This window comes from Schistocerca gregaria, chromosome 5 (genome assembly GCF_023897955.1).
Source record: "Schistocerca gregaria isolate iqSchGreg1 chromosome 5, iqSchGreg1.2, whole genome shotgun sequence".
NCBI lineage: Eukaryota > Metazoa > Arthropoda > Insecta > Orthoptera > Acrididae > Schistocerca > Schistocerca gregaria.
This window is the reverse complement of record NC_064924.1, coordinates 170,544,331-170,663,361: the sequence shown is the minus strand read 5'-3', so window position 1 is coordinate 170,663,361 and position 119,031 is coordinate 170,544,331. Positions and strand designations below refer to the sequence as shown.

Below are 119,031 nucleotides of genomic sequence, written 5' to 3'. Positions count from 1 at the left end.
ATTTAATTTCATCGTCGCCTGTTTCTCTGTTGCCAGTGAATAGAAGAAGCACACCTGCCGACCGGAATTTGTCTCGTAAAGTAAGTGGGACACTCCCTTTTTTGGCATCTGTTTCCCAAGTCGCCGGAAGTTTAGCTGGGACGCAAACATGTTCTGAATATTCTTAACACTGTCTTTCTAATTTGAAAAGCAAATAACTTTTGCAGTTTCTTGCAGTGAGGTGTGATGGATCGACTTTTATCCCACTTATTCCTATAACATTTTATCGGTTTCTGTGGGCAGAGAAGACAGGCTAAAACGTTTAATTAGTCTTGTTGGCAGTTGGTGTGATGTGTTCCCACTTGTGTGAACACTGCTGTTATGTCTTTACGCAAATGCACTTTTGTCCCAACATAAAATTAAAATAACCTTTCCTTGAAGAAAAAGGTTAGTTAAGAAGTTTAATATAAAATTTTCAGTGGCACATACTATTCGATTGTACGGAGTGGGAATTTTAATATAGTATAAGCTGCAGCATATTACATGAGGTAAACGAAAGTTGGTTTCTTCTTCTTTTTTGCCAAAAAATGTAACTAAGTAAATAAAAAAAAATTTTTTTAAAGGGTGAAGTGGATGTCGCACATAATTAGATATTCTGCTTAAGTTCTTTCCGTATGAACATGTGTTTAAAAATGTAAAACATTCCCTGTATCAAAATGTTTTGTTAAATGGGCGTCATTAAATCAAAGCTTAGATATTGAAGACCACAGAGCTTTCATGTTAATTACAGTATAGGATGGTTGACTTGATACTTCCTCGCAATTTATGCAAGAAATTTCAGTATAGTCGGGTTTTACATACTAAGGCCCACACATGTTATAATTTTTAAGAAACTGCTGATTAGTTTGTCACAGCTTTTCAGGAGTCCCGGTATTTTCACTGGGGAAAATATGGTAGGGTTACGTAGAAGCCAACAACATTCTCGGAATAATAACGTTTCAAATATTGTATTGTAGATTGCCGTCCTGACAGCTTACTTCAAAATCATAAAGATGATACCATACAGAAACCCAATGTTAAATTTCCAAAAATGGTTCAAATGGCTCTGAGCACTGTGGGACTGAACATCTGAGGTCATCTGTCCCCTAGAATTTAGAACTAATTAAACCTAACTAACCTAAGGACATCAGACACATCCACGCCCGAGGCAGGATTCGAACCTGCGACCGTAGCGGTCGCGGTTAAATTTCCATTCAGTCACTAAATAAACTATGTATATTTCCAAGCTTGTCTTGTCGAATTTCGTTCTTAAGGCTTATTTAAACTAGCTAGTTGTTTAACAAAATAAAAAAATTTTGTCGTTAGTTAGCGCAGTTATTTTGAAACATAAAAGGTTAAAATGAGTACTGAGCTAAAAATGCCGCCCCCCAGAATGTGCCCCCCCCCCCCCCTAGGCCCGTGCCTAGTGGGCCTATATGTAAAACCGCCAGTGGATACATGTACTTTCTGTTGGTAAATTGGTAGAAGAAAGTGTACAGTTCGACTATCCAAATAAATCGGTCTTTGGAACGCCTATGACTCCCAATAATATCGGATAATCGAAGTTGTGCTGTAGCACAACTGAGGCATTACACTAGGCATTGTACTGAATGTACACTGAAGAACCAAAGAAGTTGTTACACCTGCCTAGTATCGTGTAGGGCCCCCGCGAGCACGCAGAAGTGCCGCAACACGACGTGGCAAAAACTCGACTAATGTCTGAAGTAGTGCTGGAGAGAATTGACACCATGAATCCTGCAAGGATGATCATAAATCCGTACATCTAGGAGGTGGCGGAGATCTCTTCTGAACAGCACGTTCCAAGACGTCCCAGATATGCTCAATAATGTTAACGTCTGGGGAGTTTGGCCGCTAGAGGAAGTGTTTAAACTCAGACGTGCGTTCTGGGGTCATACTGTTGCAATTGCCGACTTGTGGGGTGTCGCATTGTCCTGCTGGAATTACGCAAGTCCGTCGGAATACACAATGGGCATGAATGGATCAGGTGATCAGGCAGGATGCTTACGTATGAGTCAGTTGTCAGAGTCGTAGCTAGACGTACCAGGGTCCCATATCACTCCAACTACAGAAGCCCTACATCATTACAGAGCCTTCACCAGCTTGAACAGTCCGTTCACGTCCATCGGCTCGTTACAGTTTGAAACAAGACTCGTCCGATCAGGCAACATGTTTCCAGTCATCAAGAGTCCATTGTCGGTGTTGATCTGTCCAGGGGAGGCGTAAAACTTTTTGTCGTGCAGTCATCAAGGTTACACGAGTATGCCTTTAGCTTCGAAAGCCCATATCGATGATGTTTCGTTGAATGTTTCGCACGCTGCCACTTGTTGATGGCCCAGCACTGAGATCTGCAGCAATTTGCGGTAGGGTGCTTCTGTCAATCTGAACGATTCTCTTCAGTCGTCGTTGGTGCCGTTCTCCCAGGATCTTTTACCGGCCGCAGCGATGTCGGAGATTTGATGGTATTCAAGGCACATTCATGAAATGGTCTTATGGGAATATGCTGTATCCCATCGCTCGTGCGCCGACTATAACACGACGTTCATGGTCACTTAAATCTTGATAACCTGCCATTGTAGCAGCAGTAGCCGATCTAACAACTGCGCCAGACGCTTGTTGCCTTATACACACGTTGCTGACCGCAGCGCCTTATTCTGCTTGTTTACGTATCTCTGTAATTTGATTACGCATGTTTATACCAATTTCTTTGGCGCTTCAGTGTATATGTGGCACGTATTTGTAAACTGATTATGTTTCATGGCAAACAATTGTCTGTCTAAACGAAGTTGTTGGCCTACCTTGAAAGAAAAGACACACACAGTCGCCTATAATATATCCACAGTGGAGTTTACCACAACCTACAACTTATAGGTGGTGGCAGATCTATAGTACCTTGTTACATGGACATGAACACAGGTAGACTGGACAAAAAATTAGTCACGCGAACGGACGTAACACTATCCCTAGCACATAGAAGACCAAATAACAATGACCGAGTGAGGCACTCTGTGGAGACAGGTCCAGAACACTTACATCGTACATACGATTCTGAATTGCATTTCCATTATAATTTACACTTTCAGACTTACAACATGGCTGTGGCTAGGCTACTGAAGCTCAAGACTACACAAATCGCGTAAGGTTGTCAGAGTAAATTCTTGAAGTGACTAGGCTCTAACAATTAGCGATGTAGCTCATTTCCATTTATTTGATAATCTTAACAATCAGAACATCCGCTGTAAATCAGATAAATAGTAAAAAGACGTGCATGAACGTCCTCTTCATAGCGAAATAGTTATGTGGACCTCTGAAGATTGGACCATACTTCCTTGAGGGAAAATAGTCAGGGCTGGTTTAAGGCCCAACCGACACAAATAGCCGTTTGCAGCGCCAAGCTGAGAGGGGCGCCACAATTGAAGAATTTCTACACAGTGCGTATCGCAATTAGTAGCCAGAACTTACAAGGGTGAAAGCGTACGTGGGAAAAGGGGGGGGGGGGAGGGGAGGACGCTAATGATAAACCGATTGTACGGAAAAGTTTTCTCTAGCTGGTTCTGGAAATAGTGGGCAGAGACTCAAGGCCTATGGTGTAAAGCATTTAACCCTAAGTCAGACATGAAACGACCTCAGATGAAGCTTAACCTGGAAATCTGCGTTGTATAAACACTAATCCCAGATTATATAGCCGTGAAATCGGATCATATATGACTGGCGAACATCCGCAGTTCAAAGTCAGGTACAGCTGTAAATATCAGTTTATTGTCTATTGGAATTACGAAACATCGCTTTTGTTTTTAGCAAGTACACTGATGCGCCCGAGTAACTGATATAGGCATGCATATTCAAATACAGAGATAAGTAAACAGACTGAATACGGCGATGCGGTTGGCAACGTCTACATAAGACAACAAGTATTTGGCGCAGTTGTTTGACCGGTTACTGCTATTGCAATGACAGGTTATCAAGATTTAAGTGAGTTTGAACGTGATGTTACAGTCGGCGCACGAGCGATGGGACACAGAATCTCCGAGGTAGCGATGAAGTGGGGATTTCCCGTACGACCATTTCACGAGTGTACAGTGAATTATCAGGAATCCGATAAAACATCGATTCTTGTCAGCGTGCGAACTATTCAACGAAACATCATCTACATGGGCTTTCGAAGCCGAACGCGCGCTAGTGTACTCTTTATAACTGCAAGACACAAAGCTTTACGCGTCGCCTGGACCCATCAACACCAACATTGGACTGTTGATGACTGGAAACATGTTGCGTGATCGGACGAGTCTTGTTTCAAATTGTATCGAGTGGATGGATGTGTACGGGTATGGAGAAAACCTCATGAATCCATGGACCCTGTATGTCAGCAGGGGAATGTTAAAGCTGGTGCACGCTCTGTAATGGTGCAGAGTGTGTACAGTTGGAGTGATATTGGATCCCTGATATGACTCTGATACGGCTCTGACAGGAGAGCATCCGGTCTCATCACCTGCATCCACTCATGTCCAATGTGACTACCGACGGACTAGGGCAATTCCAGCAAGACAATGCGACAACCCACACGTCCACATTTGCTGCGACCCCAAGAACGATCTTCTGCTGGCCACCAAACTCCCCATATATACACATTATTGAGCATACCTGGGATGCCTTGCCATGTGCTATTCAGAAGAGATCTCCATAGCCTCGTAGTCTTGCGTATTTGTGGACAGCCCTGCAGGATTAATGGTGTCAGTTCCCTCCATCACTACTTCAGACGTTATTCGAGTCCATTCCACGTCGTGTTGCGGCACTTCTGCGTGCTCGCAGGGGCCCTACACGATATTAGGCAGGTATACCAGTTTCTTTGGCTCTTCAGCGTACAGTCGTGCTCACAAGAAAGCCAGATCAGAATGTTTGGAGTAATAAAAAAATACGATTTCCCTGTTTGAGATTAGGACTTATAGTGAAAGTAAATCGTGCAGAAATTATAACAGTTGCAACATTTATCTTGCACAATAAGGCTTTAATGCATCGGAGGAGGAGCCTGAAACTCATGACAGTGTATTTACTGGAAGCCGGTCGATGTGACTGAACGGTTCTAGGCGCTTCCGTCCGGAACCGCGCTGCTGCTACGGTAGCAGGTTCGAATCCTGCCTGGGGCATGGATGTGTGTGATGTCCTTAGGTTAGTAAGGTTTACGTAGTTCTAAGTCTAGGGTACAGATGACCTCAAACGGTTAGTGCCATAGTGCTTAGAGTCATTTGAACCATTTTTTGTATTTACTGGAGAACAGTGTACGCAGAAATTCCAGTACCTTGCAGGACATGAAGCCAAGGGGGTCATAACGCTGCGAGGGAGACCATTTTTAATAAGTTATTTAAGTAAGAAGTTAAAAAATTGGAAGAAATGTACAAAGCGTCAGGCTAAAAGCCAGATTTTTTTTCGTTCTTTTAGTTCTAGTCAAACATCCCCTTAGAAAAATTAATCAATTACTGTGCTGATAAACATCTTATGTTATTTGATTTTCAAACAGCTGTGCAAAACTGAACATACTCAGACATTCACTAAAGTGACACACAATATTTTTAGCGCAACGCAATCTGACTTTCAGTAATCCCTACAAAAGAATGGCCCTTACTAACAATAACCTATACCTTTCATGAATTCTTACCTCACAAAAATCTTCGTTACTCGAACTACTGCAATACAGCGAGCGCCACTACTGCCAGCTAAATAAAAGATTCAAACTACTTAAGGCACTAACTACTGATAGCCATAGTTAGCAAATGAAAGATTTTGATAGACAACAAACAATGTATTTACCTTAATAGTGTTCAAAAGTTATAATATATATATATATATATATATATATCAGAACATGATATCCAATATTAAAAATTTACTCCTTCTGACAGACACACGTCCAGATCGTGTGCTCTCAAAATTCCGCCATCTCTCTCTCCACATCCGCCGCTGCTGGGGGCTCACCTCCAACTGCGCAACGCTACGCGCTATTAACAGCCAACTGCCCAACACTACAATAGCATATAATCCAACAATGCAAACCAACCACAGCCTTCACACAGCACAGTCAGTGATGTTCATATAGTGTGTTACGTGGCGTTACCAACATAAAAACCTAAACAGCCTTCTTACACTACTTACTTCTCTAATTCTTGGTTATTGAATTCTTTACCAGAACAAGTAAACCACGGATAATATTATAAACTACCCTTTACGCAACAAATTCTCCTCAAAACAATAATCAGAGCGTATTAAAATGTATACAAAACACCGCATATAACTTCGGGATGAAATGTCTACGAAGATTTTCCAGTACCTACATTCCAACTGAAAATGTAGGTAGTAGGATTCACAACGTAGTAAGTGCGTAATTTGTTAATAAGGGATTTATATAAAAAGGTACAAGACTGGAAGAGTATTACAATTTATCAATTTAAAAGTCTGATTGTCTTTTCGTTTGTTTAAGTTCCTGTTCTTTAATTTCCTTATCTATTTTGGAGATTTTCATTCTTATTTCGTGTTCTGCAAGCAGACACTGTACTTTGATTTTATGTACACCCTCGAAGCATTATAATCTCGTCTTTTTTACGTACCACGTACATAAAAATTAAATGTTATAATTACGAAGTACGTTTTAAAATTATACCTTGTCATGTGCAAATGCCTTTTGTTTTTTTTTTTTTTATTTTGTAATATTTTCATTCCAATCGCGGTGTGACCCGTATGTTACGAGAATTAAAAGCAACGGCAATGTCTCTCCATACCTTTTACCTTATTGGCCACAGATGTTTTATCTTTTTCCTTTTTTTGCCTTCAACTATAACTTTACATTTGTCCAACACAGTATTGAGAAAAGTTTGAGAATCGCTCCTTTCTCTGTTTACTTGTTTCCATGGTTATAGCACGACACCTTCGATAAATATCTGCGCTCGTGGCGCAATAATCGTGTTGATAGCTGATTTCAGCTGTGTTGCCAAGCATGGTAGGTGCTACCCCAGATAAAATCTGAACCTGCTTCGGTGGATCCAGGTTTAGCGTTACACAATAGAGCTGAGTACTGAACAAAGTTCAGTTTCTTATCGAATGCCATATCTGATTTTCAGTCTGCGACGTTTATGCAGTCGGCCTTAGTATGAGTGCAGAGCGTTCGTTTTCCACACAAATTAAGGAGAAGACGCAAAAATTGAATATATGGTTCCTGCAAATAGTGACAAATACTCGCACAGCTAACACTGTGATGTGAGTTCTCGTAATGCTTGTATTTGTCCTACAGACCTAAGAGCCTTTTTTTTCTTCTTTCTCTCTCTAGCGAAAAATGGACGTCACTAAGATGATGCCATTTTCAAATACTAAGACTTTGCTTTTAGACTACTTTTTTATGGCTCTTCAGCGACGTATTGATCACATTGTGTTGTATGTCAGTAAAGATGTTCAATTTTGTTTGATAAGCGAATTGTTATTAATTAAAACCATCAAAATCTGTGGTTTATCATTCACAATTTTCAGTCCAGCTGGAACGACTGCTGAAAGTAAATCCTGACAAATAGCGCGCCTTTTCTGTGCTATGGTAGAAAAGTGTTATCTAGGTGAATATCGTTTTCTCCATTTCATTATCGTTGAGTAAATGGTGCGAGACGTTTACGTCAGATCTGCTGATTGTCGTCATGTAGTGACTACAGTTGTGATAAAATTAATATCTTGGGCTTGGTTAAACGATCAGCCACTGTCCGTGTTGTAACGCAAGAATCCCGAAACAGACGTGCAACCTAGAACAGTGAAATATTCTTAGAAGAAGTGGCAACGCCCCTTTGAGCGAGCTGAGTGCTGTCCAGTGAGGGTCTGACTGCTTAATCCCAGTAGTGCATTTCTTGGAAAACGTACCGAGGACGATCTCTCCGTTCCTCCATTAGGCACCGTGGTAAGCCAGGTATTCGACGACGGAGTTGTAGTCACTCGTAACTTATCGGCACAGGAAAATCAAAGTTTCTGGTGCTCTCACCACTCTACCTTTTAAGTAACTTTCTACAGACAGCATTCACGAATTAAAACTATGGCATTGGCAGTTCAAGGAAGTTTTCCCTCCTAATAAGTGACCACTAAAGAGTAAGCGATGAATACCGCTGTGGGGCCGGCCGCGGTGGCCGAGCGGTTCTAGGCGCTTCAGTCTGGAACCGCGCAGGTTCGAATCCTGCCTCGGGCATGGATGTGTGTGGTGTCCTTAGCTTAGTTAGGTTTAAGTAGGTCTAAGTTCAACGGGACTGATGACCTCAGCTGTTAAGTCCCATAGTGCTCAGAGCCATTTGAACCATTTGAACCGCTGTGGGCGTCTGGTAACAATATCGACCTCGACGTTGCAAGTTCGTATTGATTCACTTACGCAAGAAGACTGACGAGTTGCTGTCGAACAAACGGCTGACAGAATGTCAAGTAAGGGTCGTACAAGTCGTACAACACTTTCCACCATTCAAAACGAACTATCCCAAAACTTGTGCAAGGTGAATTCCCACAGACTTTACCGTCCATCTTAAACAACAGAAAAAATGGTTCAAAAGGCTCTGAGAACTATGGGACTTAACAGCTGTGGTCACCAGTCCCCTAGGACTTAGAACTACTTCAACCTAACTAACCTAAGGACATCCCACACATCCATGCCCGAGGCAGGATTCGAACCTGCGACCGTAGCAGTCGCACGGTTCCAGACTGCGCGCCTAGAACCGCGAGACCACCGCGGCTTGCAAACAACAGAAATTTCACGTTTGAACCTAGCTGAAAAATCATTTCACGAGCGACAGAGATAAATTTTTGGCCAACATTTTAACCTGTCGTGGAACAAGGAGATATCATTTTTAGCCAGAGGCCAACAAAACAAGCATTAAATGCCTGAATTTGCTGTCCGTAAGAACTTCATAACGCAATCATCAGCTGATACGGCCATGTTCATCATCGTTTGGACTGCCCGTGGCCCGATGTACTGCGAAATTTTGGAGGACAAACGAATCTTCAATAGCTTATACTAGACAGGCACTGTTTAGATACAAGAAAGTCACGCCGGCGCTGAAGAGAAAATGTTCAGAGGAAAATAGTGCACCTTCTCTAAGGTAACGTTCCATACGGCACAAATCCATTCTGGAAATTATTGGTATAGTAAGTTGGGAACTCCTACTTCATCCTCCTTATAGATCTGACCTTGCCCTTTCGGGTTTTTATCTGTCTGGTCAAATATAAGGAAGTATCAAGTTCAACGGTAACGAAGAGGTAAGGAAAAAGAGTACGAACCTGCCTTAGAGATCTATGTAAATTCTTTGCTGACAGGATAGAAAGACTCTTAAGAAGATGTGACAAACACATAACGTTGGTGGGGGTTATTGTATCGTCCAGAGATTGCGGTACCACACCAAGATCGGCTACGCGAAACGACACCACAGACATTAGCGAGGGTTCACTAAAATCTGCATCAACCAATGGGAGACACTGGAGAAGACGATGCCGACCTCACAGAGTAGCAGCGCCCTCACACTGAGGTCAGTATAGTGTCAGTCATGGAAGACATCAGCCCATTTCGTGGCCTCGTCTGAAGCAGTCAACATCAAAGTGTAAATCAACGAGGTGTTAAAGTCTCTAATGAACTTCTACTTTGGTAAATGTAGTACATTGTGCCTCAAGAGAGCAGTTTGTTAATCTGTGCGTCAAGTGATGCTTTCATAGCCGACAATTGTTGTAATTAATACAGTAGTCCTGAGGCAAAGAAGTATATCAAAGTTAAGTACAGTTTTTATTCATTAATGGAATAAAGTGAATATTTCATGTGTTCTAGTTTCATTAACCATGTCCCAGTTAAAGAACCCACGGTTACTGCTGAATGAGAGTAGTTTCGTTTAGTCACAACAGGAATTACGTAGAGAAATAGACATCAACTTATATTATACATCTACATCTACATCCATACTCCGCAAGCCACCTGACGGTGTGTGGAGGAGGGTACTTTGAGTACCTCTACCGGTTCTCCTTTCTATTCCAGTCTCGTATTGTTCGTGGAAAGAACGATTTCGGTATGCCTCTGTGTGGGCTCCAATCTCTGATTTTATCCTCGTGGTCTCTTCGCGAGATATACATAGGAGGGAGCAATATACTGCTTGAATCCTCGGTGAAGAGGTATGTTCTCGAAACTTCAACAAAAGTCCGTACCGAGCTACTGAGCGTCTCTCCTGCAGAGTCTTCCACTGGAGTTTATCTATCATCTCCGTAACGCTTTCGCGATTGCTAAATGATCCTGTAACGAAGCGCGCTGCTCTCCGTTGGATCTTCTCTATCTCTTCTATCAACCCTATCTAGTGCGGATCCCACACTGCTGAGCCGTACTCGAGCAGTGGGCGAACAAGCTACTGTAACCTACTTCCTTAGTTTTCGGATTGCATTTCCTTAGGATTCTTCCAATGAATCTCAGTCTGGCATCTGCTTTACCGACGATCAACTTTATATGATCATTCCATTTTAAATCACTCCTAATGTCTACTCCCAGATAGTTTATGGAATTAACTGTTTCCAGTTGCTGAGTTGCTATATTGTAGCTAAATGATATAGGATCTTTCTTTCTATGTATTCGTAGCACATTACACTTGTCTACATTGAGATTCAATTGCTGTTCCCTGCACCATGCGTCAATTCGTTGCAGATCCTTCTGCATTTCAGTACAATTTTCCATTGTTACAACCTCTCGATATACTACAGCATCATCCGCAAAAAGCCTCAGTGAACTTCCGATTTTATCCATAAGGTCATTTACTGATTGAATAAACCATTTTTACTGCACAGTTATGTGTTTAATAAACCATCTCCAACTGTTCACTTTTAATTTCATCAATGGATGGTGGTTTCTCGGGTAGAAATTAAATGCTACACTAAAGGGAAACCAGCAAATGAGATGATAAACAGTTATTTAAGGTTCCTTATACCTTCCCTTTTCTCTTCTGCCTTTGTACATTTCTGGATGTCTTCCGCACTGGTGTACAGACAATACGTTGAATCAGTGTTGGTAGTAGATGACGGCCGGATGACCTTCCTGTCACAACTACACCCTCAGTTCAGAATCTGTTGATCCCATCTGTTGGCTTTAGAGCAGAGGCAGCCAAGATTTCGGCTCGTGGAGCCGTACCCGGGCCCGAGTGCCAACGTGCTCAGCCTGGCTGGCACGTTTCCCCCACCGCCACGCCACACTGTCCGAGCGTAAGGTTGGGGGAGGAGGGGAAATCTGAGAACGCGCCGCATTTAAATGGCAGTGCAGTCGCACTGCAAAGGGCTTTGTTTCATGTTTCAAATTTCTCAACAAAATATATCGCAAACACAACAAATTTCCAGTATTATTTAGTTATTTTTACACACTGAAGACATAATGTGATTTTTATTTGGTACAAACTGTCTGCATACGGCCACAAGCGGAAAATTTCACAGAGCTTCGCACTCAAGTTGCCGTGTAATTGTGACTTACTTAGTTTCGTAAACGAAAAAAGACCTTTCACACATACAGGATGACAATTATTGAGTTACATGAAACAAAACTGCGCCGTCTACACTCTTTATTCAACATGTAATGTCGCTATAGATATTCGGATTTAGGTTATAACATGCTCTATATGCCTGCCATCGTTGGCGATGATGTGGCGCAGACGAATAGGGTAATTGTGCATGACCTGCTGAAGTGTCGGAACATCGATGCTGTCGATGACCTCCTGACTGGCTGTTTTCAGCCCAACAATGGCCTTGGCGTTATTGCTGTACAGCTTGCCTTTAATACAGGCCCACAAAAAGGAGTCGCGTGTGTTCAGATCCAAAGAATATCGCGCCCAATCAAGGGCCATGCCAGTGGTCTCTCGGTACCCCAGAGCCAGAATGCGGTCCCCAAAGTGCTCTAAGCATCACATTAGATAATGGTGATTAAATCATCTTCCAAAACCTTCACGTGCCATTCGGTACTCGCTGTGCCATAAAGGAATATCGCATCGATTGTTCCGTTGAGGGTGAAGAGGCTTCTCGATCATGAAAAGTGGATTCTCATCCCTCAAATCCGCCAATTTTGCTTATTGAGGAATCCATCAAAATGAAAGTTGCCTTCGTCGCTAGACCAAACCATATAGCACGGCCAACCGTGCAGTTTGAACGAACGTCCTAGCGCAAACCGTTCAGAAGTTATGACGATTTAATTCATATGGTTAAATGATTGTCACCCTGTATCTCTCGATGAAAATATTGTAGCATTTTTGCAACCTGATCATAGAGGCTCTACCTGAGGATTGTCATTGAAACTGAAATTACCTTGCAGGTCAGTCAGTTACATTTGCACATACACAGGTGCGCTTTCAACTGAAACGGTAAACAGTCTCCAAAACAGCTTGAAAACAGATACAACATTGATAGTTTCCTCGAAACCTTTACAAAACTATCCTGAGATTCTTTCAAGGCCACGATGAATTCTTCAGGCCTCACGTTTTCTTTAACGCCATTGATCTTAGTGAACTGGACTATCTTTATCATAATGTATCCCTTGTACAACCTGATTTCCTTTTTAAATGCATCCCCATCAAATCAGGAACAAGTTAGCTTGCAGTGTCTTACTGTGGGCAGTGTGCACTCACGCATAAAACACGAACTCTGCCGTCTGTTTCGAATGTTCCAATTTTCGTTTCTGCAGAGCTTTTTTCTTCATAAATTCAACAATATAGAGTTTTAAATCAAAAAATCGTTCGAGACATGCCCTCGACTTAACCAACGTACTTTGCAGTTATTGTATAGTTTCTATATACTTCGTTCAATTCAACTGAAGACTATTGGAAATGACACCGGAATAATGCGTGCGACTTCACAAATTTTACTATTTGTGACATCACTTTCTTCACTTTCTCCATGCATGCAAATCGAAAACAAAGTGCTTCCTGATGTGCATAACAATGAGTTCCGTCCATCTATCTCTGCAAGTTGCTGCCCTTTCATTGTCAACTAAATCTTTAAATACTTTCTGCAGGATGTTTCAGTATCGTTTCAGAGCATATGTACTTAACCACAGCTTGTCCAATTTGAGGAACCCCATCCCTCTCTTCTGTCATTCCCCTTCATTTTAGAGGATTAGGTCACTAGACTGCCTCTTTTCGTTCAAACAGCTAGTGGACGTGGGAAGGGAACGTCCTAGATACCATGTAGCGAAGGATAAATGGCGATGACACCACGATTCCGCCGACCGAAACAAGCCGCACAGCAATATTAAATGAAGTGTCGCGCTGTTCCAGGTACTTAGAAGATGGAGAGAGCAAAGTCGTGTGGTAGGCCATGCCTTGGCCCGCACATCCCTGCACATGCTGCACGCGTGAAGTTTGGCACGCTGAGCTGGCCCTGCTTTAGAGTAAATCTCATGTTCAAGTGTGAGAACGTTTTCTAAATGTTTGTGCAGTGTCTATCTGAGGCATTACGTGGTTACTAGTCTGTTATTTACTTCGCTGAGTGTGGTAGACCACCTGAAAATCTCATCCAGGGTTGAAGACTCACCAGCCCTCGTTTTTAATCCACGACACGGATTCGATCTGGGGCACAGTCGCCTCCAGTAGGGAGACAAGTTCGTTTCAGCGCTTTTTGTTAGTGTGGGTTGCCTACATCAGGGCCAGGTATGCACTCAGCGGCAAACCTATTGTTCTCCTTTGATTGACAGACCATTAAGCTGTTGTTCTGCTGAAAGGATCCTTCCTTTTGATTGACAGGTCCTTAACTAACTCTTTCCCCATCCCCTTCCCCTCCCTCCCAATCCCTGAGGAAACCTTCAACCCACCCCCTCTCCTTGGCTGATACCGGTACACTTTCACATCTGAGTTATTCGAATAGTTCCCTCTCTCCCTTATTTATTTCATTGGCTACTTAATTAAACTAATCAATTAATTAACCCCTCTGGTAAATCCCCCCTTCCAGAAATTTGCACGAAAAAGACTCAGTTGATAGGTCATTTGGAGGAAATTCCATTGGAGTGAGTGAAATATTATTTCAACAATTTTGACAAGGTATGGAATATTGTTTAATTATTTATGGTAGTGTATGGAATATAGTTTATTTAGTTGAATTTTTTGTCAAGAAATCGATTGCAGTGTATGGAATATTGGTTAAATAATTTAGACAATGTGTGTAATTTTGTCTGTTTAAACAATGTAGGGGATTCAAGGCAGTGTATGGAATAGAATTTATTTATTTACTTAAAGAAGTTTTTGGGAAACCGATTCCCCCACCACCCAATCCCCTCTCTACCCCTCCCCTCCGCTACCTGGAAATTGGCGTCTCTGCAGTGGAGAGGAAGGATCTCATGAAAGGAAATTCAAGAGTATATTGTTTATTTATAAAAAATCAGTTTGTGGGAGTTGGATTTCTCTTGCTCGCCCTTCTCTGCTGTTTGGGAACATGCAGGTCTTGTAAGAAGTAATTAAATCTAAAGCCCTTCTTTTTATTCCGATCACACAAGGAATACTGTCATGAAACACACATCGCATGTAATTACACCATTAAAAATCTTTTGATCGTGAAGCACGTACCACCCGCCATCCCCTGTCCACTGGAACACACAGAACGCCACTGCAGTAGGCGGAGTAGGGGTGCACTGGCGGACACTGTAAAGTGATAATGCAGCCACCAACTGCCAAGCCACAAACAGGTCTCCGTTCACGTCCCCCATGTATGAGGTGGCGACATCCCTTTCATACCTCACATCGGAGAAATTCCTGTCAAAATACTTGTTTATGTAGGCACCGTTGTTCGAGTGATGGCACATAGCCTTTGTATCTGCGGTTCAGCGAGATGTTTGCACAGCAGCTCACCTTCAGCGAGATGTGTGTATAGCGGCTCACCATCTCAAGTGCAGCTAAAGGGATGTCAGTGTTATACTGATGTCTCATTTCTATGTACGAGGTGCATTCAAGTTCTAAGGCCTCCGATTTTTTTATAATTAATTACTCACCCGAAATCGATGAAACTGGCGTTACTTCTCGACGTAATCGCCCTGCAGGCTTCTTTAGGAATCTGTTTTGACCACTGGAAAATCTCTGAGGCAATTGCAGCACGGCTGGTGAATGTGCGGCCACAGAGAGTGTCTTTCATTGTTGGAAAAAGCCAAAACTCACTAGGAGCCAGGTCAGGTGAGTAGGGAGCATGAGGAATCACTTCAACGTTGTTATCACGAAGAAACTGTTGCGTAACGTTAGCTCGATGTGCGGGTGCATTGTCTTGGTGAAACACCACACGCAGAACCCTTCCCGGACGTTTTTGTTGCAGTGCAGGAAGAAATTTGTTCTTCAAAACATTTTCGTAGAATGCACCTGTTACCGTAGTGCCCTTTGGAATGCCATGGGTAAGGATTACGCCCTCGCTGCCCCAGAACATGGACACCACCATTTTTTCAGCACTGGCAGTTACTCGAAATTTTTTTGATGGCCGTGAATCTGTGTGCTTCCACTGAGCTTACTGGCGCTTTGTTTCTGGATTGAAAAATGGCATCCACGTCTCATCCATTGTCACAACCGACGAAAAGAAAGTCCCATTCATGCTATCATTGCGCGTCAACATTGCTTGGCAACATGCCACACGGGCAGCCATGTGGTCGTCCGTCAGCATACATGGCACCCACCTGGATGACCCTTTTCGCATTTTCATGTCGTCATGCAGGATTGTGTGCACACACAACCCACAGAGGCGATCTGTTCAACAGTCATTCGGCGATCCCCCAAAACAATTCTCTCCACTTTCTCGATCATGTCGTCAGACCGGCTTGTGCAAGCCCGAGGTTGTTTCGGTTTGTTGTCACACGATGTTCTGCCTTCATTAAACTGTCGCACCCATGAACGCACTTTCGACACATCCATAACTCCATCACCACATGTTTCCTTCAACTGTCAATGAATTTCAATTGGTTTCACACCACGCAAATTCAGAAAACGAATGATTGCATGCTGTTAAAGAAAGGAAAACGTCGCCATTTTAAGTATTTAAAACAGTTCTCAATCTCGTCGCTGGCGGTAAAATTCCATCTGCCAAATGGTGCTGCCATCTCTGGGACGTATTGACAATGAACGCAGCCTCATTTTAAAACAATGCGCATGTTTATATCTCTTTCCAATCCGGAGAAAAAAAAAGGGAGGCCTTAGAACTTGAATACACCTCGTAAACAAGAGCCAAGTCTCCCTCTGGATGCGCCATTGAAATATTTTGCAATGCTTTCAGAAACTGTTAAACGCAGGTTCCATGCTTCATACCGATACTAATGGGGCAGCCAGTCTATTACATATCAGCCCCTTCCCAGAAGTCATAAGTGTCGCAGAAATAGGTAACAGTCGCTTTTGTTGTAGTTGTAGGAGCTTTTGTGATGTCACAGCTTGTGTGCATGGAAATTATTATCCTAGCAGGACCTGTTTACGAAAATATCCCGGAATAACGCCAACTGTATTATTACTGATGGTCCTAATGAGGCACCCTGTCCATCACTTGTTACCCTTCCTGGAAATCGAGACATCGTGCTTTCAACAAATGTCTCTGAAACGATAAACGTTCTCACAACTACGTAGAGGCTCCTATGTCCCAGCACAAAGGATTTCTTGTGAATGAATGGACCATTCTGATTGGATCTTACTGAATTTATCTCCCAAATTACTGATGCTGCTGGTGTGGAAGCACTATCCGTCTTTCTTTTTTCTGCAGATGAGACATTCAGCGGTACAGCTATTATGTACAGATCACCATATTGCACTGACGATTAAACCTTGAAGAAGTGCTCTACAGATCGTCAAATATGGAAAAACACTTTCTGAATTACACTGTTCTGCCGCTAACGACAGAAACTTGAATGTTTCAGCGTGCAACCGGTCTCTAACCCTGTTATATATCACAACATTCCGTTTCGATGTAGTAAACACAGAATTCGTATCCTGCGCCATACAAAATCAGCACTTCTGTATCTTGCATATAGCTATCGACCATTAGACAGTCGTACACACACCACTGTATAAGCACAGAAACTGTATATAGTCCTCGCAGCACTTGATATTTCCAGCGAGCTCGGTAGGTTATCCACTGCAGCCAACAGCCACAAGCCATCTGCACGCCGCACACACACTAGCCCGATGCGTGCCCGGAGCACCCGTAGCAAACCGACGCCACTCTCCGAACTGTTGTACAAAGATTGGGACGGATCCCCTTGTCACGAAGGCGTTGCTGTTTCTGGCCCAGATCTGCTTGCTTGCTTGCTTTCTACGCTCATCTTTAGACTCTGGTATTACAAATGGTTGAAATGGCTCTGAGCACTATGGGACTTAACATCTGTGGTCTCCAGTCCCCTAGAACTTAGAACTACTTAAACCTAACTAACCTAAGGACATCACACACGTCCATGCCCGAGGCAGGATTCGAACCTGCGACCGTAGCGGTCACGCGGTTCGAGACTGAAGCGCCTAGAACCGCACGACCACACAGGCCGGCCTCTGGGATTACAAGAACATATGTATTTTCACATGGTTTACCATAATATCATACCATTTTCGCGATACTTTTCGATATCAAGCACCTAGCTTGGATTTCAGTATTGCCAGCGCAATGTAATTCCGAAGATATAGGCTGGAAATAATTTCTCTAGAAACCCGAAACTTTAGCAAGGTGGAGCGTGCTGTAAACCACCTAGTAACTATACAGGTATCTCGTACGCGAAGACCTTTACGTGAAAACTCGAAAAAATAGAGCAAACTGATATTTCCACTTGTGAATACCAATGTCGGTGACATATTCCAAATGAACCTTATAATTTACAAAGTCAACTAAGGTGTTCCTCATGTCTAGAGAAGCAGCAAACGTGTTTTCCACCTGTCTTTCACCTGCCAGATGCACACAACCCACACCTCAATCGATAAGACAGAAAATAAAGACAGAAAATGTGTAGAATCAGTCAACCAGACATTTTACATGGGAGGGAGTAATTGTGCAGCGCAATCACACGTTCATATTGAATCTTCTCAAATTTCCACGGGAACACACGTGATCATGAAGGCTGTCCAACACATACTGAGTATTAGTTCACTATTCAGCCGTCTAGAGGACGACACGGTTAGGTCAGCTACATTCATGCACCCCGACAGGCCTTTCCATTCGGAAAGCTCCTACTGTTAGCCGGAAACGTGAATCATTCCCGCCACAGGCCACCACCGCCATGCTGTACACACGTCCAGAAAGAATCGTCCTAGGAAATCGGTTAGATATATATTTGGTCGCTATACTTAGAATTAAATATTACGATTGTGGTCGCAATTGGACGACGTTCGACACTGAACAAAGTATCGAAAATACCCCTTGCTGACGGATGTTTCTCTGGAAAAAGAAATATCTGTACCATTCTGATGACTTGATATGCCTTTCCAAGTAAAAAAAAAAAGAAAACTTCCATTCCCTTTGCAATCACAGTACTCACAGTAACATGTTCTGATCCATTGCCTCTCACAAAAATCTAGACGTCGTATGGTGTGAACCATGTTGTTGCTGCTGCTACCAAAACACACAGACACACACACACACACACACACACACACACTGGGTGATTTTAAATATAGTCATAACATAAGGAAACTGGAAGAGTTTTGCGGTGTTGTGGAGCGTTTCCAAACTGTTGTCACAGTGACCGGATAGCTGATGACTGTGTGTTCCGTTTCGATTGGTTCCTCATATTGTAGTCATTTATGTTATCACTGTTTTGGTGTTATTCATTAATTAAACTAGATGAGTGAGAATCATGAAGATGGTGACGAAGATGGTTGAAGCGGTATTCCTTTTTTCTTCCCTTGGACAATGAAGGTGGGAAACAAGCGTATGGTTTGACGTCCGTTTTCACATCAATATAATGTTAAGATCAATAACCTATTCCATGCGATTACTTTCAGATGTTTTGTTTCGAGTTTAACTTGTACCAGAGACTCACTGCGCAGAATTCTACCTTGGCTTGGCACTTATTTTATATCATGAGAAGCTTACGGACGCACTTGAGAGACAGTAAAAAAGGTCTAAACAAAATGGTCAGCTGGAGCACTTAGTCTTAAAGGAGACGGTGTCATAGTGACTTATTGCAATGTGTTGTTGTAATTAAATGTAGAAATATCTGCCCTCGGCGAAAGCTGTCCTAAAAAAGTGAAGCTGCCCTCACCTGAAGGTTGTTTTGAACATTTTATTGCTTTACTGCGCATAGTAACGTTGGACGTGGTATGTCTTTGCTTTCCTCCTACCTCTGAAGTAATGTGCCACCTCAGTTATTCGAGGAACTATACTTCTACGAGGATAATGAACCTCAGGAAATTTTCATATTCTATCGGTGATATGTATTAAACCTTATACCGCAGATGAATGTCGTATGTGACTTTCCAAACTGATTCATGTAAACAAAGCTACTCTGAATTTTCTTGTTGTTCTGATCTAAGAGGAACATGTAATAAGAAATGCAACAACTTATTTTCTCGGTCCGTTTCAGATGAAAAATGCGGTATCTGTTGTGGAACATCCTGGGATACTCTCGCTACAGCCTCTATAGTTTAATGAGATTTCCATGGGTGGCAGCACTTTACGCAACCCTCAAAATATCGTCTGTAATGGAGCGGTGTTCCAAGCAGAGAGCTGTCATTGCGTTTCTTTTGGAGAAAACCCGTTGTCACAGGTGCTTGAAAAATGTCTTCGAAGACAGGGAAGTGAACAAAAGCACACTGAGTCGTTGAGAGAGTCATCTGTCATGATCGCAACAAGGTCGCGCCAACCTGTCCGATTTTATGTGTGCCGGCTGGCCGCGCAACTCCTGAAACGTTGGAACGTGCGGACACTCTCATTCGGGGTGATCGATGGATCGCAATGAAACACCTCGCTGCCCAGAGTGGACGACTCAGCTGGTAGTGATGACACACTCGTCCACCTGTTAAAAAGTATGTGGCCACTGGGTTCCCCGCCGCCTGACAGAAGACCGTAAAGAGCAACGGAGGACTGTCTCTGCAGAATTGCCTTGCGCGTTACGAGGCTGATTGTCGCAATTTTATTGATGCAGTAAGACGTTCGCCCCGACGTCGACCAGTAGAGTGGTACAACGAGGTCACGCGGGCCCTTCCAGTGAGGTGGTACAAGCAAGGCCGTCGCATGTTGAGAAACAGGGTTTTGTAGCCAAAAGAGTGGGGAATAATATGGTGTATTTTATTCCAGAATAAAACCAACCTGCTTTCATTGCATTTCTTTGAGAATGAAGCTCACACAACACTGGTGTTGCATTACTTGTTGAACACCCCTTGTACACGTTATGTAGGGCGTTATATTTCTTATCAGAAGTTGGTTGAACCTCACAGTATCTGATTTATTACAAAATATTTTACAAGAAACATTGAATAAGACAAATAACTATATTATAATATGTACAGTTATGAAAAACGTGAGATACTATACATAAACTACACAATGCGACGTAATAATTGCTACACTTTGTTTCTCTTGCTCAGTCTCAACTGGATACCGCCTTTTGCCGTGAGGACAAAAGCTCTTGGTACGAACGACAGATGGCGGACGGTCTTCTCGCACGGTTCTATGTTGTATTTTGAGAGTATGTGTGTAAGACCGACTTTCGTCTGCAGTAGCCCAAACCTCATCCCTGAAACAAGAAAAATCTGTTACTTGCTAATAATTGCTTATCACATTCTGTAATCGTAGAAGAAGTCAGTCGTGCACTGTGTTCTAGCTATGCTGTATAAGTTCGACCATATGCAGATATGTGTTCATAGCAGCGATAGGACCATACCATTTTTGTCCAGAAAACTGGGATAGGGTAATAAAGAAAAAAATAATTTCTAAAAACGCATGTGCCTCAGAAAGGAAATCTTTCTCCATAGCCAATTAAGTACATCGCGATCAGTGAGTAAGAAACAAAAGACCACAAATACACCTCAGTATAAACCAACTGTTTGCAATAACATACCTTTAGTGTACAAATCAAAGCTCGAAGGCAATGGTATCTAGTTATTAGCAGTAACAGAAGCTATGAAACGATCACAATAACTGAAGCCGCTGTTTACGTTCACCTATACAGCAGACCTCGGTGTGGCAGGGGCTCAGAACGCCCTCTGTGTGATATGTCCCACATGAAGACTTAACATTACTTTATTTGACAAGAGATTACCGCAAAATACCAAATATGCACTTACAAATCATTGATTGAATATTTAAAATTTTAAATTGTACATTAAAAACGCATGGCAAAAAGAAAGGGGGAAATGCACATCTTGTCAACATACACTGGCGTGTTATTTTCAAAACAACTTAACGAAACCTGCAAGAATAAAAATCAATAGGTAAAACTATAAGGTGTCAGATTACAGGACTGGTAAAAAAGAAAAATATACAAGTAACATGACATCAAATATAACAGAATAACAGTAACCGCCATCTGGCGTGGGAAGCCAGAGGTACAACTAATTTTTATAACACATAATGTGTTTCATGGCATTTTGACCTGTTAAATCATGACATATATTGTATAATTACCACTATTTATGTATTTGATTTTTACGTAAACTAAGAACAATGTACCTTTGACTTCCCACGCCAGATGGTGGTTACTGTGCTACAACAAATTCTGTTATACGAGGTGCATTCAAGTTCTAAGGCCTCCGATTTTTTTTCTCCGGACTGGAAAGAGATAGAAACATGCGCATTGTTTTAAAATGAGGCCACATTCATTGTCAATACGTCCCAGAGATGGCAGCACCATTTGGCAGATGGAATTTTACCGCCAGCGGCGAGATTGAGAACTGTTTTAAATACTTAAAATGGCGACGTTTTTCTTACTTGAACAGCGTGCAATCATTCGTTTTCTGAATTTGCGTGGTGTGAAACCAATTGAAATTCATCGACAGTTGAAGGAGACATGTGGTGATGGAGTTATGGATGTGTCGAAAGTGCGTTCATGGGTGCGACAGTTTAATGAAGGCAGAACATCGTGTGACAACAAACCGAAACAACCTCGGGGTCGCACAAGCCGGTCTGACGACATGATCGAGAAAGTGGGGAGAATTGTTTTGGGGGATCGCCGAATGATTGTTGAACAGATAGCCTCTGTGGGTTCTGTGTGCACACAATCCTGCATGACGACCTGAAAATGCGAAAAGTATCGTCCAGGTGGGTGTCACGTATGCTGATGGACGACCACATGGCTGCCAATGTGGCATGTTGCCAAGTAATGTTGACGCGCAACGACAGCATGAATGGGACTTTCTTTTCGTCGGTTGTGACAATGGATGAGACGTGGATGCCATTTTTCAATCCAGAAACAAAGCGCCAGTCTGCTCAATGGAAGCACACTGATCTACCGCCACCAAAAAAATTTCGGGTAACTGCCAGTGCTGAAAAAATGGTGGTGTCCATGTTCTGGGACAGCGAAGGCGTAATCCTTACCCATTGCGTTCCAAAGGGCACTACAGTAACAGGTGCATCCTACGAAAATGTTTTGAAGAACAAATTCCTTCCTGCACTGCAACAAAAACGTCCGGGAAGGGCTGCGCGTGTGCTGTTTCACCAAGACAACGCACCCGCACATCTAGCTAACGTTACGCAACACTTTCTTCGTGATAACAACTTCGAAGTGATTCCTCATGCTCCCTACTCACATGACCTGGCTCCTAGTGAGTTTTGGCTTTTTCCAACAATGAAAGATACTCTCTGTGGCCGCACATTCACCAGCCGTGCTGCTATTGCCTCAGCGATTTTCCAGTGGACAAAACAGACTCCTAAAGAAGCCTTCGCCGCTGCCATGGAATCATGGCGTCAGCGTTGTGAAAAATGTGTACGTCTGCAGGGCGATTACGTCGAGAAGTAACGCCAGTTTAATCGATTTCGGGTGAGTAGTTAATTAGAAAAAAATCGGAGGCCTTAGGACTTGAATGCACCTCGTCAGATCGAAAATCAGGAATTTTGGGGTGAGAAAAGTTGAAAACCACTGCTTTAGAGTCTAGTTCATCTACTGGCGCTGTCAACACTATTAGCTGGAAAGAAGTATTCATCGCGGGTGTCGATTTGATTATTGTCTCCATCAAAGCGTATTCTGGCGGGTACTCTGCTACCCGCACTATTACGCTCACATCAAAGACGAGGCTGAAGATGGTGCACTGCAGCGTAAACCTTGATACCAAAATCAAGCAGGATCCCTAAATACAGCTGAAGGATTCGTTCATACCCTGAAGAAATATAAAATATCAGTCGGCGTCCCCCATTTCACCTAAACATGCATATATGAAGAACAGACTTAAGCCAGGCAAAATCCTAATTAAATAAGACACGGGAGTATGGAACTTTTGAGCCACGGAGAAGACATTAACCCACGGGAGAGGCCTTGACAGAAACTAAGGGATCCATTAGGCTTTTCAATGGCTGTCACATGGTCTGACAGTCTTAGCTATGAGCCGTACTGAGCACTAGTGCTAGTCAAATTTTCCGCAAAGGACAGTAGACAGGAATACAAACGTACTACAGCCAAAGTATCGAAACGACAAGAGAAGCGGTAACACTGAATACTGCCGTCCGCATCGAGAGCGGATTCTCATATAAAGCACTTGTAAGATGAATGTTTAGACACTCATAAGAACAACCTGTGAAATATGTCCGTGGAAACACCCGCTCGAAAAATTTTGAAGTGGCAGAATAGCCGATTCTACAGCAACAGTGTCTCTTTGAAAACGGTGTCTGTATGAATCAAAAGATTAAGAGAAATTAAGAGAAATTAAACTGGATGTTAAGTAAATCTATTGTTCACGTAGAACATCAACTGCCTACCACGAAAGGCAGAGAGAAAGATACGAGTATAATGAAAAACTGAACTATGAAAGAAAATACACAGCTAGAAAAAAAATTGCAACTTCAAAAAAGGAATTACTGTAAAGATATGAAATTTCAGGAATAAAATTATCTAGGTAACATAGACAACTGGCCATTAAAATTGCTACACCACGAAGATGATGTACTACAGTCGCCAAATTTAACCGACAGGAATAAGATGCTGTGATATACAAATGATTAGCTATTCAGAGCATTCGCACAAGGTTGGCTCCGGTGGCGACACCTGCAACGTGCTGACATGAGGAAAGTTTCCAACCGATTTCTCATACACAAACAGCAGTTGACCGGCGTTGCCTGGTGAAACGTTGTTGTGATGCCTCGTGTAAGCAAGATAAATTCGTACCATCACGTTTCCAACTTTGCTAAAGGTCGGATTGTAGCCTATCGCGATTGCGGTTTATCGTATCGCGACATTGCTGCTCGCGTTGGTCGAGATCCAATGACTGTTAGCAGAATATGGAATCTGTGTGTTCAGGAGGGTAATACGGAACGCCGTGCTGGATCCCAACGGCCTCGTATCTCTAGCAGTCGAGATGACAAACATCTTATCCGCATGGCTGTAACGGATCGTGCAGCCACGTCTCGGTCCCTGAATCAAAAGATGGGGACGTTTGCAAGACAATAACCAACTGCAAGAACAGTTCGCAAAAGCATGGACTATCAGCTCGGACACCATGGCTGCGGTTACCCTTGACGCTGCATCACAGACAGGAGCGCCTGCGATGGTGTACTCAACGACGAACCTGGGTGCACGAATGGTAAAACGTCATACTGGCGTATCAGCCGGTGTGATGGTATGGGGTGCCATTGGTTACACGTCTCGGTCACATCTTGTTTACATTGACGCCACTTTAAACACTGGACGTTAAATTTCAGATGGCTCGTCACAGTACGCCAATCACTACTCTTGGTGAACTGTGATATCGTGTTGAAGCTGCATATGCAGCTGTACCTGTACAGGTCATCCAAGCTCTGTTTGACTAAATACCCAGGTGTATCAAGCCCGTTATTAGAGCCAGAGGTGGTTGTTCTGGGTACTGATTTCTCAGGATCTATGCACCCAAATTGCGTGAAAATATAATCACATGTAAATTCTAGTATAATATATTTGTCCAATGAATACCCGTTTATCATCTGCATTTCTTAGTGGTGTGTCAATTTTAATGGCCAGTAGTGTATTTAAGTGACTAACACTGCAAGATCACAGGTTAATGCAAGCGCGAAATAAGTAAATGAAAATGTGAAATGCTGGTATATTAGTAAACGGTTAATCACCAGAATGCTGAATGCAAGCATGCAAATATGCATGCATTGTATTGTTTAGGCGCCGGGTGGAGTTCCATGCCTATTGCACATGCTGGTGCAATACACGGACCAATAATGCTGTTTGTGAATGATGCTCGTGTTATCGTCCGATGAGGTACCACACGTGCTCGATTGGAGACAGATCTAGTGATCGAGCCGGCTAAGGCAACATGTCGAGATTCTGTAGAGCATGTTGGGTTACAACAGCGGTTTTTGGGGAGGCTTGTTCTGTTAGAAAACACCGCTTGGGATGATGTTCAAGAATGGCAGCACAGCAGGTGGAACCACCAGACTGACGTACAATTTGCAGTCAGTGTGCGTGGGATAACCACGAGAGTTATCCTACAGTCATACGAAATCGCACCCCAAACTCTTGGAGTAGGTCCAGAGCGTCAAGAACGCAGGCAGGTTGGTTGCCGGCACTCAACTTGCCTCCTTCTTACCATCACTGGCACCGACTCAGAACCAGCTTCCATCAGAAAACACTACAGGCTTCCACCCTGCCCTGCAATGAGCTCTCGCTTGACACCACTGAAGTCGCAAATGGCGTTGGTTTGGGGTCAAAGGAAGGCATACTACAGGGCGTCTGGCTCGGAGCTATCCTCGAAATAATCGATTTGCAACAGTTCGGTGTGTCACTGTAGTGCCAGCTCCTGCTCAAGCCCAAGCTGCTACTGCAGATGCAGTACGATGCGCAAGGGCCATATGCCAAACACGATGGTCTTCGCCGGCCGATCTGGCCGAGCGGCTCTAGGCGCTTCAGTCTGGAACCGCGTGACCGCTACGGTCGCAAGTTCGAATCCTGCCTCGGGCATGGATGTATGTGATATCCTTAGGTTAGTTAGGTTTAAGTAGTTCTAAGTTCTACGGGTCTGATGACCCCAGAAGTCCCATAGTGCTCAGAGCAATTTGTGTAGTTCAAATTTCTAGGGGATTGATGACCTCCGATTATGTTAAGTCCCATAGTGCTCAGAGCCATTTGAACCACTATAGTCTTTCCTCTCGGTAGTGCCACGTGGCAGTCTGTAGCCCGGTCTTCCTGCGACCATACTTTCTCGTGACCACCTCCGTCAGCAGTCATGTACAGTGGCTATATGCCAGGAAAGTCGTTCTGCAGTATAGCAGAAGAAACATCTAGCTTCTGGCAGTCCAATTACACGACCTTGTTCAAATTCAATGAGATGTAGACAGTGCGTTCTTTGTCGCGTTAAAGACATTCTTTATCCAGAATGATATTTTCACTCTGCCGCGGAGTGTGCGCTGATATGAAACTTCCTGGCAGATTAAAACTGTGTGCCCAACCGAGACTCGAACTCGGGACCTTTGCCTTTCGCGGGCAAGTGCTCTACCATCTGAGCTACCGAAGCACGACTCACGCCCGGCACTCACAGCTTTACTTCTGCCAGTATCCGTCTCCTACCTTCCAAACTTTACAGAAGCTCTCCTGCGAGAGCACTTGCCCGCGAAAGGCAAAGGTCCCGAGTTCGAGTCTCGGTCGGGCACACAGTTTTAATCTGCCAGGAAGTTTGACATTCTTGATGATTAACGTCAACTCACTACGTCCAATATCACAAGTGACTAACGCTCACGACCGATACAGCTTATATTTAAAGCAACGTGATTTGCATCCTTGGATCTACAAATATGTTTAGAGATTCGAATAAACAAAGGTGAACTTTAGATGGAAGATTTTAAGAATATTAAGATGGATTCCTCGACATTATACCCTGCTTACGGCAGATATAAAACTGGTAGAAGCCGACCTCGGGAAAGATCAGTTTGGATTCGGTAGAAATGTTGGAACACGTGAGGTAATACTGACCCTACGTCTTATCTTAGAAAATAGATTAAGGAAAGGCAAACCTACGTTTCTAGCATTTGTAGACTTAGATAAAGCTTTTGACAATGTTGATTGGAATACTCTCATTCAAATTCTGAAGGTGGCAGGAGTAAAACACAGGGAGCGAAAGGCTATTCATAATTTCTACAGAAACCAGATGGCAGTTATAAAGAGTGGAGGGACATGAAAGGGAAGCAGTGGTTGGGAAGGGAGTGAGAGATGATTGTAGCGTCTCCCCCGATGTTACTCAATCTGTATATTGAGCAAGCAGTAAAGGAAACAAAAGAAAAATTCAGACTAGGAATTAAAATCCTTGGAGAAGAAATAAAAACTTTGAGGTTCGCCGATGACATTGTAATTCTGTCAGAGACAGCAAAGGGTGTGGAAGAGTAGCTGAACGGAATGGACATGGTATTGAATGGAGGAAATAAGATGAACATCAACAAAAGCAAAACGAGAATAATGGGAAGTAGTCGAATTAAATCGAGTGATCCTGCGGGAATTTGATTAGGAAATGAGACACGTAAAGTAGTGAAGGAGTTTTGCTATTTGGGGAACAAAATAACTGATGATGGTCGAGGTAGAGAGGATATAACATGTAGACTGGCAATGGCAAGGAAAGCATTTCTGAAGAAGAGAAATTAGTTAATATCGGGTATAGATTTTTAAGTTTCAGGAAGTCGTTTCTGAAAGTATTTGTATGGAATGTAACCATGTATGGAAGTGAAACGTGAACAAGAAGAGAATAGAAGCTTTCGAAATGTGGTGCTACAGAAGAATGCTGAAGATTAGGTGGGTAGATCACGTAAGTAATGAGAAGGTGTTGAATAGAATTGGAGAGAAGAGAAATGTGTGGCACCACTTGACTATAAGAAAGGATCGATTGGTAGGGCATATTCTGAGGCATCAAGGCATCACCAATTTAGTATTGGAGGGCAGCGTGGAGGGTAAAAATTGCAGAGGGAGACCAGGAGATGAATACACTAAACAGATTCAGAAGGATGTAGGTTGCAGTAGGTACTGGGATATGAAGAAGCTTGCACAGGATAGAGTAGCATGGAGAGCTGCATCAAACCAGTCTCTGAACTGAAGACCAGAAAACTACAACAGGGCAGATATTGAATTTGAAAGAAGAAGAGGGAAGCAGAACTTGTATTATTATAATTTACAGTGAACAAGAGACACAAATAATGAATACAGTGAGATAGGCGGAAATATCACGACCTCTTGTATGGATAGAGGCATTTGACACTTTTTTCACTGAGATGGAACACCGACGTAGTTTTGTTGTAGGTTTAATGCTAAGATGCACCTTGCAACAGCGAAGTCGGTGCCAGTTCCGTGACTCACCTATGCAGATGCGAGGCCCTTCTCCGAACGGCAGGTAGACATAGGGGTGTCTCTGCGCCTTTTGCTCCTCAGAGAACCTCTCGGGGTCGAAGCGCTCAGGGTCCGGGAAGTACTCTGGGTCATGCTGCAGGCCGTACACGGGGATCAGTATTGGAGTCAATTTGTCCAGGACGACATCACTGTCAGGAATCTTGTACTCAACGTTATTCTCCCTGTTAAGTATCAGAACTGGCGGATATTTCCTCAGCGTCTCTGTAACACAAACAGTTGATTAAATTTTCCTGTCTCATTGACCAGTTACAGTTACTATTTTATTTCGTGATATCGTTAGTAAATAGAACCTTTGTCCTGTGGTCTGGTGGATTGCTCTGAAGTGTACTGCTGATATTTCCTTTGGTTTACCATTATAAAATGATTGATTGGATATGAGGTCCACCCATTATGCAAGAACAGGTTTTTCTTATAACCCAAATATATTTCAGCACATTTCCAGCATCGTCAATGGGTTTTCTTTATTCAAATTTGTGAAATGTGAACACATTTTGAGTGATAACTAATCCACGAAAATTAGACCTAAAGACAGTTTTTAGTTTTTTGTTGTCTTTACCTTAATTTCACACTATACAGTCATGCAGGATCCTCTGTATATTATCACCTGCAGGTAGATTGTCATAGGCAACTAAATGAATTGAATGTGAATTTCGTTGGCGAGTAAACACAACAGTTTATATCTAAAGGTAATTTCGTTGTGTCAAGATACTTCATGCCTATATTTGCAGTTACTTAGGTTTTGCTTTGGGAAATCCGTTTCCAATTGCGTTCGCACGAGTTATTGAGAATCACATACAAATAATGCCCATATTTTGCAAAACTTCGTTTGTAAATAACATTTCACTTTGCCAAAACATTGTGTTATTGTGCGTGCAGTACCAGTTGGTGTTCGCCTGCTCTTAAGTGAGTTTGGCGCCAAATTTGAATCTTATTTAATTACTATCTCTCCCTCTCCCTCTCCCTCTCTCTCCCTCTCTCTCCTCTCTCTCTCTCTCTCTCTCTCTCTCTCTCTCTCTCTCTCTCTCTCTCTCTCTCTCTGTGTGTGTGTGTGTGTGTGTGTGTGTGTGTGTGTGTGTGTACGTGTGTGTGTGGTTTTTAACTGTTTGTGACATCTTTCCTGGAAAGTTCCTTTAATATGTTAAATAGTGCGCCATTGCATGGTGTAGAGTGTTTTGTTATAATCTAATTTCCATACGCTAATGTCTTCTATATGTGGAAGATTTCTTCTGTTGTTAGTTTTTGGTATAGGCTGGGGGCGATATTTTGGTATTTTTACAGCTGTTATTATTTAGAGCTCTGAGGTGTTCAGAATATCTTATTTTAAAGTTCCGGTTGCAGGTTCGAATCCTGCCTCAGGCATGGGTGTGTGTAATGTCCTTAGGTTAGTTAGGTTTAAGTAGTTCTAAGTCCTAGGGGACTGATGACCACAGATGTTAAGTCCCATAGTGCTCAGAGCCATTTGAACCATTTTATAGTTCCTGCATATTTTTACTATGCATACTGACTGATAAATGTTGCATGTCAGTTCATGTACGCCTGATCTGTCTTCATTCTTCCTTTCATTTTCAAACGCAACGTCAGCAATTGCTCCTCGGTCCTTTTCTCTTTCCTAAATCCAACATAACAGTCACGTAATGGTTCTCCGATTTTTTCCATTTTTCTGTATGTTATTCTTGTCAGTAACCTGGAAGCATGAATTGTTAATTTGAGTATGGGATAATTTTAGCACCTATCTGCCCTTGATATATTCCGAATTGCGTGAACGATATTTCTACGAGAGTCTGATGGTATGTCGTTTGTCTCATACATTCTACCTACCATGTTGAATAGGCGTATCGTTGCCACTTCGCCCAATATTTTAGAAGTTCCTATGAAATATTATCTATACCTCCTGCCTTATTAAATCTCAAATCTCTCACAGCTCATTTAAATTATCCTAAGAGAGGGAACATGTGTATAATATCTGTCTGTAAATCACATTAACTTTAAACTATGAACTTTAGAATAATGAACGTGCTTGGAAGACTGCCTAAAAACGGGAGTCAGGTTGATAATGTACCAGATCAATGATCGTTAATGGGCCGCAGCAATTCGACCTACATGTGACTCTCCTTCTCGTCTCACTATCTAGCATCGTTACGTTATTAGAGCAGGTAACTAAATGAATGATTTATTTTTCACGTTAATTCTTAGATTATTCATTTTCAACGTAGAAAGTTTTATATTCGTACATACCTGCAACCACTTTTTCAAGGTACTGCATACTGTTGATTGCATCGTATGTTATTTGTCCATTATGCTGTTTGAGAACAGTATCAATTTCCTCCTGTAGACGCGACTGGATGTCCGGGTTGTGGGCCAGTTCATGCAGGGCGAAGCTCATAGTGGTTGATGACGTCTCGAAGCCCGCGAGGAAGAAGACGAACGCCTGCGCAGCGACATCGTCGATCGACAACTCTGGAAAATGTTGACAAGGTTTACACATGCATCAGTAATTTAAGTATTCCGTATTGAAATACACTACTGGCCATTACAATTGCTACACCACGTAGATGACATGACGTGCTACAGACGCGAAATGTAACCGGCAGGAAGAAGATGCTGGGATATGCAAATGATTAGCTTTTCAGAGCATTCACACAAGGTTGGCGCCGGTGGCGACACCTACAAGGTGCTGACATGAGGAAAGTTTCCAACCGATTTCTCATACTCAAACAGCATTTGACCGGCGTTGCCAGGTGAAACGTTGTTGTGATGTCTCGTGTAAGGAGGAGAAATTCGTACCATCACGTTTCCGACTTTGATAGAGGTCGGATTGTAGCCTATCGCGATTGCGGTTTATCGTATCGCGACATTGCTGCTCGCGTTTGTCGAGATCCAATGACTGTTGGCAGAATATGGAATCTGTGGGTTCAGGAGGGTAATACGGAACGCCGTGCTGGATCCCAACGGCCTCGTATCACTAGCAGTCGAGATGACAGGCATCTTATCCGCATGGCTGTAACAGATCCCTTAGTCAAAAGATGGGGACGTTTTGCAAGACAACAACCATCTGCACGAACAGTTCGACGACGTTTCGCAGCAGCATGGACTATGAGCTCGGAGGCCAGGTTGCGGCTGCCCTTGACGCTGCATCACAGACAGGAGCGCCTGCGATGGTGTACTCAACGACGAACCCTGGGTGCACGAATGGCTAAACGTAATTGTTTCGGATGAATCAAGGCTCTGTTTACAGCATCATGATGGTCGCATCCGTGTTTGGCGACATCGTGGGGAACGCACATTGGAAGCGTGTATTCGTCATCGCCATACTGCCGAATCACCTGGCGTGATCGTATGGGGTGCAATTGGTTACACGTCTCGGTCACCACTTGTTCGCATTGACGGCACTGTGAACAGTGGACGTTACATTTCAGATGTGTTACGACCCGTGGCTCTACCCTTCATTCGATCCTTGCGAAACCCTACATTTCAGCAGGATAATGCACGACCGCATGTTGCAGGTCCTGTACCAGCCTTCCTGGATACAAAAAATGTTCGACTGTTGCCCTGGCCAGCACATACTCCAGATTTCTCACCAATTGAAAACGTTTGGTCAATGGTAGCCGAGCAACTGGCTCGTCACAATACGTCAGTCACTACTCTTGATGAATTGTGGTATCGTGTTGAAACTGCTTGGGCAGCTGTACCTGTACACCCCATCCAAGCTCTGTTTGACTCAATGGCCAGGGGTATCAAGGCCGTTATTACGGCCAGAGGTGGTTGTTCTGGGTACTGATTTCTCAGGATCTATGCACCCAAATTGCGGGAAAATGTAATCACGTGTCAGCTGTAGTATAATATATTTGTGCAATGGATACCAGTTTATCATCTGCATTTCTTCTTGGCGTAGCAATTATAATGGTCAGTAGTGTACGACGGCATGTTAAAAACTAATGCCTCCAATTTTTGTATGTGAAAATTCTTGGAGCTTTTTCAATAAAACGTTAATTAATAAAACGTTAATTAATTAACATTCTAGATGTTGATCACTGTCAAAATGAAGTACTCGAAGGTGTTCCTTAAGTTTTGGAAACTGATGAAAATTGGATGGGGCCAAGTCAGAACCGTATGGAGTATGATCGATGACAGTGAACCCAAGGCGTCGGGTTGCTGCAGATGTTGCAGCGCTCAGCATTGTCTTGCTGAAGGGTACGGTGCTCCTCGTTTGAACGAACTCGTCGATTACAGCACACAGTTTCTCACACAGCGACGTAGTTGCGTTACACGCCGCCATGTTACGTTACTATTCGGAGGCCTCTAGGGGCTGAAGGTTGGAATTTGTGTCAGCGAAGCGGGGAAGTCGAACGAGATTATGCATGATATGTAATATCTTAACAAATAGAATAAAAAATTCTGATACATTACTTTTCATCGTACATGGTATAATAATGTTTTATAATATATATTTGTATTCATTGTGGCCGTCCCATTAATGTTTTCAGACAATGGTTGCACTCATATATTCAGTTGACGACTTTCATAGCGCAAACAGCAACCTGATTTAAGCTGGTGATAACTAGATTAGTAGCTGAAGCATGAAATACAATCCAAAAGGAAACGAATCCGCAAACATCTTGCGAGAAATGTTAGCACAGAAGAAACTATGTGGAGAACAAAGGCGTTGCCGCAACGTTCAGTACCAGTATTGAAGGAAGCTTTTCAATTTGCAGAGGTCTGTTGCCGGAAATGTATGAAAGATACTTCCCAAGCTGGGGCTTCTGATAAACTCTCGCGCTTTGACCTAGTGCTTTCTTCGTCCAGTTGGTCGACCTATGGTGACTTCCAGTGCCTTACTCCTTTGAGTGCCTTTCTCCTATCTGAGTCCTCCATGTCATTATTATGTTTTTAAAGTACCTGAAGGTTGGAATTTGCGTCAGTGAAGCGGGGAAGTCGAACGAGATTATGCATGATATGTAATATCTCAACCGATGGAATAAAAAATTCTGATACATTACTTTTCATCGTACATGGTATAATAATGTTTTATAATATGTATTTTGTGGCCGTCCCATTAACGTGCCCTAACAGAAAACCACCGATGCTGTTGCAAGACAAAGATGTCTAATGATACACTGCGGAACCTCTAAGAATGTAGTGCACTGTAGCGGTCACCTACATCGTCAAAGCAAGAGTCGGCGCGGAGATCGTGCTACGTGATTGTAGGAGCTTGTGAAACGCGATTTTTATAGTGGCCATTTTGAGGAGATCATTGGCAATGAAAGTGAGTGTATCTAAAGTCACTCTAATGTAAGTTTGAGTTTGTACTGCTGCTTTTATGCCCGGCTTCGATATGTGATTTTGCTATAAAACTTAAAAGTTTTCTTTACTTTATCTTCTAGTGGTTCTAAAGTGAAATCACCGACTTAAAACAATTGATTGTTTATTTTTTGTCAATTTCTTCTTTTACTCCTTGTTTTCTATGATAATAAAGGTTAATTTTGCTAACATGTTTAACATTATATTCCAATGTGAAACCACTCCCGTAAAACAATTGATCGTTCGCTTTTTACCAATTTCTTCTATTTACCAATTTCTTGTTGCGTTTGTTGCTTACTATGACAAGAAAGATAACTTTTGCAAAATATTTTAATATTATATTCGTTTTCATATTGTTGGTACTCAGAGGGTTAAGAGAAGTACGTAGGAATGGTGAAAATCTGCTATCGACAATCGATCCGGTAGGCCACGTATAAAGGCAATTCGGGAAGTAACCTTTGCTAGGTTATAAGGAAAATACTGGAATAGTTAAAGCAAATTCGTTGAAACAGGACCCAAATTATACCTTTGTATTACTTGTCGACATAATCATCATTCAGATCAAGCTTAATTGTATATAAGAGGGGTCGAGAAGTTCCTGCTACACAGGTCGGCTGGGGTGGCCGAGCGTTTCTGGGCGCTACAGTCTGGAACCGCGCGACCGTTACGGTCGCAGGTTCGAATCCTGCCTCGGGCATGAATGTGTGTGATGTCCTTAGGGTAGTTAAGTTTAAATAGATCTAAGTTCTAGGGGACTGATGACCTCAGAAGTTAAGTCCCATAGTGCTCAGAGCCATTTGAACAATTTTGAACCTGCTACACAAATAATGCACCCTGAGTGTTTTAGGACCTTCAAGTACAGAACCTGAAGTATCCAGTTATGTAATCACGATCTCTCGAAAATTCTGCGGAGAGTTGTTCGACAACTGATATTTCGGAAAACTCCTGATCTTACTAAATATTTTGTCAGTTTTCTGAACCAGTTCGTTGCTGTCAGCAGACAGCCGGCCACTTCTGTGACCATCACGAACATTTGTCTTTCCACTCTTAAACAAACGACGTCAATGATACACGAAACTCATTACTCTCGGCTTGTTTAAAGAAAAATATTCGACATGGATGTCAACGAGTTTAAAGTTTACTGGAATTTTTAATGACAGTGCTCTCTTTGAACGGTTAGTGGAGGCTAACTAGAAGCAGCGTGGATTTCTCGCAAGTGGAGCTCTGAGCACACTGACCTACTGCATGAGTTAGTGTAGCGACTATATCGTTCCGCCCACTGTTCCCCACGCCACGTAAAAGCGGGAGTTATTTTCTGGATAGTCTTCGTAAGAAGGAACTAAGAAATTTATCTCGCTAGTTCGTGCCACCATATCTGCAAATATTAGGTACTAATTTTTGATTGAATATAGTGTCCGACTCCTTAAGAAATACAACCCTTATTTCGAAATTTAAAGCCAGTAATAAATTTTGTTTGCTTACTGTTGTAGTGAACTAACATACAACGGTACAATCACCGATGCGAACACACTGGAAAAAAATTTGTCTTTCCTGGTGTTTGTTTCCTGTTTTATTTGAAACCCCGTAACGCCTTTGTTTTCTCTCTCTCTGCTATCACAACCAGCTGTAGTGTTTGAGCTGACACTCCATGTTATGTGATCGTCATCGTTTTGTACTACTACAGTATATCGCCACAATAAAGCTGACTGACTACCAGTAATGGAAAAAGCAGTTTGCTACTTAACTGGTGCGTTGGTGACAACACTCACAAATCTACTAGAAATTTTCAGAAAAATTGCATTTAGTCTCATTTAACATATGGAGTTCGAAGGGAAACTTCACCTACCAACACACTGCCGGGTAAAATGCATCACCCTCCAGGACTCTGCTCAGGAGGACCATGGTATAATATGTGCACACTAAGGGGCTATAGTAATAATTTATTCGCAACGGTCATCGGCGATCAGATGGCACTCAGAAGGCTTGTCTGTGCACCCTCTGTTTTGACTCTGCACGCAGTAACTGTGCTGAGTTGAGGAGTGAACACTGTTTGCAACATTCATTCTAGGCTACAACTATGCAGCGCGGACGACTCCTCTGCAACAGCTTTAGCCACTTGACGGGCTTGCACTGTGGGCTTGGAGGAAGCTAGATGCTAGATGGATGTATCGACGAATTGCTGCACATGTTGGGCACAACGTATCGCTGATGTGTCACTGTTTTCAACAGTGGTCTGTGGAACATTCCCACATCCCTGGATCAGATTCTGGACGTCCGCGTAATACAGAGCTCAAGGTCGACGCATTGTGCGAGCAGCGGTGGCCGACTCAACATTATCCTGGTATGAAATCCGAGCAAACGTTCCACATGCTGTGTCATCAGGGGCCATTGGGAGACGTCTGCTTGCAGCAGGACTGTGAACGAATGTGAATCAGGCTACCAGTGACTCCACATCATCGGCAATCATGACTATTCTGGTGTCGTGAAAGAGTTAACTGGAGAATGGAATGGCGCTCTGTTGTCTGCAGTGATGAGAGTAGGTTGTGTCTGTTCGTTAGTGATGGACGTACAAGTGTACAGCGAAGGCCTGATGAGGGGCCTTTTCTGGAGTTCGTGCCACACAGTTGGGAGAGGATGAGGGGGGGAGGAGGGGGGGGGGAATAATTTACAAATCTTGGTCCCATATGGTGTTTCTGCAGGGTAAAGTAACCGCTGCCCACTGCATTGCACAAGTTGTTAACCCAGTGCTACTGCCATTTCTTTGACAGGAAGATTATGTGCTTTTCCAGCAGGATAATGCGCATCCGCATTCGGCTACTGCGACGCAACGCACTATTCATAGTGTACAACTACTACCCTAGTCAGTGACATCACGAGATCTCTCCCCAACTGCACACATACGGGACATGATGAAGCGGGAACTTACTCGTTCTCCAGCGTCTGCTAGAACCACTGCCCAACTGCAACAAAAGGCGCAAGATGCTTGGGGCGATCTATGGCAGAATGCCATTCGGTACATTTGTGATCGTTTGCATGCAACAAAACACGCCTGCGTTGCCGCCAGAGGAGGAGCCTCTGTGTAATGATCTGACTGTTTGGGCACTCTTTACTGTGACATGTGTGTTTCATTAAATCTAAATTTGTTATCATGCATGCCACCTCACTTGTGAACAAAGTGACCTTGTCCTTGAGGATGTTGCATTTCTTGTCTAGGATTGTATTACTATATCTCTGTCATCTGACAGCAAGGTATATACCGTGCAAAGTCGTCAGTGACTCCTCTTTCCACCGGTAGGAAGTGCCAAGCTGCTGACGCCAAGCCGGAGATAACATCCGTCCGCTGGGCGACTGTGAGACACTTTGAAGCGTCCTGTGTTTAAGGTTCTGTCTCATTTACATTTGTCACCTGACTGTTTACTGGATTTCAACTGGACTACGTTTCGATTGCTGTCATACGGATGTTGATAGATTGTCTTGATCCTGGACTATCTGGAAGATTCTTCAGTGCGCTCTACAATTTACTACGGCCAGGTGCGTACTGGAATTGTGAACTATCAAGAGGTTACGTTTATCCACATTCTATTTGTAATAGATAGTGAGTTAAGCCGTAGTATAGGTATTACGTACGATTTTGGAAGAGATACTTAAGGTATTGTTTGAGCCATGAAGTCATTAAACAGTGAAAGGGTGCGTGGTGGCGAGGCGAAACTAGTCCCCTTATTTGAGTCAGGTGGGCATTGCGGCCGAGCGGTTCTAGGCGCTTCAGTCTGGAACCGCGCGACTGCTACGGTCGCAGGTCCGAATCCTGCCTCGGGCATGGATGTGTGTGATGTCCTTAGGTTAGTTCGGTTTAAGTTGTTCTAAGTTCTAGGGGACTGATGACCTCAGATGTTAAGTCCCATAGTGCTCAGAGCCATTTGAACCAATTTTTGACACTTCATAGACTGGCACCTATACATAATTTACAATTTATTGAATAATCTCTTCTAAAAATGTGGCTCTATAATTACTGAAGCTATAGTGGGATACAGTATCACAAAGAGATTTATCGATTTAAAGCACAAATGAATCCAATCTACAGACATTATGGCAATATGACAATTTTCTCATTATGAGAATACTGAAGGGCGACATGTTTTAATTGTTAAAAACCACTCAAAAACCAAGATGGCGCAAATATTTTTTAATCAAGGCAGCCGGTTGCAACAGTGTTAGCCGTCATCTTCAGGTCTTAAACATTTTCTGTAGTAAACCATGTTCATTTTACACTGACCTCATGCAGCGGATATAACTCAGCACTTATAAACCTTTGTCATCGCTAAAATATTTAAAAATCACACAGAATCTTGTCCAAAAGGCCATGTCCGTACACATATAATCATAACAAGCATCTGTGGGCAATATGTATATGGACATGACATTCTGGACAAAATTCTGTGTGGTTTCAAATGTTTAGCCATGACAGACGTTTATAATGGGCTGAGTTTTATCCACTTGACATCTTGTGCATGGGGTCAGCATAAAATGAATATGGTTTACTACAAAAAAATTGTCTGAGACCTGAATATGACAGCTGAGACGGTTGAAAGCGGTTGTCTTGAACAAACAATATTTATGCGATCTTGGACTTTGAGTGGTTTTTAACAATTATGGCAATAGATGGTTATTCAAATACAAGTTTCCATGACCAGTTAGGTGGCAAAATTGAAGTGGAGGCCTATCGAATGATTGTAGTTCTCATTCGTCTCCTGTGAGTGAGCTGAGTATTCCAAAAAATTGCTGACTCCCTAACTTGTGGTATAGCGATCGAGTAACAGAACTCATCTGTAGAATCCCGCGTGTAAATTAGATCCGCTGTGGACATTGTGCGCGCAGGCACGGCGTCGGGGGCGACAAAATAACTGTCTGAGATCCTGCTTTGCAGGAGCTGCAAAATACGTTACCAACCACCAAGCTTGAATCGTTTGGTGTCAGTTACAAGTGATGGGGCTGCACTGCAGGCTCATTTAGGACTGTTGGCCGCCCTCACGGGCTACAGCCGTGGACGATGTTCCGATGTCAGCGAGTACAAAAATTCTGTCCGGGATACTGAAACAGTGATTACTCTCATCCAGCCTATCTCTGGTCGCTACTTCACCTTTTCTCTCTTTGGTGGTCCAGAATAGAGTTCCAAGAGAAAATCCGCCCTCTACCTCAAGTCTGAAGAAATTAAGATGTGTCAACCTCACCAAGCTGAAAGGCTACTAATAGTGACCGGTCGTGGATCTTATCGCCAATCACAAGTGTACAAATTCCTTCATACAACTACTCCAAATCGCCACGAAAACTCCTACCACAATTGATCTGCTTGCTGCGAAAAACAAGTGGCGTCTTGTTACGTCAGCAAGCATCACCTACTATCCGCCAACCGGTTTGCTCTTTTGAGAAGAGTAAGCGACATAGTAAAATACGGCGCCTACATGAGGCGACAGCTTGGTGGAGATCCCGCTGTCAATCAGCAGCGAATCTAAGAATGCAACGCAAAGCGCAATCATCCTGACATATACACCATGGCGTCACACTGGCAGATTCCACGCAATCTTTTTTGTCTTCCCTCCGGCCAAGCGCAAGCCAACGGCGTCTTTGGTAGAAAGCTTCCCCGACCACCACTATTGACACTTGGGCCCTACCTTCCTGGAATCTGATGGATGCGGCTGCAAACAAATCCCCTATCCCGTGCACATCTCCCACACAGAATGTTCACCAACAGCTCTTGGAATATGTAGCAAATGGGGTAAGACCCATCACCTGATTAAACTTGAGCAGAGAGAAATTAAAGCCCTTGATACCCGAGCACCTTCCTAGTGACATCTTCCGATAGTGCAATTACATGAAATAAATGAAACAGAACAAGCCAAAATGGTTTGGGTCCCTCAACAGGAGCCTCACCTGCAACAAGGAGTGCACAACACCGAAAGTGACTGTTGAGATTCTTTATTACATTTGTAATTTAATTAACATGCTCTATACATAAAATAAATGAGACAGGACAAGCCAAAGTGGTTTGGCGTCTCTCAACAGGAGCTTTACCTGCAACAATGAGTGCACAACATCGAAAGTGATTGTTGAGATTCTTTATTAGTTTTGTAAATTAACATGCTCTATAGCCAGTGATTTTTTTTTCTTTGGTGTGAGGACTGGAATGGGGTTTACTGTGGCTCACGAGGCCAGTCTTGATATTTCGTGAATGAGAAGTAATTGTTCAAATGTGTTGAAAACTGACAACGGCCAAGAGAGTGATCGGCTGACCCCATGGCCTTGCACCGTCCAAGTCACGCCATATGGCAGAGAATGACATGATGGACTCTCAATATAGTGTGGCCATTTGGGCCTGGTCGTGCAGGTACATTTTTGTAGTACATACATCTATTACCATTGTCAGCAGGACATGGGCAACGGCGTCGTTCGTTATTTGAATCAGTGATAATAGTCCATCAGTTTTCTATGTCCCATTATCATATCTGTGAAATTAGTAAAAGCTGGAAACTCAAGCAACAGTTGTTGGTGAACCGCTATAAAATATTCTCAGGTAGTGATTTCTTTTATAATCTCTTCCCATTCTTTCTCCCACTCTTCCAACGATACGACCGTGATACTCATGTTAGAAAGTTTTTATAACATGTTTGCTGAATCTCCTAAATAAGATGACTCTCTGGCCGTAGTGCTACTATTGAGCGTTATAAGCGTCTAGAAACAGTGCGATGAGAATAGCGTGCGAAACAACAGTCACTTCAGAACTTCTATCGCCAGATCTTCTGTAAAGCAAATGAACATGAAGAAGAACCTTGACCCTATTTTGAGAGACTGTCGATCATAGAAGGAGATTACATGTCTTTTCGAAAAACATAAATTCTTCTCTATTTCTCGAGTACACTTTTCGGCTTATCTGCCGTATCATCAGTGAGTTATTTATCAAATTTTTGAACAATAACAATATTGTCTGAGAATTTGACATCAATTGTTATATTTTTACCACTTCATTGTTTTTACTTAATTACTACATCGTTTGTTTTGGAGACTACTTGTTCGTAGTGACCAGTGTGTTGTTAATGATTATCAGAGATGGATATTGCTTATGACTACATGAACAGGATCCGCTACCGGCGCAAACCAGCATACCGAGAGCTTCTGTACACTGCACAGATACAGCCAACAACCATCTACTATTCTCAATTGGGCACTCCCTGCTCTAATCCTCGACACAAATGCTCCTATTTTCTCATTCTATTAGGTTGGTGTACAAAATCGTAGCGTTTTTGCTTTGTATGTTGGTATTCCGACTGCTATGGGTTTGTTTATCATTTGTCATTTTTTATTTGTAGTTCACTGTTGCTATTTGAGTTTACATATTGTCATTTTGTCATTTGTAGATAGTGAGTGGAGTTATGGACGCTAGAAAATGTATTGTCAAGTGAAGAAATCGCATCATTTCCGAAATACTCTTTTGTTTGAGTTCATTGGAGAGGTGACAGCACCTGAGGCAGCAAAAAACATTTGTGCTCTTTATTGAGATAATGCCATTGGACAGACCACGGTAAGAAAATGGTTTTCTCGTTTTAAGGAGAATATTTTTGACATCAGTGACTCTCCACATTCAGGGAGACCTTTAGGTTTTAGTGATGATGGTTTACACGCATTAATCCACATTAGTGTATTCGAGAACTGGCATATGTGATGAACTGTGATCATTCCACCATTGTGCGACATTTCTATGCAATAGGTATGGTTCAAAAGTAGGATATACGTGTTCCTCACATTCTATGCCAATGTCACAAAAATCAGCGAGTGACCACGTGCGCATCTCCGCTTGCTCGTCACCAAATGGCTGGATCATTCCTATCCCGTATCGTTACTGGTGACGAGAAATGGTTTCTTTATGCTCACATAAGGAAAAGAAAGGAATGACTGAGCCCAAACAAAGCAGTAACAACCCGTACAAATGTCTTCGTTCCACCACAAAATATAATGTTATGCAATTGGAGGAACAGCGACGGTGTGGTGTACTACGAACTGCTTCCCCGAGGTGTAACCATCACTGATGACATTTATCGTCTACACCTGAGACGTCTTGCAGACGCAGTCCAAGGACAATTACCAGGAAGACTGCGTGAAGCGATGCTACTCCACGATAACAGCCGCACGCACTATGCTAGACTGACAAAAAGCACTATACGAGAGTTGAGTTGGGAAGTCATTCCGCACCCACCTTATTCATCTAATTTGAGCCCTCCGATTTTCACCTTTTTTGCTCTCTATCGAATAGCCTTCAAGGAACATCCTTTCTGCGTGAAAATGTGCTGCGAACGTGGCTCGGCGAGTTCTCCAAGTCAAAACCACTTGATTTCTACAATCGTCGATTCGAAAAGTTATCCCAGCGTTGGCAGACTGTTGTAAATATTGAAGGAGGATATATTTTTGGTGACTAAAGTCTCTGTTATGTGTATCTGTCGTGTTTATTAACCTTACTGGAAAACGCTGCGAACTTATGCACCAACCTAATACTAACTATTAATTGGAGACCTACTTGGCCACCAATTATTCAGAAGTTTAAGAGGCCAAGACAACAAGGGCAACAGTGTGGAATAACACAATCTCAGCAGGTACTGTGCAAAATCTCTGACTTAAACTAAGACAATCCCATGCTGTGTCCGTCTCCAGTAACGAAGTCGTCATGCGAATGTCCAACCCCAACCTTTCTTTTTCCTTATACAGACTGTATCAAAAAGAATCATCCGATTTTTAAAAAATCATAACTATTATGTTATCTGAGATACGTGCGTGAACAACTTACTGTCGGAAAGAACAAACTCTCGAGTTTTACATGGTTCGTGCTAGGTAGCAGCAGTGTGCATCCACTTCATTCTAGTAAAAATGGCGTCGGGACAACAGTATCCGTTTTGTGTTCTACGGTTTGGGTTTGCGCAGTGTTTGCCAGTAATAACTGTTCAGCGTGACTTTCGTACTAAGTATGGTGTGGATTCTCCTACAGCACAGAGCATTAGACCATGGCATGAACAATTCCGAGAAACAGGTTATTTGTATAAAGGAAATCGCCGGGCTGTCGCCGAGCGTCTGACACAGATATGGAACGTAGCCGCCACAGTATCACAAGGAGTCCGCAGAAACCCGTTCGCCGTGCATCTCGACAGCTCAACATGCCCCCGATGTCCGTCTGGCATGTCTTGCATCTACGTTTAAACATGAAACTATACGAAATTCAGCTACTGCGAGCTCTTAGTGAAGGTGACAAACAACAACGTGTGGAGTTCTGTAATTTCACTCTTGGCAGGATGGAAGACGACAGTTTTCTTCCACGCTTAGTGTTTAGCGACGAGGCAACATTCCTTTCAGAGTATGCTAATAAAATAGCTCCATATTTAGCAATTATATACAACCACTCGCTCACAAAAATATCCGTACCTAAACACTGGAAAATTGCTTAAGTTACACCAATACCCAAAAAGTGAAGTAGGAGTAATCCGCTGAATTACAGGCCTATATCACTAACGTCGATTTGCAGTAGACTTTTGGAACATATACTGTATTCGAACATTATGAAGTGCCTCGAAGAAAACGATTTATTGAAACATAGTCAACAGGTTTTCAGAAAATATCGTTCTTGTGTAACACAACCAGGTCTTTATACTTATGAAGTAATACACTCCTGGAAATGGAAAAAAGAACACATTGACACCGGTGTGTCAGACCCACCATACTTGCTCTGGACACTGCGAGAGGGCTGTACAACCAATGATCACACGCACGGCACAGCGGACACACCAGGAACCGCGGTGTTGGCCGTCGAATGGCGCTAGCTGCACAGCATTTGTGCACCGCCGCCGTCAGTGTCAGCCAGTTTGCCGTGGCATACGGAGCTCCATCGAAGTCTTTAACACTGGTAGCATGCCGCGAGAGCATGGACGTGAACTGTATGTGCAGTTGATGGACTTTGAGCGAGGGCGTATAGTGGGCATGCGGGAGGCCGGGTGGACGTACCGCCGAATTGCTCAACACGTGGAGCGTGAGGTCTCCACAGTACATCGATGTTGTCGCCAGTGGTCGGTGGAAGGTGCACGTGCCCGTCGACCTGGGAACGGACCGCAGCGATGCACGGATGCACGCCAAGACCGTAGGATCCTACGCAGTGCCGTAGGGGACCGCACCGCCACTTCCCAGCAAATTAGGGACACTGATGCTCCTGAGGTATCGATGAGGACCATTCGCAACCGTCTCCATGAAGCTGGGCTACGGTCCCGCACACCGTTAGGCCGTCTTCCGCTCACGCCCCAACATCGTGCAGCCCGCCTCCAGTGGTGTCGCGACAGGCGTGAATGGAGGGACGTTTGGAGACGTGTCGTCTTCAGCGATGAGAGTCGCTTCTGCCTTGGTGCCAATGATGGTCGTATGCGTGTTTGGCGCCGTGCAGGTGAGCGCCACAATCAGGACTGCATACGACTGAGGCACACAGGGCCAACACCCGGCATCATGGTGTGGGGAGCGATCTCTAACACTGGCTGTACACCTCTGGTGATCGTCGAGGGGACACTGAATAGTGCACGGTACATCCAAACCGTCATCGAACCCATCGTTCTACCATTCCTAGACCGGCAAGGGAACTTGCTGTTCCAACAGGACAATGCACGTCCGCATGTATCCCATGCCACCCAACGTGCTCTAGAAGGTGTAAGTCAACAACCCTGGCCAGCAAGATCTCCGGATCTGTCCCCCATTGAGCATGTTTGGGACTGGATGAAGCGTCGTCTCACGCGGTCTGCACGTCTAGCACGAACGCTGGTCCAACTGAGGCGCCAGGTGGAAATGGCATGGCAAGCAGTTCCACAGGACTACGTCCAGCCTCTCTAGGATCGTCTCCATGGGAGAATAGCAGCCTGCATTGCTGCGAAAGGTGGATATACACTGTACTAGTGCCGACATTGTGCATGCTCTGTTGCCTGTGTCTATGTACCTGTGGTTCTGTCAGTGTAATCATGTGATGTATGTGACCCGAGGAATGTGTCAATAAAGTTTCCCCTTCCTGGGACAATGAATTCACGGTGTTCTTATTTCAATTTCCAGGAGTGTAAGTGCTATCGACAGGGGATCTCAAATTGATTCCATTTTTTCAGATTTCAAGAAGGCTTTCGAAACCGATCCTCACAAGCCTCTTCTAACCAAACTGCGTGCCTACGGAGTATCTCCTCAATTGTGCGACTGTATTCGTGATTTCCTGTCAGAAAGGTCACAGTTCGTAGTAATAGGCGGAAAGACATCGAGTAAAACAGAAGCAATATCCGGCGTTCCCTAAGGAAGTGCTATAGGCCCTCTATTGTTCCTGATCTATATTAACGACATAGGAGACAATCTGAGTAGCCGTCTCAGATTGTTTGCAGATGATGCTGTCATATACCGTCTTGTCAAGTCATCAGATGACCAAAACGGCTTGCAAAATGATTTAGATAAGATATCTGTATGGTGCGAAAAGTGGCAATTGACCCTGAATAAGGAAAAGTGTGCAGTTATTCACATGAGTACTAAACTAAATCAGCTAAATTTCGATTACGCGATAAGTCACACAAATCTGAAGGCTGTAGATTCAACTAAATACTTAGAGATTACAATTAGAAATAACCTAAATTGGAACGATCACATAGATAATATTGTGGGCAGATCAAACCAAAGACTGCTTTTCATTGGCAGAACACTTGGAAGGTGCAACAGGTCTACTAAAGAGACTGATTACACCACGCTTGTCCGCCATATTCTGGAGTATTGCTGTGCGGTGTGGGATCCGCATCAGGTGGGACTGACGGATGACATCGAAAAAGTACAAAGAAAGGCAGCACGTTTTGTATTATCGGGAAGTAGGGAAGAAAGTGCCACAGACATGATACGTGAATTGGAGTGACAATCATTAAAACAAAGGCGATTTCCGTTGCGACGGGATCTCCTCATGAAATTTCAATCGCCAGCTTTTTCCTCCGATTGCGAAAACATTCTGTTGGCACCCACCTACATAGGGAGAAATGATCATCACGATAAAATAAGAGAAATTAGAGCTCTCACATGAAAATTTAAGTGGTCGTTTTTCCCGTGTGGCGTTCGAGACTGGAACGGTAGAGAGACAGCTTGAAGGTGGTTCATTGAACCCTCTGCCAGGCACTTTATTGTGAATAGCAGAGTAATAACGCAGATGTAGATGAAATGGAAAGATGTGAGAAAACGGGGTACAGAACAACCCCATGAATTTATACAATATGAGAAGAAATCCAAAGTTTAATGCGTTTTGTGCAGTTTCACTGGAAAAGGTGTATGGTCCATTTTTCTTTGCCAAATACACTGTTACAGGAAGTACATATTTCGATATGCTTGAGAACTTTCTTTTCCCACAGTTGGAGACTGAATCGCACAACTTCATTTACCCACAGGTTGGGGCATCGCCCTTCCGGCATCTGGGAGTGCAGGAATTAAAGGTATTACTGAAGGATGGATCGGTTGCACTAGATCAAATTATTCAGCCTTACATTACTGGCCCCCACGTTCACCGGACATGACTGTATGTGATTATTTATTGCGGGGGTCTATAAAGACTGTTCATGTGCCTCTGTTACAAAGAACAATGAATTAACAGAGGCATCGCAGAACAGAAGCTGTGGAAGCTGTAACTCAAGAGATGATCGCTGGGGGAACAATTTGAATACTGCACTGATATTTGCTGTGCATCTCAAGGGGGGCATATTGAACACCTATGAAAAAGTATGAAAAAAACTTTTTGAGATTCCTGTTCATCAAAAAACAAAATTCATTGTATATGGTTATTAGTCTCAAAAACATAGATATGCCAAATCGGATGATTATTTTTAATATAGACTGTATTATATCCGTCGAGAATAACGGTTCAGTATTGACGTTAAAGAGAGCAGCCTGGAAAACTCACTCCACGTGTCGTCCTCGTCCGCTTCCTTCTGCTGCCCCGGCTTGTCGCTGTCGACGCAGCCCTTGTTCTTCAGCTGGATCAGCAGGTGCATGAAGTCATTCCTCGCCACGTTGTTCTCCTCCCTGTACGCCACTGTTTCGCTCACCATCTTGCGGAAATACTTCGAGACTTCACTTTCGCCTCTCACTAATCTATACGAAAACAAATAAACAAACACTTGTTGCATTTTCCTAAAGCTTAATAGCAAGTATCAGAAAGGCTATAAAACAAGAAATAAGGAAACATATTCAACGAATAAGAAATGTCTAGCCCTTGTAATAAGAAATCTCTCTAGCATTCTAAAGTTTGTAAGTCATACTGAAACATAAATGGCAAGAGGTTGATGATGTTTAAATTTTTAGTCTGCTTTCTATGAGTGAGTGGTTTTGCGACGATGTGAATGAATAAAACATTCTCGGGCTTCCAGCCACGTCATGTGGTTAAAATCCCTCGAGCTTTCGACCGAGCTTCACTGCGCCTTTGTCAAGTGCTGAACGACTGCCGTGTTCACGAGGCTTCGACATAATACAGCAGTGCTAGTGGCTGTGACGTCACTGGAGCTCCTTCCTCGCCAAATTTTGTAATGTTTTCGTCCCGCGTCAGTTGCACTGGCTTCAACCTCGCGATGACCACGTCCCAGGGTGTGCAGAGCTGCAGACCGCCGTTCTTGTCGACAAATATATAATATAAAATATTTTTATTTCTATAGCTTCTTTTATTACGCTACACCAAAATATCTTCGTCCTCATCAAGACAGATGTTTCGTCACACTCAATCTGGAGTATATTTTGTACAGCATGTTCTGCTGCAACTGATTGTTCAGGATAGTTCAGGTGTCAACACCTGCCATGTTGCATCTAGTCTTGCGCCTCACTGAGTACTGCTTACCCGACGTAGTAGCATCCACACTGACATGGCGTTCTGAGCTCTAGATCGTCCTTCGCAGGCATCACAAGCTGTCGTATTTTTTCTAGGTGCGTGAACTCTGATGAAGTGTTGTGGATGTTGAGCAGCCGGCTAATTATACTCGATTCTACATCTACATCTACATCCATACTCCGTAAGCCACCTGAGGTGTGTGGCGGAGTACCTCTATCGGTTCTCTCTTCTATTCCAGTCTCGTACTGTTCGTGGAAAGAAAGATTGTAGGTATGCCTCTCTGATTTTATCGCCATGGTCTCTTCGCGAGATATACGTAGGAGGGAGCAATATAGTGCTTGACTCCTCGGTGAAGGTATGTTCTCGGAGCTTTAACAAAAGCCCGTACCGAGCTACTGAGCGTCTCTCCTGCAGAGTCTTCCACTGAAGTTTATCTATCATCTCCGTAACGCTTTCGCGATTACTAAATGATCCTGTAACGAAGCGCGCTGCTCTCCGTTGGATCTTCTCTATCTCTTCTATCATCCCTATCTGGTACGGATCCCACACCGGTGAGCAATATTCAAGCAGTGGGCGTACAAGCGTACTGTAACCTACTTCCTTTGTTTTCGGATTGCATTTCCTTAGGATTCTTCTAATGTATCTCAGTCTGGCATCTGCTTTACCGACGATCAACTTTATGTGAAGCCTACTCCCAGATAATTTATGGAATTAACTGCTCCCAGTTGCAGACCTGCTATATTGTAGCTAAATGATAAAGGATCTTTCTTTCTATGTATTCGCAGCACATTACACTTGTCTACATTGAGATTCAATTGCCATTCCCTGCACCAAGCGTCAATTCGTTGCAGATCCTCCTGCATTTCAGTACAATTTTCCATTGTTACAACCTCTCGATATACTACAACATCATCGACAAGAAGCCTCAATGAAATTCCGATGTTATCCACAAGGTCATTTATGTAGATTGTGAATAGCAACGGTCCTACGACACTCCCCAGAGGCACACCTGAAATCACTCTTACTTCGGAAGGCTTCTCTTCATTGAGAATGACATCCTGATTTCTGTTATCTAGGAACTGTTCAATCCTATCTCACAATTGGTCTGATAGTCCATATGCTCTTACTTTGTTCATTAAACGACTGTGGGAAACTGTGTCAAACGCCTTGCGGAAGTCAAGAAACACGGCATCTACCTGTGAACCCGTGTCTATGGCCCTCTGAGTCTCGTGGAGGAATAGTGCAAGTTGGGTTTCACACGATCGTCTTTTTCGAAACCTATGCTGATTCCTACAGTGTAGATTTCTAGTCTCCCTAGAAAGGCCACAGTGGTGTTTTTCGTGTGCGATTCACCAGAAATAGCCCGTGATACGTGGTAGTAATGCGGCCATTTTCCATGGAGACTATTCGGAAGTGGATTAGTTGTAACTGTGTCGTCCGAACAGGACACAGCCCAGGCAAAAGCACCACAGGCGCAGAGATGCGAGCTGGTGCCAGTGTCATAGTGACGCGCCACTTGTGCGAGTTCCAGCTGCCCCACGGGCGGCGCTGAAGATGAAGGTATCGACTTCGCCTCGGTCAGTTGCTGGCCGAGTACAATCCGCCAATGGCCGGACGACAATAGACAGAAGTCTGCTCGGAAGAGCGAAGAGAAACTCTCGGCCAGTTGGTTATAGATCATCGGCCAGGACTGACTTAGACAGGGAACATCTTTTAGTGAACTCTTAGAAGTGAACACAGTTGTACATTTGCTATGTACTGTGAAGATTACCTACGATTATTTGCACTTAGCCAGTGAGAGTCTTTTTTGTGTTATATTACAAGCAGTGTTGCGGACTGTATCATTCGTCAAAACACAAAGGTAAATGAACCTTTTAACTGATTTGTGTGTCTTTGTTACCAATTTGTTGGAGTGTTGTAGAACCTTTGTTCTCCTGTCCTGTTACCTGACCCTGGTGCATTGCTTTGTAATAGTGGCAGGGAGAAATCGTCTTAGCGGTGTGCTGCAAGAGAAACCGTTTCATTGAACTCACAAACTTGGCCTACCGCAACTGCAATAGCAATACGGCCTCCACAGCAGTAGTGACGAGGCCTTTACAAAACTGACGGCGTGGGTTTACAAAAGTTCTAGTAGCAGGTTTTCACCGCTTGACACGACTTTAGCTAGCTGAACAAGTGTGTGCAGTACGCCACGCATTTGTACCGGATGGCGGTGGCTGAAACCGCGCAGACTCCGATGCCTGTGTATAGGTTTCCTGTAGACACTGTGGCTGAGGCGTTCATTGGCTTGCCAGCGAGCGAGGACGTCTAGGAAGGGTTATACACCATATGTCTCTACTTCCATTGAAAACCTAATAAGATAGTGATGGCCTTTCAGGTGTTCTGCGAGTTCTCCCAGTTGTTCACATCCATTTAGCGAGACATGAAAAGTGTAGTCGACATAACAATAAAGGGGTGTCCAAGGCTACGAAACATATGTCCTTATGTGGACGAATGGATTTTGGGACAGCGTCATGACAGAAGCTACAAGAATAAAGATATCTGAAAACAGCATCAATAAGGAGGGCGGTCTCCAACTAATAAAAGCATGGACCCGGCCACCGCGAGGTTGAAGCGGACGTGACAGATGCGGGAGAGGAAGAGAGCACCTGTGACGTCACAGCTGCAGAACGGCTAAATAACAGCGTGGCAACGGTGACACGGCACTCATTTACCTCTTGACAATGACCGAGGAAAGGTGGGCCGAACGTTAATCTGCTTTGCGTGAGAATGTTATTACTTCCAACGAGAGCAAGCTGTATATACCGGGCGATCAAAAAAAAATCAGTATAAACTTGAAAACTTAATAAACCACGGAATAATCTAGATAGAGAGGCAAAAATTGACACACTTGCTTGGAATGACATGAGGTTTTATTAGAACAAAAAAAAACAAAGTATTGCTACACGCGTGTACGGTGTCACCACCAGACACCACACTTGCTAAGTGGTAGCCTTTAAATCGGCCGCGGTTCGGTAGTATACGTCGGACCCGCGTGTCGCCACTATCAGTGATTGCAGACCTCGCGCCAGCCTGCGTGAGCTAAAACGCGTGCATCTCGGCCTCCTTTAGCAATACGGGGTTGGCTCTCCTGCCAACCACAACATTGGCGACGAGAGTAAAAGTGTTCTTATCTAAATTGCCCTGATTTACTTGTGTAATGGCTTCGCCACAATCTCCAGATGTACTGTCCGAATTTTATCGCTTACAGAATCAGCAGACGCAGGCCTTACTGGATGCCCTTGGACAGCTCGTCCAGGGTCAACGTGCGCTGCAAAACGATGCGACAGCAGCCGCTTCACCACTAACGCAGCCACAACACGCTGTTGCACCAACTTTTCGACCTTTTGATGCTGCACTGGAAAGCTGGACGGAGTGGTCCCGCCAATTTGGATTCCATCTCGCCGCCTACAGAATTCAAGGTAACGAGTGGCAGCCTCTTCTCCTTTCGTCCGTCGGCGTGACTACGTAGCGTGTGATAGTCAAATTATTTCCACGACGCGACGTAGCGACTCTGTACTACGAAGAAATTTTGTCTGAATTGGATGCATATATCAAAGAATCAGTCAACGTAGTTGCCAAACGGTATACCTTCTTTCGTACAAAACGTACGGCAGGTCAGACTAATCGGGAGTGGGTTGCAACCTTGCAAGGCCTTACTAGGGATTGTGCTTTTGAGTGTCAATGTGGACTCCCTTATTCAGATACTATGGTACGTGATGCAATTGCACAGAACGTTTCTGATGTTCGTATAAGGGAACAGATTTTGAAACTTGTAAATCCCTCCCTTCAACAAGTGATGGACATATTGGATCGGCAAGACACACTTGACTTTGCTCAGGAATCATTTGAAACTTCGCCAGCAGTGTGTCCACCAGGCTCTCAGCCACGTGTGTCGCGCCGGCAAGCAAATTCAGTGATCAAATCATGCCCGCGGTGTGCTGCTAAACATTCGCGTGAGAATTGCCCGTCACGCCAAGCTATTTGCTTTTATTGTAATAAAAAAGGACATGTTCAGAGTGTTTGCCAGAAAAAGCTCAGATCGGAAGCTTAAAACCGTTCCAGGCCCTTTGCTTCGCGCCGGAATCGGAATCGAACCAAGGATACTCAGGCTCACGAAACTTCGCCCATGGAAATTCATGTCGTTCATTCCACTCCGCCCAGTGCCACTCTCTCTAACAGTGACTGTGTTCGTCCCAAAAATAGTGTGCGTCGACATTGCCGGAACTCCCGTAGCGTCGCAAGTGATTATGTACCAGTGTCAGTTCACGTTGCACGAGACAGTCGCTCTTGTCGTCAGCAGGACAATAAACGTTTTCTGGACTTGGACATTAACGGCAAAGTGATACCATTCCTGCTCGATACCGGAGCTGCCGTTTCACTGATCAATCAAGATACTTACAAACTGCTGGACACACCTCCGTTGCGTGCCGCAAATGTTAACTAGTTATTCCAATCAAGATATCCCTGTGTTAAGACAGTGCAGCCTCCTTGCAACATACAAAGGACAAACAAAACTTGTGTCATTTTACGTCCTTCGTTCTTCATCTGCAGTGAACTTGTTTGGTTTCGATTTATTTCAGTTGTTTAACTTGTCTGTGGTAAATAAGGTCCTGTCAGTGAACCAGACTGTGCCTTCCGACAGTGTTTCTCGTCTATGTGAAGAATTTGCAGACTTTTTGCACCGGGCCTCGGTTGCGCTAAGAACTATAAAGCACGTTTGGAACTGAAAGTAAACGCGCAACCGAAATTTTTCAGAGCGCGCAATGTTCCCCACGCATTGGGTGATGAGGTCGCAAAAACATTACACGATTTGGAATCACAAGGTGTAATTGACCGTGTGCAGGCTTCTCTCTGGGCATCACCCTTAGTAATTTTGCCAAAACCTTCCGGAAAAATGAGACTTTGTGTGGACTTCAAGGCAACAGTGAATCCACAACTAGTGATTGCTACTTTTCCTTTACCCTGCCCGGAAGATCTTTTTGACAAACTGTGCCCGGGTAAATATTTTTCGAAGTTGGACCTGGCAGATGCGTACTTGCAAATACCGGTGGACGAAGAATCGCAGCGCGTTTTGGTGGTTAACACGCATCTTGGGTTGTATCAATTCAAACGACTGCCATTCGGGTGTGCATCCGCCCCTGCATTGTTTCAGCAATATCTACAAACTGTTTGTGCGTCGGTCCCTACTGCAGCAAATTATCTGGACGATATTGTGTTCTCCGGAAAGACGGAAGAAGAACATTTAGCCAATCTCAGAACATTATTTCAAGTCTTGCGACAAAATGGTCTTCGCTTGTGGAAGGACAAATGTCTGTTTTTTGCTCGGGACTTGCCATACTTGGAACATGTACTCAATGCCCAAGGCATACATCCCAGTCCAACGCACCTTCGTGCCATACAAGACTTGCCGTTGCCGCAGAATTTGAAGCAGCTACAGAGTGTGCTGGGAAAAATAAATTACTATAACAGATATGTTCCACACGCCTCTTCCATTTCAGCTCCGCTTCATCGCTTACGCCGTAAGGGTGTTCCGTTCGTCTGGACGACAGAATGCGAACGCGCCTATCGCCAGTTGAAATCGGCGTTGCTTTCCAATACTTGCCTTACGCCATTTGATCCCCTGAAGCCCCTTTTGTTGATGGTGGATGCATCGGATTTCGGGATCGGTGCTCTGCTTGCGCACAAAGATGGATCGCACGATCGCCCTATTGCCTTTGCGTCCAAGTTGCTCTCGTCTGCTCAAAGAAATTATTCACGGATCGAGAAAGAAGCATTGGCTCTCGTATTTGGTGTTAACAAAGTTTCATGATTTCTTGTATGGTCGTCACTTTACCATAATCACAGACCACAAACCTTTGACATCGCTTTTGCATCCGACCAAGCCTGTACCTCCACGTACAGCGCAGAAATTCATTCGCTTGTCTATTTTCCTCTCGCAGTACCGCTACGATATCTTGTATCGGTCCACTGCTAAGCACGGAAACGCCGATGCGTTGTCCCGCTTGCCTGTTTCTGAGGATAAGGCATTCGATTCCTCCGAACTTGCTTTCATGTTCATTGATGCGGAAACCGATGACGTGGTCGAATCGTTTCCGATTGATTTTCGTCGTGTAGCTACAGCCACAGCTGCCGACCCTGTCCTTGCTACCGTTCTGCATTTTGTTGTTACGCAATGGCCCTTGTCAAAGTCAAGGATCGGGGACCCGTTGGTTCGCCGATTTTTTGCTCAAAAGGAGAGACTTTTTGTACGACGTGATGTTTTGCTGTTGCGTTCTGATAATGATCAGTCCAGGGTCGAGGTCCCACGTTCGTTACAGTCCTCTGTCTTACAGCTTCTCCACCAAGGACATTGGGGTATAGTGAGAACGAAACAACTTGCTCGTCAGCACTGTACTCGGTTCGGAATCGATGCCGCGATTACGAATATGTGCTCTTCTTGCATGGTGTGTGCCGAACAACAATCAGCACCACCGCGAAAATTCTTTCCATGGCCACAAGCCACTTCCCCTTGGCAACGCTTACACATCAATTTTGCTGGTCCATTCTGGAATGCTCGATGGTTGGTTGTGGTAGATTCATTCAGTAATTTTCCTTTTGTTGTCCGGATGTCTTCCACGACGTCATCTGCCACCATCCAAGCGTTATCCGCTATCTTTTGCTTTGAAGGTCTTCCACAGAATATTGTTTCCGACAATGGCCCACAATTCAGAATTTCAGCCATTCTGCAAGGCCAATGGTATTCAACATCTGACGTCCGCGCCGTTTTCGCCACAGTCAAACGGTGCCGCTGAACGATTGCTCAGGACTTTCAAGTCACAGATGTTGAAGTTGAAAGAGTCGCATTCTCGGGAGGACGCGTTATTGCTCTTTTTGTCCTCGTATCGCTCTCAGGCCCGAGATGGTCGCTCGCCGGCTGAGTTGCTCCACGGTCGCCCTCATCGAACCTTGATGTCTTTGCTACATCCGCCGCACCAGGTGCCTGTGCAGCGGCAGACACCTGCTTTTACTCCAGGCGACGTTGTCTACTATTGCCACTATCGAGGTTCACGGCGTTGGCTCGAAGGGCGCATACTTCGCTGCCTCGGCCGCGCTATGTATCTGGTTTTGGGGGCCTCTGGTGAGGTGCGTCGGCATCTCAACCAGCTGCGCCTCTGTCGTCGCAAGGGATCTGCCGCTCGCCGTCTGCTTTCAGCGACGGTGCTGTCTGCTTTCAGCGACGGTGCCGTCCGGTCAGCGCCCCGGGGACCCATCTACTGGCTCGCCTCAGCCCCAGGTGTTACCGACGCTGCCTTCCATTTTGCCCCATGGCGACGCGCCGCCGCCACCGCCGCCGCCGCCTGTTCTCCCGCCGGCGACGCCCGCAGTGGACGTGCCGCTGCAACCGCCGGGCGCCTCCCTGGGTCACGCGCCGCCGATCGCTTCCCGTGACCAGTTGTCCTCCGGCATGGAACTCTTGCCCGCTCCGGACCAAATGTCATCTTCGCCCGTCGGGTGCTCCGGCCCGATGGAGGTCGACCCTTCGGCCCCTCCTGTCTCTTTACGGGCGCATACACCGCATGTTGGCGTGCACCCTGGAGCAGGTTTCCAGGCGTTTCCTAGCTCCCCGCGGTCCGAATGGCAGGTTGCGGGTGGCACAGCCTCGGCTGTTGTTAGACTCCCCACCTCGTCGCATACGTCAACACGCGGTCCTCCCCACGGCGGGCGTAAGCCTTATGCCACAACCGTACGCCGATTTGCGGGGGAGGAATGTGGTGTCACCGCCAGACACCACACTTGCTAGGTGGTAGCCTTTAAATCGGCCGCGGTTCGGTAGTATACGTCGGACCCACGTGTCGCCACTGTCAGTGGTTGCAGACCTCACGCCAGCCTGCGTGAGCTAAAACGCGTGCATTTCGGCCTCCTTTAGCAATACGGGGTTGGCTCTCCTGCCAACCACAACAGCGTGAAAGATCTCTTCCGCACGTCGTTTGGTAATGATCGTGTGATCAGCCGGCACTTTCGTCATGCTTGGCGTCCCAGGTCCCCAGACCTCAGTCCGTGCGATTATTGGCTTTGAATTACCTGAAGTCGCAAGTGTACCGTGATCGACCGACATCTCTAGGGATGCTGAAAGACAACATCCGACGCCAATGCCTCACCATAACGCCGGACATGATTTACAGTGCTGTTCACAACATTATTCTTCGACTACAGCTATTGTTGAGGAATGATGGTGGACATATTGAGCATTTCCTGTAAAGAACATCATCTTTACTTTGTCTTACTTTGTTATGCTAATTATTCCTGTTCTGATCAGATGAAGCGCCTTCTGTCGGACATTTTTTAACGTTTGTAGTTTTATGGTTCTAATGAAACCCCATGCCATTCCAACTATGTGTGTCAATTTGTATCTCTCTATCTACATTATTCCGTGATTTATTCAGTTTTCAGATTTATACTGACTTTTTGATCACCCGTTACACTGAAGCGCAAAAGAAACTGGCATAGGCATGCGTATTCAAATATGGTGATATGTAAACAGGTAGAATATGGCGCTGCGGTCGCACACGCCTATTTATATTCCAGATGAAGCAGCAAATGAAGTGCGAAAATATTTAGTCAGCGCGAAGAGGCGGGCGAAAGAAACAGATGTTACAGTTTCATCAGTTTACATTGAAGAACTACGGAATTTCAATGAAGAACTATGGCAGCTCTTCAATGGAGGCTACAACTCAGTAACATCGTTACCATCACATACAAGTGCGAAACAAACGTTACATCATATTAGGAGAAAATTATCTTTGACGTCTTTTGGTGTACCATATCCCCTTATACAGCCCGTATTTCAAACATTTCTTAGACGTATTTGTAATCCGAATACAACCAAATCGTTTTGGGACCAAAGAGTACGTACTCCAAAGATACAAAACAATCATTAAATTTCTTTTGAAAAAAAAATTGAATTTTTGGGTGGAGTCTCCCGTTAAAATAGAATATATCTGTTTTTAAAGGGACGAAAAGTAGCTTAATGATCTGGTTAGGAATTTCAAAGCAGTCAATCACATCAGTATCAATGTGTCAGTGCAGGATGTCTAGTCTATATGTTTGTTGTATGTGACGGTATCTTGATATTCTTAGCATTCTCTTAACGTGCCTCAAAAATTAACACAACGAAAAAATTCAGTTTACAACAATGTTACAATAGCTTCCATGCAAAATATTATGGACCCTTGCAAGGCGAACAGCAAGAAGCTGATATAAAAAAAAAGGAAGGAAAAAAAACCGCTTTTAAGCGAGATGACTGAAGAAAGTATTCATCATATGAGAGCATAAAAATAAATATCTCAATTATTTTCCCAACATTTTCAATAAGAAAACACTTTTTTGTGGAGAAACTTTCAACTGATGAATCTGCAGTTTCATCAAGTTACCATAAAATGTTTTTCAGCTTGCAGAGGGTCGCGCACATTCACTGATTTTCGGGTTATGTTGGCAGTGTTGAAGCTCGGCTACAGCTAGAACTGCAATGTGGCGTTTCGGTGATTATAGTTTCATAGCAAAGTTAGTCTCGTCGACTTCTGTTTCTTCAATGTAAATTTTAACGACTTTAGAACGTCTGCAGCCACGATTATGTCCACATTTAGACTTACATGTACATGCTGCTTTTTTACTTATTAAAGAGAACGAAAACCATCCACAGAAGTTCACTGGGAGACTTAAGAGCTTAGCTTCCAACTAGCATCACTCGAAAAATGCTACCAGACGTTGATCCTTTAGTGAAAATTAAAATAAGTAGTGTTCATTTACATTGTGTGTTTAACATCTAAATAAAATTGTAACGAAACATAAGTTTGTCAATTTAAACTTCGTCGTAAAATGAGGCTGCAACAGTCGTAAGAAATACCTTGTTTCTCACTTAGCTGGCCTCTATTCTTTGCATCATCAAAATATTAAAAGAAATTTTGAATTTCATTGCCATTTCTCATTATGTTGAATTTCTTTGCAAATGCCCATTAATACAACATTCTTAAAAATAAATTTGCCATGAAATGCATTAATGAGCCACCCTGAAGTGATACATTGCTGCTCACGGCTGTGGTGTTAACGCGAGCTAGCTCGCACAAGTAGCTGTGCTGGACTGCTGGACTTAGTGTGCCTGTATCTGCGAAATGCCGGTTAGCCCGGCAGGAGCCCTGGGCTCGATGCAAGTGTCACTCTGTGCACATGTCACTCCGTGCAAGTGTTCAAATCCCACATGGGGAGCCCACATTCGACCTCTCACTGCAGATGTGTGAGTGGGTCGCTGCGATCATGGAGACTGAACTCTGTAAGGAGTCCGGATTTTACGGACCTTACTTAAGCTTGATCCATGACGCCGGCTGGAGTGGCCGCGCGGTTCTAGGCGCTACAGTCTGGAGTCGAGCGACCGCTACGGTCGCAGGTTCGAATCCTGCCTCGGGCATGGATGTGTGTGATGTTCTTAGGTTAGTTAGGTTTAATTAGTTCTATATTCTAGGCGACTGATGACCTCAGAAATTAAGTCGCATAGTGCTCAGAGCTATTTTTTTGATCCATAACGACAGGACGATACAGTATGGGATCCTCAGAAAATAATAATTATATTATATCAACAAAAGGCAATTGCAGTTCAGTTAATCTCATGTACCGAACACCAACGAAACTATCTATACCTATATGGACTGCCATGAACAAATAGGTCAAAGTGAAACGCATTTTGGAGACGAACCGAGCAGGTGGTTAACGACATCTTAAAACTCACATTTAGCAAGAGGACGGCCAGCTTCAGCGCAAAAGGGATAAGGCCAGAACAATACATTATTCCTTTTAACGTAAATAAGGCACGCCATTAACAGGACTAGGCTGTGACCCACCAAGAAAAATAAAAAAGTATTCACCACTAGCGAGACGGTGATTGGCTGACGCCATACTTGGCGACGCAGAAGTGACATGGCGGGGAGATCCCCACTATATAAAAGCATTTTGAGATCTACAATTTCTATCTCTCTCTCTCGTCTCGCAGCAGACCGCACAATTGTGTGGAAATAAGCGAGGGCGTTGCGAGCTTTGCTTTCTGCGAAGTGTGGACGATACGCTTGACGTATCGTGGCGACAGATAGCAAAGTGGTAGTTAATTATTGCTGAGGGGATTTTTGCGAGCAAAGAGATTGTGCACGTCGCTTCAACCCATAGCGAGTGTGCAATAGCCATTATTTCGACTAGGAAAAGGTTACCGTTCTATGGAACACAGGAAACTTGCGACTGAGTGAATTCAGTCAAGGTCAGAGTAGGGAATTAGCATTTCAGATCCAGCACAGAGACAACGCTGTTGCAGATGCCGCTATGTAATGTATTCTCGCGCATTAGGCCACAGTAAATGCTGAGTCTAGATTTTGTTCACTCCAACTTGCTTACGCTTTGACCACTGAATATCTAAGCTAGGATACTAACCTATCCTCACATTGAGTACATGAGAGTTTCTTCATTGGTTCAAAAAGTAATTTTATCCTCCACCAACTCATTTCATTGACCAGCAACGACAACGTACATTTAAATGAGATGTTTAATAATCATTCTTTCCTGTGATAAAAATTTTCATGTGTAGAGATAACGATTTTAATAACCGTCATTTCAATATGTCCTAGAATTAAATATTTTGTTATTTAGTATGAAAAGTAATTGAACATGATTCTGTTTGTCACTTGACCCCTGAAAGCAACAGCTGATCAATTATATGTTGAATAAAAAAGGGAATAGCTGTGTTGTCTTTCTAGAATAGACTCCAAACTTTCACTTTTATTAATTCATGCATTCTAGGTACGTGAGAGTAGCATTTTTAATGACTTTTATTATGACCAACCCTTGATGTTAGTTGCCTTACAGGGCCGGCGTCATATTTATTTAGAATGTCTGTTTGACATTGAGAAGACAGTTCAGATGTTCTGTCCATTTGCGCGCTAAGCGGTAAACCAAGATTGCCCACATTAGTACACTTTCTGTGCAGATACAAAGGTCGGACGTACGACAACTCGTATATAGTGACTTACGGTAACCTGACATTGGTTCGCTACCAGGCCACTTCGAGTGGTGCAAGTTTATCACTCCATCGTCTCGTTTTCTTATTGACTGATTTTTAATCTTGCATGTTTGCTTCATTTTCGTAGTTAACAGAAGCTGGTTTCATCATATTTTACTTCGGGTTACAACTTATCGTGTGTATTACAATCTTTGAAATGTAGTGAAAGTATGTTGCTCATATTTTACTGCATTCTGCTCGCATCCGTAATATTGTGTGGGGGTAAATGGCTCCATTATAGCTTTTGTATGGCGTACTGTGGACCTGTGTGTGTTTGTTATTTTTTACGAATCTCTCTGCAAATTGCTCAGTTTAAATTCATCGTAAGTATATTGCTTTTATTCTACTTTATTTTTAGCTGCACCCGTTTTCCCTACTTTCCCGCATTTAATGGAGAACTTTGTGTTACCTGGTTTTGACAGTATTGGTATTCAAATTTACTACATCTTGTCACGAAATGAGCATGTAATTCTGCTTTGAATGACGTTGCTTCCTTCCAATGGGTGCCGTGCATTTCACAGTATCTTGCAGAGTGTTGATTTAGATGTAGATGAGTAGGTCTTGTGCTTTGTAGTCTTGGTGACTGGAGCATTCTTTCTTGCAGATGCTAAAAATGCGACAGTAGCTACGCAAATGTTTTCACACGGAGATACTACAAATAGTACATTTTAGCAAAAGTCAATAAAACTTTTGGTGGTCTTCATTAAATGATATATTACGAAAAATCGATGGGAATAAAATAACATAGAATATGAGCAATATAATTACAATGGATTTAATTAGAGCAGTTCACACACTGATTCATAAGCAGTAACAAACTGATATGGATCCACAGGATATCATGAGATCAAACCAGATAACAAATATGGAATCATTTAGCCCACCCAGGTTTGCAGATGAGAGCAAAAGTTAAGCAGAATACAAACAACTTATTTAAAATGCAATATAAACAATGCAATACACACAAGGAAGTCGCAATCAGGAACTTAATTTTCTCTCGATAACAGCCATTCACCCGAAGTTACAAAGTTGAGTTTTACAAGTAAATATACTTTACCGCCAGATCCGCACATAAACTATAAATGATAAAAATGAAAAATATTACCGTCTGGTACTCATACTTCATGGACCTAGAAAGCAGATTATCGCGCGTTATTTTTCCGAATTCGAAGTTCACTGACATGTCACTCAGAGCACTATTGCCGACCTTTGTTTCTGTATTGGCCTTGCACTTTGCTACTTTGCTGTTCTGAGGCTGCACTGCTCTCTTGCTCGGCACATGGGGTGTGGCTGCTGCTGCAAATCAATACAGCAGTGTGGGACATAGCGCGCTGTCTGTTCTGCGAGTGAAAATGCTTAAGACAAATAAAAATGCGTTCCTATTCCTTCCTTCCTATTCCTGCTACGTTGGATGGTGTAATGGTTTTGGATAAAAAAACAATAGTAACATGTAACTAGCTACTATCTGTGATGTCACGCGTTTGGTACATAGCGTATGTGTGTGTTCCATGGCAAGAGAGGTGTGTGTGTAGGCTTCTGTTTTGAAAACATGGACTAGCTTGCATTTTTGAAACTGGGAAAACCTATTTTTATTTTTGTGTTTGACTCTGGGAATTGTTTTAAAATATGTAATAGTGCTATCCCATCATTTTTGGGTAATAAATCATAAATGGTGTGTGATAGGTCGTAGAGTGAAAATAATGGCATCCTGGCCAATGAATCTGACCACCTTGGTAAGTCAATGGAACTAGTCTAGCTCACGTTTCCCTCCAGAATTCCTGGGTCAACTGTTTACTCATACACCTCCATAGCGTAATTTTGAGGTAACTGTTACATATGGAGTTACTAAAATCAGTTCGATAGGTCAATTGAACTCAGCCACGATTATTAACCACAGTAATTGGGTAATGATCAGCAGGATAGTGCCCCAATTCCGTTTTCTGCTATTGTTCTGTCCGGACATTCCTGTACGATGAACAGAACACAAGAGTGACATTGGTCATGCCGATTCCCTCATAATGGTGTAGAAAGGGGGAGGACGGTGTGGCTGACCTTCAATTTGGCGGACGTTTAGCGACAATGCAGAGTGCATCAAGTGCAGTCATCTTGGACTCGCCATCTGGGTAAAAATGGCAAAAATGCCGAGTGTTCCGAGACTGGTATGGCTGTACTACTTTCGTGAACAACGGCTGTGTGTTACGCAGGTAGTCCGATCTGTGCACACTCGGACAAAAAATATATGCTTACTGTAAATATGCGTTTATCAACGTTACAGTTAAAGCATGCGCAGACTGACAACAGTATAGCCCGCATTATACGTATTTTTTTTCTGGTGTCAAGAGATGAACAATTTTACCAGTGTTAGTGATTTCACTGTGTGGCCTTTCACCAGTTCTATAGATACTGGTTAGTTATAGGAGCACATGGAGTTTCTGGAACAGAGCAACGTAACAGAGTGTGTGGCAGCATATGACGTACGTCGACTTTACAAGACGTCAAAGCCTGCAGCCTTCATTGATACATTGCATGCTCAATAACGTATGTATTGCGTTTGAGCGTTGCAATTCAAACCAATCAGGCCAACGGAATAATCCCTTTATTGCAATAATTCATTAGCCGTCTATTTCTATCAACAGCCGCGCGGGATTAGCCGAGTGGTCTCAGGCGCTGCAGTCATGGACTGTGCGGCTGGTCCCGGCGGAGGTTAGAGTCCTCCCTCGGACACGGGTGTGTGTGTGTGTTTGTCCTTAGGGTAATTCAGGTTAAGTAGTGTGTAATCTTAGGAACTGATGACGAAGGGGTGGAGATCTCTGAACAGCACGTTGCAAGACATTGCAGATATGCTCAACAATGCTCATGTCTGGGGAGTTTGGTGTGCGGCAGAAGAATGTTCCTTAAACCAGTCTGTAGCAATTAGGGACATGTGGGGTATCACATGGTCCTGCTGGAATTGCCCACGTACATCGGAATGCACAATGAATATGAATGGATCCAGGTGAGCAGGCAAGATGCTTACGTGCGTGTCACCTGTCAGAGTCGTATCTAGACGTATCAGGAGTCCTATATCACTCTAACTGCACACGACACACACCATTGGAGTGCCCCCACTAGCTTGAAAAGTCCCCTGCTGACATGCAGGCCCCTTGGATTAATGAGGCTGTCTCCATACCTGTACATGTCCATCTGCCCGATACAATTTTAAACGAGACTCGTCCGAGCAGCCAACATGTTTCTAGACATCGACAATCCAATGTCGCTGTTGGTGGGCTCAGGCGAGGCGTAAAGCTTTGTACTGTGCAGTCGTCAATGGTACACGAGTGGGCCTTCGGCTCCGAAAGGACATTTTCTTCAGTCGTCGTTGGTCCCGTTCTTGCAGGATCTTTTTCCGTCTGCAGTGATGTCGAAGATTTGATGTTTTACCGGATTCGTGGTATTCACAGTGCATTCGTGAAATGGTCGTGCAGGAAAACCCGCACTTCATCGCTACCTCGAAACGCTGTGTCCCATTGCTCGTGCGCCGACTATAACACTACGTTCAAACTCACTTAAATCTTGATAACCTGCCACTGTAGCACCAGTAACTGATCTAACAACTGCGCTTGACATTTGTTTTATATAGGCGTTGCAGCGCCGAATTCTGCCTGTGTACATATGTCAGCTAACTCTAAATATAGATAAATGTAAATTAATGCAGATGAATAGGAGAAAGAATCCCGTAATGTTTAAATACTCCATTAGTAGTGTAGCGCTTGACACAGTCACGTCGATTAAATATTTGGGCCTAACATTGCAGAGCGATATGAAGTTGCACAAGCATGTAAAGGCAGTTGTAGGGAAGGCGGATAGTCGTCTTCGGTTCATTGGTAGAATTTTGGGCAGATGTGGTTCATCTGGAAAGGAGACCGCTTATAAAACACTAACACGACCTATTCTTGAGTACAGCTCGAGCGTTTGGGATCCCTGTCAGGTCGGATTGAGGGAGGACATAGAAGCAATTCAGAGGCGGGCTGCTTGTTAATGGTAGGTTTGATCATCACGCGAGTGCTACGGAAATGCTTCAGGAACTCGGGTGGGAGTGTCTGGAAGAAAGGAGGCGTTCTTTTCGTGAATCGCTTCTGAGGACATTTAGAGAACCAGCATTTGAGGCTGACTGCAGTACAATTTTACTGCCGCCAACTTATATTTCGCGGAAAGACCACAAAGGTAAGATAAGAGAAATTAGGGCTCGTACAGAGGCATATAGGCAGTCATTTTTCCCTCGTTCTGTTCGGGAGTGGAACAGGGAGAGAAGATGCTAGTTGTGGTACGAGGTACCCTCCGCCACGCACGATTGCGGAGTATGTATGTAGATGTAGATGTATTTGAATACGCATGCCTATATGAGTAAATTTGTCGCTTCACTGTATCTAAACTGTTTACACATCCGCAGATGATGTGAACGTGTAAAAAGTGACACTGACATCCGACTAGGGCTTCCGGACGCGTCTTTCTTTTGTGAGGTGTTAACGCGTTACTTTTTCAGCATATTTCTTCTGGTGCATCTCGTTGCGTTACGGAGGGCGGAACAAAATGAGGCGTCTATGAGGTTGTATCTGACACGGAACACCGGCGGCAGCAGCTAACAATCCTAAGTTCGAAACTGCATACCAGCACAATGTACACAACGATAGGAAACAGCGGTGCAACGGTGACGTTTGCGTACCTACCGTATCAGCTTAGTCATTTTGGGATTAACAGCGTTTAAGATTGACTGTATCGTCCTCGTGAGGCTGTTCTGGAAGATCTTGCGCCCCCACTGCCGGAACGCCTCGTCCGGGTTGCGCTGGCAGTTGACCTCGATGCCGAAGGCGACGGACGCGATGATGTCCGTCGCGTAGCGGGCGCCCACCTCGCGCATCTCCATCACGTCCCCTCGGGAGGCCGGCTCCTCCAGCACGTTCGCCAGTTCTCGACCGCAGTCGACCATCGTCTGGAACAACCGAGGAGCTTAAATCGATTGCTGGACACTAAAATGACAAAAAGTCGCGCGATAGCTGTGTGCACACAGCGGCTAATTTTGTTCAGCCACGTCTTTGGAACACGTCACCAAAGTTTATTATTCAATCTACTTTCTTCTATCAACAACTGGTGTAATTTGAATATAGATCATTATTTCATTTTATCCTAGTTAAATAATCTTACATCCCATTTACACTGAAATAATCCTTGTTCTTTTACACTACTGGCCATTAAAATTGCTACACCAAGAAGAAATGCAGATGAGAAACGGGTATTCATTGCACAAATATATTATACTAGAACTGACATCTGATTACATTTTCACGCACTTTAGGTCAATAGATCCTGAGAAATCAGTACCCAGAACAACCACCTACGGCCGTATTAACGGCCTTGATACGCCTGGGCACTGAGTCAAACAGAGCTTGGATGGCGTTCACAGGAACAGCTGCCCATGGAGCTTCAACACGACACCACAGTTCATCAAGAGTAGAGACTGGCGTATAGTGAGGAGCCAGTTGTTCGGCCAACGTTGACCAGACGTTTTCAGTTGGTGAGAGATCTGGAGAATGTGCTGGCCAGGTTAGCAGTCGAACATTTTCGGTATCCAGAAAGGCCCGTACAAGAACTGCAACATACGCTCGTGCATTATCCTGCTGAAATGCAGGGTGTCGTAGGGATCGAATGAAGCGTAGAGCCATGGGTCGTAACACATCTAAAATGTAACGTCTACTGTTCAGAGTGCCGTCATTGCGAATAAGAGGTGACCGAGACGTGTAACCAGTGGCACACCATACAATCACGCCGGGTGATACACCAGTATGGCGATGACGAATACAAGCTTCCAATGAGCGTTCACCGCGATGATGCGAAACAGGGATGTGACCATCATAATGCTGTAAACAGAACCTTGATTCATCCGAAAAAATGACGTTTTGCCATTCGTGCACCCAGGTTCGTTGTTGAGTACACCATCGCAGGCGCTCCTGTCCGTGATGCAGCGTCAAGGGTAACCGCACACATGGTCTTCGAGCTGATAGTCCATGCTGCGGCAAACGTCGTCGAACTGTTCGTGCAGATGGTTGTTGTGTTGCAAACGTCTCGATCTGTTGACTCAGGGATCGAGACGTGGCTGCACGATCCGTTACAGCCATGCGGATAAGATGCCTGTCATCTCGACTGCTGGTGATACGAGGCCGCTGGGATCCGGCACGGCGTTCCGTATTTCCCCCCTGAACCCATTGATTCCATATTCTGCTAACAGTCATTGGATCTCGACCAACGCGAGCAGCAATGTCGCGATACGATAAACCGCAATCGCGATAGGCTACAATCCGACCTTTATCAAAGTTGGAAACGTGATGGCACGAATTTATCTTCCTTACACGAGGCATCACAACAATGTTTTACCAGGCAACGCCGGTCAACTGCTGTTTGTGTATGAGAAATCGGTTGGAAACTTTCCTCATGTCAGCCCGTTGTAGGTGTCACCACCGGTGCCAACCTTGAGTGAATGCTCTGAAAAGCTAATTATTTGCATATCACAGCATCGTCTTCCTCTCGGTTAAATGTCGCGTATGTAGCAAGTCATCTTCGTGGTGTAGCAATTTTAATGGTCAGTAGTGTATTCACAAACGTAGCATTAACATCTTTCGTCTCTGGAAATGGAGACACGTTGTAGATGTATTAATTTAACATCTTTGATCTAACAAAACATCTCCACATTTAATGCTGGTGTAACAGGCGAAACCGGTTTGTGAAGCATATAATAAATACTGTTGAATATTACACCTTTGTTGTGTGTTTTCATTCATAATGAATAAAATCTTCTACCAAGAACTGACGGAAGAGTCAATCTGTGCAATAGTCACTACGTTCAAGGCGCAAACTGGTCGCGCTGCATTGCCGTATATGATGTAAAATTAGTAACAGGCAGTCATGTGACTCTCTGCCGTTCATGTAATCCATGTGTGTGTGTGTGTGTATGTGTGTGTGTGTGTGTGTGTGTGTGTGTGTGTGTGTGTGTGTGCGCACGTGTTTCGGTCGGTTGTATGGAAAAAGCGTAGGAATGTGAATCGTCGTACATATGTGAAAGAATGACAGATAGGAGGTATCGCGTTTCAACGTGCCCACAAGAACACCGTGAATGAAGCTGTCCGATTTTGTAGACTGTCAAGTAGGACTGTCCAAAGCGTCTACAAGGAGTTGTGTATCTCTCGCAGCTACGTAACGTGACGTAAGGATAATGGTCGTTAAAAAGATCCCAACCGTTTGGGACCGCAGCCGGTTAATCACGTCTTTTCAATTACAATCGATTTCAATAAATTGCTGCTGTTAGTGGATACAATTTCTTCTCGACCAGCGCGCAGAAGGAACTGCACGAAAGGGCCATGTGGAGTCGAGTACCCCACGGAAGTCCATTCCCCACAGGGACAGGTAAAGCTGCATGTCTTCATTGTGACGAACAACACAGAAGCTAGACGCTACCGTGCATTAAGCGTAGAGATCACCATTCCCGCAGTTTGGGCGACCTAAGGGAGTTCTACGTGAATTAACTTGTGGACTCTCTTCCTAGCCGCAGTGGCGCGATTATCAAGAGGGGAAGCGGTGTTACACGATACTTACACGATGCCCTGGTGGGCGACTGTTTTCTTGCCTGGTGTTCTTGCATTCAAAGTTGCCTGGCAGAGAAGATTGAAGGATGTGAGGCGGCAGCATTTTACTCCAGAGTTAAGAGTACATCGTAATAAAAAAGTGAAACAGATTACAACATGTTGCCACACTAGGCTTAGGATACATATCATTTCGTGCAAGAGCCCCTTATCAACAGAGCTATCTAGACATTCAAACCTGTCCTCTATCAGTACCTGCTGATACGTGACAGTCTATTGCCCGACTGATAGTCTCATGTATCATTTTCATATTTCATCTATATCAGTACTTCTATAGCAAAGAACATCAGTGATTGTGGAGATTAGTACATCAATCAATATCTTACTTCTCTCTATGCAGGGCGTTACAAAAAGGTACGGCCAAACTTTCAGGAAACATTCCTCACACACAAATAAAGAAAATATGTTATGTGGACAAGTGTCCGGAAACGCTTAATTTCCATGTTAGAGCTCATTTTAGTTTCGTCAGTATGTACTGTACTTCCTCGATTCAGCGCCAGTACGCCCAATTGAAGGAAGGTGCTTGTGTTGACATGCGACTCATTGCTCTACAGTACTAGCATCAAGCACATCAGTACGTAGCATCAACAGGTTGGTGTTCATCACGAGCGTGGTTTTGCTTACAAATGCGGAGTTGGCAGATGCCCATTTGATCTATGGATTAGCAAGGGGCAATAGCCGTGGCGCGGCACGTTTGTATTGAGACAGATTTCCAGAACGAAGGTGTCCCGACAGGACGATGTTCGAAGCAATTGATCGGCGTCTTAGGGAGCACGGAACATTCCAGCCTATGACTCGCGACTGGGGAAGACCTAGAACGACGAGGACACCTGCAATGGACGAGGCAATTCTTCGTGCAGTTGACAATAACCCTAATGTCAGCGTCAGAGAAGTTGCTGCTGTACAAGGTAACGTTGACCAAGTCACTTTATGGAGAGTGCTACGGGAGAACCAGTTGTTTCCGTACCATGTACTGCGTGTGCAGGCACTGTCAGCAACTGATTGGCCTCCACGGGTACACTTCTGCGAATGGTTCATCCAACAATGTGTCAATCCTCATTTCAGTGGAAACGTTCTCTTTACGGATGAGGCTTCATTCCAACGTGATCAAATTGTAAATTTTCACAATCACCATGTTTGGGCTGACGAGAATCCGCACGCAGTTGTGCAAAGACGTCATCAACACTGATTTTCTGTCAACGTTTGGGCAAGCATTATTGGTGATGTCTTGATTGGGCCCCATGTTCTTCCACCTACACTCAATGGAGCACGTTATAACGATTTCATACGGGATACTCTACCTGTGCTGCTAGAACATGTGCCTTTACAAGTATGACACAACATGTGGTTCATGCACGATAGAGCTCCTGCACATTTCAGTCGAAGTGTTCGTACGCTTCTCAAGAACAGATTCGGTGACCGATGGATTGGTAGAAGTGGACCAATTCCAAGGCCTCCACGCTCTCCTGACGTCAACCGTCTTGACTCTCATTTATGGGGGCATTTGAAAGCTCTTGTCTATGCAGTCCCGGTACCAAATGTAGAGACTCTTCGTGCTCGTATCGTGGACGGCTGTGATACAATACGCCATTCTCCAGGGCTGCATCAGCGCATCAGGGATTCCATGCGGCCGGCCGCGGTGGTCTCGCGGTTCTAGGCGCGCAGTCCGGAACAGTGCGACTGCTACGGCCGCAGGTTCGAATCCTGCCTCGGGCATGGATGTGTGTGATGTCCTTAGGTTAGTTAGGTTTAAGTAGTTCTAAGTTCTAGGGGACTAATGACCACAGCAGTTGAGTCCCATAGTGCTCAGAGCCATTTGAACCATTTTTTTTTATTCCATGCGACGGAGGGTGGATGCGTGTATCCCCGCTAACGGAGGATATTTTCAAAATTTCTGTAACAAAGTGTTTGAAGTCACGCTGGTACGTTTTGTTGCTGTGTGTTTCCATTCCATAATTAATGTGATTTGCAGAAAAGCATTAAAATGAGGTCCAACATGGAAAGTAAGCGTTTCCGGACACATGTCCATATAACATATTTTCTTTCTTTGTGTGTGAGGAATGTTTCCTGAAAGTTTGGCTGTACCTATTTGTATACAGAGTGTAATAAGTGCAGATACACTGAAGAGCCAAATAAATTGTTACACCTGCCTAACATTGGTATGGCCCTCGCGAGAACGCAGAACTACCGCAACACGACGTGACATGGTCTCGACTATGTCTGAAGTAGTGCTGGAGGGAACAGACACCATCAGTCCTGCAGGGATGTCCATAAATTCGTAAGAGTACCAGGGGTGGAGATTTGTTCAGAATAGCACGTTACAAGACATCCCACATATGATCAACAATGTTCATGTCTGGGGAGTTTGGTGGTCAGCGGAAGTATTTAAACTCAGCAGAGTGGTCTTCGAGCCACTCTGCAGCAATTCTGGGCGTGTGGGGTGTCCCATTGTCCTGCTGGAACTGCCCAAGTCCTTCGAAATGCACAATTGACATGAATGGATCAAGATGATCATACAGGGTGCTTACGTAACTGCCACCTGTCAGAATCGTATCTAGAAGTATCAGAGGTCCCATATCAGTCCAACTGCACACGCCCCACACCATTACATAGCTTCCACCAGCTTGAACACTTCCCTGTTGACATCGTTTCATCGTTGTCTTCATACCCGTACACGTCCATCCGCTCGATACAATTTTAAACGAGACTCGTTCGACGAGGCAGCATGTTCCCAATCAGCAACGGTCCAATGTTGGTATTGACGGGCCAAGACGCGGTCTAAAGCTTTGTGTCTGCACTCATCAAGTGTACACGAGTGGGCCTTCGACTCAGAAAACCAATATCGATTATGTTTCGTTGAATGGTTTGCACGCTGACACTTGTTGATTGAAATCTGCAGCAATTTGAGGAAGCGTTGCACTTCTGTCACGTGGAACGATTTTCTTCAGTCGTCGATGGTCACGTTCTTGCAGGATCTTTTTCCGGCCGCATCGATGACGGAGATGTGATGTTTTACCGGTTTCCTAATATTCACGGCACACTCGTGAAATGGCCGTGTGGGAAAGTCCCCATTTCATCGCTACCTCGGAGGTGCCGTGTCGCATCAACCGTGAGCCGACTATAACACCACGGTCATACTCACTTAAATCTTGTCATTGTAGCAGCAGTAGCCAATCTAACAACGGCGCCAGGCATCTGTTGTCTTACATAGGCGTTTCCGACTATAGCGCCGTATTCTGCCTGTTTACATATCTCTGTATTTGAATACGCATGCCCATATTAAATTCTTTGGCGCTTCAATGTACTACCCAACCTAAACGCATCAGACTGGTAACAGCTATAATTACTTGCCTGCAAATGAAGTAAATACTTTTGTAACGTTGTTCAGTACAGATTCCTCAGACACCACTATAAATATCTGCACTAATACCCGTTACACTCTGTATATGCCAGTGGAAGTTGCACGTAATTCTTTCTATAATGTTCTTGGAGTTGGTGAAACCGAATTGGGAACTTTGACTGTGAACAGCGAAGCCAAAATCTGGTATGGTCAGCGAGGACGTCCGCCCTTTCATCTTAGGGATCAGGATGTGCGGCAACTGTGTGCGGCTGTCCTACTAAGCAGTTCTTAACAATGCTGTCTGACGTCTCCTCTCTACAGCTGAGTTTCCTCATCAGACAGTGCGCCCGGCCCCACGTTTGGATTACCTGACAACTACAGTTGGGCTCCTCCCCCTGCTAAATAATTACTGCTAAGAAGTTCCGTTGTTAATTTTCAACAAGCGGCCTGTCTGCCTCCGTTGGCGGAACAGGTCGAAACCGAGACGAAGGTGGCAACTGACAAAACTACTAAACTGTTACCGACAGATTAGCCACCACTCGATCGGAAATTACTGAAACTGGGGTGTGGGGCTTCAAAGCTTTCTGGACCTTAGAAGCTTGCGTCGGAGTTTGATTATTGGGATGTTCTTTAAGCTAACTACAGTTCAGAAGTGGTACCCGAAGGTAGAAAGAAAATAGTGAAACATCAGAAATAATATGACTAAATTCGAAATAAAGTGGGCTTCGTATGCTCGTGAAATATGTATCGAGATAAACCTAACGTAAACGAACAGTGGGCTATTGGTGCTAACAGACAGTTATGTCAGCTTCCTCACCTGGAACATCATCTTCATTTTTCCCGACGTGAATGTGGGCGACAGCTTCACACGCAACCTCCGCCACTTATTTCCGCCCAGCAGGAAAAGGTGTTTGTTCAGGGGATCGCTTTCATCCACTTTGAACCCTCTGTCCTGGAAGGACCAGAAATCCTTGACGAGGATAGTGCGTATCAGATCTGGATCCAGTATCAGCAGACTAGGCCGGTTGAAGAAGTACACGCCGCCGAAACGCTTGCCTATGACAAATAAGAGCTTTAGTTACTTTCAGGTAACAAACAAAAATAATTAGGTATATTTTTTTTAGGATATACGTACTTACAAGATATTTAAAATATAACACGGGAAGAAATTAGAATGAACAGAAAAATACATGTGTTCCAAAGTGATCTTTACAACATTTTTATAGGTAGAAAGATAGGTTCAAACATACCAAATGTTTTGACTTTATTTGTTTTTGCAGGACCAAGTCTGACATTGAGCACTTCCGGACAAGTGACAGGTTCAAACATTATCACGTCCGACCATCGGACAGTGGCACACGAGGTTCAGGGAATCCAGAAGTGTCATGAAGAGGAGGAGTTATGGGTGACCGTGTGCGAAATGATGCAGATGTGGAACGGTTGCAATCGGCATTCAGCGCTCACACTGATCTCTGTTTAGCGGTTAATAAAACTTGAGGCGTGTGGTGAATACTACGCCGCAAATCACACCTTTCTACCCATCCCCATTCCTGAAATATACGTGATCAAAGCTGTAAATATAATTTTGGAACACCCTTTACAATATCTCTCTTCAGCAGTAAACAGCAATTACAATTTTTGAAGGCTGCATCTAGTGCTAACTCCAAAAACTTAGTGAAATTTAACATTCCTCGTGTCGTCACTTAGAGCCATCAGGAGTGTGTATCTTAGCCGTAGCGGGACTTGATTGCTAAGATTAAAATACTTATTAGTCACGTGTAATATAGTTTCCACATTTTAAAACGACATCCTTGAAATTGTGGAACGAGAATATCACCAATTAGAAACTGTAAGTACAAAACATACATCTTTTAGGAATTAATTAGATGAAAAACATCTCAACTCTTGATAGCTTCACAAAATACTCAGTAGTATGGTTGTGGCAGTCAAACAGACCTCTCCTTAGATTTTATAGGTTAAAAGGAGAATAGTACCATTCACGGTACTTCAGATTTATATAAATTTTATACTTATTTACGGTCCTATGACACTGCCGAATCATTACTCTACAGTAGTTGCCAGGAAGTGGAAACTTCACTTCAATTGTTTTTGCAGGTCTAATGTCTACATCTACATCTACATCCGTACTCCGTAAGCCACCTGAGGTGTGTGGCGGAGTACCTCTATCGGTTCTCTCTTCTATTCCAGTCTCGTACTGTTCGTGGAAAGAAAGATTGTAGGTATGCCTCTCTGATTTTATCGCCATGGTCTCTTCGCGAGATATACGTAGGAGGGAGCAATATAGTGCTTGACTCCTCGGTGAAGGTATGTTCTCGAAACTTCAACAAAAGCCCGTACCGAGCTACTGAGCGTCTCTCCTGCAGAGTCTTCCACTGGAGTTTATCTATCATCTCCGTAACGCTTTCGCAATTACTAAATGATCCTGTAACGAAGCGCGCTGCTCTCCGTTGGATCTTCTCTATCTCTTCTATCAACCCTACCTGGTGCGGATCCCACACTGCTGAGCAGTATTCAAGCATTGGGCGAACAAGCGTACTGTAACCTACTTCCTTTGTTGTCGGATTGCATTTCCTTAGGATTCTTCCAATGAATCTCAGTCTGGCATCTGCTTTACCGACGATCAACTTTATATGATCATTCCATTTTAAATCACTCCTAATGCGTACTCCCAGATAATTTATGGAATTAACTGCTTCCAGTTGCTGACCTGCTATTTTGTAGCTAAATGATAAGGGACCTATCTTTCTATGTATTCGCATCACATTACACTTCGCTACATTGAGATTCAATTGCCATTCCGTGCACCATGCGTCAATTCGCTGCAGATCCTCCTGCATTTCAGTACAATTTTCCATTGTTGCAACCTCTCGATACACCACAGCATCATCTGCAAAAAGCCTCAGTTAACTTCCGATGTCATCCACCAGGTCATTTATGTATATTGTGAATAGCAACGGTCCTATGACACTCCCCTGCGGCACACCTGAAATCACTCTTACTTCGGAAGACTTCTCTCCATTGAGAATGACGTGCTGCGTTCTGTTATCTAGGAACTCCTCAATCCAATCACACAATTGATCTGATAGTCCGTATGCTCTTACTTTGTTCATTAAACGACTATGGGGAACTGTGTCAAACGCCTTGCGGAAGTCAAGAAACACGGCATCTACCTGTGAACCCGTGTCTAAGGCCCTCTGAGTCTCGTGGACGAATAGCGCGAGCTGGGTTTCACACGATCGTCTTTTTCGAAACCCATGCTGATTCCTACAGAGTAGATTTCTAGTCTCCAGAAAAGACATTATACTCGAACATAATACGTGTTCCAATATTCTACAACTGAATGTCATCAATATAACCAAACTATACGCGGTACAAAAAGAATTAATTCTTCCCTACTCTCAACACTTTTGAAATGAGGTTGCCTACATTAAAAGTGCTCTCTGGAAACAGCTCTCATAAAGTCGCAATGATCTGGTTGCTTGTTTCAGACTAATTAATGAAGCGTCATTTGACTAATCTGAGTTTACGTCACCACCGATTTTCCTTTTGGACCTCCATGCCCACCATGAAGAAAGCATTCCGGGAGCACAAAGAACAACATTTATTTCAAACATGCTAGTCCTAAAAGGAACGCCAATAACTAAGTCGTCTGGGACTTCTCGTAGACTAAACTTAACTTATTTCCCAGGGAACAGAAACATGTAAAAGACTTGTGGAGAGAAAGTGTATTTGCACTGTTTGATAAATTAAAGCCCGCATCTCGTCGTCGCTTCCCACGCCCGGATTCCCGGGTTCGATTCCCGGCGGAGTCAGGGATTTTCTCTGCCTCGTGATGGCTGGGTGTTGTGTGATGTCCTTAGGTTAGTTAGGTTTAAGTAGTTCTAAGTTCTAGGGGACTGATGACCATCGATGTTAAGTCCCATAGTGCTCAGATCCACTTGAACCATTTTTTTGATAAATTAAACTTGCTAGTTGCCTGTCGTTCATACGGGTTGGTATGTTAACTGTTTTACACTGACGAGAAAAAGAAAATGGTACACCTGCTTAATGTACATCTACATCTACAGCCATACTCTGCAAGCAACCTGACGGTGTGTGGCGGAGGGTACATTCAGTACTTCTATCGTTTCTCCCTTCTACTCCAGTCTAGTATTGTTCGTGAAAAGAAAGATTGCCGGTATGCCTCTGTGTGGGCTCTAATCTCTCTGATTTTATCCTCATGGTCTCTTCGCGAGATATACGTAGGAGGGAGCAGTATACTGCTTGACTCCTCGGTGAATGTATGTTCTAGAAACTTCAACAAAAGCCCGTACCGAGCTACTGAGCGTCTCTCCTGCCGAGTCTTCCACTGGAGTTTATCTATAATCTCCATAACGCTTTCGAGATTACTAAATGATCCTGTAACGAAGCGCGCTGCTCTCCGTTGGATCTTCTCTATCACCCCTATCTGGTACGGATCCCACACTGGTGAGCAATATTCAAGCAGTGGGCGAACAAGTGTACTGTAACCTACTCCCACCCTTATTGGATTGCATTTCCTTAGGATTCTTCCAATGAATCTCATTCTGGCATCTGGTTTACCGATGATCAACTTTATATGATCATTCCATTTTAAATCACTCCTAATACCTACTCCCAGATAATTTATGGAATTAACTGCTTCCACCCCCCCCCCCTCCCCCCATGAACCATGGACCTTGCCGTTGGTGGGGAGGCTTGCGTGCCTCAGCGATACAGATAGCCGTACCGTAGGTGCAACCACAACGGAGGGGTATCTGTTGAGAGGCCAGACAAACGTGTGGTTCCTGAAGAGGAGTAGCAGCCTTTTCAGTAGTTGCAAGGGCAACAGTCTGGATGATTGACTGATCTGGCCTTGTAACAATAACCAAAACGGCCTTGCTGTGCTGGTACTGCGAACGGCTGAAAGCAAGGGGAAATTACGGCCGTAATTTTTCCCGAGGGCATGCAGCTGTACTGTATGATTAAATGATGATGGCGTCCTCTTGGGTAAAATATTCCGGAGGTAAAATAGTCCCCCATTCGGATCTCCGGGCGGGGACTACTCAAGAGGATGTCGTTATCAGGAGAAAGAAAACTGGCGTTCTACGGATTGGAGCGTGGAATGTCAGATCCCTTAATCAGGCAGGTACGTTAGAAAATTTAAAAATGGAAATGGATAGGTTGAAGTTAGATATAGTGGGAATTAGTGAAGTTCGGTGGCAGGAGGAACAAGACTTCTGGTCAGGTGACTACAGGGTTATAAACACAAAATCAAATAGGGGTAATCAAGGAGTAGGTTTAATAATTAATAGGAAAATAGGAATGCGGGTAAGCTACTACAAACAACATAGTGAACGCATTATTGTGGCCAAGATAGACACGAAGCCCACACCTACTACAGTAGTACAAGTTTATACGCCAACTAGCTCTGCAGATGACGAAGAAATTGAAGAAATGTATGATGAAATAAAAGAAATTATTCAGATAGTAAAGGGTGATGAAAATTTAATAGTCATGGGTGACTGGAATTCGGCAGTAGGAAAAGGGAGAGAAGGAAATGTAGTAGGTGAATATGGGTTGGGGCTAAGAAATGAAAGAGGAACCCGCCTGGTAGAATTTTGCACAGAGCACAACTTAATCATAGCTAATACTTGGTTTAAGAATCATGAAAGAAGGTTGTATACATGGAAGAACCCTGGAGATACTAAAAGGTATCAGATAGATTATATAATGGTAAGACAGAGATTTAGGAACCAGGTTTTAAATTGTAAGACATTTCCAGGGGCAGATGTGGACTCTGACCACAATCTATTGGTTATGACCTGTAGATTAAAACTGAAGAAACTGCAAAAAGGAGGGAACTTAAGGAGATATGACCTGGATAAACTGAAAGAACCAGAGGTTGTACAGAGTTTCAGGGAGAGCATAAGGGAACAATTGACAGGAATGGGGAAAAGAAATACAGTAGAAGAAGAATGGGTAGCTTTGAGGGATGGAGTAGTGAAAGCAGCAGAGGAACAAGTAGGTAAAAAGACGAGGGCTAGTAGAAATCATTGGGTAACAGAAGAAATATTGAATTTAATTGATGAAAGGAGAAAATATAAAAATGCAGTAAATGAAGCAGGCAAAAAGGAATACAAACGTCTCAAAAATGAGATCGACAGGAAGTAAAAAATGGCTAAGCAGAGGACAAATGTAAGGATGTAGAAGCTTATCTCACTAGGGGTAAGATAGATACTGCCTACAGGAAAATTAGAGAGACCTTTGGAGAAAAGAGAGCCACTTGTATGAACATCAAGAGCTCAGATGGAAACCCAGTTCTCAGCAAAGAAGGGAAAGCAGAAAGGTGGAAGGAGTATATAGAGGGTCTATACAAGGGTAATGTACTTGAAGACAATATTATGGAAATGGAATAGGATGTGGATGAAGATGAAATGGGAGATACGATACTGCGTGAAGAGTTTGACAGAGCACTGAAAGACCTGAGCCGAAACAAGGCCCCCGGAGTAGACAACATTCCATTGGAACTACTGACGGCCTTGGGAGAGCCAGTCCTGACAAAACTCTACCATCTGGTGAACAAGATGTATGAAACAAGCGAAATACCCGCAGACTTCAAGAAGAATATAATAATTCCAATCCCAAAGAAAGCAGGTGTTGACAGATGTGAAAATTACTGAACAATTAGTTTAATAAGCCACAGCTGCAAAATAGTAACACGAATTCTTTACAGACGAATGGAAAAATAAGCCGATCTCGGGGAAGATCAGTTTGGATTCCGTAGAAATGTTGGAACACGTGAGGCAATACTGACCTTACGACGTATCTTAGAAGAAATATTAAGGAAAGGCAAACCTACATTTCTAGCATTCCTAGACTTAGAGAAAGCTTTTGACAATGTTAACTGGAATACTCTCTTCCAAATTCTAAAGGTGGCAGGGGTAAAATACAGGGAGCGAAAGGCTGTTTACAATTTGTACAGAAACCAGATGGCAGTTATAAGAGTCCACGGACATGAAAGGGAAGCAGTTGTTGGGAAGGGAGTAAGACAGGGTTGTAGCCTCTCCCCGATGTTATTCAATCTCTATATAGAGCAACCAGTAAAGGAAACAAAAGAAAAATTCGGGGTAGGCATTAAAATCCATGGAGAAGAAATAAAAACTTTGAGGTTCGCCGATGACATCGTAATTCTGTCAGAGACAGCAAAGGACTTGGAAGAGCAGTTGAATGGAATAGATATTGTCTTGAAAGGAGGATATAAGATGAACATCAACAAAAGCAAAACGAGGATATTGGAATGTAGTAGAATTAAGTCGGGTGCTGCTGAGGGAATTAGATTAGGAAATGAGACACTTAAAGTAGTAAAGGAGTTTTGCTATTTGGGGAGCAAAATAACTGATGATGGTCGAAGTAGAGAGGATATAAAATGTAGACTGGCAATGGCAAGGAAAGCGTTTCTGAAGAAGAGAAATTTGTTAAAATCGAGTATAGATTTAAGTGTCAGGAAGTCGTTTCTGAAAGAATTTGTATGGAGTGTATCCATTTATGGAAGTGAAACATGGACGATAAATAGTTTGGACTAGAAGAGAATAGAAGCTTTCGAAATGTGGTGCTACAGAAGAATGCTGAAGATTAGATGGGTAGATCACATAACTAATGAGGAAGTATTGAATAGGATTGGGGAGAAGAGAAGTTTGTGGCACAACTTGACCAGAAGAAGGGATCGGTTGGTAGGACATGTTCTGAGGCATCAAGGGATCACAAATTTAGTATTGGAGGGCAGTGTGGAGGGTAAAAATCGTAGAGGGAGACCAAGAGATGAATACACTAAGCAGATTCAGAAGGATGTAGGTTGCACTAGGTACTGAGAGATGAAGAAGCTTGCACAGTATAGAGTAGCATGGAGAGCTGCATCAAACCAGTCTCAGGACTGAAGACCACAACAACAACAACAACAACAACAACTGCTTCCAGTTGCTGACCTGATACATTGTAGCTAAATGATAAAGGATCTTTCATTCAATGTATTCGCAGCACATTACACTTGTCTACATTGAGATTCACTTGCCATTTCCTGCACTATGGGTCAATTTGTTGCAGATCCTCCAGCATTTCAGTACAAATTTCCATTGTTACATCCCCTGGATATACTACAGCATCATCCGTAAAAAGCCTCAGCGAACTTCCGTTATTATCCACAAGATCATTTATGTATATCGTATAGGGCTCCCGCGAGCATGCAGAAGTGCCGCAACACGACGTGGTATCGACTCGACTAATGTCTGAAGTAGTGCTGGAGGGAAGTGACACTATGAATCCTGCAGGGTTGCCCATAAGAGTACGAGGGGAAGGAAAACTCTTCTGAATAGCACGTTCCAAGGCATCCCAGGTACGCTCAATAATGTTTACGTCTGAGGAGTTTGATGGCCAGCGGAAGCGTTTAAACTCATAGGAGTGTTCTGGATCCACTATGTAGCATTTCTGGACGTGTGCGGTGCCGCATTGCCCTGCTGGAATTGCCAAAGTCCGTCGGAATGCACAATGGGCATGAATGCAGATGATCAGACAGGATGCTTACCTACGTGTCACCTGTTAGAGTCGTACCTTGACATAGCAGGGATCCCATATATCACTTCAACCGCACACGCCCCACACCATTACGGAGTCTCCACCAGCTTAAACAGTTCCCTACTGACATGCAGGGTCCTTGGATTCGTGAGGTTGTCTCCGTACTCGTACATGTCCAGCACAAGACAATTTGAAACGAAACTCTTTCGACCAGGCAACTTGTTTTCAGTCATCAGCAGTCCAATGTCGATGCTGACGGGCCCATTGACGGGGCGTAAAGCCTCGTGTCGGACAGCGATCAAGGGTACAAGTGTGGACCTTCGACTCCGAAAGCCCATATCGACGATGTTTCGGCTCGGACGCCGACACTTGTTGATGCCCCAGCATTGAATTCTGCAGCAATTTGCGGAAGGGATGCACTTCTGTGACTGAGTGATTGTCTTCAGTAGTCGTTGGTCCCGTTCTTGGAGGATATTTTTCCTGCCGCAGCGATATCGGAGATTTTTACCGGATTTGTGATATTCATGCTACACTCGTGAAATGGTCGTACGGGAAAATCACCACTTCATTGGTACCTCGTAGAAGCTTCGTCCCGTCATTCTTGCGCCGACTATAACACCACGTTCAAACTCACTTAAATTTTGAGAAGCTGGCATTGTAGCAGCAGTAGCCGATGTAACAATTGCGTCAGACACTTATACAGATGTTGCCGACCGCAGCGAAGTATACTGCTTGTTTACGTATGTCTCTATTTGAATATGCATGCCAGAACCAGTTTCTTTGGCGCTTCAGTGTATATTTAGTGTTTACTAGAGAAACACCATCTTGTATTTCATATATTTTCTTAAATTATATTGTTATGGTTTAGTTAGTGATATATTCATAAAAGTTTACAAAATCAACGTTTTCAAAATATTTACAGCAATCAGTCCTCCGCTTTAGACAACACATGTGCACATCAAGACAAAAAAAGGGCGACACACCACGGATTATGCGGATGAGATGGAAATCGGACGACGTGATGTAGATGTACGGACAAACAAATGATTATAATTTCAGAAACATTGGATGATTTATTCAAGAGAAAGTGTTTAACAAGTTGAGAAAATCAACAACGCGTTGGTTTATCTCTGACCCTTATGCAGGCAGTTGTTCGCCTTGGCATTGTTCGAGAGAGTTGTTGCATGTCCTGCTGAGGGATATCGTGGAATATTCTGTCCAACTGGTCCGTTAGACCGTCAAAATCTCGAGCTGGCTGGAGAGCTCTGCCCATAATGCCACATACGTTGTCAATAGGGAAGAGATACTGCTACTTTGATGGGAATGGTAGGGTTTGGCAAGCAATCCCTGCTGTAAGAGGGCCGCGGATGACAACGAAAGGGGTTCTGCTATGAAAGGAAAAATTATGGCACACCAGACCGTCACTCCTGGTTGTCGAGACGCATGGTGAGCGACGGTCAGACTGGTGTTTCACCACTATCTGGGACATTTCCATAGACGTCTTGGGTCTATAACATCACTGACTGGAGTTTGTCTTCAGTGATGAGTCCCGCTTCGAACTGAGCCCCGACGATCAGCGAAGAAATGGCTGAAGATGCTCCAGAAAGCAGTGGCATACTGACCTGCCTGTCGCCCACCATACGGCCCGGCAACCACGAGTGATGGTCCATGTGCCATTGGGTTTCATACCAGAACCCTTTCGGTTGTCATCCATTGCACCCATACTGCTCAGCGGTAGGTTGACGATATTCTACACCTCGGTTTGTTGCTCTTCATGATAAGCCATCTGGGCTTACGCTTCAGCATGATAATGCCTGTCCAGGCACGGCGAGACTTTTACTTCCTGTCTTTTGTGCTTGCCAAACACCACCTGGGCCAGCATGGTCACCGGATCTCTTCCTAATTGAGAACCTCAGGAGCATTAGGGGTAGAGCCCTCCAACCAGCTCCAGATTTTGACGATATAACGCCCCAGTTGGACAGAATTTGGCACCATGTCCCTCAGGACGACATCCAACTACTCCGTCGATCAATGCCAAACATAATAACTACTTGCACGAGGGCCAGATGTGGACTAACGCTTTAGTAACTTGTCGAATTGTGAAGCTCTTTCTTCTTTTAAATAAACCATCCGGCAAATTATGATTATAACCTTTAAAAAACCGGTTGGATATCAGATCTACCACTTTCCGTCCCACTGGGACAATTCCTTCGTGGTACTTTTTTCCTTTTTCTTCTTAGACTGTATATACAGCATGTAAAAGACAACTGTTTACAACGTACCACAGTGTTGTAGGTGAAATCAAGAAGAACGAATTGATAGAGGACATTTGTGATCTATGAAGTCTGGAAACAGCCCCAAATTTGTCTACATAAGCCACATAAGAGCGATATTTTGGCTAAAATCGACCTTCACTATTTAAAACCGTTTGTTCTTGCATATACAAAATGTAGAATTGACATTTGTGTAAATTGTGTCTAAAATTATGAAATTATGAAATGAACAATTAAATCGTTTTGTTTTTAATTAATAATATTAACGAAGCATCAGCTAAGTCGGTGATCTAAGGGAGCGAGAGGATATTGCAAAACCTAGAGCGGCGCGCATGCGCTGTGGTTTAGGTGGCTTTTGTATGCCAATTTGAGGAGGTTGCCCGTCTCGATGGACCACAAGTGCCTCATATTCGACGTCGTGTACACCACTGGGATGCTTTGTAAGCATTAATAGTTTACACCGTGCATGGATGTTGTTTCTACTTTGTACTTGAGAGTAAGCCTTGTAAATTTGCGCGTGACTGGAATACTGTCTCTCCAAATGGGGACCAAACAATGAAATGATTTACTTCAGTTTATGGTCATACCAAGAGTACATTTTTCTGGAAGCTGAAGAAGCATGAATGTGAACGGCAAGAATGATGTGACAGAAGCCCTGGACCCACTTGAAATGGTGTCTTTATTTTCATCCTTTTTCGTGACTTTGTCACCATACTCACTACATCTAACACTCTCCGTCCCTTCACGTTATGCAGTAGTGTTGCTGGACCCACCAGCTTCAGCTTAAGTTCATAGTAGGGAATTCCCTGCAGTCGTAATAATTCGACTGAGTAGCGCCCTTGTTGTTGCTATTCGGGAGCGACATCAGTGGACAGATGATATGTTATGAAGCCAGCAATTTATTGTTATCGATGCTTTTTGTCAGTTTTGATTACATCATGACAGCGTGGTAGCTCTCTTGGTACAGTCAGAACTTAAAAAACCAAGCGGAAAAAAATTATACGTTATAGTCCAACTTTGTCGGGAGTGAATCCGGAATATTATTGATTCGTGTTCTGATATTTCGGCAGACAACGTTGCAGCTATTCTCAAGATGAGTCGCCTAAAAGAGTTTAACGCGCTTTACACTGTGGAGTACACGGGCCAAAGATAATACTGTTGATAACTCGAGCGTCCCTCATAGATAAAACTTTACACCTCGAAGAGGAAAACAAGCAAGCGCAGTGTCTGCGAATGCACAGGTGCTTAGAAAGTATTTGGCTGATTATTACGGATGGCATATCTTGCAGTACCACGCAGTGAAGACCTAGAACAATATTTCCTTTGAAAGCGCAGACGTGAAATGATGGGTTTCCATCACCTGTAGAGCTGGAAACCCTCGTCTCGGTTCGGCTGGTTATCTGCTAATAATACTCCGACAGCTTTCTTGATCATTGAATCCCAGTGGGATGAGGCTGTGGTCAGAATCTTAAGTTTCCAGTAATCCATGTCATGACCAGTGGAAATACAAAGTTCATCCACTGCATATTTGTTCGGCGGTAGTAGGCGAGAGTTTCGCTGGTGTTCAATGCAACATTCTTTTACAGTGCGTACTGTTTGTCCTATGTGCTTTTTACTACACCCTCGAGGAATTTCGTGTATACCCGCCTTTCGTAAAAGCAAATTATCCTTCACATATCCCAGAAGAGCTGCGGCGGTAGGTAGAACGTATGCACTTAATTTTTCTTCACTATTTAAGCAGTTAGCACATACGGTAGAAAGGCCGAGATCTTACGTCTCTTTCTTCTTGCTCTTCTTTTAAATATTTTTTTAATATTCTGGATGTGTTTCCGAAAATGGTGGAATATTCGATTCGCCCGAAAACTTCGACCAACAAATTCTTCGCAGTTTGTCAGCAGCGATGAATCCCCCGCCAGTCTTAAACAATGCAATCATCATGAAGGTATAAACGCAATTAGTGTGTCCGGAATAACTTATCAAAGTGACTCCACTAACTGTACCACATCAAACATCTTATCTGTTTGGATATCTCAGTAATGTCTGCTGGTAAAGCAACAGCTAGTTCCCCCCTATGAACAAATTATTGCTAACATCTTGCAGATGCAAATCGCAAATTTGTTACGCATGATAAACGCATTGTATGTAAAAAAAAACTGGCAGCATCTGAAGACGTTAGTTCATTCTTAGTTTTTCGAGATTTTGCGGTGGGGACCGTCAGTTTTTGCTAAGTCCAATGAGAGATTTCACGGTGAAAGGGGTACCTTACCATCTGGTGATAATGAGATTTACTGGAGCAATAAAACCTTTTCACAGCTGGGAAAGCAAAGGACTCAATAACAAAGACTTTCTAACGTAGAATGGGAAGCTTAAGAAAGAAATTGTTGATTCTTCTTCATCAAGTGTTTGAATGATTGCTATGTCGTGAAGTTGAGGCAGGATCAGCTGAACTTGGTGTTTAAGTTAATAAATACATACGGAACGCTGTGAAATTTTTTTCCATAACTATAGAGTTTATATCGGCAGCTAGGTAAGGAGCAGGTAGATCAAACGAACTAGAGGAGTTTCACAGTTTGACTTAACGACATTTTGAACAGGTCGTAGAACATCATTGTAAATGGTTTATTTCAGATTATGTTCAGATATCTCCATTATACGGGGCTGTAACAAATCTTCGGTCAGATCACTTTTTAATGAGTCTGAAAGAGCCATGAAGCTGAATAACAGGGAAATGCCTATCAAACCTACAAACGGAACCCGTAAGTGGGGATCCGAGTGAATCATGTGAGTTCCCAATATTGGCATTCTTGAGCAGTCTATTGAGACAACAGCCCTCAAGTGCTGGAACGAAGTAAGATTGGGGAACTAGAAGGGAGACGGTACTGATAAAAGCTGTTCCGTTGCACCACTCTACGCGTCAAAGCATTTCAAGCATCAGTCGCCATTGACGGCAGTCCCTGCATAAGGCGTTTAAATTCTTTTTCTTCCTGGCGCCCTATATGATATAATGAGTACCTTCTTGGTACATCAGTTTTTGGAGAACTAATCTTTAAGGCACGAAGTATGCTATCAGCAGAGTTTCTGACGGTTTTTGGTCTTTCTGCGGGCTTGCTGTTAAAATACGCAACAAGACCGTTGTCGTAACTGACTGTGAGACGAGTAACTGTGAAGTCTTGGTCATGGAAGTTATTCACTGTCGAATCTCTAACACTGAACGGGAATATGTGTTTCATGAACTTCTTGGTAGTCTTGACTGTCGTACAACCTATCGATGTACATCATCAAAAGGACCTCAAACTAGGAGCCACTTTACTTTGATCCGTGCCCACAAACAGATGGTTGTCCTCATTGATCAAAGGGTCCTTAATCAAAGTCCTACTTTATCGTTTGGTGCTCTTTTCGTTCTTCACACAAGAAGATAGTTGATATGCATTTATAAGAACCGTTCACCATGCTTAATTACAAATTCATGTAGACCAGGATCGATGCCATGATTAGGTCTGTCAACACTGTCATCAGTCTGTGACATACGACTTTTTTCAAGTGGCTAGATAATTCATGAAATGCGAGATAAACAGCGCTTTTGCTATTCCATAGCGTAATTGCAGTATCAGAGGACGCCAGTGTTCTCAACCTCGTTGATATCCGCAGGGAATATCTCAAGTTTTTCTTAAAAAAAACAACAACAAAAACTCGGGTGGCTTTGTCGTACCTGCAAGTTGTTTTCAGTTTAGAGAGCAGGTCTTGCGTATCTCCGACCGCTCTATGTAATGCAAATTATCTTAAATTATTACTTTTCTACCACGCATCTGTGTAGATTGTTTTAACTTATTTGCTATCAGTTTCTAAACTACTGCAGCTCTGTCTTCCGATACTTTAGTACGGTTATCGATGCGATATACTACCGCAAGTACATTATGAAACGCTGGGATCTACTTTCGGTAGTACATGACGTCGATAACAGAGCCTGATAATGGAAATGAGCGTTTGGCGTCATTGGCCGGTAGGCTTCTCACGGCGCATGTCCGGCCGCCTTGGTGCAAGTCTTATTACACTCGACGCCACATTGGGCGACCTGCTCGCCGGATGGGGATGAACTAATGATGAAGACACCACAACACCCAGTCCCTGAGAGGAGAAAATCCCCGGCCCAACCGGGAATCGAACCCGAGTCCCTTAGAACGGCAGTCCGTCACGCTCACCATTCAGCTTTCGGGGCGGACAGAGCCTGATAATGAAACCTACTTGCTTCGTAGTCGATTGCAAATAAATTACAGCGATTAACACCAGCTGAGACGAAGAAAATTAGTAAGGGAATAGTTATTGTTCCCCATAGTGGTGATGGTGAACGGGAACTTGAACCAATTTGAATTTTCGTCACTATTAATGAACATCGAGTGTAGATTTAAATGTCAGGAAGTGTTTTCAGAAAGTATTTGTGTGGAGTTTAGCCGTGTATGGAAGTGAAAAATGGACGATAACATGTTCAGACAAGAAGAGAATAGATGATTTCGCAATGTGGTGCTACAGAAGAATGCTGAAGATTAGATGGGTAGAACACATAACTAATGAGGAGGTATTGAATAGAATTGGAGAGAAGAGAAATATGTGGCACAACTTGACTAGAAGAAAGGATCGGTTGGTAGGGCATATTCTAAGGCCAGACCAGAAGATGAATACACTAAACACATTCACAAGGATGTAGATTGCAGTAGGTACTGGGAGATGAAGAAGCTTGCACAGGATAGAGTAGCATGGAGAGCTGCATCAAACCAGTCTCAGGACTGAAGACCACAACAACAACAAATTTATAGAAATGGAGACTATGTAATTGTTTCCAAAATGTGATAAGAACGTGAGATAAGAGGCAACAAGAATGTAGATGATACAAGTGGAGAAACAGAGCCTTTGCAGTTTGCAGACTTTTCATTTGACTCTCAGGAACTCTCGTATACTTTACGTGTCTCATTTCCTAATCTAATGTCTTCAGCATCACGTGACTTCATTCGTCTACATTCCATTATCCTCATTTTGCTATCAAGACGCATTCCATTCCGTTCAACTACTCTTCCAGGTCCTTTACTGTCTCTGACAGAATTACAATATCATCGCCAAACCTCAAAGTTTTTATTTCTTCCCCATGGATTTTAATTCGTACTCCATATTTTTCTTTTGTTTTCTTTAATGTTTGCTCAATACAGAGATTGAATAACATCGGGGATAGGCTGCAACCCTGTCTCACTCCCTTCCCAACCACTGCTTCCCTATCATGCACCTCGACTCTTATAACTGCCATCTGGTTTCTGTACAAATTGTAAATAGCCTTTCGCTCCCTGTATTTTACCCCTGCCACCTTTAGAATTTGGAAGAGAGTATTCCAGTCAACATTGTCAAAAGCTTTCTCTAAGTCTACGAATGCTAGAAACGTAGGTTTGCTTTCCTTAATCTTTCTTCTAAGATAAGTCGTAAGGTCAGTATTGCCTCACGTGTTCCAACATTTCTACGGAATCCAAACTGATCTTCCCCGAGGTCGGCTTCTACTAGTTTTTCCATTCGTCTGTAAAGAATTCGTGTTAGTATTTTGCAGCTGTGGCTTATTAAACTGATTGTTCGGTAATTTTCACATCTGTCAACACCTGCTTTCTTTGGGATTGGAATTATTATATTCTTCTTGAAGTCTGAAGGTTTTTCGCCCTTCTCTTACATCTTGCTCATCACATGGTAGATTTTTGTTAGGGCTGGCTCTCCCAAGGCTATCAGTAGTTCTAATGGAATGTTGTCTACTTCCGGGGCCTTGTTTCGACTTAGGTCGTTCCATAATATTGCCCTCCAGAACATCTCCCTTCTACATACTCCTTCAACCTTTCTGCTTTCGCTCCCTGTCTTCTATGGTTTCAAAATATGTGGCAGATTATTTGCTCTTGTTCCTATAACGATTCATCAAAACGTTTCGATAGTTACATGGGATCACCTTCAGAGATCTCCCTGCGGTTTCGTAACGCATATGTTCTATTGTCAGGCGTCGTAAGTCAAGCGCAGTTGCCTTCCTCTCGGATCGTCCTTAACGGAGTCAAATTTATCTTCAAGGAAAGGGGAACATTTATGTCCTAAAATTCACAGAAACTTTCGATTAGAATTTTTTCCAACAAGTGTAAGCATAAGAGATTGGAAAAGTAGAAGCTCGACTCAAAGAGAGAAATTCCAATAGTCCCCTACGAAACAACTGGGAAAAACTGTAAATCAGATAATCAACCCACTTCTAGTAGGTTGTGTTGAAATTACAGCCCCTGAAACAATTCTAGGTCACGTAAACAAACTTGATACTCAAATTACAGAGTATTAAAACTTGCAATATCGAGTAGTGCGGGGTGGGGGTGGAGGTATTATATACCCTACATTTGAAAATATGGTAATCTAGTCAGGTACATTATATTTTTTTAGTTTAGAAAGAAAATATTTATCGTTTCCAATGAAGTCTTCTACTAGATTCCGTGGATATTTTAAATTTTTCATCTGAACTTAACGAAAAATTTAAGTTTTAGTACCAAATGTGTCTTTTCACAATGAATATCACATTCAATACTTTTAGATTGTGGGCCCTGCTTACACATCAACATGTATGTTGTGGGTAAAAGTCAACAACAGTTACCAATATCTACATTAAAAGATATATTTTGGTGTTCATAAAGTAACCCCAGCCCCTTTTTGGTAGTACGTTATTGAAAGTATATGGGAATTGATAAGGGTCTGCTAAAAGATATTTTCGGGTTCTGGAGCACTCTTACACATCAGGACCTCTTTAAAAAGTATATTGTTAATACAAGTCAACAACAGTTAACAATTTTTTTTAATTTTTTTCGTACATGTTACTGAAAATGCGTTTATATTACGAGGGTTACGATTAGTAAATGTTTCACAGAAAATGAACAATCGCGTTCTTGTGAGACAAATGTTATTTTACAGACAAAGCTGTTGTACATTTAGAACAATTGACTTGTCGCACCAGATACCTCCGATTCTTCCTTTATACAATGTCTGTGTGAGTTGTCTTACCTTTGAGCTGCCGGTACGCGTCCGTGACGTCCATGGGCATGGACTGCTTGCCCACAAAACTCTTGTAGATATTGCCAAACGGAAACTGTGGCTCCAAGTAGGGCACTCCTTTCTTCTGCCAGTATTTGTACGACTGGGAGAACCACATGTACGCCGCCACTGTCACCAGTGACAGGGCTACCAACAGCTCCGTGAGCCACGACTCCGCATACAAGCCCATGTTGCTGAGTCTGAAACATGAGAAAAGCACACTGTTGTCAGCCCTGCGAATTACTGGCAAACATTTATCAAGTGCTGTATGTAACATATGAACACATTCATCTCTTTCTCGTCGTCTGCTTCTCTCTCTTCTTGTCGATCCTCTCTTACTGACCTTCTTTGAGACTTAACGATTGATCTTTGAAAACGACCAGACTTAGTAGTAGTAGTACTATAGTGAGAACAATTACTTGCCCGAGTGTTTACTGAAGATTCAAAATCTGACAGGCGTCTCCACACCGATTAAGACACTTACCTCATTGAAATACACTCCTGGAAATTGAAATAAGAACACCGTGAATTCATTGTCCCAGGAAGGGGAAACTTTATTGACACATTCCTGGGGTCAGATACATCACATGATCACACTGACAGAACCACAGGCACATCGACACAGGCCACACAGCATGCACAATGTCGGCACTAGTACAGTGTATATCCACCTTTCGCAGCAATGCAGGCTGCTATTCTCCCATGGAGACGATCGTAGACATGCTGGATGTAGTCCTGTGGAACGGCTTGCCATGCCATTTCCACCTGGCGCCTCAGTTGGACCAGCGTTCGTGCTGGACGTGCAGACCGCGTGAGACGACGCTTCATCCAGTCCCAAACATGCTCAATGGGGGACAGATCCGGAGATCTTGCTGGCCAGGGTAGTTGACTTACACCTTCTAGAGCACGTTGGGTGGCACGGGATACATGCGGACGTGCATTGTCCTGTTGGAACAGCAAGTTCCCTTGCCGGTCTAGGAATGGTAGAACAATGGGTTCGATGACGGTTTGGATGTACCGTGCACTATTCAGTGTCCCCTCGACGATCACCAGAGGTGTACGGCCAGTGTAGGAGATCGCTCCCCCCACCATGATGCCGGGTGTTGGCCTTGTGTGCCTCGGTCGTATGCAATCCTAATTGTGGCGCTCACCTGCACGGTGCCAAACACGCATACGACCATCATTGGCGCTGGAAGGATTCGTAGGCTGGAAGAAGACAAGGTAATCCCAGCCAACTGCCAGTACAACTGTGAGTTATACTGTTCATCCAATCTTCTGGATGATGACGGTGTTTTACCTCATGGGCGTCACTCTTTTCGTCTTTTCGCAGAGGTAGCTCCTTTATTTTCAGAGCATTAATGAGGAGACGTGCTATCAAATACGGTGATTGTTTTCATCTAATCAATGATCCCATTTTATCGTGGATGTCTTACACATCTAGGTTTACACGGTCAGTGAAATTACTTATATTTTTTTAAAGAAGTTAGTCAGCATTTGCGTTGGCGCCATCTGGTGCACATACGACACACAGCAATTCCAGGAGAAGCGAGAGAACGGCTCCTGCTGGTCATAAGAAACGCTACCTATTGTGCTTTCGCAATTGACGGTGGTAGCCCGGTGGCTTTGTGAGTGAAGCACTAAACCGTGTTTTGTGAGAACCCGCATTGGGAGTACCTATTTATAAGAAAAATTCCTGAACGGAGGTTTGCGACGGCTGAGTAATTGATTGTTGTATTTATGGCACACAGGGCGCGCGGCATTGTATGTTGTGATACAGAGCAGACGTACACTGCCCAGTCACATTAATGCGACCATCTGTCAAAAGCCTGAATAACCAACTTTTGCAGCGAGGAACCTTCGAGACCTTTAGGAAGAGAGTCAATGTGGTTCTGGATGCAACCGAGAGGGATGTGGAGCTATGACTACTCCAGTACCGTGGCCAGCTGTCCTAGGTTTCTCGGTTGAGGATCCATGGTGTGAACAGCCCTGTAGAGGAGGCTTAAATCCGAGGAGTTTGGTGGCCTGGTGGCATGGTAAACTTATCTTGGTGCTCTCCGAATCACATACCTACACAGCGAGCTGTGTGACGCGTTACATTGTCCTGCTGTTAGATGCCACTGTGCCGAAGAACAACAAATTGGGTATAGAGGTGGACATGGTTGGTAAGGATAGATGCATACATGTGTTGAACCATTGTGCCTTCCACAATTACGAGATACCCAAGGTACACCCCGAAAACATTACCCAAAAAATGAGGCCTCTTCTCTGGCGTGGATCCTTCTGACGATTTTTACAGGATGTTTGCTTTGAGACTTTTCACGCTGATGGGGCATAAAAAGTGATTCATCTGAAGAGGCCAACTGTCGCACACTCAGTGGACTTGCAGCTGCGACATTGGCTTGCAAATCTTAGCCTTCGTCGCCGACGAAAAGCAGTCAGAGTGGGTGCAGGAACTAGGCGACTGCTGAACGCACCTTGAGGGGGCAGTACTGTTAGCCTCTTGTTTCATCTCGGCAGTCAGTTGCTCAACAGCTGCATGTCTGTTCGCCCGTACACATCTCTGCAACCTTCACACCTGTCATCTAAGGCCTGTCCTGCACCACTGTTGCCTCGGGGTGATTTTGGATGGTGCCATTTCGGCTTGCACGATATACGTTCACCAACGCATTAAGCGAGCAGTTTACGAACTTAGCAGTTTCGGAAATGCTAACATTTGGTCAAAAAGTTAAGAATCATGCCCTTTTAGACTTGAGATACATCTCTCCGTTTCTGCATTAGGCCAGCAACTGCTCAGTCTTCCGAGTCCCTCCCTTCCCCCCCCCCCCCCTCCCCTCACCAAACCCTCCACGCGCATATGTACCGTAAACTGCTAGTGCTGCCACGGGCCGACTGTGAGTGGTTATTACACGTTAGCGTCGAACATTGGCTTTGGCCACGTTCATGTGATTGGTTTCCGTTCAGTTAATTGAAATTTTTTATGTTTATTAAAATTGTTACATCCTCTGGTGTCTGCCATATGATATCCTCTGTACACTTCAGTGTCACCAGTTGCATAATCTGCAGGTGCAGGCTTTTGACAAGGCTGTTAACAGTGGTCGTCCCTAGACGGCATCAGAGTCTATGGAACTGCATTGCCACACCTTCTGCAGACGCCAGTAACGCATCCGATATATCATGTTATGCAGAGCGCCAAAGAGCAAGAAGCTTAACTTCCCAGCCAACAGTAGCTAACCACGCGGATTGAGCGTATTCATCCGCGCGGTCCTCTGTGCAGCCTGACCTGTAACGTGAGTCCACACTCATTGTCAGTCTACAGCGAGTACACAGAGTTTACGGTGTGACCAGTCCACGGTTGGAGTCCACGCTAGGATGGCAGTCACTGGAGAGCAGTAGCACTGCCAGTGCGGTAGACCTCCAGGAAGTGATTTTGGAACATAATTTTGCAGATACAGATTTTTGCAAGAGAAACTAGCTGACTTGTACTGCGTGTCAGGTTGCGCACTTATTCATTGGAAGTTACCTGTTCCGGGAAGTGTTTTTTGTGTTCAGTTATACCACAGTTCTACATTCTGTTTAAGTGTGATAATAAATGCAGTTATCTAGTTGGAATATTTATGGGCATAGTTTTCCAATACTACACTGACGCAGTCGTATTGAGGTGACGTTCTACTGGACACATAGCAGCGTCACAACAAAACTAGTTGCTAAACTGAGCACGGCGTCTGCCCACCCTCCAGCCCAAACTCAACCCCCACCAAAATCCTACGCTACATAGGAATATCTGTCAAACATCTGATACATGCTGACAGTTGACAATGATAAACAGCATACGTTAGGAAATATGAGAATCGGGAGATCGCACAGATACTTATCCATGTCTCTGGGTCCGCAGCTCGTGGTCTTGAGGTCGCATTCTCAGTTCCCGAGCACGGGGTCCCGGGTTCGATTCCCGGCGGGGTCATAGATTTTCACCTGCCTCGTGATGACTGGGTGTTTGCGCTGTCCTCATCATATCATGCTCATTCATGAAAGTGGCGAAATTGGACTGAGCAAAGGTTGGGAATTTGTACGGGCGCTAACAACGCCGCAGTCGAGCGTCCCACAAACCAAACATCATCATCATCATCATCATCATCATCATCATCATGCCTCAGGAACATAGTGTGGTATGGACTATTCTGAAATTAAATTATTAATTTCTGATACCATTCTTACAAGACACAACAAGTTATTTAAACACAAAGTCCGCCTCTTTGTTTTCAAATATAGCTGAAGACTGCTGTAACGAGAAGAATTCATGTGAAGTGGTCCTACAAGCTAGATAGCATTGTGCATTACTGGGACCCCGCCGGGAATCGAACCCGAGACCCAGTGCTCGGGAACTGAGAATGCGGCCTCAAGACCACGAGCTGCGGACCCAGAGGCAAGTATCTGTGCTGTCTTACAAGGTGATTGAAACTTTCCTTACGTTTATTTCGATGAGTGTTAGGTGGGTCCAAAGCTAGTAGCATGTACAGTGCACGTGCACGTAAGCTTATCGCATTCTTTCTGACTTTTAGAAGTGTCGAATCCCTGGAATGCGGGTCATGTAAATATCAATACCGGCAGGTAATTGCAGAGCAATGAGTGCAGAATGTGTGATGTTGACATGGATTCAGGGCAACAGCGCGGCAAGAAGTGCAGGCATGGGTTTCCAAGAAAGACTATACCACGAGAAGAATGTGGGATTCTTCCTCTGGCTCTGACGAATAGACGGATGACAACGGATCAGGTTACAGATAGAGTGTCATCACGAACCGTGGGGAACAGATGGCTGGAAATTGGATTGAGCTCTCGAATTCCCACGAGTCGTTACCGCTGTCATCATATTACAAACAACAGAGACTTGAATAGAGTAGAGCCACAGTCAACTAGGACAGTGGCACTGTGTGGTGTTCAGTGACGAATCTAGCTTGTTTATGTGGCGGTCAGATCGATGCCAACGTGTTCGTACACCACCTGGTGAAAAGTCACAGAAGATCGCGGGCTATAAGTCAAAAGGCAATAGGTATTTCGTTAATGGCAGACATAGTGACGATAGGAATACGTTAGAAAATCAGGCAGAAAGCAGATAAACCCAGAAGCGCATTACATACGAAAGCAGAGCGTCAGAGAATCAGCATGCATTTGTGTGAGATGGTGGTAAATTGCTATGGGACGAAACTACTGAAGTCATCGGTCTCTAGACTCACACACTACCTAATCTAACTTAAAGTAACTTATGCTGGGGACAACACACACACACACACACACACACACACACACACACACACACACACACTCATGCCCGAGGCAGGACTCTAACCTCCAATGGGGGGAGCCGCGCGAATCGTGGCAAGGCGCCCCAGACCGCACCTCTTTGTGTGAGGAAAAATAGCTGATGCGCTTTCTTGAATATCCGCCTTTATAATTATAAAATTAATACTTTGTGCTTTAACAGCAAAGAATGGGGAAAAGGGCTCATTTGACATATGTTATTATGTAGTACATCTGCTACTACGTTTAGAGTTCTGGAAGATATTAGTGAAGTACGTAAGTATTTCTTTGATTTTTTCCCTCTCTGTTAACGTTGATTATCTTCGGTTATAATGTATTTGTGTGTACAGACGCAATGTAATGTACTATGTAAAGTCAATTTTGTAATTTATTATATAATGTTATTTGCGTGTATGTATGCTATTTCGTTCTAATTGTCGGTGCTTTGTTCCGTTAGTAAAATTAATATAGTGGATAATGTTACGAAGAGTTAGTTAAGGAGCGATGGAGAGCGATGTGAGTGGCAGTTGTAAATAGAGTTGAATACCACGAGTAAAATGGTCACTTGTCTTCAGCGCCAAAAAACTGGGTATATTCAGAACCGTATCGGAACCTATGTGAGGGTCGGGTTTCTGAAAAGTTTAATTTTGGGATGTACAAATAAACAATAGACGCCACATCAGGGTTGATTTTCGACCCGCCGTCCACTGTCGCTTCTGAAAGTTTGTGTTCTCTGTATTAAATTAACCTGACTAGTCCCACCCCATTCCGTTTGCAGAAACAGGGAAAGTTTCTTAGTTTATTTTGACAGAGCGGCTATCAGCGAGAAAACGGAGCGACGGCACCAGAGATCCTACAGCAGACGCAGCATCTAGGGAGCTGCAGCACACACATCTCTGCAATCACACTGTCGACTGTCAACTGACGTTTCATAGCTGCAGGGTGTGAATACGAAAACCCATCGATATTTTTACTGAAGTGTGTTACGTACGTTCAAGACAGTTTCTTAGATTTTCCTCCCAACAATTGTCCTCCAGCAACACTTGGAATTAATACTGCTTTCTGTGCTGTAAAAGGCTATTTCGGATGTTATAACTTTACGTAGTTGTCTCAAAACAGAAAGAGTTGACATAATGGTTTATTCTGGGGACAGTGGTTTCCTATAACGTTGCTAATTAGATGAAATGCCAAAGACGTAGTTTAACTAAAGATATTTTAAAGACATTGTGGTTAAGGATTGAACTATTTTGCTCGAATGATACCGTGAAGTCATATTATTAAAGCTAATGCTCGTGATGAATAGAGGCGTTTATAATCAGTTAACAGCACCTTGAAGCGTGCTTGTGTTCCGTATCTGTAATGCCAGTTACTGCTTCTTAGATATAGATGCTATCTACCAGATAAGATCAGAGACATATAATTAGCTTAGGACAGATACTGCTTGATTAGGGGGTGGATTAAACGGACAGATGTGTGGTCCTTTAATCACAATTGTTTTTGGTGCTTTAATCACAACTGTTTACGACGTCTTTTGGTGAACGTTTACGTGTTACTTGCAGTAAGGCACTTTAAAGTTTTTGAAGCCAACTGACAGGGTGGTGAAAGGTATCAGCTGCGTACTTGCGTGTAGGGCACTGCGGAAATGATTGTAGAAGACATAGCTGATTACGAAGTACGATTACGAAAGTAAAGTTCTATGTACTGATTTGGCAAAAGATCCTAAGAAATTTTGGTCTTATGTCAAAGCGGTAGGTGGATCAAAACAAAATGTCCAGACACTCTGTGGCCAAAATGGTACCGAAACATAGGATGACAGACTAAAGGCCAAAATACTAAATGTCTTTTTCCAAAGTTGTTTCACAGAGGAAGACTGCACTGTAGTTCCTTCTGTAGATTGTCGCAAAGATGACAAAATGGTAGATATCGAAATAGACGACAGAGGGATAGACAAACAATTAAAATCGCTCAAAAGAGGAAAGGCCGCTGGACCTGATGGGATACCAGTTCGATTTTACACAGAGTACGCTAAGGAACTTGCACCCCTTCTTGCAGCGGTGTACCGTAGGTCTCTAGAAGAGCGTAGCGTTCCAAAGGATTGGAAAAGGGCACAGGTCATCCCCGTTTTCAAGAAGGGACGTCGAACAGATGTGCAGAACTATAGACCTATATCTCTAACGTCGATCAGTTGTAGAATTTTGGAACACGTATTATGTTCGACTATAATGACTTTTCTGGATACTAAAAAGCTTTCTGTAGGAATCAGCAAGGGTTTCGAAAAAGACGATCCTGAGAAACCCAGCTCACGCTATTCGTCCACGAGACTCAGAGGGCCATAGACACCGGTTCCCCTTCCGCAAGGCGTTCGATACAGTACCCCACAGTCGTTTCATGAACAAAGTACGAGCATACGGACTATCAGACCAATTGTGTGATTGGATTGAAGAGTTCCTAGATAACAGAACGCAGCATGTCATTCTCAATGGAGAGAAGCCTTCCGAAGTGAGAGTGATTTCAGGTGTGTCGCAGGGGAGTGTCGTAGGCCCGTTGCTATTCACAATATACATAAATGACCTTGTGGATGACATCTGAGGTTCACTGAGGCTTTTTACGGATGAAGCTGTGGTATATCGAGACGTTGTAACAATGGAAAATTGTACTGAAATGCAGGAGGATCTGCAGCGAATTGACGCATGGTGCAGGGAATGGCAATTGAATCTCAATGTAGACAAGTATAATGTGCTGCGAATACATAGAAAGAAAGATCCCTTATAATTTAGCTACAATATAGCAGGTCAGCAACTGGAAGCAGTTAATTCCATGAAGTATCTGGGAGTACGCATTAGGAGTGATGAAAAATGGAATGATCATATAAAGTTGATCGTCGGTAAAGCAGATGCCAGACTGAGATTCATTGGAAGAATCCGAAGGAAATGCAATCCGAAAGCAAAGGAAGTAAGTTACAGTACGCTTGTTCGCCCACTGCTTGAATACTTCTCAGCAGTGTGGGATCCGTACCAGATAGGGTTGATAGAAGAGATAGAGAAGATCCAACGGAGAGCAGCGCGCTTCGTTACAGGATCATTTAGTAATCGCGAAAGCGTTACGGAGATGATAGATAAACTCCAGTGGAAGACTCTGCAGGAGAGACGCTCAGTAGCTCGGTACGGGCTTTTGTTGAAGTTTCGAGAACATACCTTCACCGAAGAGTCAAGCAGTATATTGCTCCCTCCTATGTATATCTCGCGAAGATACCATGAGGATAAAATCAGAGAGATCAGATAACACACAGAGGCATACCTACAACCTTTCTTTCCACGAACAAACAATACGAGACTGGAACAGAAGGGAGAACCGATAGAGGTACTCAAGGTACCCTCCACCACACACCGTCAGGTGGCTTGCGGAGTATGGATTTAGATGTAGATGTAGATTACCGTCCCTTCAACTTTTCATAAAACAATCCTAATCTAACAGTAGAATAATGAGAATCGGACACAGTGAAGAAGAGTGAGTTACGACTGTCTGAAGTGAAGACTGCAGGTCATGGTCCTAACTTCAGCCGATAGTGCATGTAGTATTACTTTTTAAAAAACGTGTGTACAGAGTGCACAGTGGTCATTGTTTGGAAATAAATCAATAACTAGAGATAAAGCGAATGAAGTTGCACAGTTTTTAACAGGGCAGCCTCGTATTCGAGAGGATGGAGGCTCTAATCTCCATCTGGCCATCCTGATTTAGGTTTTATCAAACGACGGAAAATCCAGGGTGGAATGTAACAATATTTCAGAAGGAGAGGTGCTACTCATCATACACACACACACACACACACACACACACTCACGCAAACACAACTTACACATAGGAATGCATTCTGTGGTTTCGGTTACCTGAGACAGCAGTCGTGTGTGTGAGTTGCGTTTGCGTGAGTGTATGTGTATGCGTATGTGTGTCTATTGTTGACGAAGCCAAGGGCCGAAAGCTTTAATTGTGACAGTCTTTTTGTTGTGCCTATCTGCGTCTCAGCACCTCCGCTATACGGTGAGTGGCAACTTTCTTCCTCAAATATTGTTGATTTAGGTTTTACGTGGTTTCCCAAAATTGCTTATGACATAGCGGAGCATTACTCGAGCGGGAGGTTTGGGTTTGATCGCGAAAGGCGTTCGAGAAGCGCGGGCTTGGCGATGCAGGCTCCGGACGAGCAGTCTCAGGGCAGGCTGATGATTGGGGGCGCGTCAGCTGCTGGGTGCCGGAGGCTCCGTGAACAGACGTGTGGGTGGGAGCCGCGGAGCTCCTGGGTGACCTGCCGTGGCTAACCGCTGGCCGGCGCGAAACGCGGCGCTGTCGAAGTTTGAAAACAGGAGGACGTGACGTGAGAACCACTGCTGGCACACACAACAGCGTCTCACGTATTGTTGGTGTTTTCAGTCATGAAGCGTAAACTCTAATTGGTACAATGAAGAGCAATACGTCATATTAGAGGGGAGCATCACGATTCTGCCGATGTGCAGATATTAATGGTAATTAGAATACGTAAAAGGACACAGCACCTAGAAAGTTCTTGTAACTGTCAATCAGCAAATGTTAAATAACTCGTTTATTATTTAAGATACAATGGAGGTCGAGGACTCAGACTGTAGCTCTCCGCCAGGCACTTTGTGTGGCTTATTTATATGGTTTTAGTATGATTAATTAAGCTGTGAGGCGCAATTTAAACGAATTATAATTGAAAATTAATATAAATTATTTTCAAGACTAATGCAGTATGAATTGGTGGACAGAGTCGCACGCGATATTCAACCTTTAGCTCTTAACATTTTTTAAAAAAATCTGTATTATTATGTTTTTTTCCGGAATTGTGAGTCTGGACAAATATATTATACTAGAAGTGACACGTGATTCCATTTTCACTCAATTTGACTGCATAGATCCTGAGGAATCAGTACTCAGAACGACCACCTCTGGCCGTAATAACGGCCTTGATACTCCTGGGCACTGAGTCAAACAGAGATTGAATGGTATGTACACGTACTACCGCCCATGTAGCTTCAACACGATACCACAGTTCATTAAGAGTAGTGACTGGCGCATTGTGACGAGCAAGTTGCTCGGCCACCATTGACCAGACGGTTTCAATTGGTGACAGATTTGGAGAATGTGCTGGCCAGGGCAGCAATCAAACATTTTCTGTATCCAGAAAGGCCCATAGAGGACCTGCAACATGCGGTCGTGCATTATCCTGCTGAAATGTAGTGTTTCGCGGGGATCGGAAGAAGGGTAGACCCACGGGTCGTAACACATCTCAAATGTAACGTTCACTGTTCAATGAGCCGCCAATGCGAACAAGTGGTGACCGAGACGTGTAACCAATGACACCCCATACCATCACGCCGGGTGATAACGCCAGCATGGCGATGACGAATACACTCTTCCAATGTGCGTTCACCACGATGTCGCCAAACACTGATGTGGCCATAACGATGGTAAACAGAACCTGGATTCTTCCGAAAAAAATGTTTTGCCATTCGTGCACCCAGGTTCGTCGTTGAGTGCACAATCGCAGGCGCTCCTGTCTGAGATGCAGTGTCACGGGTAACCGGAGCCTTGGTCTCCGAGCTGATAGTCCATGCTGCTGCAAACGTCGTCGAACTGTTCGTGCAGATGGTTGTTGTCTTGCAAACATCCCCATCTGTTGACTCAGGGATCGAGACGTGGCTGCACGATCCGTTACAGCCATGCGGATAAGATGCATGTCATCTCGACTGTTAGTGATACGAGGCCGTTGGGATCCACCACGGCGTTCCGTATTACCCTCCTGAACCCACCGATTCCATATTCTGCTAACAGTCATTGGATCTCGACCAACACGAGCAGCAATGTCGCGATACGATAAACCGCAATCGCCATAGGCCACAATCCGACCTTTATCAAAGTCGTAAACGTGATGGTACGCATTTCTCCTCGTTACACGAGCCATCACAACAACATTTCACCAGACAGCGCCGGTCAACTGCTGTATGAGAAATCGATTGGAAACTTTTCTCATGTCAGCACGTTGTAGGTGTCGTCACCGGCGCCAATCTTATGTGAATGCTCTGAAAAGCTAATCATTTGCATATCACAGCTTCTTCTTCCTGTCCGGTAAATTTCGCCTCTGTAGCACGCCATCTTCGTGGTGTAGCAATGTTAATGGCCAGTAGTGTAGTTTCACTTAACGCACTGGAACTGACGCATTGCGTAGCTGTTACTGCAGCGATGGCAACCACATGACAGAACCTGTGGTAATGGGGGTACCTGCATTATTCTATCTTTAGTGTTGTACGTGTTGGTAATAGTATATTACAGACCTTTTCTCAGTTCTAATGGTATTTTCATTTAAACAAAAATTATTAAATACCAATCCGAATAAGACATAGTTAGATATGCTTCTACGTCTACATCTAAATAATCCACCTTACCCTGTTCTACTCGCAAATGGCACGTGGGAAGAATGATTGTCGGTAAGCCTCCGTACTGCGTATAATTTGCCGAATTTTGTCTTCGTGATTATTATGCGAGATATAGGTGGGAAGAAGTAAAATGCTCTCCCGATATGTGAATAGTAAACATTTGCGTGATGCACAAGACCTCTCTTGTAACTTCCGCCAATGGAGTTTGTTACACACCTCTATAAGGCTCTCGCACCGACTAAACGATCCCGTGACGAAACGCGCCACTATTCGTTGGATCTTCTCTATCTCTTGTATCAGTCCTATCTGCTAAGGCTCCCATACTGATGAAAAATACTCAAGGACCGGTCCGTAATTTGTCACTTGATAATCTGAAAATCACAATAGTTTACATTTTCTCCCGGTCCCTTGGAAAACACTCGATGAATTAAAAAAAAAACGTGTTTTGTCCACTCGGTAATTTGACGTTGTTGTGCTATAATTTGAAGTCACATCTTCCGTACTCTCTATAATTTGGAGCCTCCAACTTGTGTGACACCCACTGAAGTCCCCTTACTTCTGTGATTCCCAGTACAGCTTGAGACCACCTGAAGTTTGTTTCTGCAACTCGTATGCCATTCAGTCTGCAATCTGCTTTCACGCTGTGTTGTTTTCAATCCTTGTTTCTAGACACTGTGAAACGCCATGAGTGCTAGAAGGAACAACGTCATTCAGTTAGTGAAAACCACTTGTTACTGAAACTGTGGAGAGTGGAATTTCGGAAAAAAAATGTTGCAAAACAGTTCTCAATTTTACCATCTACACTGTCGACGATTTTAAAAAAAGAAAGGTCCTGTCACCGGAAGTGTCTCAGGCACAGAATGGAAAAGATAACTTCAGTTCGAATTTACCTGCCTTGAGGACTGCTGGCTCAAGTGGATAAAACAGTGTAGAGGACTCACTCATCAGATCCTATAATGTACTTCTCGTTAGCCTACAAACATAAAAGTTGGTAAGAAGCTAGGTTTCACGGGACAAATAAAGGGAAAAATATGAATATTGTTAATATGTAATTATATCACATAAAATAATTTTAGCCATTTTTACTTTCGTCTGTCTGTACGTCTGTCTGCATCAGCTATGACCCCTTTCTCCAAGGAGCCAGTGGAGACTGAGATTTATGTCAAATACTAAGGGCTGTGCTCCCTTTCTGGTGTAAATACACTACGTGATCAAAAGTATCCGGATAACACGCCACCCCCCCCCCCCCCCCCCCCACGAAAAAACATACGTTTTTCGTATTAGGTGCATTTTGCTGCCACCTACTACTAGGTACTCCTTATCAACGATCTCAGTAGTCATTAAAAATCGTGAGAGAGAAGAATGGGGGACTCAGCACAGCTCACGAACTTCGAACGTGGTCAGGTGATTGGATGTCTCTTGTGTCTTACATCTATACGCGTGATTTCCGCACTCATAAACATCACTAGGTCCACTTTTTCCGGTGTGGTAGTGAAGTGGAAACGTGAAGGGACGCGCACAGCACAAATGCGTACACGTCAACCTTGTCTCTTGCTTGACAGAGACCGCCGACAGTTGAAGAGGGTCGTAATGTGTCTTAGGTACACATCTATACACACCATCGTACAGGAATTTCAGACTGCATCAGGATCCACTGCAAGTATTGTAACAGTTCGGCGGGAGGTGAGAAAACTTGGTTTTCATGGTCGAGTGGCTGCTCATGAGCCTCACATCAAGCCGGTAAATGACAAACGACGCCTCGCTTGATTTAAGGAGCATAAACATTGGACGATTGAACTGTGGATAAACTTTGTGCCGAGTGACGCATCACGGTACACAATGTGGTACACAGTGTTGAAAGAAAAAGCCAAATCTTTTACTCAGCCTCTCGGAATTGATGGATCTCCGGCAAGTAAGGGGTGGCTCTCAAATTTTGAAAAAGTCACGGAATCACGTTAAAAAAATCCACCGAGAGAGTGCCATCGTGGAGCGTTTTCTTTGTATAGAATGGACTGATCAACCAGAACGACTCGTCAGCTATTCAACAGACACGAACCGGGCTTTTTTTATAAATTACTTCCTTATCGCACCCTAGCATTAAAAGACGAAAGGTGTTATGGAGGAAAACTGGGCAAGGACGGGTTAACTCTACTTCTAGCCTGTAACATGGACATATTTCAGAAGCTGAAACCACTGATAATAGCGAAATGTGACAAACCACGCTGTTTCAAAGGAGTAAAATTGCTTCCCCGCTCAAACAAAAAATCGTGGATGACGACAGAATTGTTTAATGAATGGCTGACCTTGGATAATAGCGATGCGGAAAAGGAGGAAAGCAAAGTTTTACTGTTTTCGGACAACCGCATCGACCGTAACAACCCACCGCCAAAGATTTAGTAAAACTGATTTTTTCGCCACACAACACATCAAGATTGCAACTATTCGGCAAGGGCATAACACAAAATTTTAAAACTCTCTAGGAAGAGATATTGCTTCACTTATTCTGCATAACAGTGAAAAAGGTGAGAAGACGAACATAACGGCTTTGGCCGCTATAACCGTGACTGATAAGTCCTGGAAGAATGTCAGCCCTGCTTCAGAAAGGACGGGTTTGTAACGCAAAGAGAAAACATGAAACAGTCATCAGAGTCGCGATAATTAACGAATTCGGTCTTGCCAGATTCAGATTCGGAACTCTCAGCCAATTGTGGTGAGTTAACATTTGAGGATTTCGTTCCTGCTGACGCTGACATCTGTGTCCACCGTGTTCTTACTGATGCTGAACTGTTGGCCTGTCAGGACGCGAACGAAGAAGATAACCAACGGCAACCGCCAACGCCAACAACATCGACCACGCCAAGTCATCTGTCCATATTCTGTGCTCTTACACCCTCAGAGCGGAAACAAGTGAATATTTCTTCTCAGATCTCATCGCGATAGAGAATTCGCTGGAGAGTACTAGATTAAAGTCGTTCTCTCAAATGAAAATCACCAACTACTTCTCAAAAATGCGTGTAATATTTTAGTTGGCGTGTTTTTCATGTACGCTTAGTGATCAGTCAGAACATCATGACCACCGACCTACTGCCGATATAAATCCGCCCCCTAGATAGCAACGTCATCTGGAGAGGAATGACTTCTAGTCAGACACAAGCACGGTGCATCTAATGTCAGTGAGCGTGTTGTCTGTGTGTAGAATGGAGAAGGCACGCGATCTGTCGGAGTTCGACCGAGAGCAGTTTGCGATGGCTCGGTGGCTCGGCACACTCATTTCGGAAACTGCTCGACTTGTAGGGTGTTCGAGAAGTGCTGTGGTGAGTGTCTTCAACACGTGGCCAAAACAGGTGAAACCACGTCCAGACGTCGCGGGATGGACGTCCACCCCTCATTATAGTTGTGGGACGTCGTAGGCTGGGCAGACTGATAAAACAGGACAGGCTGCGAACTGTGATGGAACTAACATCAGACTTTACTGTTGAGCAGAGAACAAATGTGCCTGAAGACACACTGCACCGAACACTCCTAACAATGGGCGCCCGCTACTGACGACCCATGCATGTGCCAATGTTAACACCACGACATCGGCAATTACGACTGAAATGGGCATGTGACCATCGACAATGGACGTTGGGCAGGTGGCAGAACATTGCATGGTTTGATGAATCCCCATACCTTCTTTATCATGGCGATGGGAGGGCGCCAATACGTCGTCTTCCAGGGGAATAGCTCCTTGACAACTCTACAGCGGGACGCAGACAAGCTGGCGGCGGCCCTGTTACGTTCTGGGGAAGAGTCACTTGGGCTTCCATAGACCAAGTGGAGGTCGTGCAAGGCACCATGAAGACCAAGGAGTATCGTACGTTGGTTCCAGACCACGTACAACCTTTCGTGGCGACTATATTTCTCGACGGCAGCTGCATTTTTCAATAAGATAATGCGCCATGTCACAAGACCAGGACTGTGATGGAGTTGTTCAAGAAACACAGTGGCGAATTCCAACTGATGTGCTGGCCTGGCGCCAACTCCCTCTAGCGACCTACCAAGGACTCACCGCTTCCTTGCCACGACGCGGCACCACTGTTATCCATGCCAGAGGTGCATTTACCATATGTTTATGTGTATGCATTATTTCTCATATTATTAAAATAAAGATGAGCGTACCTGTGTACGTAATATGTATGTACTACAGTTTACTTTTTGTCAGACTCTCACTTATTCGAATTTTCCGATGTCCCTCTCGATTATTTAAACTCCTGTTATTTTGAACTCTTTGTAAGTTGAAATTTTTCCCTGGTCCCTTGAGTTTCAAACTACCGAGAGTCGACTGCATTTGTTCTTGAACAGTAATACCACGGTAAGTCCGTGTAAAATAGATCCGCACATAAATGAAACTACTACTGCTATTACTATTGCTGCTGCTGCTGCTGCTGCTACACTCACCAGTTCTGTGCCGATCCACTCACTGGTTGCGTCTCGCATTTGTGTCTAGATAAAAGTACCTGCAGGCAGGTTATCACCATGAGTATGCGAAATCTTATCTACAAGATGTTCTTCATCAAAACACCGTTTCAGATGCCCACGCTATGATTCACAGGAAGTAAAAGTCATCTGGGAATCTCAGACACAATGGTTTGCATTCGTAGGTTTGCGTTAGTAAAACTAAGCTCCATCTCAGCAAGAGTGATTTATCGAGGGCCTGTAACGTTGTGTTTGGCGAGATGCTACCCACCTGTCTGGTATCAATGACATCCTCCGAATCTTACAAAACCTCCGAGATGCGTTCGAAAACCCCCAAACTTGTAAGGTGTCAGGCAAATCCAACACCTTCCATGAAAACCCTGACATGATAAGCAAATCCAGTAGTATGTCACATAGCTCCGAATAAATCGTGACATTCAATTAACCAAAGTAATACGAGTAACGAGTGAGCAAATGGAATACCACAGACTAACGGAAGAATGCCTAAATGCATGTCGTACCTTCCCACCGTGAGACCGACGCAGTTCCGAGGGGAGAAACGAGAACAGAAGCCGAGAGCAGAACCGTGTTAAGCTATATGGCCCTACGATAAGGGACGGACTGGGCACCCACGTCGCAAGCCTACCTCTAAGACTACCGCCCGCACGTTTTAGCGTGAGACTTTTTAGCGTCTCTGTTACGTTGCAAACTTTAAAAACATTGCTCCACCACGAAAAGTATAACGTTTCTCATTGGATAGACAGAATTTTTGTAGGCAGAGCTTAAGGTTAACATTGAGACCCTGATTGGTCAGATGAAAACACAGCCAGATAGTTTTTTTTAAAGCCAACTTCGGTAAATGTAGTGAGGAGAAGTTAGAGAGGAGTTAGTTCCGAGATGGCGGGGTGAGCGGAGCTGTGGTGCCCGCCACTGCCCTGACGCTGCCTAAACACCGACAAGTTAATGAACGCACGCGATGCCGCATTTTTGAGCGCATAAGGCTTCACTCAGAACTGCAGAAGTCTCATCTGTTACACCTTCTTTTTGCTTAATACTAGTGTCGATCGTTAATTAAAACTCATGGTGTTCACATTTGCCACTTGAAGTAAAGATTTGAAACGCGATGATTTTTCTGTTATATAGTTATTAAGAAGCCACATCAGCCACTGTAATTTACGACAAGTTAGATAAGTAATTAAAGATAATTGAGGGTCACTGTAGACCATTTTGATAGTTTTCTCTTTTGTGAAACTTAATTTAAACCTAGATTATAGACGTGATATGGCATACGTCATCCTTCGATCCTTTGTAGAACTTGGAAACCCACTCAGGGAATATTCGTTCACATTTTTGTCTTGTCGTGCATCCGTGCGTCGCTGCGGTCCGGTCCCAGGTCGACGGGCACGTGCACCTTCCGCCGACCACTGGCGACATCATCGATGTACTGTGGAGACCTCACGCCCCACGTGTTGAGCAATTCGGCGGTACGTTCACCCGGCCTCCCGCACTCCCACTATACGCCCTCGCTCAAAGTCCGTCAACTGCACATACGGTTCACGTCCACGCTGTCGCGGCATGCTACCAGTGTTAAAGACTGCGATGGAGCTCCGTATGCCACGGCAAACTGGCTGACACTGACGGCGGCGGTGCACAAATGCTGCGCAGCTAGCGCCATTCGACGGCCAACACCGCTATTCCTGGTGTGTCCGCTGTGCCGTGCGTGTGATCATTGCTTGTACAGCCCTCTCGCAGTGTCCGGAGCAAGTATGGTGGGTCTGACACACCGGAGTCAATGTGTTCTTTTTTTCATTTCCAGGAGTGTAGTTAATTCCCTAAAAAACTCGCTCACAGCGTTGTTGCGCGAAAGTGGTAGGGAGACACGATATAGAACAAACAGACACCACCATGAATGTTTAGAAACTCGTGGAACTAAAGGCCTGCGTTCAAACTTGCTTTGTGGAACCAGTGAAAAGTTGCTGTTACATTTTAAATAAACGTAACTGCTGGAACTAAAGCTATTGTGGAGGTGCAAATAAGAGAATACGGAAGATAGGAGGGCAAAGTGGAAGGAAAGTTACTATTAAGCTTCTAGACAACGATGATGTTATTAGGGACGGCATATAGACACGGCTTATACAGGGATAGGAGAGGAAATCGGACGTGTCCTTTCTGAATGAACCATCCCACCATTTTTCGTTAAATGATACAAGGGAACAACAGAAAATTTGAATGTGAATGGTCATAAATGGAATCGAATTACATTTGCCCCGAATGAGAATCATATAGTCCATAAAATCGAGAGAATCCATCTGTATCCAGACATCTCTTAATATTATGGGAGATCGGGGCACATTTACGCGAATTTCTTTCCGGAATTTTTTAAGTTGTTTCGTTAGATTTATCGTGTTTAAAATAGTTTAGTCTTATAACATGGCTATTACGTTAACAGTTGGTAGATATTCTTCTCACTCAATATTACATTTAAGAGTGTAAAATAATTTTATGTAGGCCCCAGTTAACGTGCGACGTATATGGGACACGTTTATACTTCTATGGGGCACGTTTTTGCATATCATAGAACACAATAACGATTAAATAAAACAATACTAAAATTTGCAAAACAAATCATATTTTATTGGAACTACAATACTGAAGGCGTATTTACACCAGTTAACACTGTAAAAAAATTGCTGACAATAAACAAATTTTTTGTCGAATTTCCACCTCTTAGCATAATATGCCCCACCTAGAAGTTTGAATGCTAATTAAAGGCCTATTCGTCAATATTGTCCGATTTGCAAATTGTGCATGCAAAAAATACCGTTTTTTGGCACAATCGTCGCGAGCCCACCTTTTACATCTAATGCACAGGATTCATTCTTCATTTCTTGTCGATTGACCGTATCGTTTGAAGCAGTAAATACTAAAACAAATTTCACTCTCTTCGTCAGATTGCTGCAGGTTATGAGACAAATGAAGAAGAACTGGATGAGAAATTCGTTGGGACGTGAGCTCTTGATAAAAGAGCGCTTTGAGCGCTTTGGAAGTGTGGTATCGATGGCTACGATGTCACAACGTAGGTGCGCTCTCGTAGATTGGCACCACGAGAGCGAACGATCAACGCCGACCACAGCGCCCTCTATTCGCTCCGGATTCAGCCCATTTGATTCCGAGCAGATGACCAACCAACAATGATTCATTTTCATAGTGGGCGACCCACTACATATTTTGCCTGTGTTAGCTTTGAAACATCCGGTTTCGTACCTATGTGCTCCTCAGTACAAAGTTATGTATTCTCATATTTTTGTGTGCTGAGATATAGTAAAACCACTTTTCCTTTAGTAGCAGTACTAAGATTTTTACCTCACCTGTTCCTACTCGCTTCCATGCAGGAAGTCTACCTTTCAGTTTACAGGAGCAGACCGACGCTCCGCCTTCCAGGCGGGATACAAATGGGAGGACTGGTTTATGAGAGGAGATTGAGAGGAAGGATGACAAACGGCATAAAAGAAGCGGAAATAACAAGAATGTGAAGAAGATGATAGAAGACTTTCTGTCGGCAGAACACCAACGATGACATCAAAAGTGGACCTATTTACATTTTTCCTTATTCGTCCTTTTAGGAATTTCTTGCCCTTATAAGTCCTTGCTAGCATATAATTTGTTCCTTCTGCTTCTGCTTCTGCTTGCTCGTTAGATTCAAATAACTTCATTAGCAATTTCTACCTTTTCTTCTCCTGTTTCCTCACTTTTTTTGACTGCGTTTCCAACTGATGTTCTCATAAAATTTCCTTGACTGGAGAATCAGTTAGGATGGTAATGCAAAATAGAGCGTAAACATGACCCAACGGAACTGGGTAAACGTGCCCCACCGCCACGTATGACTTACACTACCGGACATTAAAATTGCTACACCAAGAAGAAATGCAGATGATAAACGGGTATTCATTGGACAAATATATTACACTAGAACTGACATGTGATTACATTTTCACGCAATTTAGGTGCATAGATCCTGCGAAATCAGTACCCAGAACAACCACCTCTGGCCGTAATAACGGCCTTGATATGCCCAAGGAATTGAGTCAAACAGAGCTTGGATGGGGTTTACAGGTACAGCTGCCCATGCAGCTTCAACATGATACCACAGTTCATTACGAGTAGTGACTGGCATATTGTGACGAGCCAGTTGCTCGGCCACCATTTACCAGAAGCTTTCATTTGGTAAGAGATCTGGAGAATGTGCTGGCCAGGGCAGCAGTCGAATATTTTCTGTATCCAGAAGGCCCGTACAGGACCTGCAACATGAGGACGTGCATTATCCTGCTGAAATGTAGGGTTTCGCAACGATCGAATGAAGGGAGAGCCACGATTCGTAACACATCTGAAATGTAACGTCCACTGTTCAAAGTGCCGTCAATGCGAACAAGAGGTGACCGAGACGTGTAGCCAATGGCACCCCATATCATCACACCGGGTGATATGCTAGTATGGCGATGACGAATATACACTTCGAATGTGCGTTCATCGCGATGTCGCCAAACACGGATGCGACCATCACGATGCTGTAAACAGAACCTGGATTCATCCGAAAAAATGACGTTTTGCCATTCGTGCACCCAGGTTTGTCGTTGAGCACAGCATCGCAGGCGCTCCTGTCTGTGATGCAGCGTCGAGGGTAACCGCAGCCATGGTCTCCGAGCTGATAGTCCATGCTGCGGCAAAGGTCGTCGAACTATTCGTGCAGATGGTTGTTGTCTTGCAAACGTCCCCATCTGTTGACTCAGGGATCGAGACGTGGCTGCACGATCCGTTACAGCCATGCGGATAAGATGACTGTCATCTCGACAGCTGGTGATACGAGGCCGTTGGGATCCAGCACGGCGTTCCGTATTACCCTCCTGTTCCCACCGATTCCATATTGTGCAAACAGCCATTGGGTCTCGACCAACGCGAGCAGCAATGTCGCGATACGATAAACCACAATCGCGATAGGCTACAATCCGACCTTTATCAAAGTCGGAAACGTGATGGTACGCATTTCTCCTCCTTACACGAGGCATTACAGCAACGTTTCACCAGGCAACGAAGGTCAACTGTTGTTTGGGTATGAGATATCTGTTGGAAACTTTCCTCATGTCAGCACGTTGTAGTTGTCACCACCAGCGCCAACCTTGTGTGAATGCTCTGAAAAGCTAATCATCTGCATACCACATTATCTTCTTCTTGTCGGTTAAATTTCGCGTCTGTAGCACGCCATCTTCATGGTGTAGCAATTTTAATGGCCCGTAGTGTAGTTTCGAAATTACAGTAGTAACTTTCAGGATTTCTAACTATACAAAAATGCCTTGTAGAGTAGAATAAGCTCTTGTCAACGAACATGTTTATCTGTTCACAATTCTAAAAGCTATGCTTCCTAGAAACTTCAATACTTGATAATAATTTTACTCATCTTGCACAGAAACACAGATAAGTTGTTTGCGCTAGGATGTTCACTTAGCTGGTGCCGTGAAGTTTGTGAGAGGCTCAGCAGATGTCAGTACTAATCTTCCACCGTCGGTAGCGCTCTAGCAAGAATGGCCCCGAGAAAAGAGTTCTGCGTAAACGTGATCCTTGTGTCAACGTGCCCCTGTCTCCCGTACGGTTGTAAACTTGAAAGTTGCTTGCCACGCATATCAACTCTCAGATTTTATCATTTTCTGCGTTTGCTAATTCGAGAGCACTTTTGCTAACATATTCTGCGCCCAGTAGTGGATGTTTGAGAGGAAGATGGCCTTTTTACAGTACGGATTGGTAGTTTGAACGACGTTGTCTGGCGAGCATTGTCTTGCGCAATGGGAGTTCAGCATGTCTTCGGCCGGTACGGCGTGTTCTGCATTCGAATGTGGTCGGAACAAGGGATTCGTAGTGCTGGCCGTTTGTATGTGTAAGATTTCTACTGCCACTCCCCTTGTAGGGCAGACTGGTGTGCAAACTTGCGATGATATTTGCTTCATGTGTTCTCTTGTCAAGGGCTACGAGTTATGTGTTGCAACGTGTTGCAGCGAATTCACGTTTGTACTGAGCCATCACAAGTGGAGAGAATCAATACGTTTTGTACTGTTGGGTATGTGCTCTACCATCTTAGCTACCCAAACACGACTCACGCCCCTTCCTCACAGCTTTACTTCCGCCATTACCTCGTCTCCTACCTTCGAAACTTTACAGAAGCTGTCCTGCGAACCTTGCAGGACTAGCACTCCTGAAAGAAAGGATATTGCGGAGACATGGCGTAGCTACAGCCTGCGGGACGTTTGCAGAGCGCGATTCTCACTCTGCAGCGGAGTGTGCGCTGATATGAAAGTTCCTGGCAGATTAAAACTGTGTGCTGGACCGAGACTCGAACTCGGGACCTTTGCCTTGCGCGGGCAGAAATTAGTTTCTCCGCAGCATACCCGAACCATAGGTGAAGTAAATAAATCACTTCCTCTCTAACGTAATGATCCTGGATATTTTCGAAGGTTTCTTGAATACTTTGAGGGTAAATTATTTGTTGTGTGATGGTACAGAATTCCACGTGGTTCATGCAGAAACAACTGTATTCTTCCATGTACTGTAACCTGTATTTTGAGTCGAGAAAATCGGTAACTTGAACATGAGCTCTCTGAATTAATTTGCGTTACTTGCTGCTATTAAATTTATGTCTGAAATTTAAGCATTCTGTTTAGTATGCCATGTGCTCATACACTTACACATTAAACTGCAGTAGAGATTATTCTAGCATCATTTGCTCGCAGTGAATGTGTTTACACGCTGCGAGCTGCTAGTACAGTAGTCACTCACTAATTCAGCAACAGTATTATTATTAGAGTCTATGCATGAATGTTTCAAGTTTTGATGGTAAACTGCATCGAGATCGTCGTAGCAGGCATCGGTGTCTCAGGGTCCATTCTTTACTGATTATTGTATTATTTAATAATTTCAATTTTTGTGTGAAAAGCATTTAGTTCACAATTGCGAGCGAGGTATGCTAACTGCACATGCTTTGCCCATAAGATATGGCACATTTCTTAAGTCAAAAGCTGAACTCGGTGATAATAAACCTGATCATTAAGGTACATTTAAATGCTCATTTATGCCCATAGAGTAACCGTTGTAGAACGTAAGTATTTCCCTTGTTAATTTGTTCCTAAAATAAAGTCAGATAGCCTATAACAAAATTTTCTTTTGTCAGTAGTTGAGGGTAAGACGACATTTCCGTCAGAGCAATTTTTTGCACACGTTCTTGCATGTCTCCAGAATTTAACAACACGAGGCCATTTGAGTACTATTCAGTAAAGTGTTCCACTCCGCCTTCTATACCGGTAGGTGGAGCCAATCCGCATGCGTACACGGATTATCAAGATAGAAGAAACACTACACGTGCGGCGATCCCTCTCTGAAGGAAGTTCCGTCACAAATTCTGGTCCACATGGGAACAGTACCTTTATTTATTGGCGCTAACTATTGCCAGCAGCAATGCAACATTTTTTCAGGGTTAAAATCATCATCAAGATTACTTAAATCACTCGTCAAACGTATTTCACCTACTTTCCTGAAAACCGAATTCCAGATGTACGAAATCTGTGCGTTTTCCTGTCGCGTGGTTTCAGGCGTCATGTCACGGACTGCGCGGCCCCTCCCGCCGGAGGTTCGAGTCCTCCCTCGGGCATGGGTGTGTGTGTTACTCTTAGCATAAGTTAGTTTAAGTAGTGGGTAAGTCTAGTGACCGATGACCTAAGCAGTTTGGTCCCTTAGGAATTCACACACATTTGAACATTTGTTCGCTTTCGTAGTCCATAGAGTGGCGTGTCTGAATACGGTGCTCGATCACGGCAGATTTATGAAGCTGTATCTGGCAGCTGTAGCGTTTATGTTCCACGCAGAATTCTTGAACTGTGTGTAGAGAATGTCCGGAAAATGACAAACCACACTGACAGCGAATCGTATACACGCCTGTCTTCCCATAGAATAAAGTTATTCTTTATAGAGCCAACGCTTGTCTTCCATACACTAAAGTTGCTCTTCACACAGCCAACAAGCGTGACTATTCTCAGTGCTGGGAGAGGAATATCCCTGACTTTATGTTTGAAGAGGATGTGATCTATTTTGGAACACACATTTCCTACGAAAGGGTAGAGCGCTCTTTCGTCAGTTTTTAGTGTTCACTCCGGTTTACAATCGAAATATTAACAAGTAACAAGTTTGGTTACTGCTGAATTCCCATAATTTTATTGGCCATCTGATATGGCATGGAAACACTAAAGTTCACAAGAGTCCAATGTCTTAAAACATAGATCACCAGGCTCTGCGCGGATTTAGAGCTTCATTAACAGTAAATTATTACTTGAAGAGGATTTATAATACTGGATTTCTGAGCAAATCAATAAGCAGACGTGGAAGGGCAGGCAACAAACCAATACACATGATGGAAAGTAAGAAAGGCCGGGCGCGGTAGTCTCGCGGTTCTAGGCGCGCAGTCCGGAACCGTGCGACTGCTACGGTCGCAGGTTCGAATCCTGCCTCGGGCATGGATGTGTGTGACGTCCTCAGGTTAGTTAGGTTTAAGTAGTTCTAAGTTCTAGGGGACTAATGACCACAGCAGTTGAGTCCATAGTGCTCAGAGCCATTTGAACCATTTTTGAAAGTAAGAAAATATTCCTGAATTGGTGGAAAGCAGAAAATAAATTATCTCTTGCATGAGTATCAGGGAGCTGTACAGCAACTATACAGGATGTTTTGAACATTAGGCTCAAAACACGGTTTCTAGAATAGGCGGTAGGTGTCACGTGCAAGTATGCTTTGAGTGATGACGTCACTGCTGACCGTCGCGCTTTCTGCACCGCATAGACACTAGCAGGCACACTGTGCTCACATGTGTAAATCATAGAAAACATTTTTCGTTTGTAGTATATTACTATTGTGATTAACTTTTTTATTAGTAACACGAAAAAATAAATTTGCACTTATTTTAAAAACATCTCTGCATAAAAACTTTATTTCAAAGTTCTGCACAATGTGTTGTTTGCTTGTTACAGTGTCACCAACAGAACTCAATTGTGGAAGGTGATGACACATGCGTTGTCTTACCATGAGCCAACGGCCTTGCCACAGTGATAACACTGGTTCCCGTCAGATCACCGAAGTTTGCTGTTGGCAAGCGTGCCCAAGTGAGCCCTTGTGAGGCAAACTGAGGAGCTACTTGATTGAAAAGTAGCGGCTCCGTTCTCGGAAACTGATATACGGCCGGGAGAGCGGGGTGCTGGCCACATGCCCCTCCATATCCGCATCAAGTGACGCCTATGGGCCGAGGATGACACGGCTGCCGGTCGGTACCGTTGGGCCTTCATGCCCTGTTCGGGAGGAGTTAAGTTTTTTGTTTTTGTTTTTTTTCTTTAGAGAAAATAGCTCTGCTGCCCTCCTTAAATTTTGCCTGTCCACGCGACCAAACAAGAAAATGGTTTGTAATCAGTTGATGGGCATATTGATAAAGCTAGGCAGGTGATTTGAAGTTCAAGTAACTTAATGAGCGCTTCTTTTGCGAAGAAACTTCCAGGCTTCAGCCGGTATCCATCGTCAGACAGATGATTGCTTAACAGTTATAAGGATTGAGGAACATTACAAACGAATTATCTTTTTGAGTTTCGAATCCTGAGTTGTGAAAGGTAACCTTTAGACTATGTATATGTTTTCGGTATGAAAACTCAACATATTCTGTGACTTGAACTGTCCTAGCCAACAAGTGCCTAGAAATGGGCGTCTCAAAGGTATAACAAATAGTCTGCATACATTTTCCTACTAAACTTGTGATGACCATAACTGGAACATTATTGTGGAGGTCGGCTGACAACGTCTTCTGCGTGGTCACAGCACACGTCGCCTTTAACTTTCCGTTCATCAAAACTAAAAATTATGTCTTTTCAAATTTAATTTGTAGCTTTGATACTGTTTTCATGATATGAAGGCTTAAATAGCTAAAACTAGGTGGAACGCCAAACTGCTCTTGTGTTCTTGCAGTAGTGCTCTACTAGGAAGAGTGCATCACTGACAAAACATAATGTTTTATAAGATACTATCTCAGTATGCAGCGTTGCCTGGGAATATATACTACTGCCCATTAAAATTGCTACACCAAGAAGAAATGCAGATGATAAACGGGTATTCATTGGACAAATACATTATACTATATGTTTTCGGTATGAAAACTCAACATATTCTGTGACTTGAACTGTCCTAGTCAACAAGTGCCTAGAAATGGGCGTCTCAAAGGTATAACAAATAGTCTGCATACATTTTCCTACTAAGCTTGTGATGACCATAACTGGAACACTCAATTTTGGTGCATAGATCCTGAGAAATCAGTACCCTGAACAACCAAGTCCGGCCGTAATAACGGCCTTGTTGCGTCTGGGCATTGAGTCAAACAGAGCTTGGATGGGGTGTACAGGTACAGCTGCCCATGCAGCTTCAACACCATACCACACTTCATCAAGAGTAGTGACTGGCGTATTGTGACGAGCCAGTTGCCCGGCCACCATTGACCAGACATTTACAATTGGTGAGAGATCTGGAGAATGTGCTGCCCAGGGCAGCAGTCGAACATTTTCTGTATCCAGAAAGGTCCGTATAGGACCTCAACATGCGGTCTGCTTTATCCTGCTGAAACGTGGGGTTTCGCATGGATAGAATGAAGGGTAGAGCCATGGGTCGTAACACATCTGAAATGTAACGTCTACTGTTCAAAGATCCGTCAATGCGAACAAGAGGTGACCTAGACGCGTAACCAATGGCAACCAATACTATCACGCCGGGTGATACGCCAGTATGACGATGATGAATACACGCTTCCAATGTACGTTCACCGCGATGTCGCCAAACACGGATGCGACCATCATGATGCTGTAAACAGAACCTGGATTCATCCGAAAAAAATGACGTTTTGCCATTCGTGCACCCAGGTTCGTCGTTGAGTACAGCGTCGGAGGCGCTCTTGTCTGTGATGCAGCGTCAAGCGTAACTGCAGTCATGGTCTCCGAGCAGATAGTCATTGCTGCTGCAAACGTCGTCGACCTATTCGTGCAGATGGTTGTTGTCTTGCAAAAGTCCCCATCTGTTGACTCAGGGATCGATACGTGGCTGCACGATCCGTTACAGCTATGCGGATGACTGTCATCTCGACTGCTGGTGATACGAGGCCGTTGGGATCCAGCACGGCGTTCCGTATTACCTTCCTGAACCCACCGATTCCAAATTCTGCTAACAGTCATTGGATCTCGACCAACGCGAGCAGCAATGTCGCGATACGATAACCGCAATCGCGATAGGCTACTATCCGACCCTTATCAAAGTCGGAAACGTGATGGTACGCATTTCTCCTCCTTACTCGAGGCATCACAACAACGTTTCACCAGGCAAGCCGGTAAACTGCTGTTTGTGTATGAGAAGTCTGTTGGAAACTTTCCTCATGTCAGTACGTTGTAGGTGTCGCCACTGACGCCAACCTTTTGTGAATGCTCTGAAAAAATAATCATTTGCATATCACAGCATCTTATTCCTTTCGGTTAAATTTCGTGTTTGTAGCACGTCATCTTCATGGTGTAGCAATTTTAATGGCCAGTAGTGTACATACGTACATTCATTTTTATAATATGAATAGACACAATGTAAAGTTGCAATATCTTCAGATAACCATTTAGTCCTTTCGTAACTACTTGTTTACGACCACAAAAGAACCTGCAACTACTTTTTGAAATTATTCTATTTTAATTAATACAGCGTTACACCGACAGGGTCGAGCTTATAAATTTGTAGTCTTCCGCCTAAGTTCTTTTAGTTCTGTTTTCACAAGTCATTTTTTGTCACTAACGAGTATTATCGCATTTGAAGCATTGTTTTCGTTGTTAGTATTTTCTCTACTTGTAGTCCTTCATTATTTACCTGTAAAATCTCTCCCAATTTTTATTGAATATCGTTATTATGCCCTGATTATTCTTGTTATTGGTTTCATTTCTACGTCCTAAATCAGCTCTGGAGGATGGGAGAATTAGAGTTGGAACAGCATCAGTCAAATACCTGCGTTTCAGATGAAGAATCCATGGTTCACATCTCGAATCCCTTCATTAATGCCCATCAGCTAAACGTATTGATAACACACACACACATCAACGACCGAATATAAATCGACATGTTTACGAGCAGTTATCCACTTTTGATCAAACGTTTGAGGGGAGCGAAAACAACACTCCTTAGATGTAACTCAATGAGTTTTTGTTCCAATTTTCATAGGCATTTTTAGACAGGGAAATGGGCAAATGGGGCATCAAACTGACCACTGTGTGGTCTAGATTTGTAAAAAAATATTTAATTGCTTGAAAGTACTCGGGGTAATTAAACTTAATGATAGATTTGTGTTAAAGTTACACAATAGGTTTTTATCAAAATTTTTGTAGACAAACGAAGAGTGGGAAATGGACTAGTGGGAGGTTAAATCGACCAGCGTGAGGTCTATTTTCGCAAGAAAGGATTAATAAATTAATTATACTAAGAAAAAATTAGACATTTTCGGGAAAACTGAAATATTTCATAAACAGCTGCTGCTAGCTACATAAAGGGAGTGGCAATAAATGTCAAACCACAATGTAAAATAAAATTTCTTTACTTTCTCTTGATCTATATATATTAATAATAGTAAAACAGGGGTCGATTTTTAGATATATTGTGTTTCATGCTTTCTGAACCAAAGATAAAAATAAAAGAATGTGACAGAAACTGTCAAGTTTTAGATGGAATGATTTACCTAAAAGTAAGAAATGAGTGAGATAAGAGATACATTTGATGTGCCATGGAATGACGATCGAAATTATGTGCAAAAAATGAAGTGCCTATTGAGAGCTAAAAGTTCAATGTGTATCTTAAAACCTTCAATTTTTGAAGAACATTTGTCAGATGGAGTTACATACGGCGGTTCAATGATGATGCTAGTGTCTTGAATTGTAATATACAAGAGATTATGAGTTTCACTATAGCGCTGTTGACAGTAGAATTTTTGTTGCCAGGTCACTTGTCCCCATGAATTGTGTAAGGGATCGATGAGTGCGCATGGTTTTGATTTATCTGGGCGTGTTAAACATTTACATCTATGTTGCACAAGCTACCCTACGGTGCGAGGCATTTCTAGCACTTATTTCGTCGGCTCTTATTTTGACAATATCGTGTCTGCTAAGGAGCCGTACTGTAAAACACAGATTGTGCTGCCACTGCTCCGTTTCGTACACTTTCAGACCCACAGAACCGAACCAGACACCCACATCTCAGAGGAAACTCCCTCTTCTGCTCGTTCGTGGCTTATGATGCAGGCATCTACTTACAGTTCCGGCAAACTGACGACGCCCACGGACACGATATAGTCGGACAGCACAGTAGGGGACACGTAACACGTCACGCGGCCGCTGCTGCCACGGAACTGAGTCTAGCTAGGCCTGGGGCAACATGGTGCCCTTGGCGCCGAAGCGCAATTGCGTGTGGCCAGCTCCCCCCACCACTTCACTGCTCGGAGGCGGTGTGCTGATGAGACGACTAAAGGCTGTGGTTAGCGGGTAACTTCAGGAGACGTCTCTGCAGCTGACTGGCACGATTTCTAGCAGGCGTATACGACAGCCCACTTTTAATACCACCATTTATTTTCAGATTTTATTATTCGGCGACTGCAGCAACTTTGTTAACTGAATAAGCTGACTCATTAATGACATTTTACTGGAGTCCTGTACTGATTTGTTTTCAAGTTTGCAGACATTTTGAGTTGTCAATATGCGAAATAATTAGAAAAAATGTTTCTGACACAGGATAACAAGTACTGAACTATACGAAATAAAACTGTCATAACTTCTGCACGGTTTGCGTTAGGACGTTCAAACTGCACGGTTGGCTTCGAAGCAAGATGGGAATTAGTAGGCGCATGCGTGATTTGGTTTAGTGACGAAGTCCACTTTCATTTGGATTGGTTCGTCAACAAGGAAAACTGGCGCATTTTAGGGACTGAGAATACGAATTTCGCTATCGAGAAGTCT

General features: G+C 43.8%; 1 protein-coding gene across 2 annotated transcripts; it reads right to left on the bottom strand.

Moving 5' to 3' along the window:
- Positions 1–20,394: 20,394 nt before the first annotated feature.
- On the bottom strand, positions 20,395–118,593 carry LOC126272550 (cytochrome P450 6k1-like). 2 transcript variants are annotated; one of them, XM_049975468.1, is made up of 8 exons: positions 118,333–118,593; positions 88,719–88,948; positions 71,624–71,862; positions 64,503–64,765; positions 46,764–46,954; positions 30,728–30,949; positions 28,442–28,693; positions 20,395–20,710 (listed from the first exon to the last, which is right to left on the bottom strand). In XM_049975468.1, exons 2-8 carry the CDS (start codon positions 88,936–88,938, stop codon positions 20,538–20,540), a joined length of 1,560 nt encoding a protein of 519 aa, XP_049831425.1. In that variant the 5' UTR covers positions 88,939–88,948; positions 118,333–118,593; the 3' UTR covers positions 20,395–20,537. The 2 variants fall into 2 exon arrangements, with proteins under 2 accessions (XP_049831425.1, XP_049831426.1); XM_049975469.1 differs by lacking the exon at positions 118,333–118,593 and adding an exon at positions 104,930–104,956.
- Positions 118,594–119,031: the final 438 nt, after the last annotated feature.

What these genes read in the sequence shown, in the direction of transcription:
- LOC126272550 (XM_049975468.1), bottom strand. Translation starts at nt 88,938, where the DNA reads ATGGGCTTGTATGCGGAGTCGTGGCTCACGGAGCTGTTGGTAGCCCTG. An exon ending in CGCGTACCGGCAGCTCAAAG is followed by an intron (nt 71,863 to 88,718) that starts GTAAGACAACTC and finishes TATTTGTCATAG; the next exon opens with GCAAGCGTTTCGGCGGCGTG. An exon ending in AGGGCCTCGCATCTGCATAG is followed by an intron (nt 20,711 to 28,441) that starts GTGAGTCACGGA and finishes TTCTTGTTTCAG; the next exon opens with GGATGAGGTTTGGGCTACTG.